The 144179-nt window shown below is 42.5% G+C and overlaps 7 protein-coding genes and 1 pseudogene across 13 annotated transcripts; 2 read left to right on the top strand and 6 right to left on the bottom strand.

The window, feature by feature from the left end:
• Positions 1 to 55249: 55249 nt before the first annotated feature.
• Positions 55250 to 77644, bottom strand: LOC112255761 (FLVCR heme transporter 2). Its single transcript, XM_024428608.2, has 9 exons — positions 76895 to 77644; positions 68238 to 68379; positions 63227 to 63367; positions 62038 to 62105; positions 61580 to 61683; positions 58491 to 58601; positions 57877 to 57982; positions 56654 to 56765; positions 55250 to 56225 (listed from the first exon to the last, which is right to left on the bottom strand). Exons 1-9 carry the CDS (start codon positions 77489 to 77491, stop codon positions 56122 to 56124), a joined length of 1485 nt encoding a protein of 494 aa, XP_024284376.1. The 5' UTR covers positions 77492 to 77644; the 3' UTR covers positions 55250 to 56121.
• A 9623-nt stretch (positions 77645 to 87267) lies between these two features.
• LOC112256699 (jun dimerization protein 2) lies at positions 87268 to 107042 on the bottom strand. Its single transcript, XM_024430127.1, has 4 exons — positions 106737 to 107042; positions 94530 to 94747; positions 88214 to 88318; positions 87268 to 88127 (listed from the first exon to the last, which is right to left on the bottom strand). Exons 1-4 carry the CDS (start codon positions 106822 to 106824, stop codon positions 87945 to 87947), a joined length of 594 nt encoding a protein of 197 aa, XP_024285895.1. The 5' UTR covers positions 106825 to 107042; the 3' UTR covers positions 87268 to 87944.
• Positions 107043 to 107332: 290 nt separating this feature from the next.
• Positions 107333 to 111163, bottom strand: LOC112256701 (proto-oncogene c-Fos). 2 transcript variants are annotated; one of them, XM_024430132.2, is made up of 4 exons: positions 110066 to 111163; positions 109120 to 109347; positions 108694 to 108801; positions 107333 to 108579 (listed from the first exon to the last, which is right to left on the bottom strand). In XM_024430132.2, exons 1-4 carry the CDS (start codon positions 110204 to 110206, stop codon positions 107911 to 107913), a joined length of 1146 nt encoding a protein of 381 aa, XP_024285900.1. In that variant the 5' UTR covers positions 110207 to 111163; the 3' UTR covers positions 107333 to 107910. The 2 variants fall into 2 exon arrangements, with proteins under 2 accessions (XP_024285900.1, XP_024285901.1); XM_024430133.1 differs by having other exon boundaries at positions 109120 to 109298; positions 110066 to 110152.
• Positions 111164 to 111219: 56 nt separating this feature from the next.
• LOC112256703 (transmembrane emp24 domain-containing protein 10) lies at positions 111220 to 124996 on the top strand. Its single transcript, XM_024430134.2, has 5 exons — positions 111220 to 111476; positions 112675 to 112795; positions 121617 to 121690; positions 124167 to 124293; positions 124486 to 124996. The coding sequence occupies exons 1-5, from the start codon at positions 111300 to 111302 to the stop codon at positions 124605 to 124607; spliced, it is 621 nt and encodes a 206-aa protein (XP_024285902.1). The 5' UTR covers positions 111220 to 111299; the 3' UTR covers positions 124608 to 124996.
• On the bottom strand, positions 124961 to 130850 carry mlh3 (mutL homolog 3 (E. coli)). 4 transcript variants are annotated; one of them, XR_006083881.1, is made up of 12 exons: positions 127825 to 130849; positions 127536 to 127637; positions 127337 to 127413; positions 127118 to 127222; positions 126920 to 127004; positions 126763 to 126831; positions 126476 to 126584; positions 126112 to 126271; positions 125979 to 126002; positions 125766 to 125810; positions 125508 to 125656; positions 124961 to 125109 (listed from the first exon to the last, which is right to left on the bottom strand). XR_006083881.1 is itself a non-coding variant. In XM_024430129.2 (12 exons), the coding sequence occupies exons 1-12, from the start codon at positions 130520 to 130522 to the stop codon at positions 125038 to 125040; spliced, it is 3729 nt and encodes a 1242-aa protein (XP_024285897.1). In that variant the 5' UTR covers positions 130523 to 130849; the 3' UTR covers positions 124961 to 125037. The 4 variants fall into 4 exon arrangements, 3 of the variants coding, with proteins under 3 accessions (XP_024285897.1, XP_024285896.1, XP_024285898.1); XM_024430129.2 differs by having other exon boundaries at positions 125732 to 125810; XM_024430128.2 differs by having other exon boundaries at positions 125508 to 125810.
• A 125-nt stretch (positions 130851 to 130975) lies between these two features.
• On the bottom strand, positions 130976 to 132360 carry acyp1 (acylphosphatase 1, erythrocyte (common) type). Of its 3 annotated transcripts, none has more exons than XM_024430139.2 (3): positions 132266 to 132360; positions 131740 to 131829; positions 130976 to 131401 (listed from the first exon to the last, which is right to left on the bottom strand). In XM_024430139.2, the coding sequence occupies exons 1-3, from the start codon at positions 132266 to 132268 to the stop codon at positions 131183 to 131185; spliced, it is 312 nt and encodes a 103-aa protein (XP_024285907.1). In that variant the 5' UTR covers positions 132269 to 132360; the 3' UTR covers positions 130976 to 131182. The 3 variants fall into 3 exon arrangements, with proteins under 3 accessions (XP_024285907.1, XP_024285906.1, XP_024285908.1); XM_024430138.2 differs by having other exon boundaries at positions 131740 to 131825; positions 132266 to 132359; XM_024430140.1 differs by lacking the exon at positions 132266 to 132360 and adding an exon at positions 132048 to 132242 and having other exon boundaries at positions 131740 to 131825.
• Positions 132361 to 132406: 46 nt separating this feature from the next.
• On the top strand, positions 132407 to 136163 carry LOC112256704 (zinc finger CCCH domain-containing protein 13-like). The gene is made up of 3 exons (XM_024430137.2): positions 132407 to 132601; positions 132778 to 134390; positions 134500 to 136163. Exons 1-3 carry the CDS (start codon positions 132547 to 132549, stop codon positions 134728 to 134730), a joined length of 1899 nt encoding a protein of 632 aa, XP_024285905.1. The 5' UTR covers positions 132407 to 132546; the 3' UTR covers positions 134731 to 136163.
• A 2644-nt stretch (positions 136164 to 138807) lies between these two features.
• On the bottom strand, positions 138808 to 141630 carry LOC112255762 (annotated as a pseudogene).
• Positions 141631 to 144179: the final 2549 nt, after the last annotated feature.

Raw genomic sequence — 144179 nt, 5'->3', positions numbered from 1 at the left:
GTGCTAGCTAGCTACCAACCGGGAACATTAAGCTAGCCAAGACAACAGGTAGTGATGTTACAAACGGACTATACTTAACAAGTTAAATGTCTTACCTGTGATGAAATGTTTTAACATACACAGCTACATGTAGCCTACTTTGACACCGGGTCCCCACATTTCCCATTCCGAATAACCTGAAGCCACAGTGCTCTTCTCGCTGGCTCTAACGTAACATCCCTACTTGGGAGCATTGCGAACCGTAGGTCGGGAATTTTGACCTGGTTACATGTACATTGAACAACACTGCAGCTTTTTAGGCATTTTTTATTATTTTTGTATAACAAAAAAATATACGACGAAGTTGGCTCTTTTACAATGGCGGTCAATGGTAAAGAATGTTTATTTTCATCAATTTGTGGGCATGGTCGAGGGGAATTCATTATTATGTGAATATCGACTCGAACTATAGATGCGGTAAAGGAGTCGTGAATATCGACTCGAACTATAGATGCGGTAAAGGAGTCAATGAAAGGCTGACGTTCTACAAATCAGATCTAACAAAGTGGATATTTGTCAAATTCATGATTTATGTACTGTATTGTAACAGGTCCACAATGTGGTTACTTAAGTCCGATTTGGATATATTTAGCTATTTTCACTGCAAAAAAAAAGAAACATCCTCACTGTCAACTGTGTTTATTTTCGGTAAACTTAACATGTGTAAATATTTGTATGAACATAAGATACAACAACTGAGACATAAACTGAAAAAGTTCCACAGACATGTGACTAACAGAAATGGAATAACGTGTCCCTGAACAAAGGGGGGGTCAAAAGTAACAGTCAGTATCTGGCCACCAGCTGCATTAAGTACTGCAGTGCATCTCCTCCTCATGGACTGCACCAAATTTGCCAGTTCTTGCTGTGAGATGTTACCCCACTCTTCCACCAAGGCACCTGCAAGTTCCTGGACATTTCTGGGGGGAATGGCCCTAGCCCTCACCCTCCAATCCAACAGGTCCCAGACGTGCTTAATGGGATTGAGATCTGGGCTCTTCGCTGGCCATGGCAGAACAATGACATTCTTGTCTTGCAGGAAATCACACACCGAATGAGCATTATGGCTGGTGGCATTGTCATGCTGGAGGGTCATGTCAGGATGAGCCTGCAGGAAGGGTACCAGATGAGGGAGGAGGATGTCTTCCCTGTAATGTACAGCATTGAGATTGCCTGCAATGACAACAAGCTCAGTCCGATGATGCTGTGACACCGCCCCAGACCATGACGGACCTCCACCTCCAAATCGATCCCACTGCAGAGTACAGACCTCGATGTAATGCTCATTCGATGATAAACGCAAATCAGACCATCACCCCTGGTGAGACAAAACCGCGACTTGTCAGTGAATAGCACTTTTTGCCAGTCCTGTCGGGTCCAGCGATGGTGGGTTTGTGCCAATAGGCGACGGTGTTGCCGGTAATGTCTGGTAAGGACCTGCCTTACAACAGACCTACAAGCCCTCAGTCCAGCCTCTCTCAGCCTATTGCGGACAGCCTGAGCACTGATGGCGGGATTGTGCATTCCTGGTGTAACTCGGGCAGTTGTTGTTGCCTTGCTGTACCTGTCCCGCAGGTGTGATGTTCGGATGTACCGATCCTGTGCAGGGGTTGTTACACGTGGTCTGCCACTGCGAGGACGATCAGCTGTCCGTCCTGTCTCCCTGTAGCGCTGTCTTAGGCGTCTCACAATACGGATATTGCAATTTATTGCGCTGGCCACAACTGCAGTCCTCATGCCTCCTTGCAGCATGTTTAAGGCACGTTCACGCAGACGAGCAGGGACCCTGGGCATCTTTCTTTTGGTATTTTTCAGAGTAAGTATAACGGCCTCTTTAGTGTCCTTCATTTTCATAACTGACTTTAATTGCCTACCATCTGTAAGCTGTTAGTGTCTTAAAGACCGTCCCACAGGTGCATGTTCATTAATTGTTTATGGTTCATTGAACAAGCATGGGAAACAGTGTTTAAATCCTTTACAATGAAGATCTGTGAAGTTATTTGGATTTTATGAATTATCTTTGAAAGACAGGTTTTTGCTGAGTTTATGTAGGACTTGTCCCTTTGCAGGTTTAGAAGAAGACACTGCTAAATCTAATTCCCGTCATATAAGCTGGTTAGCAAAGCTAGCATACAAAAATCATTTATGGTAGTCAGTTGTTTTTTAACTCTAATGGAGTTGATTGGTAACGATGACATGAACATGTATTGGGGTTGACATCCATCCAAGCATTATACTCTAATTTTTACCTCAACATACTGTGAAATTCACATATAAACAATAGCCTAAATCTAGGCACATTTTTCTGGGGGGAAATCAATGACAATTCCATTGTTTTGGTTGAGTTCGGTAGATTTTTTTTACCGCATCTGTGGACATAAGTGATGGTCTAAGGCAGGAATTCCCCAGGGATAAGTGAAATGCGGTCGGGGGTACGCCAAATAATTTTTTGTCACATTTTCAAACAATCCATTTAGATTTTCCAACGGGGCTATACATTTGGGTAAGGTTTTTTTCCTATTGTTTCACTGCCAAAAAGAATCATTTCACTGCCAAAAATAAAATTAAACCATCTAGAGTTCAGCGAAATAACAACACAATGGCAAATACAGGTAGCCTTGTCAAATAATTAACATCCAATCACATTAACCGTTACTCTCGCAGGAATTCCACTGGTATGTAGCCAAAAATAGCTACTGCTCATTCTGTTAGCTCAAAAATGTATTGATGGTTTTAAAAAAACAAGGTCTGCGTCCATAGAGACACATACCAGCTCTACTGGTAGTACTGCTTCTACCAGCAGTACTACACCTGCACCTGTCGACGACACAAGCTGTTCTGTTTCCATGAACACATCCAATGCTAGCATCAGTAATTCTACATTTGTTGTTAGCCCAACTAGCATGGACACTGACAGTTGTGAATCTGAAGCAGCCAAAGAGCTACTGCCCCCTTACCCGGGAAAGCACCAAACAGACAAGGACGTTGGACCACAGAAGAGGCGGAAATATGATGAGAACTACATTGATTTGGGGTTTACTTATATTGGGAATAGTGCCTTTCCTCAGCCACATTGTGTTATACAGTTGAAGTTGGAAGTTTACATACACCTTAGCCAAAAACATTTAAACTCAGTTTTTCACAAGTCCTGACATTTAATCCTAATAAAAATTCCCTGTTTTAGGTCAGTTTGGATCACCACTTTATTTATGAATGTGAAATTATTTATTTATGCTTTTATTTATTTCATCACATTCCCAGTGGGTCAGAAGTTTACACTCAATTAGTATTTGGTAGCATTGCCTTTGAATTTTTTAACTTGGGTCAAACATTTCAGGTAGCCTTCCACAAGCTTCCCCCAATAAGTTGGGTGAAAATTGGCCCATTCCTCCTTACAGAGCTGGTGTAACTGAGTCAGGTTTGTAGGCCTCCTTGCTCGCACAAGCTTTTTCAGTTCTGCCCACAAATGTTCTATAAGATTGAGAATTCTATAGGATTGAGGTCAAGGCTTTGTAATGGCCACTCCAATACCTTGACCTTGAGTAGTAAGACATGTATAAAAGCAACAGATACCATTAATTAGAAGGGGCTAGAAGCGTCTTATATGGTGAGCTACCGAGTGGCTAGGATAGGCAAGACCCATACTATTGTGGAGGAATTCATTCTTCCTGCTGCCGCGGAAAAGGCCAAAAAAACTAAACAGAAAATGCCTTCATCAAACAACACTGTTTCACAATGCATCAGAGACATGGCAGGAGATGTTTTGAAACAATTACTGCTTCACATACAAGCCAGTGAATTCTATGCGTTACAGCTGGATGAGTCAACAGACGTGGCAGGCCTGGCACAGCTCCTGGTATATGTCGGTTATGTTTATGTGTGTGGGGGGGGGTCAATTAAGGAAGACATCACATTCAGCAAACCACTGGAAACCAGGACAACAGGAGAGGATATTTTTTAAGTACTGGACAGCTTTGTGACATCAAATGGACTTTGGTGGTCAATATGTGTTGGTATCTGTACTGATGGCGCAAAAGCCATGACAGCGAGACATAGTGGAGTGGTAATATGTGTGCAAGCAGTTGCTCCCGACGGTACTTGGGTACACTGCAGCATCCACCGAGAGGCTGCTGCTGCCAAGGGAATGCCTGACAGCTTGAAAGACATTTTGGACACTACAGTGAAAATTGTTCACTTTGTTAAGGCAAGGCCCCTGAACTCTCGTGTATTTTCTGCATTATACAATGATATGGGCAGTGACCATGTAACGCTTTTACAACATACAGAAATGCGATGGTTATCAAGGGGCAAAGTATTGACAGGTTTTTTTTTTGTTTACTTTACTGAACATAATTTTCACTTGTCTGACTGCTTGCATGATGACGAGTTTCTCACACGACTGGTCTATCTGGGTGATGTTTTTTCTCGCCCGAATGATCTGGATCTTGGATTACAGGGACCCTCCGCAACTATATTCAATGTGTGGGACAAAATTGAGGCTATGATTAAGAAGTTAGAGCTCTTCTTTGTCTGCATTAACAAGGACAACACAGGTCTATCCATCATTGTATGATTTTTTGTGTGCAAATGAACTCAAGCTTACGGACAATGTCAATGTGATATAGCGAAGCACCTGAGTGACTTGGCAATTATGTAGGTACTTTCCCAAAACAGATGACACAAACAACTGGATTTGTTATCACTTTCATGCCCTGCCTCCAGTCCACTTGCCAATATCTGAACAAAAGAGCCTTATCAAAATTGCAACAAGCGGTCCTGTGAAAATGTAATTTAATCAGAAGCTACTGCCAGATTTCTGGATTGGGCTGTGCTCAGAGTATCTTGCCTTGGAAAATCACACTGTTAAGACACTGATGCCTTTTGCAACCATGTATCTACAGTGGGGAGAACAAGTATTTGATACACTGCCGATTTTGCAGGTATTCCTACTTAGAAAGCATGTAGAGGTCTGTAATTCTTATCATAGGTACACTTCAACTGTGAGAGGCGGAATCTAAAACAAAAATCCAGAAATTCACATTGTATGATTTTTAAGTAATTATTTTGCATTTTATTGCAAGACATACAGTGGGGCAAAAAATTATTTAGTCAGCCACCAATTGTGCAAGTTCTCCCACTTAAAAAGATGAGAGAGGCCTGTAATTTTCATCATAGGTACACTTCAACTATGACAGACAAAATGAGAAAAAAAATCCAGAAAATCCCATTGTAGGATTTTTAATGAATTTATTTGCAAATTATAGTGGAAAATAAGTATTTGGTCACCTGCAAACAAGCAAGATTTCTGGCTCCCACAGACCTGTAACTTCTTCTTTAAGAGGCTCCTCTGTCCTCCACTCGTTACCTGTATTAATGGCACCTGTTTGAACTTGTTATTAGTATAAAAGACACCTGTACACAACCTCAAACAGTCACACTCCAAACTCCACTATGGCCAAGACCAAAGAGCTGTTAAAGGACACCAGAAACAAAATTGTAACTGCACCTGTTTGAACTCGTTACCTGTATAAAAGACACCTGTCCACACACTCAATCAAACAGACTCCAACCTCTCCCCAAAGGCCAAGACTAGAAGGCTTTGTAAGGACATCAAGGATAATTGTAGACCTGCACAAGGCTGGGATGGGCTACAGGACAATAGGCAAGCAGCTTAGTGAGAAGGCAACAACTGTTGGCGCAATTATTAGAAAATGGAAGAAGTTCAAGATGACGGTCAATCACCTTCTGTCTGGGGCTCCATGCAAGATCTCACCTCGTGGGGCATCAATGATCATGAGGAAGGTGAGGGACCAGCCCAGAACTACACGGCAGTACCTGGTCAATGACCTGAAGAGAGCTGGGACCACAGTCTCAAAGAACCATTAGTAACACACTACGCCGTCATGGATTAAAATCCTGCAGCGCACGCAAGGTCGCACACGCATGCTCAAGCCGGCGCATGTCCAGGCCCATTTGAAGTTTGCCAATGACCATCTGGATGATCCAGAGGAGGAATGGGAGAAAGTCAAGTGGTCTGATGAGACAAAAATAGAGCCTTTTGGTCTAAACTCCACTTGTCGTGTTTGGAGGAAGAAGAAGGATGAGTACAACCCCAAGAACACCATACCAACTGTGAAGCACGGAGGTGGAAACATCATTCTTTGGGGATGCTTTTCTGCAAAGGGGACAGGTCAACTGCACCGTATTGAGGGGACGATGGATGGGTCCATATATAGCGAGATCTTGGCCAACAATCTCCTTCCCTCAGTAAGAGCATTGAAGATGGGTCGTGGCTGGGTCTTCCAGCATGACAACGACCCGAAACACACAGCCAGAGAAACTAAGGAGTGGCTCCGTAAGAAGCATCTCAAGGTCCTGGAGTGACCTAGCCAGTCTCCAGACCTGAACCCAATAGAACATCTTTGGAGGGAGCTGAAAGTCCATATTGCCCAGCGACAGCCCCGAAACCTGAAGGATCTGGAGAAGGTCTGTATGGAGGAGTGGGCCAAAATCCCTGCTGCAGTGTGTGCAAACCTGGTCAAGAACTACAGGAAACGTATGATCTCTGTAATTGCAAACAAAGGTTTCTGTACCAAATATTAAGTTCTGCTTTTCTGATGTATCAAATACTTATGTCATGCAATAAAATGCAAATTAATTACTTAAAAATCATACAATGTGATTTTCTGGATTTTTGTTTTAGATTCGGTCTCTCACAGTTGAAGTGTACCTATGATAACAATTCGACCTCTACAAGCTTTGTAAGTAGGAAAACCTGCAAAATTGGCAGTGTTTTAAATACTTGTTCTCCCCACTGTATGTGAGAGTGTATTCCGGCCCTCACTAGCATGAAAACTAAATACAGGCACAGACTGTGTGTAAAATTATTTAAGACTGAGACTCTCTACAATTACAACCCAACATTGCAGAGTTATGTGCATCCTTTGCATCCTTTGTGTATTCTTCCAAGCACACCCTTCTCATTGAGTTCCAAGATGGCATAGCAGTGCGGATGTGTTTGTTGTTGTCCCGTGTAAATGTTGTCTTTTTGTTGTCTTTTTTTGAATACATTTCAATATACTTCAATCTCTTTTTCCATTTTTAAATTAAATATACCTTCCGGCAACCCGCCTCATCCAATGTGATATGGATCTGCTATTTTTAGACCTTATAGCTAGAACCTCCATCTGAAGCTAGCCATCAGAGCTAACCAGCTAATTCGCTACTAGCTATTTAGTTATTGTTAGCCACAGCTAGCGGCCTTTAACTCAATCACCAGCCGCTTTTAGCCTAGATAATACCTGCCAGTCTGCACAGCGCGATATCAATCCTGAGCATATCGGACTGCTTCCCCACTACATCACCGGATTCCTGCCATAAGCTCTGGACCATTACACCGGATCATCGCAGCTAGCTAGCTGCTACTGAGTGGCCCAAACCCGAGGCCTGCTCAGTGGACCCTATGATCACTCGGCTACACAGCTGATGCCTCCCGGACTCTTCACTAACACGACTAGAAGCCACTACATCACCGGATTCCTGCCGTAAGTCCTGGACCTTTGCACCGGATGCACCGGAGTGGCTAACGCCCTTGTCCTGAAGCTAGCACCAGTTAGCCTCGAGCCAGGTGCATCTCCCGGCTAGCAAACAAAATGACTCCAGCTACAATACCTCTTTTGCCAATTGGCCTGGACCCTTTGTCGACACGGAGCCCCGCCAATCCATCACGACTGGTCTGCCGACGTAATTCCGTCCGATGTGCCCTCAACCGGCCTTTGCCGGACGTCGGTGATGCCCTTGTCCCGAAGCTAGCACCAGTTAACCTCGAGAACAGGCGCATCTCCCGGCTAGCGTAGTATCGACTACCTAACAGCTTCCCTGTTTCATCTATTGCTGTTCACTGGACCCAATGATCACTTGGCTACATAGCTGATGCCTGCTGGACTGTTCATTAATCACGGTACGCCATTTTGTTTATCTGTCAGCCCCAGCATCGAACTCAGGCCCTGTGTGTAGTTAACAGACCCTCTCTGCCCATTCATCGCCATTTTACCTGTTGTTGTTGTCTTAGCTGATTAACTGTTGTTGTCTTACCCGTTGTTGTCTTAGCTAGCTCTCCAGATCAACACCTGTGATTGCTTCACGCCTCGCTTTATGTCTCTCTCTAATATCAATATGCCTAGTATACTGTTGTTATCAGTGTTTTATTTTACTGCGGAGCCCCTAGTCCAACTTAACATGCCTCATGAAGCTCTTTTGTGCCACCCCCCACACATGCAGTGACCTCACCTAGCATAACTAGTGCCTCCAGAGATGCAACCTCTTATCATCACTCAATGCCTAGATTTACCTCCACTGTACCCGCACCCTACCATACCCCTGTCTGTACATTATGCCCTGAATCTATCCTACCACGCCCAGAAATCTGCTCCTTTTATTCTCTATTTCCAACACACTAGACAACCAGTTCTGATAGCCTTTAGCCGTACCCTCATCCTACCCCTCCTCTGTTCCTCGGGTGATGTAGAGGGTAACCCAGGCCCTGTGTGTCCCCAGGTGCTCTCATTTGTTGACTTCTGTACCCATGAGTGCATGTTAACATCAGAAGCCTCCTCCCTAAGTTAATTTTACTCACTGCTTAAGCACACTCCGCCAACCCTGATGTCCTTGCTGTGTCTGAATCCTGGCTTCGGAAGGCCTCCAGAAATTCTGACATTTCCATCCCCATCTACCGTCAAGATAGAACTGCCAAAGGAGGAGGAGCAATCTACTGCAGAGATAGCCTGCAAAGTTCTGTCATACTTTCCAGGTCTTTGCCCAAACAGTTTGAGCTTCTAATTAAAAAAAAAAATCTCTCCAGAAATAAGACTCTCACTGTTGCCGCCTGTTATAGACCTCCCTCAGCTCCCAGCTGTGCCCTGGACACTATATGTGAATTGATTGCCCCCCATCTATCTTCAGTGTTCGTTCTGTTAGGTGACCTAAACTGGGATATGCTTAACACCCCGGCCATCCTACAATCTAAGCTAGATGCCTTCAATCTCACACAAATTATCAAGTTACTCACCAGGTACAACCCTAAATCCATAAACCTGTGCACCCTCATAGATATTATCCTGACCAACTTTCCCTCCAAATACACCTCTGCTGTTTTCAATCAGGATCTCAGCGATCACTGTCTCATTGCCTGCATCTGTTATGGGTCCGCGGTCAAACGACCACCCCTCATCACTGTCAAACGCTCCCTAAAACACTTCTGCGAGCAGGCTGTTCTAGTCGACCTGGCTCGGGTATCCTGGAAGGATTTTGACCTCATCTCGTCAGTAGAGGATGCATGGTTGTTCTTTAAAAGTAGGGGAAGGGAAGTCAGGAACCAATACACACAGTCAGTTATGAAAGAAAAGGCTAGCTTTTTCAAACAGCAATTTGCATCCTGTAGCTCTAACTCCAAAAGGTTTTGGGACACTTTAAAGTCCATGGAGAATAAAAGCCCCTCCTCCCAACTGCCTACTGCACTAAGGCTAGGAAACACTGTCACCCCCGATAAATCCACGATAATCGAGAATTTCAAGAAGCATTTCTCTACGGCTGGCCATGCTTTCCTCCTGGCTACCCCAACCCCGGCCATCAGCTCCGCACCCCCCGCAGCTACTTGCCCAAGCCTCCCCAGCTTCTCCTTAACCCAAATCCAGATAGCTGATGTTCTGAAAGAGCTGCAAACCCTGGACCCGTACAAATCAGCCGGGCTAAACAATCTGGACCTTCTCTTTCTAAAATTATCCACCACCATTGTTGCAACCCCTATTTCTAGCCTGTTCAACCTCTCTTTCATATCGTCCGAGATTCCTAAAGATTGGAAAGCTGCCGCGGTCATCCGCCTCTTCAAAGGGGGTGACACTCTAGACCCAAACTGTTACAGATCCATCCTGCCCTGCCTTTCTAAAGTCTTCAAAAGCCAAGTTAACAAACAGATTACTGACCATTTTGAATCCCACCGTACCTTCTCCGCTGTGCAATCTGGTTTCCGAGCTGGTCACGGGTGCACCTCAGCCACGCTCAAGGTACTAAACAATATCATAACCGCCATCGATAAAAGACAGTACTGTGCAGCCGTCTTCATCGACCTGGCCAAGGCTTTTGACTCTGTCAATCACTGTATTCTTATTTGCAGACCCAACAGCCTTGGTTTCTCAAATGACTGCCTCGCCTGGTTCACCAACTACTTCTCAGATAGAGTTCAGTGTGTCAAATCGGAGGGTCTGTTGTCCAGACCGCTGGCGGTCTCTATGGGGGTGCCACATGGTTTAATTCTCAGGCCGACTCTTTTCGCTGTATATATCAACGATGCCGCTCTTGCTGTAGGTGATTCCTTGATCCACCTCTACGCAGACGACACCATTCTGTATACATCTGGCCCTTCTTTGGACACTGCGTTAACAAACCTCCAAACGAGCTTCAATGCCATACAACACTCCTTCCATGGCCTCCAACTGCTCTTAAAATGCTAGTAAAACTAAATGCATGCTCTTCAACCAATTGCTGCCTGCACCCGTCCGCCCAACTAGCATCACTACTCTGGACGATTCTGACTTAGAATATGTGGACAACCACAAATACCTAGGTGTCTGGCTAGACTGTAAACTCTCCTTCCAGACTCACATTAAGCATCTCCAATCACAAATTAAATCTAGAATTGTATTCCTATTTCGCAACAAAGCCTCCTTCACTCACGCTACCAAACATACCCTCGTAAAACTGACTATCCTACTGATCCTCGACTTCGGTGATGTCATTTACAAAATAGCCTCCAACACTCAGCAAACTGGATGCCGTCTATCACAGTGCCATCCGTTTTGTCACCAAAGCCCCATATACTAACCACCACCGCGACCTGTATGCTCTCGTCGGCTTGCCATCGAGAGTCGCCAAACCCACTGGCTGCAGGTCATCTATAAGTCTTTGCTAGGGTAAAGCTCCGCCTTATCTCAGCTCACTGGTCACCATAGCAACACCCACCCACAGCACGCACTCCAGCAGGTATATCTCACTGGTCACCCCCAAAGCCATCACCTACCTTTGGCCGCCTTTTCCTTCCAGTTCTTTGCTGCCAATGACTGGAACGAATTGCAAAAATCGCTGAAGTTGGAGACTTATTTCTCCCTCACCAACTTTAAGCATCAGCTACCTGAGCAACCTACCGATCGCTGCAGCTGTACACAGCCCAACTGTAAATAGCCCATCCAACTACCTACCTCATATTGTTTTTATTTACTTTTTTTCTCTTTTGCACACCCTCATCTGCACATGTTAATTTGCTAAATTGTAATGACTTCGCTACTATGGCCTATTTACTGCCTTAACTCCTTACTCCATTTGCACACACTGTATATAGATTTTTTTCTCCTGTGTTATTGACCTTACTTTTGTTGATCCCACGTGTAACTCTGTGTTGTTGTTTTTTGTCGCATTGCTTTGCTTTATCTTGGCTAGGTCGCAGTTGTAAATGAGAACTTGTTCTCAACTGGCCTACCTGGTTAAATTAAGTTTAAAAAAACAACAACACAATTTTCGATTAACAAATAAGGTTTTATATGTAAGATGGCTAAATAAAGAGAACAATTATGGATTATTATTATATTATTATTTGTGCCCTGGTCCTATAAGCGATCTTTGTCACTTCCCACAAGTCGGGTTGTGACAAAAACTCACACTCATTCTTTTGCTTAATAAATGTATCATATATTGTGTGTGTGGCAGGCTTACAATGATGGCAAAAAAAAACAATATTTGAGAGTGCGCTGACCCTGGTGCTTAGAGGGGGTATACAGCTGGAGGTTGAATGTTTGAGAATTTCCTTCAAGTGGTTCAGTATAAATGTATTGTGTGTTGCACCTGAGCATCTTGTGATTCTTTAGGAAGGTGTCTGTTAAATAGGTTGGATGTGTTTGACTAACCCAGTAGTGCTGCTGATGGGGCCTGTGCCAGAGTGGACCACCCTGACAGGCCGCTGGGTCACAGCGCCATGTTGCACTGCGCGGGTCAGGGTGATAACCCCTCTGCTCAGCACCCTTTTAATCAGGTTCAGATTGGTCAGCTGCAAGGACAAGAGAACACACAGTGACAATGCATCAGATACTGTATTCATCATTGGCACAATAACTCCTACATTGTGAACATTTGTGGTTAAAAATGTCTGCCAGTGATCTCTCCAGAGAAAAATGGTTAAACCTGAACTGTCAATACATGGTTTTATTCAGTACGCAAGCAGATACCGGTAATATAATCTGCTTCAGTTACCGGTTTTCCCATTATGGTACTGCAGACACTAGGACTCTCTATTTTTTCTTACTTGACTCATACCCTCTAGCGTCTGCTCTCTGGGGTGCAGCAGCGATCTCATTTCTCCCACCCCAGCTGTGTAAAATGTACACAGTGCATCAGGGAGCTAGTCTCCGGTCTCCACTCCACATCCCTTACCTCCCACCCCCTGAGAGGGACACTGATCATTACTCACCAGCCGAATCTGTTTACAACAATAACAGCACAATTTGCAGTGACGTGCTACAGTATCCCTCCCCATTACATTATAGCTTGCTCCAGCATCATCTGACTAAATGGGGCTGCTGCACTCTCCCTACATACTGTACTGTCTATACTGCCCTGGAAGCCATTATCAGACAGGCCTGGAATTTGGTGGAAATTAATACTTATACAGATTTCTATGGCTCTCCTCTGTCTCCTGCCCTCCAGCCTAGAGTGCAGAACCAGAGGGGCTCATGAAAAGCACTGGACTAGGGGGAAAAAGAGACTGGAGAAAAAAAGGACAAGTTATGAATCTGTTTCCTGATGAGTTCAGTTTAGGGTGACCGTTTATATTTTATTTGGAGGAAAACATTTTTTTGCTCATGCGTGATTGTGATTCTGCAAAGTGGAGAAAAAAAGTACTTTTGTCCACCTTTTTTAGAAATGACAGGGCTGTTTATTTTCTCTGGGTTTTAATCCGAGTTCTGGGTAGGTGAACTAATTGTTTGGCTAGTCGACTTGCCAGGGAAAGGGAAATCTCAAACATTCCTAAATGACAGGTGTTTAAATGAATGCAAGGGCTGACAGAACACAGCCAGTCGGGGTCCCTTTCAGGGCCCGATACAGTTTATTTTCAAGGATTCGGAGGGAATCTATAATATACTGTCAACAGATCTCAACGGTGTGCTAGGATGCCAATTCCGTGTTTATTTTCAGTAAATCCATAATACATTTTAATATAAGTTTGGATCCATGACATCTGAAATTCCAACATTTCCTAATCAACCGTGAATAACTTTCAGTTGCTCAAAAGGCACACCAATGTTGTTCATCAGGACTAAGGTGTTTCTCATCTCAGTGGAAAACTCCAGGCTACCTTAATATGTACATTCCTAGCATTGCACTTGACACGTGCCTGCTGCTGCTGTCCTGGGTGGTACTGAGGGAGGGAGGAAATTACTTTTATTTACAATTCACAGTTTTGGGTGCAAATAATGCCCTGTTTGATATACACAAAACATAAGAGATATAGTGACGTTAATGTTATCGCGTTTCAACACAATGGGTCAAAAGAACACCCTTCTCCAAACCAAAAGGTAATTACTTAAATACTATATCATGTTGAATCATGTTGGGCCGGTCTAAAAAAGAAGCTTATTAAAGTGTAATCATGCTGCACGACCTCAAGATGCAAGTTACATAGAGGGAGGACTCACAATCAAGCACATTTTACTGCCAAAGATTAGATTACAAATGATAAGAATACTTAAATTCACCCCATAGGAAACAATTACATTGTAAGAGGTAGTTACGGTTACTCCCAAAAGATGAGGCCTGGCATGTGAAAAAGAACAATTGCTGAATCTTCAGAGGTCAACCAGTGCAATGGGGTGTTGCTTCTCCATACAAAACACTCTATTGAGTTAAATAAGTGATTTAATGACTTATAATCCAAGTCAAAAGAAGGGCACAGTATATTCAAACCCTTTAAGTGCAAACCATTCAACTATTTTGCTCTGCAAAATAACCCTCTGTCATGACCAGGATGAACTTTCCATGGGAGTTACAGCAAACACCTTTCAGAAGAATAGAATACTGTACAGAGAAGAGGAAGACATAAAACTGCAGTCTGTGTGGTCTGGTGCCATCACATGAACTCCCAGGGAGGGAGAAAGATGGAGGGAGGGAGGCTGGTGGGCTTACCCACTGTGAATGACAAACCTTCAGGCAAGACGTTAAAAAGAGAGGTGGGGGAGGAAGCAGAGCCATCTCACCCCCACTCAGTGCTAATTTCCACATTATTTTATTCATAAGCATCCAAAAGTGACTACCTGTTAAATATCAACAGAAAGCACTCCCATTTGGCACAAATGATAATGAGACCTCACACGGAGCCTCAGATCAGCTCACCACCACTCTGCTCTGCTCAGACCAGCCAGCTCCAGCCAACAGGCTGTAGGCTCCAGGAACCCTCTCTGCCTGCTGGATGTGTGAGCAACACTGAGCTCTGAAGTGTCACTCACCATGGGGTCACAGAGAGGTTCACAGGGGAATATTAATACCCTCAGTAAGTCCGCTGTGCAGGATGTGTGGATTCCCTTTACTCATCTAGAGAAAAGCACAAATCCCTTTACAGTGTATGATAGATTTATAGTAGTTTTGTATCCTGATATGAACACCCTATAGGTGACACTAACTAGCTATTGAGCAGGTAAGAGGGTAGAGGGGTTGGGTAGGGTGACAGGAGACTCATATTGTGTTAGTAGACTGATGGAGCTGGTAGGCAGCCTGCCTCTCAGCCAGTTTCTGCAGGGCTAAGACAATGGCCTACTGGTTGGACTGGGTCTGAGCAGACAGGGAGTCCAGGTCCTTAAAAACCCCAGCTGGATCTGATCTGGGCTGGCAGGAGGCGGTTCTTCTGATTGCTGAAGCAGAGAGCGAAACATGTTATTAATTCATGTCTTAGGGCATAGAAAGACTGGGAGCTGAGAACACATCAGACATCGATCAAGGGTGTTTTCTTTACCTTGATCTGCAGAAGTGGGCCTGGAGAGCTTCTTGCTGTAGACATGGATTGAGCCGGGTATGGAGGATAAGGCTGCAGCCGTGGAGATGGAGGTAAAGAACTGGACCTGCCTCAGGACCTGGGAGACCAGTGGGGCTGAGACTGTGGTGGGACCAGGATAGGAGCTGCCCATATGACCCGAGGGGACTGGAGGACCAGGGTGGAGGCTGAGGAGAACACAAAGGCCTGAGGATGTGGAGGGGCCTGGGGCTGGTGAGGGGAGTGGAGATGAGACTGGGGGCAGCAGTGGGGGCAGTGCAGGGGCAGAGGTGGGTTCTGGGGGTGAGGGTAGTGCTGCAGGTGGATGTGGCCACAGTCTAAGGCAGCTGGGAAGCTGCAGGAGTACTTGTAGGCCTGGGCCTCAGGTTGCTTAATACTTCTAAGGTCTACAGACGCTCTACAGTGGGTTGGTCTGCAGTGGGCTGGTCCGTGCTGATTCTGACATCAGACAGTTAGGACTCAGAGGCTAAAACGCTGGAGTCTTCTTTGGCCAAAGGTAGAGCTGTTCAGAGCACAAGATAAGCCAGATCCCTGTTATCATCCAGCCTCCGACCCACATTTATTTTTGACCAATGAGTGATTATTATTAGAAGCTGACCTGTACTTGACTTTGTAAGTCTTTTTTCCACAATGTGGTTTTTCAAAATCAAAATGTCCAAATTCCCAAATACATGATAAACGATTTCTCAACAAATAATTAAATGAAATGTCAAAATAATTGTAGAAATGTGTGAAATTTGTGGCGCACTGGAATACAAAGATCCCGATTGTACAGACGGTGATTTTTTTTGTTCATATGACAATTTCTATTCACATTTTATGATTCTCTGTGGAAGCTTGCTCTCCCGAACCCTGGCTGTTGCTATTGTCAGGTTTAGTGCTTCTACATTTGGTTGTGTAGAATGTCAGGACCTCCTCAAGATCACTTTCGCTGGAAGAGAGGAGAGCAGTGTGAACATTCTCCATGATCCCCAGAATAAGACTGCTGTTAAGTAGCAGAAGTAATTGAAACAGTCAGGAGCATAGAGTATGTACCGTTCAGTAGTAGAGAGAGTAGGAGCCAGCTCACTAACCTTGCCTCAGTGATAAACTCCTGAAACACACTGTGGTTGATACAATTTTCATCGTCTTCTTCAGTTTCTTGACCATATGCTCTGTCTCCTGTGAGGACAGAAACCCGTCAGAGACCAAGCACACTGGCCGTTCTGAATGCTACAGTACAAGAGAAAGTCAGTTGTAACAGTAATTTGTGGCTTCTTCAAAACATTTACGCCTTCAACTGAAGAAAACCATTCTAATTAGATAAGCACACAGAGGGAAAAATCAAGTAATATTACAAATAAATGGAGACTCCCTGACTAGTATAATTATTATAAACCTGTCCTAGAACAGCAGTGTACACTAGAGGCTGAAAAGTATTTTTCTGTGTGGCTGGTAGTGAGGCACCTTGTTGTAGCAGTGGATAAACTCTGCTAGCTGGTGGGACAGGATGCGTCGGCAGTCCTGGAGGGGGAGCTGGTGGCTGGGCAGGACCATCCTCATGTACTGTTGAAGGTTACAGGCTGCCCTCTTCAGGAAGCGGATCACCAGCTCCTGGAGATGAGAAGACCTGGGCCCAGATTATTGGGTATGACGCTACAAGCTTGGCACACCTGTATTTGGGGAGTTGCTCTCATTTTTCTCTACAGATCCTCTCAAGCTCTGTCAGGTTGGATGGGGAGCGTTGCTGCACAGCTATTTTCAGGTCTCTCCAGAGATATTCGATCGGGTTCAAATACGGACTCTGGATTTGAACCCGGGTCCTTCAAGGACATTCAGAGACTTGTCCCGAAGCTACTCCTGTGTTGTCTTGGCTGTGTGCTTAGGGTTGTTTTCCTGTTGGAAGGTGAACCTTCGTCCCAGTCTGAGGTCCTGAGCACTCTGGAGCAGTTTTTCATCAAGGATCACTCTGTACTTTGCTCTGTTCATCTTTCTTTCGATCCTGACTAGTCTCCCTGTCCCTGCCGCTGAAAAACATTGCCACAGTATGATGCTGCCACCACAATGCTTCACTGTAGGGATGGTGCCAGATTTCCTCCAGATGTGACGCTTGCCATTCATGCCAAATAGTTCAATCTTGGTTTCATCAGATCAGAGAATCTTGTTTCTCATGGTCTGAGAGTCTTTAAGTGCTTTTTGGCAAACACCAAGTGGGCTGTATGTGCCTTTACTGAGGAGTGGCTTCCGTCTGGCCACTCTACCATAAAGACCTGATTGGTGAAGTGCTGCAGAGATGGTTGTCCTTCTGGAAGGGTATCCCATCTCCATAGAGGAACTCTGGAGCTCTGTCAGAGTGACCATCGCATTCTTGGTCACCTCCCTGACCAAGGCCCTTCTCCCCCGATTGCTCAATTTGGCTGTGCGGCCAGCTCTTGGAAGAGTTTTGGTGGTTCCAAACTTCTTCCATTTAAGAATAATGGAGGCCACTGTGTTCTTGCGGACCATCAATGCCGCAGATATTTTCTGGTACCCTTCCCCAGATCTGTTCCTCGACACAATCCTGTCTCGGAGCTCTACAGACAACTCTTCCGACATCATGGCTTGGTTTTTTCTCTGACATGAACTTTTAACTGTGGGACCTTATATAGACAGGCGTGTGCCTTTCCAAATCATGTCCAATCAATTTAATTTACCACAGGGGGATTCCAATCAAGTTGTAGAAACATCAAGGATGATCAATGGAAACAGGATGTATCGGAGCTCAATTTCAAGTGTCATTGCAAAGAGTCTGAATACTTATGTAAATAATGTATTTGTTTTTATTTTTTATAAATTAGCAAAAATGTCTAAAAACCTGTTTTCACTTTGTCATTATGGGTTATTGTATGTAGATTGACGAGGAAAACAATTCATTTCATCTCTTTTAAAATAAGGCTGTAAAGTAACAAAATGTGGAGCTAAACCCTTGTCTTAAACTCAGGGCAGTGAGAGAAAAATCTCATAAAAGCAATTGAACATGTTTAATTCACTCACAAACTTAACCTGAAAGTTTCAGTATTGATTATTTTAAACCCAATAACATGTTTTAGAACAGTAATCTCAGTATGAAATATGCTAACGTGATTGCCATTGATAGCTAGATAGCTAGCTAAAACGGATATTTGAGAAGTTCGAAAGAAAATCATTCAATCTTAAGATATTGTTGAGGAATTGCACTTACGAACTATCTTATGAACTTCTTGTTTTTTTTCCAAAAGAAGATTATTAAGTTTTTGCGTAAGAAGTGTTCTGTGAATCTGGGCCCTGCTGTCACTGCACTACATCATCAATACAACGCTCACCTTTCAGTTTTGGTATTTCATTTGTCTAAAAGAACTCAAGAAAAAAAAAGTATGGATTCATCACGATGGAAATGTGTTCAAGTTAATTTTTTTCCAGACACTTGGGAGATTATGATGTTTGTCATTCCAATGCACCGACGAGACTTTCCGATAAAACCAACTTTGACGCAGCCACGTAGTAGTACTCACACCATTTTCCTCTCTACGTGGCCACAAACGCCTCATGCACATTTACACAGTTACGACGTGGCTACGATGAGTAACAACAGATCAAACGGAAAATCAAATGCAGATAAACATAAAACAATGATCCAGGTCTTATTTTCCATAAAATCTTTCCCCGGGGCACTGGGAAATACCACAGACGGTTGTCTTACCGTTTGGCCATTGTCCTTCTCTGGCCAGGCTGAGTTAGCGTTAGTCCTGCTCTCTGCAAGTAGCCTCATCTGCACCCGGTTGAGGTAGGAGGAGAAGGCCATCTGAGTCTGGATTTTACTGCAGATAAGAGTGCGGGAGTGAGAAAGATGTGACTAAGGAGGACATGAGAGACTGAGGAGAAGATACAAATGGGATGGAGAAATCGACCGTAGTTAGAGGAATTGCAAACACACACACACACACACACACACACACACACACACACACACACACACACACACACACACACACACACACACACACACACACACAGAGAGAGAGATCTCCAATCTGTGTCATTCCCTGACAGTAAATTATTAATAATCTCCACAGGTCTTCAGGTTTTTATATGAGAGCAAAGGTTTTCTGCCTTTTAGGCATCTCAGATACATGTGTTACAACACTAAGCTCACGCACTGATGCATATTCAGATTTGTTATCTTAGGCATCATGCAAGAGACAAAACGAATAAAGGTAGGTATCAATTTCAGCCAGAGTGTTAGGGTATAGTGTGACTTGCCCTTGGCCAGTACCAAGAGTGATGCATTGTTTTCATGGCCCGAGTGAACCTGAAAAGTGTACTGCCAGTACAATGTAGTGGGAAAATGTTTTAGAAAAAGCTGTCAAACACAAACAATGATATGCTGTACTATAATTGCCAAGGTCCCTTTACAGTCCTGGCAAGCATAGAGGAATTTCTACAAACGCAGACTTGTTATTGTAATTCCCCCTCAAATTACAATTTCAGACACACTTTAAAAATCAATAGGAGACTGGAGCCTTTGTTGCCATTTAAACAGAAGTATGTAATATTCATAAATGTTATTGTAAAAGCAAAAAGGATCCAAATATTTTTGCAAGCGTGTTGCATAATGATGGATGGTTGGGAGCCTTTCAAGTCCATCCAGGTCATTCAAATTAAAACAAAGAAGAGACAGTCTGACTCCTAGAATTAACAGTCCAATCACATGCAGTGTCTCTACATGGAATTCAAGGTTGACACACAGGATTCGCTGGCGCAGAACCCATCTGCTTCCTCAGTGTTCTCTCCATGTGGTAAGTTAGGTAGACATGAAGGAGTCACGCTCAAAGAGAGTGATCAAAACATGCAGGGGTATGAGAAGAGGCCCAGATTTTCTCTGGAGCTTTTTTGGCCCTGTGCTCTGGGAAGCCTCATATTTCTCCTGCTGAGAGAAAGAGAGAGGGGTGGTGGGATGGACAAGAGGGGGGAGGAGAACGAGGAGAGGGCTGCCAACAGGAGCAGAAAGCCTGGGGTGTGCTCTGACCTGAGGTCTCTGCTGGAGGATGTGGAGCAGGTTGACTTTGGGCTTGGCGACAGCGGCGGTGCGTCGGGATTGTTTTGGTGAGGACCTCATTGTGGAACCGCTCCAGTGGGGTGGGTACACTGTTTGTCTGCACCACTAACGGACTCAGAGCTTTCTTCTCCTCCTCCTTTTTCCTCCTTCTGAACCCTCTCCTCCCCCTCCTCAACATCCTCCTCGTCACTGGTCCTAGTGGGGGAGGCCTTGCCACCCCTCACTTAAATATAAAGCACTACAGAAAAAAGGACGAGAGAAACCGCTCTAAAATGACTCCTTAAAGGGATACTTCGGGATGTTGGCAATGAAGCCCTTTATCTACTTCCCCAGAGTCAGTTGAACTCATGGATATCATTGTTTTATCTCTGCAGCCAGTATGAAGTTCTGCGAGCCAATGCTAACTAACAGTAGCGCAATGACTGGAAGTCTATGGTATCTACTAGCATGCTAACAGTTACCATAGACTAATTACCATTGGCTTCCAGTCATTGCACTCACGCTAGTTAGCAATTGCGCCAATGCTAGTTAGCAATATCCTTCAAAATGCACGCAGAGACATAAAAATGGTGTCCATGAGTTCATCGGACTGCAAAAGTAGATAAAGGGCTTCATTGCCAAAATCCTGAAGTATCCCTTTAACCAACTATAGATCCCTTTAATTTAACCTGCATTACATTATTTACACTCTAATATCTGAACATTGCTTTAGCTCCCCATGTCACATAATTGATTTTAGGCACTTTAACATAAATGTAGACACTCGTCATTGCTAAACCAGGTTTGACTGAATCAGTCCCTGAGAAGAGAAATGTATCAGATTCTTCTTTTCAAAGATATTGTGGTAAGAGAAGGAAAGTTGAGATATGAAAGACAGAGTGAGGGGGCGAAAGGGCGGCAATAACACCCACTGTGATCTTGAGGTCACCACCGCTTTCCCAATCTGAGGACCAAAGCAAGCAACATGGAACAATCATAAAGGACCAAAGGAGACTCCATCTCCCCAGATAGTATTGTGCAATAGTGAAACTGAGTAAAGGAAATACTGTACATAAACCTAAAGCTCACAAACACAAGATTTCTCTAAAGTTTGAACCCATGCAACAGAATAAAAGTTGAGTTGTGCAACACAATTCCCAATAGTTCTGTTTATTCTATAACATTTTCCCTGCTCTTCCTTGCTCCATAAACTCTCCCCCGCCCCAACTGCCATTTGAGGACTAGACTACCAAAGCCACACTGCCACATAGACACTGTGCTCGCTCTGGAAAACTTTCATGTCTACTATTACCATACATATCTTATTAGCTGTTCTCCTCACCTATTCATCTGAACACAAAACAAACACAAAGTCAGGGGCCAATGGTTTCCACAAATTTAAACTGCTCCCATTCCAAACCACAATGGAAATGCTTACCTTCCATGGAAACGTCTGTTAGACAACATGGAGTTCATTGATGTCTTATACTCCAGATAACCACTGAGAAACAGACACACAGATAATGACAAAATGACAACTATTTCCACCACCACCACCACAGGCTGCACTGGGCTTCTGCATTTTCTGTCTAATTTGTGGGGAGTTGAATGTGTTACAACAGGGCAACTGTGATACTCAATGTCATAGGCCCCAAGCCACAAACTCCCCAGTACTAACAGGCCCATAAAGCTAATCAAGCAGCAAATCCCCCATAGAAGAATATGGACTGTAAGCACAGAACTGGATTTCCCTATAAATAGGGGGTTTAATGCTGTTTCAACTAGAAGTCATCATGGGATTCAAGCCATGTTTGGGGAAAAAAATACAGGTCTCACAAGAGTGCGAGCTGTAAAGCCTATAAATACTCTCGGAGATGTAATGTACAGTAACCGGCCAATTCTCTAATGGGTATCAGCTTCTCACCTTAACTCCTAGCTGAAGTAGTAATAGTTGTATTATGTAGTAATAGAAGTTGTTAAATGTAGGTAGGCAGCCGTATGGTCAAACATTAGACATTGCTGTTCTCTTATTCAAAAATGTATCTAGACATGTACAGTGCCGTGAAAAATATTTGCCCCCTTTCTGATTTTCTCTATTTTTTCATATTTTTTTGATACTGAATGTTATCAGATCTTCAACCAAAACTTAATAAAAAATGTTTTTAAATGCATACTTCGCCAGGCATAATGAGACCCATGTTGTGTTATTTGTAAACTCAGGTTCCCTTTATCTAATATTAGGTTATGGTTGAAGATCTGATAACATTCCGTATAAAAAAATATCAAAGCATTTAGAAAATCAGAAAGGGGGCAAATAGTTTTTCACGGCACTGTACGTTAGTGTGTAACATTACCCAAAGTGTCCGAACCCCTCTCACCTGTACAGTTCCCATGTCTCTGGGGTGGGGAAGCTTTGAATGAACCTCCCTCGTCTCTCGTGCTCCTCTCTTATTCTCCTCAGGACTTTCAGCTACCATGGAGAGGAAAGAGAACCCTTAGCTTCAATATCACCTAACAGATCTATCAGATCTAACAGATCTATCATACTAACTTCAGCTATGTCTATTGACCTCCTCAGCAGTCAGGCCCAGGGTGCTGTCCCTGTTAACCTCCTGGCTTCTCATTAGGCCTGTCTGTGTCAGTGTTGTTGGCTGACAGTGGTCTCTACAGCTGCAAGAGAGTAAAGGGGAGCTGACATATCATTATACTGATACCATCTATCTAATTACCACATAAATCCACCCTGATACTGGTTTAATAAATTAGGTCTAATGAATAGGGTGCTAATGCAAGTTGGCTGGCTCTGTTCAATTCTAAGAAATCATCCCACACACTGATAAAACTAATGTTTCAAAAAATGTAACAATCTTTACATACAGAAAAGCACCAAATCTATGGAAAATGTAAAAAATCATCCCCTTTCCTCCCTCCCTGGGTTACATAAATGGCACATTTTCTATCTTCGCTAGCTGGCATTCCTGGCTGCCTCCTCCTTGGCATGCATTACCAGGGCTGATTGACGACTTTGGCACGCAGGTTTGAGCCAGGGTCAGACAGCAGGTCATAACCCCACAGGATCACATAGAGAATTTGTCATCTAAATAGCAGGGGGATTACATTGAATTTGCCAGACTGGTTGGGGAGATATGATGGGATCCAGAGACTGACAAGGCCTGATCCCCTGAAATAATTTAAACTGTTGCTCCTAATCACAGTATAGAGGAAGAGGACAGATTATTCATAGGAGCATAGGATTCACTGTCTCTCTGACAGGACTGCTTTAGTGGCAAGATTGTTTTGCTGTGTCTGTAACCGGCAACCGGCAGAGGGGCTGAGACATCAAGGGATTGATTCTCAGAGCTACATTGCCTTGCTTCTAAATCATAGACTTGCCAAGACCAATCTAATAAGGACTATTCGATTAAAAGCACCACTTCAAGACCATGATTCACAATCGATAGAGGGGGCTTTTTGGCAGCCACAAGTAGGGAAAATATCATAATCGTTTAGACTCAAAAACAACATAGGCTAAGAAGGATAAGTGGTTGAAAAATGAAGTGGCTTCCTTACCGATTAATGTAAAGACGTCACAGTGGTGAGGCATAGCGAAAAGGTGCAGCAGGGTTAATGTGGTTGGGTTAGAGGATATGAGAAGGCAGGACTTACCATTCTAGAGTTTGCACTGGCTGACTGAGCAGAGAAAGGATGCTAAGAGAGGCAATGGTGTGTGACAGACAGTGAGATGAACATCAGCCGCTAACTACACCAGTCTTAACATACACACATGCAGAGAAGCACTTAGACATGCACATCGAAAAACACACTGTAAGCATACAAACCGAGCCATTCATACAGATCACATTGTCATGGTTCCACCTGTCACCAGAGGGCAGCAGAGACCATCCTAGAGATATTAACGACACTCAGGTGTGTCCTATTTACTAATTTCCCTGTTAAAAGAGGTGTGTTTTCTGTTGTCCTTTGCAGAAGCTTGAATTGTTTACCACGTGCGTTCGTTTCCTGAGGGAGTTTGAGACTTAGCGTTTGTTGTTTTTTCAGGTGTACTGTGATCCTGCAGCTACAGTTTCTCAGTAAAGTATTATGTTTATCCTTAACCACTGATTCCTCATCTGGTCTCTTCTCTGCACCTGGGTCCAACCTCACCACGTCACACACATATGAACAAACGTAAAGCCTTGTTACAGTAAGGCTATCTGGGCACTTTACACAATTTAAGGTGGAGTAGAAAAATGTCTGACTTGATCATGTCCCACCAGCAGATCCTAGCCCAGACCGGGTGCAGTAGTTCACTGCAGTGAGCCAAGTGTATTAGCTGCTGTGGCATCATTAAGCAACAGAGCCTAGTGAGAGCATTAGTCACCTGATTAAACATGATCAAATAATAATCTTCAGAGCGTGCACTCACAGTGCTGATGATGTCACCCTAACCCTGTAATTGCATTAGCAGTTGTTTTTCATGAGAATGACTTTCCATGAGGGCAAAAAGGGCTCAGCTATAACAGCAGAACAAATACAGTAAGAGACATGATGACAGGCCATGTGGAGAAAGACGTTATATGGCATGGAAAGGCAGTTCCTTCTGATGTCTAAACTAAAGCACTTTTTAGTGAAACAATAAAGGTGGTGGTGTCCCATACCTGTGCTTTGTGGGCTTGGTACGTCAGGCCTGGGTCCAGAGTCACAGAGCAGGAGTGTTGTAGCAGGAGGAGATCCTGACAAACAAAGCCTGTAGGGACATGACTCACTACAATGAGTAAATGACAGTGGCCTAAGATTCTAGAGAGCATGTGTTATCTAGAGCAGTAAGGCACATGTAATCCTGTAATAAATATCAATCTGATACTATCATGTGTGACATGAATACGGTGCTGTAGGCCTTTCTTCACAGTTGTTCTCAAACTCACAATCATTTACACTCTCTCTTTCTCTCTTTTAAAAAAATCACTTAGAGCTAACTGATCCCAGATGAAGAGAGGAAAACTACTTTAAAGTTAACGTCATACTTTCCCATACAGAGTGATGGGACAACTTATTTAGGATCAAATCAATCGACAGCTCAGGCCCTGAGGTTATTTGTACTGCCTCATCCAAGCCGTCAGGTAAGAACTGGGCTCTTGCCACGTTCTTGTCTAAATGCGGCAATTATTACAAACACGGCTGACGCATTACTGACAGCTACACACAAGGGGAAAATGAATGCTAATGGCATGCTGTCATTATTTACAGAGCTGGGATGCAGCCCAAGTGTTATCAGCCAAAAGCATCAGGGTTTGTATAGTGAATAATAGACGGGGTATGTTTTACATGCCACTGCTCATTTTACCCAGTAATGCATCAGTCCAAAGATAACTGTAATTTATGATTCCGCACGCTGGCCACAGTACAGACAGATACCCCAACAGCCCCTCACAGTGTCATTAGATATGGCCTACAGGCTCTGGGGCTCAGTGTCATTTTAGATATCGTTAGCGGTCTCAGACGACGCTCTGGATCATGACAGGAAGGTACAAACAAGATGAAGACAGAAGATCTCAACTCATTACCAGTACTGATATGAGGAAGATGAAATTAGTTTTACTTGTAGTACACGTGTCATTGTCAAAGCTCAACTTGCTTTGGAAGGAATTGGTTAAGTCTGAAAGTGTTAGGGTGAAGTACTGTAAAAAATGTAAAAAATAAAGTGTAAAAATGTGTAATAACAATATTTCTTTCAGGTGTGGACTTGAATTTCTCTAAAATATTCTCCACAGCTCGAAACAACCTGGCTACCTGAGAATGCATTAATTGTGAAGCAAGGCGACATAACAAAGACATGTCATTCTCTGCATAAAGAAAGTCTGTTGTTTAAACAGTGTTGATCTGCTCCTAGGGCTAACCATTTCTTGTCTGCATGCTAAGGATTGCTTTGGCTTAATAACGTGAGATCACATTTCTCAAGAGAGCTTAATTACTCCAAAACAAGTCCTCTGTTGACAATTTCACCCGCCAGTCATTGAATGTTAATGAATAATGCCTGTGGTTTCTGCACAATTCTGAGGTCCCATTATGGAGCAATCCAACTATTCTCTAATATAAAACGGTAACTAACTGTGAGGCAAAAGTTAGTTTTAAACAATGCCTAACTGTCTCCACAGGCTGAAACCAAGCGTCATGCAGCAGAATGGCCAATTACTGGCATTCTTTCTTCGCAGTGAGGATTTTCTGAAGAGAGCCCTAATAGACAAGAGACACTGGGCTGAAAAAACAGGCGCAGTGGAGCCTGCTGCAGGCTGAATCCTGCGGATGGCAGAGTCAGGGCCAACAAAGTTTCCATCTACGCTAACACTCCCCAGCTAGGCCCCGCCCAGTTCACAGGTAGAGAGAGGCCCTGGAGGAGACATGGGGATGGGAGGGAAGGCAACTGAACCCACAGATCAAACAAAAGGCAGCTCATTTAGAAGACTGCCCATGTCATAAATGATGAGAGTCTGTCCAGTTCTTTACTGACTTACTATGCAAAGAGGTTGGGATGGTTAAAATATTTACCGGCATCAGACTGATGTTAGCCTGAGAAAAGGCCCTTACAATTCATCATATTGCTAAAGTCAGTCTTACAGTAGCAAGAGTGGATATAATGGGAGAAATAGCCTGCATGTCAATGGGCTCCTAAAACCTGCACCTTTCTGACAATCTATGTTTCAAAACAAAAAGTATAGAGGTAATGGTCTACTCACATCATAACGAGCATGTGGTTTACAATAAACAGGTCGGTATGTAATAAACAGAATCATTTTAGAGCATTCAGGCGTAGCCGCCAGACCAAACCCTTGGCGTTCCTCCCTCCCCAGAATAAGTGCATTAACGCGTCATTAGTGTTCAGAGGATCCAGAGGAGCATCGCTGGAAATAAAGATTGAAATCATATAAAACTAAGCAAAATATTTCATTGATATTCATTGGAAAGTCATCAAAGTCCATATGGTAAAATAACACATAATGCCCTTTCTCACATACAAGTGCAATCCTAAAGTTATTGAGGACAGAAAGGTCTGGAATGAGCATGTGTTTGTTCCTGTGAACCGTGAGATGATGATATGTAGTCAGTCACAGCCCCTCACCAGGCCAGAGAATGAGAGAGGTTGACCTCCAGGAGCCATGGTTTGAGGTTGGAGTGGATAAGCACATTAAAGCCACACAGTTCTGTAGATTAACACACACACGAATAATAGCATTACTAGAGGACATGGGAGGTCAGCAGAGTCTGGGTCTATTCTGGGTCCACTGCCCCCAATTTTGATTAACAGGACCAGAAGTTTTTCCCAGACCATGTCACCTAGGCTAAACAGGAAAAAACGTTAGGCCCTAGCCTAAAACTTGGGCCCTGTGGGGAAGAAAAACTCCTGGACCTAGTGATGAAAGATCCAGTTTCTTATAAAACTATAATAAGTCACAATAGAAAATAGAAGACGTCAACGGTCTTATCTTGGTTACCACAAACTGGCAGTTGACAACATTACTGGTTTTCTGCTACTGATTATATGGATATTAAATATCCAATCACTATACATCAAACGGCTGCTGCTACTGAGGATTGGCTGGCTGCATTACATTAGCTAAGTATATTCACATTTCAGCTCCATTGAGCTGCTTACATCAGAGCTTAAATGAGAAACATATTTATGAACTCTATACTCGTGCATTGAATAGGCCTATATTCTTTATTTAAAAGCTCTGAACATCAAGTCTGATTTTCATGCCATTATATACTATAAAAGCCTTCTGCCACATTGGGAAGGTGTTGCTCAGTCAATATTGTAGCACAGAATTAGCCGACACCTCAGTGTAAACCACACCTCAGTCCCAAACTGTCACCATCTAGGCCAGTGGTATTCAAAGTCGGGGTCGCGACCTGCAGTGTGGTGCCAAAATCTTACACAAATAAGAAATACAACGTTTTGACATGGTACAATATGCAAATGTTTTTGAGAAAGAACATTTGAAAAATTGAGTACATTTATTTGTTGTTTTCATTTTGAAATGAAAATGCAATGAATTGATGGTCATTTGTTGATGTAAATATCTGAATTTAACGATTATAAGGTTCTGTCATAAGATTTGGGGTGGGGTAGTTGCTAGAAAATGCTAACATCTGATTTTCAGGTACACAGTATTTTCAACCTAACTTCTGTTTCCCCTGAAAAACGGAAGTGGGAACTCTGTTCAGGCCTCTTTCTATGCCTGGAACGTTAGGTTAGGGGTGGGGTCGTGAGAAAGTCTGAAAAATTATTGGGGAAAAAATTGGGTCCCCAGAAATTCTGTCAGAAAAAGTTTAAATACCACAGATCTAGACCAAGTTGAAGAGAAGCACATGATTAAGATAGAGACAATTGTTGATAGACCCTGAACTCCAACTGAGCTAAGTTTGGAAAATGATGTAAGTATTTTCCAAGTGCGAGGGACCTGGCGACTCAGACACTCCATCGCCAGCTTGGCAGAGAACGACACAATAAAGGCCTTTTACTGAGTGGTCAGGGAGTTCCCTGTGTACAAAATCCTCCATTCTCTCTCTCTCTCTCTGCTTCCTTCACGGTTATAAAACAGCCATGCCACCACGGCATGGCGGTGCTAGGAGCTCTGTGGAAGCCCTCCTCACCACCACTCCCTCAGTCTCACACTCACTGCTCTGCCTGGGGAGTGTCCCTTAGCTTAGGCCACAGCTCCCAGGGGAAAACAACCACCTTTTAGAGGGACTAGGCAAAGCTCTGGCCGTAAAGCCAAAGAAAAATCAGCTTAAAGGCATTTCAAAAGAAAATAGTTTGTTTTGAGAAGAGGCCAGAGGTTGGTGTTTTCAAGGCTGTCGTAGCATACACTACCGTTCAAAAGTTTGGGGTCACTTAGAAATATCCTTGTTTTTGAAAGAAAAGCCCATTTTTGGTCCATTACAATAACATCAAATTGATCAGAAATACAATGTAGACATTGTTAATGTTGTAAATGACTTTTGTAGCTGGAAATGGCTGATTTTGAATGGAATATCTACATAGGCATACAGAGACCCATTATCAGCAACCATCACTCCTGTATTCCAATGGCACGTTGTGTTAGCTAATCCAAGTTTATCATTTTAAAAGGCTATTTGATCATTAGAAAACCCTTTTGCAATTATGCTAGCACAGCTGAAAACTGTTGTTCTGATTAAAGAACTAATAAAACTGTCCTTTTTAGACTAGTTGAGTATCTGGAGCATCAGCATTTGTGGGTTCGATTACAGGCTCAAAATGGCCAGAAACAAACAACTTTCTTCTGAAACTCGTCTGTCTATTCTTATTCTGAGAAATGAAGGCTATTCCATGTGAGAAATTACCAAGAAACTGAAGATCTCATAAAACGCTGTGTACAACTCCCTTCACAGAATAGCGCAAACTGGCCCTAACCAGAATAGAAAGAGGAGCGGGAGGCCCCGGTGCACAACTGAGCAAGAGGACAAGTATATTAGAGTGTCTAGTTTGAGAAACGGATGCATCACAAGTCCTCAACTGGTAACTTCATTAAATAGTACCTGCAAAACACCAGTCTCAACGTCAACAGTGAAGAGGCTACTCCGGGATGCTGGCCTTCTAGGCAGAGTTGAAAAGAAAAAGCCATATCTCAGACTGGCCAATAAAAATAAAAGATTAAGGTGGGCAAAATAACACAGATACTGAACAGAGGAAGATTGTTATGGACAGACAAATCTAAGTTTGAGGTGTTCGGATCCCAAGAAGAACATTTGTGAGACGCAGAAATAATGAAAAGATGCCGGAGGAGTGCTTAATGCCATCTGTCAAGCATGGTGGAGGCAATGTGATGGTCTGGGGGTGCTTTGGTGATGGTAAAGTGGGAGATTTGTACAGGGTAAAAGGAATCTTGAAGAAGGGAGGTTATCACTCCATTTTGGAATGTCATGCCATACCATGTGGACGGCGCTTAATTGGAGCCAATTTCCCCCTACAACAGGACAATGACCCAAAAGCACAGCTCCAAAGTATGCAAGAACTATTTAGGGAAGAATCAGTCAGCTGGTATTCTGTCTATAAAGGAGTGGCCAGCACAGTCACCGGATCTCAACCCTATTGAGCTGTTGTGGGAGCAGCTTGACCGTAAGAAGTGCCCATCAAGCCAATCCAACTTGTTGGAGGTGCTATAGGAAGCATGGGGCCAAATCTCTTCAGATTACCTCAATAAATTGACAACTAGAATGCCAAAGGTCTGCAAGGCTGTAATCCTGCAAATGGAGGATTCTTTGACGAAAGCAAAGTTTGAAGAGCACAATTATTATTTCAATTAAACATCATTATTTATAACCTTGTCAACGCCTTGACTATATTTCCTATTCATTTTGCAACTCATTTCATGTGTGTTTTCATGGAAAACAAGGATATTTTTAAGTGACCCCAAACTTTTGAACGGTAGTGCAAGTTCTTTATTCTAGTGTAAGAGGTCAACATCAGTGTTTACACAGAGAACCCATGCTATGATATATCTTCACACAGTGGTTGGTGAAGGAATGATATTACAGTGTAAGTAAAGTTTTATATAAAAAACTCAGTCATTCATGGTTCATTTAGTGATTTTCTACAAGTGCCTCCTTCCTATCCTTTGGTTCATGGTTTTCTGACAATAGTAAATGGCAAAATGTGAACAATTGCAGGAAACTAGCTTTAAAACAGATTTTTTTTTTGTCTAAACTGCCAAGATGGGGACCTCTAAAATTTTCTCTGAAATGTATCCGGGCCAAAGGGCCGACCTCGCTCATTGCCACGCCCTCTGCCACGCCCACCACCTAAGTCCCTTTTTGATCCAGAAAAAAAAGAACAAAAATTCAAACTTCTTCAAGAGTTTCATCTTCTCTTGTAAATATGGTGATGATTATGGAAGATCTGAATTCCAACTCATCCACTGAGCAAAGTCATTCATTATGCCATTGCTTGGGTCAACGGGCTTGATAACTAAAACCATGTTAAAGTGAATTGAGCCAAACGTCCTTAGCCTGTAACATTAGTAACACTACCAATCTGTCTTCGGGATTGAAAGCCGAACAGTAGTTGCTAAGCAGAATGCAGGGATTTTCTTTTCCGTTCACTGGTTTATCCCCCTTTCACTCTTTTTAAATAAAACACACACACGCACACACACACACACACGCATGCACGCACACACACACACACACACACACACACACACACACACACACACACACACACACACACACACACACACACACACACACACAGAGAGAGAGAGAGCCATAAAACATAATGTATAAGTCTCAGGGAACAGAGCACTGGAATAAACTGCTTTGAGCCTGGAGTTCCTCATCAGTCGTACGGGATAAAGAGGAGAAAAAAAGCCTCTCCACCTCTCCAGCCCCCGACAAGCAGACTCTGTGTGCTGCGCATTTCCCCCCCAATTATGAGCAGACGCCTCTGCTGCCCCATGAGCCCGCGGAGCCGGGAGCTCTGAGACGTGTCTGTTCTGTGGCTCGACCGCTGCCCGGGGAGCACTGTTAACGCACCCACAAAGAAGCCACAACAGCAATCACACAGCGAGAGAGAAGAATGAGAGAACATCCCCAACACCCATTAAACGTTGGAGGAAAATAAATAAAGAAGTGATACGAAGAGGGGATGATCAAGAGGAGTGTTTTTTTTTTAACTATTGGGTGGGCTCAGTTGGATATTCCATCACAAGAGACAGCGCCAAAACAATGTTCTCCCCACCCCGGCCATGTAGTTCATGGGCCCCACAATAACAACAACAACATAAAGCATCTTCTTGAAGTGGGTTTTGTTGTTAGTTATCACAAATTGGATTATTGCATCATTTTCAAATGAATCACTAATGTGGAGCTTGTTTCTCTGGATTTACAGAGAAGAGCAACAAGTTTGATGCCAAATGTGCAAAGTCACCCTAAAGGCAGCTAATAAAAAACATGGAAAATATTGACTGCTGTATCTCCATGGATAACACAAAGAGGAGAAACAGGATGATAAAAATGAGTAGGCTCCAAACATAGGCTTCATCCAGTGATTGCCTGCAAGTAATTTCATAGCAACCATATCATCTCATCGTAATAACCCCTATTTTTGGGACAGGAAAGTGTTTAACTAACAGACAAATGTAGGACTGATAAAAGCTGTTTAAAAGCGATTGCTGATTCCACAATATGCAGTAGGCTATAAGAGAGATGTTCAGTGGAATACATGAACAGTTAGTGGAAGGTTTGGTGTGTAATGAAAAAAGGCCTTTTGCTTGACTAATTAGATCTCAGTCAAAACATGTCCTAATCAGCATCTCTCAGTAAAAAGCCTGTTCATTAATCTTAAGGCATAGTGGTAAAGAGAGCAGCATGGGTGGCATTCTACCCTCTCTCACGCACACACACAACTTACCAAAGAAAATGTATTAAAAAAATAAAGTTTCCCACATCAGAGAGAGAGCAATAAAGGATTTTGTTACACTAGACTCGTTTAGATAGGCAGAGCAATTTGTGCAAAAAGAGCAAATCCCATTTGAAAACAACTAACATTGTATTTAAGACACTAAAATGTCTTGGAATAATTTGCTGCAAATTAAGATTACAACTCTCTTTAGTGCCTTGTGGCCTTATTGCCTGTAGTCCAGAAGTGGCAGCGATTGCATTTTAATTCTGAACAATAAACCTCCCTCCTTGCCCACAATTATTTATCGGGATATATCACAGCTTCTTATGTTTTCCCTTTAATTGATGCATGGCAACACTGCTCGGGACCATTTCAGAGCATGAACTAACATTTTGTTCAAGTTTGGGAGGTTGGGGGAGGAGGAGAAGAAGACAGAGAGAGGAAGAGGAGGCCGACAGGAGCTGTGAGAACACGGCCCCTCTGTGGTTTGGGTTGAAGAGAGAAGATAAAGTACATAGTAATACTGGACTCCCTGAAGTAGAGGCAGGCCTGGCCTATCAGCGCTCATGTTTTACAATGGCTTCTACATGTCTCCACAGACACCCAGTCACATATTTAAAAAGCAGCAGGCCCACCTTGAGAGGAGGATAAGAACAGTGGCAGCAGGATGAGGGTGGTCCTCTGGAACTGTCAGGAAAGAGCTGTCACTGTCTTCCTTTGGAAACTGTCTCCAGCAGACACACTGTGAATGCTATAATTAACTAGCTCGGGGCGATCTGAAGACAACAAAATTACACCACAATAGACGGTAAACTAATATCATAAAGGGTAATGGGCATGTTCATTATAGTCAACAGGATTTGTGTATAGAATAAGATAGATGGGCCTAATTGCAGTGCATGTGTACATGTGGGTGTGTGAGTTCATCTGTGTGTCAACATCAATTACTGCCCCATTCTCTCACTCTCACTCCTAAGAATGGAGGATCTCTGCTGTCATCTTTCCCTGAGTTGATTCATTTCCATCAGACATGCATGAGGGCTGGATTAGGGCACGCCGCCCACAGACCCACCTGATCCCACAAACACCTTCATCTGTACATTTCCCACCCTGGGTCCGTCTGGCTGTTAAGCCCTGAGGTGATGCCTGCCGCTCGGGGCAGAGATAATATCTCTATGTGGGCGACTCTCAGATTACATGATTTTGCCCTGGTACACTGCCCCTACAGCCCAAACAATCACAGGTCAGGGGCCCATTATGCCTACAGTGAAAAGTGCAGCCAGGGATCTCTACTTTTCTAACAAGTGAGAGCACAGAGCAGAGAGAGAGAGAGAAGAGAAAGTTACAGACAAGAACAGGAAAAGAGAATAGAAGAGGTGGAGACAAAAAGAGAGTGAAAGAAAGAAAGAAAGAAAGAAAGAAAGAAAGAAAGAAAGAAAGAAAGAAAGAAAGAAAGAAAGAAAGAAAGAAAGAAAGAAAGAAAGAAAGAAAGAAAGAAAGAAAGAAAAGAAGACAGAGAGGGCAGAGAAACTCGAGGAGGCTCAGCAGACATGCAGTCAAACCCCAACTCTCTGAGAGAACGCCAGAGACAGGGAAGACACTTAGTTCCAACACTAACACCAGTAATGGCTCCAAAATGGAGTTCACACGAGCCTGGTGCTACACAGGAGCAGCCAAGAAAACAGTCAGCCTAAATCAGAGACCTGAATGGCAACAGAAAAAAACTGAAGCAAATTCCTGCTTCAGTCAAAAGGAACTCCAAAACCGTCTGACACAGGAACTGGACGTGTTCGGGAATGACTGTCTCTAGTCTGTACTGAAGAAACGAAGGAGGAAATAAAAAATGTACCGTATGGAATTCAACGACGTAGAGAGGACAAGAAAGGTGCAACCAGGGAAACAGACTGATAGACTGTAGCAGACAGTCTTAACGAAGCAGTTGTTCCTATGGGGCACAAACATCTTGCAGGCAGTGGCTATCTGCAGCTCAGTACTCAGAACAGCCTTAATCACAAGGTCCTTCACCTGACTTATCAACACTGGAACATACAGGAACATAGACAGCAAGGTGACATTCCGTCTGAGACATGGCATGGGATACTCTGTCCACTTTACACACAGGGCCCTAAAGAACTTTACACTAGACACAAAGTGACTAGAATATCACAACATCTGGGATACAATCTGCGGTTACAGGTTGCCATGTATATTCAGCTCTGCTGAGTATTTAGACAGAGAAGAGAAGGGTGAGGATCTGGATGTAAGATTGAATCTGGATGAACTACAGCAACATCTTGACAATACTAACTCATTTATTTGATTGTGCATGGAGAATAGCATGGCCGTTCTGAGCCAGGAGAGGGTGGGGGAAGGTTCAAGAGAGAGTGAAGAGTTTAGGCTACTCACATGTGGTGTCCTTTCCCTCCTGCTATAAATACCAGAGCATTGCACTCCTGCTCCATTTGTTCCTATAATCCTCCACTTCAGGGTCATTATAACTGTAAAAAAAACAAGACAAACAATGTCTGGCTTTTTCCAAAACAGCCTTGTGAATGAATTCCACGCAAGCGTGTTGAAAATATGGTCATTGGGAAACTGGAGTGGTTGACTATTATCTTGTTGTGTAAAATATTACACAGGGACACTCAAAGTCAATCTTAAATTATTCATTGTTTATTGTCAGCGCGCTGGAGAGGTTCCAACCAATTCAATTCACCATAGTATACATGTCAATCAGGGCAGTCCCAGCAGTCTTATATACGGCTATACACAGAGAAGATATATTTGCATGATTTAGCATAATTAATTAATCATTATGTTTCATTCATGTAACAGACCAATACTGGTTCATAACAAGTGACAGACCAATATCGCACGAAGCGTCTCCTCTCTAAGCTGAGACCTTGAAACTGAGATATATTTAGTTCGTTCTCAAAACAAGGTCTGGGCGTACTGCCAAATTGCAGCTACTGAGAGTGAGGATTTGTACAGTCAGCCACAGTCAAATGCCCAAGACACAAAGTTGTATGATTTGCTCTGTTTTCTCAATTCCATGCTCCCTCAATCAGCTACATATTAATTTAGAGATTCCTTAGGAGAATGGAGAAGTGGCTGTTGACTGCAGATCCCAGGTTACGCTGTAGTTAGTGAGATGCATGAACTGGTTCTTGATGTTCTTTGTGCCACGGTCGTACTTCACTGTGGCAAACCTGTAGGCAGTGTTTTGCTGTAACATACAATTTCCAAAACTAACAACAGATCTCTACACAGTGATGATTACTTACAATAAATACAGTAATTCATATGATTGATCTTTGACAGCCTTAGAGGGTCAATTAGTAGAACAGAGATATGTTTCCCCCTATTGTACTGTATTAAAGAGGACTGGACACCACATGTGGAATAATGAGGATTCCTTGGCATACAGTGAGTACCTGAATACCATCAAACATAATAGAATGTCAAAGAAAAAAGTGGTATTTGCAACTCAGCCTGGATTTATTACCCTCAGTTAATAATCAAGCACGTTGTGTGATGAACAGCAGTGTGTGTGTGTGTGTGTGTGTCACTCTGTGCAGCACGTATATCTGTCAAGCCAAGCAGAGATGAGCCATTTAATCCATCATCCACCCATCTCTGCACTAAACCCCATTGGAATCCTGACTATCTTAATGAGTCATATAGTAATACAGCTGGCTCCAGGCAAAGATACAGCTAAATTCTATATTGTGCAATGCCTTCATTGATCTAATATGAGAAGAAAATAACTAAACATTGCTCATCTTGCAAATAGCATTGTCGCTGAGACACCCCATCATTTGTAGTCTGTCACTGCAGATTTATAAATCTGAGACTCATAAGATTATTACAGCAAAATATCATTACAATTTGTAATAAACCTGTCATCTCCTGGTGACCGTTTGACCATTGAGACAATGGAGAGTTTTGTTTGAAAGTGCCAACAAGGCCTCCCGGGTGGCGCAGTGGTTAAGGGTGCTGTACTGCAGTGCCAGCTGTGCCATCAGAGAATCTGGATTTGCGCCCAGACTCTGTCGTAACCGGCCGTGACCGGGAGGTCCGTGGGGCGACACACAATTGGCCTAGCGTCATTAGGGAGGGCTTGGCCGGTAGGGATGTCCTTGTCCCATCGCGCACCAGCGACTCCTGTGGCGGCCTGGGCGCAGTGTGCGCTAACCAAGGTTGCCAGGTGCACGGTGTTTCCTCCGACACATTGGTGCGGCTGGCTTCCGGGTTGGATGCGCACTGTGTTAAGAAGCAGTGAGGCTTGGTTGGGTTGTGGATCGGAGGACACATGACTTTCAACCTTTGTCTCTCCCGAGCCCATACGGGAGTTGTAGCGATGAGACAAGATAGTAGCTACTAAAACAATTGGATACCACGAAAAAGGGGTAAAATTTTAAATATATATATATATATATATTTTTTTTTAAGTGCCACCAAGTCTTACCACTCATCAGTGGCAGACAGAAATGTTGAGACTGCCCTCTACTGGTCATTGCCTTGTAAGTTCCTGACTACAATTGCTACAGTACCTTTCTTCACAACTTTCATGAGGACAGAAAGTAATTGCAAAGCCATTATCCGAGATGGACCTCTTGACCCACTATGACCTGGCAAATATAGATTGGATAGCCCATATAGAACCATTGGCCATTAAAAGGAAAGATCCAGTACACAGCTCACCTGGCCAGGCTCTCCTCATGGAGATAGATAGTGAGTAGATCATACGATGTCACCAGCACATACAACCGCACATCAAACTTGAAGTCTGGAAACAATTTATTAAACATAGATCAACATTTCTGCTTTTCTGACTACTGTCTTCATCTACATGAGTAACTGATTTGACAACACTTGATGGGCAAAAACCCACCATTAATCAGAAACAAATTATTGATGTAGCGAGACACTAAAATGTTGTAATCCATTGGAATCTGGTTAGGGTTTGAAGGGGTGAGGATCAAATGTATGTACCTGGTGCATTATATGTGTTATAAAACACATAATGCACCAGGCACAGTATGATCAAGTCAGACACATGACATTGGCCAATCAAAGAGAAACCCCTTCCTGTAGAGCAGTCTATCAGAGTCCTATCAGTGAGTAGGAGTGGGGTCATTTATGAGGCTAAAATGTGTTGCAGGTGTTGAAGCTGGGGAGGGATGGGGGTGGGGGTGGGGGAGGTGGAGAGCTGCGAACCTCAGGGCTGGCTACAGTTCAGAGGGAAAAAAACAAATGAACATTCTTCTTTCCAAATATCACCCTGACATTCTTTCCACTGTTTCATAAAAATACCTCAAAAGAAAAAGTGTTTATTGCTTGTCCAAGTCAGAGAACCTTGTGGAGCTCTTCCAAAGCCAATGCCTTGAAGTGTGTGATTTACTCAACAACGCTTAATGTCTATGACACACAGTTTTACCCCCCCACACACACACACACACACACGTAACTGGCCATATTGTTTCATTTACAACACAAGTTCGCTCAGGTCATTATCTGAGACTTAAGTTGAGTGTATCTATAACACAGTAACACTTTAACAGAACATAATTCTTCCTTTGGCATATCCCTTACATTGCTGACCAGGTGGATACCTCGTCCTCAAGAAGATGCTACTGGCTTAATGATCCAAGGGCCCTTGTCCTTGATGAAAGAACCTGAGGGTGAGGCAGAGAGAGGACGGGGATGTGTGGTGTGCTGTGAGAGAGACTAGAGGAGAATCATGGTGGCTTATTGTGTTTACATTTACAGTAAGTAATTTAGCAGACAAGCAAGACATACTGAAGAACTCCTGGTACTCTGAGGGAAGCACAAAAGGACTAAGGGACGATGTGGAAGTTTTTAAAGCCGTGAGCCTGCTGCATCCGCTGGATGTTTTTATACAGCCGGTCTTTAAGCGTCAGTTCATATGACCTGGAAATGAACAGGGCCATTGACCTTTCAGCTCGAAATGCTTGAGTTCTCCACATCTTGGACGCTGAGAGAAATAAGACCTTGTACAAACACAATTGCAACGAGACTCCTGCATGACAGTTTGATTCATTTCATGTTTTAGAAAGGCACTGGTCCAAACAAAATGTACTTTACTGTGGAAGCCAATAAACACAAGCCCGATTTGAAGGGGTATAAAATGCTAAGCAGTGTGAACCTTTACATCAGGAAGTGTAGCAAGCCAATTGGACATAGTTCTATGTACAGTTGGACACACAGAGGTACCTAGGGAAGTGGTTGACCTTCTGGAAGTCTTGGAGGCTACGTAGGAGGTAAGGCTTGAGGTGATACCACGTCCACATGAGGTTGAAGTCATTACTGTTTAAATGGATCTGAAAATAGGACCTTCCAGTCAAGCTCAGATCTAAACGTTATGTACGTCAGACTACTTAAAGGAACTACTCACAGTAAGACCACACTATATGCAATGGCAGGGGAAATCGGGAAAAAAATGGACACCAGTTAAAGGACATCATAACAGGAAAAATATAGCCTTGGTGCAAACATGAGATTTACACAGTTGATTCCCACCACATCACATCTGACAGCTTGATAAGGATGGATCTGAGGCTCAGATCCGATACTCAGCCGCTAATCTGCTGAAATATAGGCCTCTAACTTCAAATCATCTCAAAGGGAGGCCAGCTCACCAGCTATATTCATCACCATCATATTACTTTATATCTGTTTTGTTTTATTCCTACCCTTCTGTGCTCCTTTGTGAAGAGTCAGGTTTGGCATGGGCCTGCACTTCTATGAGAAAGCCAGATGTTTGCAATAGAGGGTTATTAAACTTTGGCTCTAGGGATGATGTGGCAGACACTAGCCTGCCTTTGATGATGGGTTTAGTGGGAGTCAAGAGGCATTGAAGTGAAATAAAAATGGACTTAATAGTAAGTGCTTGGATGGAGCGATAATGGCGAGTGGGCTCCCTTGTGAAACAGGATTAATGTTACGGTGGGCCAACTTTTTGTCCGTGGGTGCATTCCCATGCTTTGAGATAGGCAGTGTCAGTCAAACATCAGCCCTCTTATCCCCTTACAGCACAATATGTGCAAGTGAATCAGAATGAGACATTCTTTGAACATTTCATATAGTACCTCATGGAATCTATGATTGGTAAGCATGCCACGCACCAGCCGGCTCTCCGTGTGCACAATCTTGAAGGCCAGGTTGTACCGTTGTAAAGACAAAGTAGGAACATAACATTATCATTCAACAGGAATTAAGGAATAGGACAGAATAACAACAGAATTCTATACTCTCATATATTTTAGAATGTTTCTTATGGACCCCAGTACCTCCAACAGAACAGATGTTTTCATCCTTAGAGATGATGGCTTGAGCAAAGAACACCAGGACTGGGACCTTCCTGCTGAGGCCACTCCAGGCAATCCAAGGATGGCCTCTGATAAAACAGAAACATATCAATAAAGTATTCTTCTTCTTCTTTCATTGAGAGGCTCATGCAGGGTCAAGCAACACATTAGTAGTTTATTCTATTTTCACTCAATCTCATAGAGCCAAATCCCCAAAATAAGATAAATGGGTGACAAAACAGTCATAAAACTCCCATGAAAATAAGAGAAAAGCCTCTCAGACAGGGCATACAGATGTAGGATCTTAATTTGATCACTCTTTTGTATAACCTGTCTCGAAATGTTGAGTTTAATATCCAAAATGATGCTACCCTTAGCTTACCTCAGGGTGTTGGAATGCAATCTGACAGGGTGTTTACTCTACCAGACCAGAGAAAGGTTGGGGCCTCACACAGTCTCATAGGTACTGCAAAATAACATACCTGTCAACTAACAAACACCCTGGTAACATTGCACTGAAAATATATGATAGTACCAGACACAGCCAGCATGTCTGTGGCCATGGTGGAGATAAGATGGCATGCTGATGGAGAAGAACTCTATCAGACGTGACCAAGGATGGGTGTGGTATGTAAATAATACCTGCTCTTGGCTCAGCTATCCAAAAATGTCAGCCAAAACAAAGCTTCCTTCTAATATGATATCTAAAGTTCCAGAGTATTAGTCACTCAACACAAGGTCTAGTCCAGTAATACTGGGCTCTTGGAATACGCTTGTTAAAGATCTTGCAAGCTATGGTAATGTTTCTGTAATAAACATATGGATTACAGAGCTTGATATTCCTGTAAATTTGCCAGTGGCACACTGGGCCAATGCCAAGTCAAAAGCTCCATGACGTAATTTCAATAGAGGTGATTTTCTCTTTCATTTGCGGGCTGAGCAAGTAGCCGAACTTTAACTTGGCAATATCATATTTAAAATCAAATGTTATTTGTCACATTCACTGAATAGAACAGGTGTAGACCTTACCGTGAAATGCTTAGTTACAAGCGCTTAAACAACAATACAGTTCAAGAAATAGAGTTAAGAAAATATTTACTAAAGTAAAAAAATAAATAATAATAAATAACAATAACGAGGCTATATACAGGGGGTACCGGTCCCGAGTCAATGTAAGGGGGTACAGGTTAGCCATGGTAATTTTACATGTAGGCAGGGGTAAAGTGACTATGCATAGATAATAAACAGCGAGTAGCAGCCGCGTAAATAGTCCGGGTGGCCATTTGATTTTCATGCTCAATTGTTCAGCAGTTTTGTGGCTTGGGGGGTAGAAGCTGTTAAGGCACCGTTTGGTCCTAAACTTGGCGCTCCGGTATCACTTGCCATAAGGTAGTGGAGAGAACAGTCTATGACTTGGGTGACTGGAGGGTTTGACCATTTTTGGGGCCTTCCTCTGACACCGCCTAGTATATAGGTATTGGACGGCAGGAAGCTTGGCCTCAGTGATGTACTGGGCCGTATGCAGTACCCTCAGTAGCGTCTTACGGTGAAATGCCGGATCTGGGGACCCATGCCAAATCTTTTCAGTCTCCTGAGGGGGAAAAGGTGTTCTCGTCCCCTCTTCACGACTGTCTCGGTGTGTTTGGACCATGATAGTTCATTGGTGATGTGGACACCAAGGAACTTGAAGCTCTCGACCCACTCCACTTCAGCCCTGTCAATGTTAATGGGGCCTGTTAGGCCCGCCTTTTCCTGTAGTCCACGATCAGCTCCTTTGTCTTGCTCACATTGAGGGAGAGGTTGTTGTCCTGGCACCACACTGCCAGGTCTCTGACCTCCTCCCTATAGGCTGTCTTACCGTTGTCAGTGATCAGGACTATCACTGTTGTGTCGTCAGCAAACTTAATGATGGTGTTGGAATCATGTTTGGCCACACAGTCGTGGGTGAACAGGGAGTACAGGAGGGGACTAAGCACGCACACCTGAGGGGCCCCAGTTTTGAGGATCAGCGTGGCAGATGTGTTGTTGCCTACCCTTACCACGTTGGGGTGGCCCATCAGGAAGTTGGGGCGGCCCATCAGGGACCTTACCTAAGTGATGAGCTTTGTGGGCACTATGGTGTTGAACGCTGAGCTGTAGTCAATGAACAGCATTCTCACATAGGTGTTCCTTTTATCCAGGTGGGAAAGGGCAGTGTGGAGTGCGATTGCGTTTGCATCATCTGTGGATCTGTTGGGGTGGTATGCGAATTGGAGTGGGTCTAGGGTTTCCGGGATGATGGTGCTAACATGAGCCATGACCAGCCTTTAAAAATCACTTCATGGCTACCGACGTGAACACTATGGGGCCGTAATCATTTGGGCAGGTTACCTTCGCTTTCTTGGGCACAGGAACTATGGTGTTCTGCTTGAAACAAGTAGGTATTACAGACACGGTCAGGGAAAGGTTGAAAATGTCAGTGTAGACACTTGCCAGATGGCTCACGCATGCTTTGAGCACACGTCCTGATAATCAGTCTGGCCCCGCGGCTTTGTGACTGTTGATTTGTTTAAAGGTCTTGCTCACAATGGCTATGGAGAGCGTGATCACACAGTAGTCCAGAACGGCTAGTGCTCTCATGCATGCTTCACTGTTGCTTGCCTCGAAGCGAGCATAAAAGGCATATTTACACTGATTCTTTGTGTGTTAGAGACTAACAGGAGTGTGCAATCTCAAAAAAGGGTGTTATTATTAGTGATTCTGAACAGTCAGAAGGCTACAGTTGTAGGGCCCTAACAAAACCATTTTGTTTTTTGCTAAATTCTGTTTTCCACATAACGAACTAACAGCTTTGGAAATCTGTAGTTTTTCTCATCAATGATATAGCCTCCATTGAAAATAGCTTTATTACAATATTTTTCTTCACTGGCCCAAGCAGGCCACGGCCACTGGCCCAAGCAGGCCTCCCAGGCCAGCCCTGTACTTTAGCTTGATTCTAAAATGGATTAAATAGATTTTCCCCTCATCAATCTATACACAATACCCCATAATGACAAAGTAAAAAATAAAAACTGAAATGGGATGGTGCCAGGTTTCCTCTAGATGTGATGCTTGGCATTCCGTCCAAAGAGTTCAATATTGGTTACATCAGAACAGAGAATCTTGTTTCTCATGGTCTAAGAGTCCTTTAGGTGCCTTTTGGAAAATTCCAATCAGGCTGTCATTTGCTTTTACTGAGGAGTGTGTCATGACTGTCCTGACCAAGTCAGGTTACAGGAGACCACAACCCTACAGATTATCTCTCAACCCCAGCAGAGGAGGAGAGATCTAGGGGTCTGAAGATGCGGGGGGTTTTATGGCCCCTCACAGCCCTGGTAAATCTCAGGCCACAGACAAATTCCTTTGTCCCGTTACTATGGAGAACCAGCCTCAGAACATTAAACATGAAATAAAGGGACTTTGGAACAATGGTTTCCATGTTAAATTAGTTGTCTAAAATGGGATTTGAGAAAAACCTAACCCTTGCCTCATTAACTTGGTACGCCCAGAGAATTGCCCTAAAGCCAGCTACGTCCACTTCTGACCCAAGGGTATAAAACTTGTGAGTATAGAATTTACAACAGGACTACTTGACCCCAGCTGCAGCAGGGTCTTAAAAAGTCAACAAACCCAGAACGCAATGCAAGTTTGAGGACAAAGAAATCCTTTTCTACCCAAGCTACAGATGAGTAGCTGTGTCTAAGCGGGTGAATTCAAGTCAAACCACCTAGCCTCCATCTCCCATCGAATCGTGGTATCTAAAGGGTTTCATTCCTATGCTGTGAGCTCTGAGCTACAGAGCTGTCTGGCCTCAGAAGACCCCTTCCAGAGAAAGGGGTGAGGGAACAGACTCCTAAGCACTGACACTGACACCGGGAAGACGGTCAGGGAGGTGCGCAGGAGTAGCGAGTCATCGAACAGCTGAAGGCCTACACAGAAAATCCCCGGAAATCATTCCCACGTAATTACATCATTATATTCTGACCCATAAGAGCGGCAGTTTGAGACAAGGCTAGGGTTAGAATAGCATAGCTGACAAATTCACCCAAATGTATATTTCTCTTGTGTACTTCTTTCTGTTCTCTCTCTTTTGAAATTCCCACTGTGGGTAACACGCGCCATAGTGTGTTGGTGTCACGGTCTTCCTCCTCTTCATCTGAAGAGGAGAGGCGAGAAGGATCGGAGGACCAAAATGTGGCGTGATATGTGTTCATCATGAATTTTAATAAAGAAAACACTGAACACTGAAATACTATACAAAAACAGTAAACAAAATAACAACCGTGAAGCTAATGCGAGCTGCGCTGAAACAAGCCATCAACATAGACAATCACCCACAAACAAACAGTGCAACCCAGGCTACCTAAGTATGATTCTCAATCAGAGACAACTAATGACACCTGCCTCTGATTGAGAACCATACTAGGCCGAAAAACATAGAAATACCCAAATCATAGAAAAACAAACAGACTGCCCACCCCAACTCACGCCCTGACCATACTAAATAATGACAAAACAAAGGAAATAAAGGTCAGAACGTGACAGTACCCCCCCCCAAAGGTGCGGACTCCGGCCGCAAAACCTTAACCTATAGGGGAGGGTCTGGGTGGGAGTCTGTCCGCGGTGGCGGCTCTGGCGCGGGACGTGGACCCCATTTCACCATAGTCTTAGTCCGCCTTATTGTCCGCCTCCGTGGCTTTCTAACCATGGCCACCCTTCTCAATGACCCCACTGGACAGAGGGGCGGAAGCTCTGGACAGAGGAGCGGAGGCTCTGGACAGAGGGGCAGGGGCTCTGGCGCCTCTGGGCTGAGGGGCTCTGGCGCCTCCGGGCTGAGGGGCTCCGGCAGCTGCGCCGGACAGGCGGGAGACTCCGGCAGCGGCGCCGGACAGGCGGGAGACTCCGGCAGCGGCGCCGGACAGGCGGGAGACTCCGGCAGCGGCGACGGACAGGCGGGACCACCTGCAGGGAGGAGACAAAGAGACAGCCTGGTGCGTGGGGCTGCCACAGGAACCGCCAGGCTGGGGAGACCTTCAGGAGGCTTGGTGTTAGGAGGCACCTGAAGGACCGGGCTGTGGGGGAGCACTGGAGCTCTGGTGCGCAACCTTGGCACCACTTCCCCAGGCTGGACAACTACTCTAGCCCGGACCCTCCAGAGTGCAGGCACAGGTTGAACCGGGCTGTGGGTAAGCACGGGAGATCTAGTGCTTACTACACGCACCTCTCCCTTAGGCTCCACTCCCACATTTGCCCGGCACGAGCGGAGCGCAGGCAGAGGACGCACTGCACCCTCCCAGCGCCCCGGAGACACAGTACGCAGAGCTGGCGCAGGATACCCTGGACCAAAACTGCGCACCGGCGACCAGACACGCTGAGCAGGCACCATACGCCCTGGCTCGATGCCCACACTCGCATGGCACTTTCGGGGGGCTGCCCTATAGCGCACCGGGCTATGGGCACGTAGTACTGGCGACACCGTGCGCTTAACCGCATAACACGGTGCCTGACCAGTAATGCGCTGCTTATAATAAGCACGAGGAGTGAGCTCAGGTCTGCTACCTGGCTTAGCCCCACACCTCGTCTGCCCCCCCCAAAAAAAACATTTGGGCTGCCTCTCGTACCTGTCGCGCTGCCGTGCTGGCTTCGCCAACCTCATTCTCCTGTAGCCTTCCTCGCACTGATCCATCGAATCCCAGGCGGGCTCTGGCACTCTCCCTGGGTCGACCGCCCACTTGTCTATCTCCTCCCAAGTTGTGTGGTCCTGTGATGCTGGCCGCTGTTGTCGCTGCTGCTGTCGTCGCTGTCTTTTACCACGCCGCTTGGTCCTTGGTTGGTGGGTGATTCTGTCACGGTCTTCCTCCTCTTCATCTGAAGAGGAGAGGCGAGAAGGATCGGAGGACCAAAATGCGGCGTGGTATGTGTTCATCATGAATTTTAATAAAGAAAACACTGAACACTGAACCACTGTACAAAAACAGTAAACAAAATAACAACCGTGAAGCTAATGCGAGCTGCGCTGAAACAAGCCATCAACATAGACAATCACTCACAAACAAACAGTGCAACCCAGGCTACCTAAGTATGATTCTCAATCAGAGACAACTAATGACACCTGCCTCTGATTGAGAACCATACTAGGCCGAAACATAGAAATCCCAAATCATAGAAAAACAAACAGACTGCCCACCCCAACTCACGCCCTGACCATACTAAATAATGACAAAACAAAGGAAATAAAGGTCAGAACGTGACAGTTGGCCCTTTGTACTAAGTTCTAATCAATAGCCTATAATGTGTTTTGTCTATGTGTATCTTTTATCATCATTTTAGCTTTTTAGTAAATAAATATTCAATTAAGATTGGTGTGGTACGAATTCATTGGTGGGACCCGGGTCCGTGCAGATTCACGCTCTATACGACATTCAGAACGAGATTGTTCGAGGCAACTGGTTAATTAGCGGCTGTTGTAAAATCGATATTCTGATATTCTTTGAGTTAATTTGGGAAATAGAAACTCAATAAAAACTAGTTTTCTCATGGTGCCCCAGGTTAATAATTGCTTGATTCAGTTAATCACATAATTAGAAACTTGTAATCATTCAATGAGCAACAGTCGTCACATTAACTAATACAACGTCACGACAAGTGGCTTCTGTCTGGCCACTCTTCCATAAAGGCCTGATTGATAGAGTGCTGCAGAGATGGTTGTCCTTCTTGAAGGTTCTCCCATCTCCACAGAGTAACTCTGGAGCTCTGTTAGAGTGACCATCGGGTTCTTGGTCACCTTCCTGACCAAGGCCCTTCTCCTGCAATTGCTCAGTTTGGCCGGGCGGCCAGCTCTAGGAAGAGTCTCAGTGGTTTCAAACTTCTTCCATTTAAGAATAATGGAGGCCACTGTGTTCTTGCGGACCTTCAATACTGCAGACATTTTTTGGTACCCTTCCCCAGATTGTACCTCAACACAATCTCAGCGCTCTACGGACAATTCCTTCGACCTCGTGGTTTGGTTTCTGACATGCACTGTCAACTGTGGGACCTTATATAGACAGGTGTGTGCCTTTCCAAATCATGTCCAAATCAAATTAATTTACCACAGGTGGACTCCAATCAAGTTGTAGAAACAGCTCAAGGATCATCAATGGAAACAGGATGCACCTGAGCTTAATTTCAAGTCTCATAGCAAAGGGTCTGTATACTTATGCAAATAAGGTACTTCTGTTTTTATTTTTATAAAATTTGCAAAAATGTCTAAAAACCTATTTTTGCTTTGTCATTAAAGGGTATTGTGTGTAGATTGATAAGGAAACATTTTTATTTAATCCATTTAAGAATAAGGCTACAAAACGTGGACAAAACATGCACTGTATGTTGAGCCCTGGACTGCTATGATACATTTACAGTAGCTGTGCTGCTAGACATCATGTGTCACTACAGAGGAGTGAGCTTTAATACATCTAATTTATTTATAAAGCCTTTTTACATCAGCCAATGAAACCCAGCCTAAAACCCCAAACAGCAAGCAATGCAGAAGCACATGTCATAGTTGTAATAGTTAGGCTAGTGCCGTGGCAGCATCCTCACCAGTAATAACCCAGTATCTACCTAACATAGGCTCAAGACTCACACGGAGGTCAAACTCATTTCAATATTAAGCATGCAGTGCTTTTCTTCACAGATTCCATTACAGCTACATGCAAGTGATCTAAGGTGCACTGAAAGTGCATTCTAATTTGTTTCCAAAGAGTTTAGTCCTCTAATGACATTTGAATTCAGGAATAGATTAAGACTAGACCGTGAACTTCTTGGCCTAATCTACTGTGGAAGTACATGGTCTATTTAAAGACTACTGGAGGTGCCAGGCTATTTAAGTGCCAAATTCATCACATTTAAATACACCAAATAAACCAGGATTAATTTAGATTGCACTGTAAGCTCCAGTGAACTAACTTTACCCACATATTGATGCTTTACACAGTATATTTAGCTATAACTGTTCTTCATTAAGCATAATAAGGCAGTGTTACAGTGTTTATGACGGTTGCATAGAATTACAAATTAAAACTCTTAGAATTTAATAGGATCTCTGCGGTTTCCATTATGATCGAGTTTAAACATTGACATATATGTATTACTTATCCCAGTAATGTTGCTTTCTACAACTAGAAGGACATGTAACCAACCCAATCAGAACCGCCACTTACTCTTGCTCGTCCTCTGAGGAGGACTCGGAATCCTCTTTATCCCAGATCACTGCTGGCATTTCCACCACAGTGAAGAGGGAAGTACCTCCTGATTAAATCTGCTTTGAGTCAGGTATCGATCTGGGGTTATGACTGTGGTCATCTCCAGTCCTCACCGTCTACTGTTGAAATATCAGTCTAGTTAAAACATAGCATATTATTAATACTGAATAATAAGTTGTCTGCAATTGAGAGGAGCCATATTATATAAATAATGTTCATGCATACATTATGAGTCTGTCCATATCAGCACTGCCCAGCAACAAACGTAATCATAGGAGGTCACACCATTCATTGAAAATGAAACATATTTTGCGTGTTGCTATGTTTTGTTATATACACTACCGGTCAACATTTTTAGAACTACTCACTCATTCAAGGGTTTTTCTTTATTTGTCCTATTATCTGACCGCAAGGCACTACAGAGGTTAGTGCCTACGGCTCAGTACATCACTGGGGCTAAGCTGCCTGCCATCCAGGACCTCTACACCAGGCGGTGTCAGAGGAAGGCCCTAAAAATTGTCAAAGATCCCAGCCACCCCAGTCATAGACTGTTCTCTCTACTACCGCATGGCAAACGGTAACGGAGTGCCAAGTCTAGGACAAAAAGGCTTCTCAACAGTTTTCACCCCCAAGCCATAAGACTCCTGAACAGGTAATCCAATGGCTACCCAGGCCATTTGCATTGTGTGTCCCCCCCAACCCCTCTTTTACGCTGCTGCTACTCTCTGTTTATCATATATACATAGTCACTTTAACTATACATTCATGTACATACTACCTCAATTGGGCTGAACAACCAGTGCTCCCGCACATTGGCTAACTGGGCTATCTGCATTGAGAAATGACAGTCCATCATTACTTTAAGACATGAAGGTCAGTTAATACGGAACATTTCAGTGCAGTCACAAAAACCATCAAGCGCTATGATGAAACTGCCTCTCATGAGGACCGCCACAGGAAAGGAAGACCCAGAGTTACCTCTGCTGCAGAGGATAAGTTCCTTAGAGTTACCAGCCTCAGAAATTGCAGCCCAAATAAATGCTTCACAGAGTTCAAGTAACAGACACATCTCAACATCAACTGTTCAGAGGAGACTGAGTGAATCAGGCCTTCATGGTCGAATTGCTATAAAGAAACCACTACAAAAAATGTTTTTTTTTTATTCAAGGCACACTTAATCAGTACTGCTACCACAGCATTCTGCATCGATACGCCATCCCATCTGGTTTGGGATTAGTGGGACTATCACTTGTTTTTCAACAGGACAATGACCCAACACACCTCCAGGCTGTGTAAGGGCTGTTTGACCAAGAAGGAGAGTGATGGAGTGCTGCATCAGATGACCTGGCCTCCACAACCACGCGTGATTGATGAGACCATAGGGCCTCATTTACACCCTACCTGACTAACTAATGCTGTAGAGAAAGAGAGAGATGGGTGAAGTTAAACTAGCCAGGTTAATTGGAAATGGTAGATTTCTAATATTTTGTGGTAGCCAGGCTCAGCAAGGGAAGATTCTGGAAATGGAAAAGTGTAATGGGAAGAAGATTAAGTCATGCACCTGGTGTTTTTGCTAGGTTGGGGTGGTCATCACTGTGTCACGCTGGATAATGATAGGAGACAAGCGCATACGTAATAGGGTTTTTTATTTCTCCACCCAAACAAAAGAGCGAGGTGTAAACCCCTAAACAATACATGGGACAGGACCCGTAAAACATGTGCATAATAACACGTAGCATAGAAGCCGATACAACAGTACAGGTACTCACAAGACCAACGGACATGGTAACAATAACCGACAAGGACAACAGGGAACAGAGGGCACACATGTGTGTGTGTGTGTGTCTGTGTGTGTGTGTGTGTGTGTGAGTGTGTGTGTGTGTGTGTGTGTGAGTGAGTGAGTGAGTGAGTGAGTGAGTGAGTGAGTGAGTGAGTGAGTGAGTGAGTGAGTGAGAGATATAGGGTGTGTTTGTTTTGAAAATAATTTCTAGCGGATGTGAAAGATAGGTTCCTTATGTTTCCAAAACCGATGCATTTTCAACGTTCAGAGCGTCAGACCCTCCCATAACACACACAACTCCCCCGACCCGAAGATGCTATCATCAATAGGCGCAAAAGCAGTTAGTGTCTATGAATGGGGTACTGTAGAGTCTATCCATCCTTCATCCACAAAACGGCACCTCTGACCATTGGCATTATGGCACCTCTCATTGTCGTGAGAAAGTACTGCAGCTCTATAATCCCATCTGATCAAATAGTGAGCTTGTTTTGTTATAACCAGTAACAACACAGTGTTAGTAAATCATCAAACTACCAGGTACAGAATGTGCATCGCTCAACAACATTTTTCATCTGATATAATTTGCTCAGAGCTTGTGCTGCTGGTGTCTGTTATGCAGAGGAAACCCCATTCCATCCTCTCACCTCTCCAGGTTTCTCTATCATGGGAATGCTGATTGGGTTCCAGTGTGTTCCAGAGCCTCAGGAGGAGGTGGCCGCACGGCATAAGAAGCAGAACTGATTCCAAGCTACAGAAAACTTTTGTTATATATTGTGCCATTTAGCCCAGCAATAGAGAGAGCTGTGGGATAATATGCTTCTTCGCTTGAATAATGAGTGGCCTATTTACTATACTGTATGTACACAAAGACAAGTCCAATAGCTTTAAGCTTTTAAGAGGGGGTATACAATAACTGGAATTTATTTTGCAGGTCATTTGTACCTGTCGTACATGATTTGTACCTGCGCTAGGATATACTAGAGTTTGGCTACAGCTGTTTCACTCTTGCATGGACAATTGAACAGGGATTGTCGATCAATGTTTCAGCATGTACAGTAATGGTACATAAATGTACAGTGATGATTTTATGTATATTAATAATGGTTTGATTAATGTGTGGTAGGGTTGACTGGATTTGGAATTGTTTTATGTAAATGAACAATTTGGTGTGAGTGCCATGTACAGTACTTGAATGGATTCTCTCAACATTGGGCCTTTGTCTTGATTTCTAAACTGCTCAGTGATGGTTTCTGTATGTTACTGGATTTTATGTGTGGTATAACACATCCATTGATAAAATAACAGAGCATTTTTTTTAAATGTTTTTTTTTACATTTAGTTCACCAGATTACCATGTACAATTGTTCACACTGACAATTTGTCCAAACAACGTCTACAAACATTTTTACAAAACTATAATTATGTTGTTCATTACTGAGTATGAGAAATAGTAAAAAATGACATCACCATTTGATGTATATAAAATGATCCTTGCTGATGAAACACTGCACTATGGAATTTCATCTTAAATCTCACGATTAACATGAAGTATGGCATGAAAGAGTTCTCAGTATCAAATATACAGACCAAAAGAATCATACATACAACACTAGCCTACCTTGTGCAAAATGACAAATCCATTGGATTGTCTGTCTCGTCACGCTAAGGATTTTGTGCTCACATTGTTATCATTGCGTTTTAGGCTCTAAAACAAGTCAATGCAGAGCATTAAATACAATAGTTATTCTAAGAATGTGGTTAAAGCAGGTTGATTCCTTCTGAGACATACTCAGGCACAGTATCAGCCCTATTCCCCATTATCAGTAGTACTCACAAGTATCTCTGTAATCCTATTTGGCAGATAGCAATCTCAAAATCATGTTAAACCACTAGGTGAGTTGGCTTGACTGAACCTCTGAACAGACTGTCATTAAACTGAAACCACTGAGTCTGTAGTCTACCTTTAACTAGCATTCCAAAAATAAAACAGTTACATTAATACATTTAGCAATGTTAAGTTTGGTTACGGTATAGTATTGGTCAAATGTCAGGAAACAAAAAGCACAATACTGCTCATATCAGGATGCACAGACATCAACATTTACATGATTTAGATTGGAGACAAAGGTAAAGAAAATGAAAAGATGAACCGTTCGTAGCGTACTCTCAAAAAGTGACACTTAAATATGAATTAACAGGTCATTAAACTTGAAATACTTCCGGTTGTACTTGACAATCAAACTCGTTATCTGTCGAGTAATTTGCTAGAGAGGGAGAACATGTGAGGTTCCACGTGAGTTCCTCTGCATGGCTTGAGTAGATCTGGGGAGCCAGTTGTGCTAGGCAGTAGAAATAGCAGTCACTGGAACTAAAGCCAGAGCAGGGTGTCCATGCCCCAGCCTACAGTACATTCCTGGGCTCTGACTTCCTCAGAGGCGTCCTCCATGTCATAGTTTCAATTAAGTAGTAATTACATGTTCATCCAAATTCATCACTTGTGCATTTGCTCACCTCCACATTTGTAGAGGGAAAGCAGCATGCTTTTTACTGTACGTACTGTATCTGTTTGTGTGTACATCCTTTGGTAGTTTTCAAACATGTCAGCGTGTGCTGGGCTGTCTTCTCACACCTGTCCAACTGGAATTAATCCTTATACCTTGACCTCCTTCAGTGTAGCTGGCGGTGAGATGCCGTCCTGTTTCTGTCGAATCAAAACATTACTATTAGAAATCCGATTTTCCTCATGATGTTCCAATGTTATATATTACTACATGTACTATGTTAAAACTTTAAATTGTGTTATTTCTATTGAGGTGGAGCTTACTAACAATGGAACATCTTATTGGGTCTCACTATTTATAAACTAAGCACATTTTATTTAACCCTTATTTTACCAGGTAAGTTGACTGAGAACACATTCTCATTTACAGCAACGACCAGGGGAACAGTTACAGGGGAGGAATGAGCCAATTGGAAGCTGGGGATGGTATGAGGGCCAGATTGGGAATTTATCCAGGACACCGGGATTAACATCCCTACTATTACGATAAGTGCCACAGTGACCACAGAGTCAGGACACATGGTTAACGTCCCATCCAAAAGCGTCACCGTACACAGGGCAATGTCCCCAATCACTGCACTGGGGGATTGGGATATATTTGTTTTAGACCAGAGGAAAAAGTGCCTCCTACTGCCCTTCCAACACCACTTCCAGTAGCATCTGGCCTACCATCCAGAGACCAACCAGGACCAACCCTGCTTAGCTTCATAGACAAGCCAGCAGTGGGATGCAGGGTGGTATGCTGATGGTGTAAATTAGACAAACAGGCACTTAAGTAACTTGGTTTCACTAGAATGTATTTAGGTTATCAAAACAATATATGTGTTTTACAGGTAATGTATACACTTATGATTATCTTTCTCTGGAAAACAGGAAAAGCTGATTGATTCCCCTGACCCTTGTTGTAAGGTACCAAAACATTTTCTCAGGGGTTTATTAGCTAACACTTAAACAGGACGTTAAAAGCTCTCTGCCACACATAAAATCACCACCATTTTGTTTTCCAACCAGCTCATATAGTAGGGCTTTGCTTTGAGAAGGATGATCAACCGAAGGACAAATAGTTCAAAGCTCTAATATTACACTCAAGCTGTACAGTACCCTATCCAGACATTAACTCCCAACCCTGCTTGGAGACTCCTTATGCTTGACCAATCCCTGTCATCTGCTTTGGCAAGTCCCACATGGCATTCTCAATCCAAGTTACTGCTCTTTTCACATAAAAGAGCAGGTGCCATGTCTTTCTTTAAGACCTTTCACCCTGCTGAAGTGGGTTACAGGCTACAGCATTTAGAAAATGTTTAATGTGTAAAGATTGAGTGAATTTAGTGTTTTATGTCTTTATATTTCTATTGGAATTCTCAACACATCCCCAATAGGAGTGCTCTTTATGATTGCATTTTGTACTGTACAGCACTTAGCATGTGTGAAATAAGATTCAAAGACTTGATACCTGTACCTTGGCAGGTGTGTGTTTGGTTTTTAGTGAAGTTAATGTCAGGATTGCTGCTCCTGTGATCTGCTGGGTGTTGTGGCCCCGTAGTCCTGTATCCGAGACGGGGAGTCTGCAGCCTGGAACAACGACTAGGGAATCACGCACAAGAGGGGCAAGAGGGCTCCTCCACCATCCCTATCACCATAATCCCTCTGCCCTTTCCAGACCCTCCCATAACACCTTCTTTTAACTCCAGCAGTCCACCTGCCTCTAGAGAGAGCCTTCTCTTAATGAGGACTCTTCTGAGGATGGAAAGGATATGACATAAAGCTGGACTGGAATTGTAAAGGATTATGGATTAAACAGTCAAATTGTGCAATATGGTCTTTTGACTCTTCAGACGCTATAAAAAATGTTCTAAGCTATATTTTCAACTAATACAATGCTACCTACTGTGACTAACAACCATTCCATTTTCAACATCGAATTTAAAAAAAATGGAGAGTTCTCTTGGCACTGTTACTGGAGACAAGGGACATTGCACTGGTTTTAAATATTAAGAGAAGTATTGATGGGATTATTGTAGTATTCCATAAATGAAGTGAGTAAAGCTCCCAACCTGCATTGAGATAAAATAAGTGATAATAATAGAAAGAATAGTCGCTGGGCAGAGTGGATTTGTTAGGCATGATAGTCTTGTTAATGATTTAAAGTTGACCTTCAACAGCTGAACATCACTGGCTAATGGTGGGTTGAACCTGAAGTTAATTATGAATCTATTATATGATTAAAGAAAAAAAATACAGAATTACATTCTCTTGCGTGAGCAAGCCATTGGTATATGATTTATTTTTGCTGCCAAGTGAGAGTAATTGAAAAAGTAAATGTGATGTATTTTTTACTATAGCCTATTGTACACTCTTATAAGGAATATACTCCCCAGTGGCGCAGCGGTCTAAGGCACTGCATCTCAGTGCTAGAGGTGTCACTACAGACCCTGGTTTGATCCCGGGATGTATCACAACCGGCCGTGATCGGCAGTCCCATAGGGCGATGCACAATTGGCCCAGCGTCGTCCGGGTTAGAGGAGGGTTTGGCCGGGGTAGGCAGTCATGGTAAAATATGAATTTGTTCTTAACTGACTTGCCTAGTTAAATAAAAGGTGGCTGGATCATTGTAGTTCTATACTCCAGATAAACCACAATGATATTTCACCCTGATATTGTGTGATACCTGTAGATTCCTACAACTCTGCAGCCATAATAATCTGTGACAAAAGGTACAGTATCTTTGTCATGCATGTTGCATGTTGAACGAAACAGAAACTTCTCAAGCATATTTTTGTATCAAACACCAGCAAGGCATGTAATCAAATACAGCTAATCGGAGAGCTGACAGCGGGTGCAAAGTAATGTTTCAGAGAGCTGACAGCGGGTGCAAAGTAATGTTTCAGAGAGCTGACAGCGGGTGCAAAGTAATGTTTCAGAGAGCTGACAGCGGGTGCAAAGTCATGTTTCAGAGAGCTGACAGCGGGTGCAAAGTCATGTTTCAGAGAGCTGACAGTGGGTGCAAAGTCATGTTTCAGAGAGCTGACAGCGGGTGCAAAGTCATGTTTTCAGAGAGCTGACAGCGGGTGCAAAGTCATGTTTTCAGAGAGCTGACAGCGGGTGCAAAGTCATGTTTCAGAGAGCTGACAGCGGGTGCAGAGTCATGTTTTCAGAGAGCTGACAGCGGGTGCAAAGTCATGTTTTCAGAAACAGCTGGGTTGTTTTCAGAGAGCTGACAGCGGGTGCAAAGTCATGTTTTCAGAAACAGCTGGGTTGTTTTCAGAGAGCTGACAGCGGGTGCAAAGTCATGTTTTCAGAAACAGCTGGGTTGTTTTCAGAGAGCTGACAGCGGGTGCAAAGTCATGTTTTCAGAAACAGCTGGGGTTTTTTCAGAGAGCTGACAGCGGGTGCAAAGTTATGTTTTCAGAAACAGCTGGGTTGTTTTCAGAGAGCTGAGGAAAAGCACGGTGGTGTCTGACGCTTGTGACCCCTGTGTCCACTCCACAGCAAACAAGAGGAACCCACACCAGAGAAGCAGCCAGACAGCCAGCATAGTCCATTGAATGGAGCATCAGCCAGGGGCAGTATCCAACACATCACATCCCTTTTAACTGGAACGCAGAGATCCTACCGCTGACACCAAATAGCAGAAACGGATATACTTACACTTGCCGCCTGTGTCTCAGCCAGATGGTTGGCCTTTTGCCGTCGGAGGTCAGACTTGATGAATGCTGTGACATATAGATGAGAGTGGTAAAGGCACTACTAAGAAATATATTCAGAAATGCATGGGTCATATATAGTATTGATGTTCAGGAATGTATAGCCTCGGAAACTATGTGCGAAATGTACTACTGTATGTAGAAAATGTGTTAACGTTTTCCTGTGAAGAGAAATCCTGGTCACTATGACCCACTAGAGGGCATCATTACTCCAGGATGAATCCTAGATAAGGCTGTTACGCAAAATCTGTGCAACCGACTGCGATTATCTGAGGAGTCATGCGTTCCTACAGCCCCATTTAATGTGGATCACATAACAGGACACTGTGCTTCACTATAACAACTGCAGGCAGATGAGTCCAAAGTTCAATCTACCGTAAAGCTGTTCTGTTATTGCAAAATAGGGCTATAATGTGTGTAGGGGTTAAGCAAACTACCTGTCATAATTGTGCCTATGAGGAGGAAGACACAGAGAAAGATGTTCCCAGCGAACGTTCCAAAGTGCTCTATGATCTTCCCTTGACCGATGGTGAATATGATCCCAAATATCTGGAAGAATGAGGGGAGTGAACATGAGAGTTGATCATCTCTAAACACAATCAAGTTTCAAGTTTTAATGTCACATGCACAAGTACAGTGAAAAGCCTTTCTTGCAAGCTCTAACCCCAACAATGTAATACTAAAAATAACAAGGTTGAACCAAAAAAATAACACGAGTCAGTTCCAGTACCATATTTACAATGTGCAGGGATACTGGATGGATAGAGGTAGATATGAATAGGGGTAAGGTGAGGTGACTAGGCATCAGGATATATGATAAACAGAGTAGCAGCAGCATATCTGATGAGTGTATGTGAGTGGGTGTGTAGAGTTGGTATGAAATGTAAAGGTATGTGCATATTATGGAGAGAGCGTATGTATGTGTGTTGAAGTATCAGTGTGCATAGTGTGTAGGACCCTGTGAGTGTGCATAGATAGTGCAAAAATAAGAATAAAATACGAAGGTCAACTCAGATGTTATGTGTAACCATTTTGTTACCTATTTAGTTAGCTATTTAGCAGTCTTATAGCTTGGGGATAGAAGCTGTTCAGGAGCCTATTGGTGTCAGACTTGATGCACCGGTACCGCTTGCTGTGTGTATGCAGAGAGAACCTTCTATGGCTTGGGTGGTTGGAGTCTAACTTTTTTCCGGGCCTTCCTTTCACACAGCCTGATATAGAGGTCCTGGATGGCAGGGAGCTCGGCCCCAGTAATGTACTGGGTTGTCCATGTGGTCGAGGGCGGTGCTATTGCCATACCAAGCTGTGATACAGCCAGTAAAGATGCTCTCAATGGTACAGCTGTAGAACTTTAAAGATTTGAGGGCCCATGCCGCGCCTTCTTTACAACTGTGTGTGGACCATTTAACCACACTTTAAGCTCTTGATCTGCTCCACTGCAGCCCCATTGAGGTGGATTACAGACTGGACTCACGTCGGCCTTGGAGAGCGAGACCACCCAATCTTCTGGGTCGGTGGCAGCCCTCACACCCGGGACTATGTTGTTATTGTCAAAGCGTGCATAAAATGCATTAAGTTCATACATAGACTTCATGCATACAACAAACCTAGATGTACTATTTCAATGGTGAATATTATCCCAAAGTATGGTCCCTGTTACCTGAGCTGAACAGTTGAGCAGGCCTGAGGAGGTGCCCTCACACTCTGGGAAGGTCAGCTCCACAGCAAACTCAAAGCCAAGCGGCAGGTACCCGGTCATGAAGAACCTGAAGACATGAGGTTTTCCAGTGTTGTTTTTACTCAAACTAAAGCGCAGCACTTAACATTTCATGCCTGCTGAGAGAAACAAAAAAATCTACTCCACAGCCAGATCTCCTCTGAGGGCATTTCTCTAGCAGACCCTTTAAAACCTTCAGCTCTTGTTCATCTCCTTTATACATCAGTTAACAAATAATAAAATACTTTTTCAACTCCAGAGGAAAATAATTAATGTTGCACATAATCATGGGTTTGTCTCCCACTACACTTGACCTTAAACAGCCTTAACTACTGAGCATTTTAAGATATTGTCTGCCTCTTCCCACAGAGTGGCTGTTTAAAGAGCAAGGAGGCAGTTTGCAATGTAAATAGCATGCAGTGCTCCTGCGGTGTGACCAGGGCAGGAAACCTAGTCCCCCCCACATTACAACTGACATGCTAAAGGTGGAAGAGCTAGCAAATGCAAATCATTCACAAACATCATTGTGTATGGTCACAGTGTTTGTTCACTCTTACCCTAGAGCCCCCGATGTTACAAACACCACCCATAGGTGGCCTAAGTTGAGGGTGAAGGCATAGACCACCATTCCCACGAGGGACAGAAGATATACAGCCAGGGTAGTCTGTCTGGGGAGAGAGGAAAATAATCATATATGTTTGTTTTTCCTGGATTTTGCCTGTATGAAATGTACTGTAAATGCTTGTGTAAAAAGAAATGTACTATATTTGAATAAGCAGTTTGATTTGCTGCATTGCTCACGGACATGTCGACATTGCCAACATTGCTGCATATCCCATATGGGATTTAAATGAGTCTGCAATGTATTCATCTTATCTGGATATCGCTTTTACATAAGTTTCACAAAGCACTTCAGAAAAGTCCCAGTCCTCAACAATCTGTGGTAGGCCTACATACAGCACCAGTAACCCGTCCAGGTTCTGAACTAGCATGCAGAACTGTTCAGTAAGGCTGGCTGTGGCTCCACTGTCAACCCCTCCAATCCCATCCTCTATGAGAGGAAAAACAAGATTCCTGACCATCTAAGACCCCCTTATTAAAACTGGCACATTCTGGCCTACACCAACAGGCTTACTATGGTGAGGCTCTTCCTGTACAACCACGCATGAAACATTGCTCCACTCAGCTATTGTTGTTAATACAACTTCGTCCTTTGTCTCTCACACACATGGAGGTATGAGGAAGGGAGCATCAATAACAGAAATCTGGGTTGACTGCTTTGGCTCGATTTATTCAGATGTCATGTGAAGAATTTGGGGAAACAATTTTCACCCTCATAACATGGGTTATATATCCCTTTCATACTAAGATGAAAGTTGCCAACTTTACCATGCTGTCAACTTCTATCACATTTTCTTTATATTTGAAAGGTATTGAGGTAACAAAGCCTGTACTTTTATTTCCACCAACCAAGGTAGTTCATGATCAGGTCAGGTGTTTGATGAATGGCTGCTCTGTGGTGAGAAACAACAACCTGTGTTATTTGAGCAAAACAAATAGAAAGGAGATTAAACAGAATTGGACATTGTCTGCGCAGATGTTTGAATGACTACATTAATAACCTCTACAGATTTAGTATCTTAATTTGATCACTATTTTGTTACTGAGAATTTTCCTACACAGCAGGAATTGTGAACTTGTAGTGTATTCAAGGTTTAAAAAGGCTTCTAAAGATTGTAATTTCCACTTTAAAATGTCAGCCACTGTTCCCCGGGATCCGATGACGTGGATGTCGATTAAGACAGCCCCGGCACCTTTCTGATTCAGTAAAATGGGGTTAAATGCGGAAGACACATTTCAGTTGAATGCTTTCAGTTGTACAACTGACTAGGTATCCCCCTTTCCCTTAAGATCTACATCTGTATATAGATGCATTTAAAAGGATAGAGACTTCCTCTCAGGCACCATTAACTATGGAGCCTCAATTCCAACAGGCCAGTACTTCAGCTGAGAGGATTCATAGATAAAACTTGTCAGCTTGGATATGCAGGGAGAGGCATCAGATACAACGCTTAGTTCCTCCAGAACCTCAATGGTTTCCACTTCCAACAAAAATAACTAATCTGCCTAGACGCCTGCCTTTGAATGAGAGCTTTAAAAGACATTCATGTAGAAAGTGACTCCTTTAGAGTGGCTAATGAGAGAAGCAAGAGCCCAGCCCATCCAAGGTCATATTTGGTTTACTGTTTTCATAGCCCGGAGCTCAAGAGTGTAACACAACTTTACTGATTGTTACCTTGTCAAACTATGCTATGGATAGTTTTTTAAATGAAGGACATGATTGAGATGTTAGATGTAGAGTAAGATTAAGTAGATACAGTGAATCTGGCTACTGTATGCACTAGTCTTTATCTGTACACAATAGTTATCTGTACGCAAGGCAAATCACATTTGAATCACTAATTAAAAAGGGCAAAGGTTCTCAAAGAGATGAGAAGTGGGACCTTAACAGCTCTTATCTTATTAACTGACTCATCAGCAGTTACTGGACCTCTTCCAACACGGAGCTTGACTGACTTGATCAGAGAGCGTGACGAAAAAGCTTGAGAGGATTATAAAGCCAATTACTGGGAATTTTCTGGTGTCATCAGACAAAAGATTAGCCAGTAGCCTTGTCAGCAGCCAGCTACAGCCGCACTATTACAATGCGTATGTGTCTAAGTTGGGGAATGTGTATGTAACCTTTTTTAGTTAATTAGTACTAAGGAAGGGCCACTGAGCCCTCGGCATAAGTGGTCGCTTAGGGCCACGCGGCCACTAGAGGGTCCCTAACCAAATCGTTTTAGTTTTTTTAGGAACTCAGTCAGGGTCTCTACTTACTGTTACTAGAATACACAAAGTGCAATTTCGAAATATGGTTGTGCATCAGCAGTTTTTATCTTGTTATTTCAGTCACACACGCAATAGCCATTGCAGGGAAAATCATTTGATTGGCAAGTTTGTCTTGCCAGCTATCTAATAATCATGGCCTTATACCAGGGCACATGCCCAGGAGCCCTGTCCTCCAGGGGGCCCACATTGATTTTGTTCGTCACTCTCAATCAGATATAATTGTATCATGGCATAGGTCATGGCAAAATGGGTATAACTGCAGGAATTTAGCTGTTAAACAGACTATTTCTTGCTCCGCTCCATGGCAAAATGGGTATAACTGCAGGAATTTAGCTGTTAAACAGACTATTTCTTGCTCCGCTCCATGGCAAAATGGGTATAACTGCAGGAATTTAGCTGTTAAACAGACTATTTCTTGCTCCGCTCCATGGCAAAATTTGTAGAATTGCATGATTAAAAAAAAGGCATAATTTTCTTTCCGTCCATGTCAAAATGTATAGAATTTCATAAAACTTGTGTTAAAACTGTAACATTGGGGGGGGCACAAAAATGTTTTCCCAGTGAGGTGGCGTCCCCCCCCAACCAAATCTCGCTTAGGGCCCAAAAGGGTAGGGTCGGACTTGCCATTCAGTGATCAAAGTCACACAAAAAAGCTATTGTATCTAAGAGCATAATGCTACATGCAATAACGTGTATTTTTAGTAAAGTATTGTGTACTCTCAAGTGTTCCTAAGTGTTCCTAAGAGTATCTTACTTGTAGGTTTTGGTCTTGTCCAACCAGATCCCACATATGAGGGACCCCACCATCCCCGCAATGACAATGGTGAGGCCAATTCTTCCAGCATTCACCTCTTCACCCTGTGGAGGTTAAAATGACTGAATTGGTCTTTCTGCAGTCAAATTGGACATCCTGACCCTCTCATGCCTTTCAGGTATCTTATCTGGGGTGAGCCTACTTGCTACCAGAACTTGATACTAGTTCTCTTATACCTCAGTCATCTTTTTCGGGGCTATAGAATTGTGTCTTTAGTCTAGAAAATACCCTTAATTATAGACTACACAGTTAAATGTTTTACTTATTGGGGAGGTAACATCTCAAGATCTTCTTTGAATACAGTAAGAGAGGATATAACTGAAGGGCATGACCACAGAGGGACTTATGCAGACTACAGTAGGTTGGTTTTGTTGTGATAAGATTCAGGTGAGACTTACTGGATAATGCTCAATAATCATCCGGTTCAGCAGTGTGGAAACAGCATAGAAACAACCGACATTCAGCCCTGCAGAAAACATAAGGAAACATGTTAGTTTTGTTTCTGCACTCTGAGACAGAGCTGTATTTTACAGGAGTTGTAGTCTGCAGAGGAGCAGGTCTTTATTTAGTCTGAGGCCTGCAGGGAAAGCAGGGGGATCCAGATGGGACGCTGTATTTGGGTTTCACTGGCCCTGTCCTAATGGAACCCATACCTGGCCCTAAGCCAGTCTACTACTACAAAGGAGAGAATATTTGACTTTCACATAAATGGTGGTGTGTCACTCAATATGTAATTGGTTTGGACAGCTTTGCCCTTAAGGTTTGTTGTCTTGTTCCTGAAAATCCTTATTTGCCACATCAAAGGGTAAACAATGTTAATATCAAATAACATTTAAAAAAGTAAAACGTCATATTTCCAAACAGCTAAAGGGCATGACATATGTAATAGTTCAACTCTAGCATTTATTTAATTGTTTTCTTGAGATGGCACAGCCAAGGCAGACAATAATTCAGTGAAAATTTAATCAGGCTAAGCTGACCCGAGGCAATACTTTTATGGACTAGTAACCCTACCATTGCAAATATTCAATAAGTTAACAATTAACTACAAGGACTGTGACCTTTCAACCCTAAGAATCTGACAATAAACCTAAAATCCTCAAAAATACCGTTTGATGTACAAATATGTACAGTGTGCTGGATACAAAAACATAATGAGAGATATATTGACATCTCTAAGCACAAACTGATAATGACCTATTGATCTGGCTTTAAGACCCTAACAGATGTTTTCTTCAGATGGTTATACTCTGATGTTGTGTACATGTTTTCAATCACCTGTCACTGTGATGATGCAACAGCATCCACGTTGTTCATATTTACGTTTGTGAGTTCACCTTACTTGAACTCATTCAGGGGACACACAGTAGAGACTGCAGGATAATGCACAGTGTACTTCGAATAGGGGCGATTCTGCTGTGAGGCCATGTGTGTGTGTTTATGAGATGAGGTCTGGGGCATCACCAATACAACAAGCTTTGATCTGACCAGCCGTATGTAACTTCTGTTTTCTCAAATAATAGGAATACAAACATGCTGGTAGACATGGGTATGGTTTGAGAGTGATTGAGGGTGAATACGACCCACCATAGCTGATGACGAGGAGCATGAAGGGTAGGTTACGCAGCAGTCTCAGGATAGAAGCCAAGTAGGAGTACTCTTCTGGAGGGATGCTCCTGGCCTGGACCTGAGCCAGGGTGGGAGGGATTTCCGGCTTCTCTTGGAACACTGTTGAACACAGAAACAGAACCGGTAATAATAATAATGTGATAATGCTGATATACTGTAGAGTAGAAGTTTGTATGCAATTCCCGTAACACTGGACCATTCATTTCTATACAGATATTTGACAAACACCAATAGACACACCTAAATGTGTGTTCTCAACATACATTATCTAGACACACCCAAAATATATTAGAAAAGGGTTGGATGTAGATTCTGAAGTTGCACATCTGTCAGAGCCCTTTAAAAGACCATGTTAAAATTGGATCCAACCACAAGCCAATCCTCCCCCTCGTTTCTCCTCCCAAGAAAATCTAGCAGCAGTCACTCAAATAAGCTGGTGATAGCAACAAATTAGTGAAAGGCCAATGGCCATCCCATGACTTCTAACATCCCTCCATCTGTGCTTCTATCAATCAACACAGACACCTGAGCTCAGTAGGAGTTAGGGCAGTCACATAGCTTTGGGGGACTATAGGACAGGAGGGGCCAAAGTTACATCCAGCTAGTTCAGTACAACGCAGCCAAGGCAACACACCAGGCCTATCGCTAAAAGAGCAAGAGAGAAAGAGAGAGAAAGAAAGATGCGTGTCTGAGAATTTGCCTGAAGACTGGAGAGATGAAATGCACCAGTAACTGTTTGCCCTATCAGGGCCCCCTCTCTTCCTCCATGCTCCTGGTGCGCAGTGAGTGAGTCAGTCAGTCAGTGATTCAACAATAGTCACGCTGGAGAGTCCAGCTCCAATGTTCAGTCTGAGAAGTGGAGGAGAGATCAGCTCACTGGGGTAGGAGTTCATAGAGTAGACCCACACACCAACTAGCTTCTACTCCACCTATCTGTACAGCTAAAAGAGGGCTTCAATAGGCTTCAAATATCTTACAGCACCGGGTTAACAGAGGGCTTCAATAGGCTTCAAATAACTTACAGTACCAGGCTAACAGAGGGCTTCAATAGGCTTCAAATAACTTACAGTACCAGGCTAACAGAGGGCTTCAATAGGCTTCAAATATCTTACAGCACCGGGTTAACAGAGGGCTTCAATAGGCTTCAAATAACTTACAGTACCAGGCTAACAGAGGGCTTCAATAGGCTTCAAATATCTTACAGTACCAGGCTAACAGAGGGCTTCAATAGGCTTCAAATATCTTACAGTACCAGGCTAACAGAGGGCTTCAATAGGCTTCAAATAACTTACAGTACCAGGCTAACAGAGGGCTTCAATAGGCTTCAAATATCTTACAGTACCAGGCTAACAGAGGGCTTCAATAGGCTTCAAATAACTTACAGTACCAGGCTAACAGAGGGCTTCAATAGGCTTCAAATAACTTACAGTACCAGGCTAACAGAGGGCTTCAATAGGCGTCAGATATCTTACAGCACCCAGCTAACAGAGGGCTTCAATAGGCGTCAGATATCTTACAGCACCGGGCTAACAGAGGGCTTCAATAGGCTTCAGATATCTTACAGCACCCAGCTAACAGAGGGCTTCAATAGGCGTCAGATATCTTACAGCACCCAGCTAACAGAGGGCTTCAATAGGCGTCAGATATCTTACAGCACCCAGCTAACAGAGGGCTTCAATAGGCGTCAGATATCTTACAGCACCCAGCTAACAGAGGGCTTCAATAGGCTTCAGATATCTTACAGCACTCAGCTAACAGAGGGCTTCAATAGGCGTCAGATATCTTACAGCACCCAGCTAACAGAGGGCTTCAATAGGCGTCAGATATCTTACAGCACTCAGCTAACAGAGGGCTTCAATAGGCGTCAGATATCTTACAGCACCCAGCTAACAGAGGGCTTCAATAGGCGTCAGATATCTTACAGCACCCAGCTAACAGAGGGCTTCAATAGGCGTCAGATATCTTACAGCACCCAGCTAACAGAGGGCTTCAATAGGCTTCAAATATCTTACAGCATCGCTAACAGAGGGCTTCAATAGGCGTCAGATATCTTACAGCACCCAGCTAACAGAAGGCTTCAATAGGCGTCAGATATCTTACAGCACCCAGCTAACAGAGGGCTTCAATAGGCGTCAGACATCTTACAGCACCCAACTAACAGAGGGCTTCAATAGGCGTCAGATATCTTACAGCACCCAGGTAACAGAGGGCTTCAATAGGCGTCAGATATCTTACAGCACCCAGCTAACAGAGGGCTTCAATAGGCTTCAAATAACTTACAGCACCCAGCTAACAGAGGGCTTCAATAGGCTTCAAATAACTTACAGCACCCAGCTAACAGAAGGCTTCAATAGGCATCAGCACCCAGCTAACAGAGGGCTTCATCTTCTTACAGCACCCAACTAACAGAGGGCTTCAATAGGCGTCAGATATCTTACAGCACCCAGCTAACAGAGGGCTTCAATAGGTATCAGATATCTTACAGCACCCAGCTAACAGAGGGCTTCAATAGGTATCAGATATCTTACAGCACTCAGCTAACAGAGGGCTTCAATAGGCGTCAGATATCTTACAGCACCCAGCTAACAGAGGGCTTCAATAGGCGTCAGATATCTTACAGCACCCAGCTAACAGAGGGCTTCAATAGGCGTGAGATATCTTACAGCACCCAGCTAACAGAGGGCTTCAATAGGCTTCAAATAACTTACAGCACCCAGCTAACAGAGGGCTTCAATAGGCTTCAAATAACTTACAGCACCCAGCTAACAGAAGGCTTCAATAGGCGTCAGATATCTTACAGCACCCAGCTAACAGAGGGCTTCAATAGGCGTCAGACATCTTACAGCACCCAGCTAACAGAGGGCTTCAATAGGCTTCAAATAACTTACAGCACCCAGCTAACAGAGGGCTTCAATAGGCTTCAAATAACTTACAGCACCCAGCTAACAGAAGGCTTCAATAGGCGTCAGATATCTTACAGCACCCAGCTAACAGAGGGCTTCAATAGGCGTCAGACATCTTACAGCACCCAACTAACAGAGGGCTTCAATAGGCGTCAGATATCTTACAGCACCCAGCTAACAGAGGGCTTCAACAGATATCTTACAGCACCCAGCTAACAGAGGGCTTCAATAGGCTTCAAATAACTTACAGCACCCAGCTAACAGAGGGCTTCAGAGATATCTTACAGCACCCAGCTAACAGAGGGCTTCAATAGGTATCAGATATCTTACAGCACCCAGCTAACAGAGGGCTTCAATAGGTATCAGATATCTTACAGCACTCAGCTAACAGAGGGCAACAGATATCTTACAGCACCCAGCTAACAGAGGGCTTCAATAGGCGTCAGATATCTTACAGCACTCAGCTAACAGAGGGCTTCAATAGGCGTCAGATATCTTACAGCACCCAGCTAACAGAGGGCTTCAATAGGCGTCAGATATCTTACAGCACCCAGCTAACAGAGGGCTTCAATAGGTATCAGATATCTTACAGCACCCAGCTAACAGAGGGCTTCAATAGGTATCAGATATCTTACAGCACTCAGCTAACAGAGGGCTTCAATAGGCAACAGATATCTTACAGCACCCAGCTAACAGAGGGCTTCAATAGGCGTCAGATATCTTACAGCACCCAACTAACAGAAGGCTTCAATAGGCGTCAGATATCTTACAGCACCCAGCTAACAGAGGGCTTCAATAGGTATCAGATACTGCATCTTACAGCATCCAGCTAACAGAGGGGTTCAATAGGTATCAGATACTGCAGATACCGTACCAAGAGAGGCATAGGTTGTCTCTGAATTTTCTTGGAAGATTATCTGGTTTACTGATCCAGAACTAGAGGGCTACAGGCTGTAAACATGCTTATGTTTTCCCACAGAGCAGTCTGGGGAGATAGAAAGGGCCTTGTCTTATCCTGTGTTCAGTTTGATCAATTCGTTAAGTCGCTACTCAATACTGTCTGCTGACACCGGAGGAGAGTTTCATTTCCCAATAGTCAAGAAAAGATAAATAATGTCAGGTCAGGCAGTGAATCCCCGTTCTTCATCTAAGGCTAGGTTCCATGTCTAAGCTTGCCCAATGTGCCTCTTTCAACAGAACATGGGAAGCCCCAAAACAGAAGTGGGATGACCTGGTTTGTGTGATGAAATAAAAAATACCTTAAAAAGGCAGTTCAGCGGTTTTAACTGAGGGTAATTGCAGAAGTCCTGAACACTGGACAAACATAGGTTACTGAAGTCCATGTGACTCATGTGAATACCTCTCTATCTATCCTACCATGTCATCACTCTGAGAAAGTGTCAGTCATTAAACAGAGTCTAGGGGGGCAAAGGAATTACTCTATATTAGACCTCTCAACGTCCCTACTCCGTTTTAATATCACAACTAAAGAGATCTCGGTCAATTACAGCGATCGCAGCCCTGCCACAGCGAGTGAGTGAAGAGACGTTAGGTGGTCTGTTCAGAGCACATCTCAACACACACTAATCCCTGAGACTGCTGACCTATCCACCAACCCTGCCAGGAGAATATGACAGCCAGGGACAAATAGATATCCAGGACAGGAGACTACAGAACCAATGGAAAGCCCCAGAGATGCAATGCTGCAATGTAATTGTATTCCAACTGCCAAAGCAGAGCTATGTGTCCCCGTTGAAATAATCTTACAATGAAGCAAGTCGGAAACCAAATCTCTTCGGCACAAGGTTATGAACTGAGGCTCTATTTGTCCTCTACCAAGAGTTAACTATGAGTTGTTGTGACATCGACAATGTTAGGGGATAGGTCATTCTGGCCCCTCATATTGGCATTATAATGAATTCAACACCTCAAGGCTCATAATGACTGAAAGAGTTATACGTTATAATTGGTATGAGTTTAGGAAGGAGTGACTCTACTGGCCAACTCTATGTGTTAGCCACAGGATGTACTGTGCATAAGACTGGCCATTTTCCCTCGGGACTTACTGAAGACCACGAGGATGAAGATCACGGTGGCCACTCCAGCAGTGATGTAGAACATGATGCTGATGTGGTATGCCAGCTCATCTATATTGTCAACATTTGGCACGAGGATGGGTGGCACCAGGAAGCCAATGGCAATGCCCAACTGTGAGTGAGGGAGACAAAAATAGATGATCATTCAATGACTCCTCCCCTCACACCTACAGACATATGAAACAAAGCTTGGAAAAAGGGATCATAACCAAGGCACAATTTGATTCATTTGAGGCATGAAAGAAAACACATATGACATATTTCAAATAACTTCCAGTGCTTCCCTGCTTTGCATATCAAAAAAATAAATACACACTAAAATGTTAAGGTGTTTAAACAGTTCTACAGTTTATGGAAGAAATTATGCGTAGTTGGCCTTGACCTATTTCCATATTATTCTATCATTGTGAAATCTACCTACAATGCATATATATACACTTGAAGTCGGAAGTTTACATACACCTTAGCCAAATACATTTAAACTCAGTTTTTCACAATTCCTGACATTTAATCCTAGTAAAAATTCCGTCTTAGGTCAGTTAGGATCACCCCTTTTATTTTAATGTGAAATGTCAATAATAGTATGATTTATTTCATCTTTTGTTTCTTTCATCATATTCCTAGTGGGTCAGAAGTTAACATACACTCAATTAGTACTTAGTAGCATTGCCTTTAAATTGTTTAACTTGGGTCAAATGTTTCGGGTAGCCTTCCACAAGCTTCCCACAATAAGTTGGGTGAAAATTGGCCTATTCCTCCTGACAAAGCTGGTGTAAGTGAGTCAGGTTTGTAGGCCTCCTTGCTCGCACACACTTTTTCAGTTCTGCCCACAAATTTTCTATAGGATTGAGGTCAGGGCTTTGTGATGGCCACTCCAATACCTTGACTTTGTTGTCCTTAAGTCATTTTGCCACAACTTTGGAAGTATTCCTGGGGCGGCAGGGTAGCCTAGTGGTTAGAGTGTTGGACAAGTAACCACAAGGTTGAAAGTTCAAATCCCCAAGGAACAAATCTGTTGTTCTGCCCCTGAACAGGCAGTTAACCCACTTTTTCAGTTCTGCACGCAAATTTTCTATAGGATTGAAGTCAGGGCTTTGTGATGGCCATCATCGAAAATAAGAATTTGTTCTTAATTTGCCTAGTTAAATAAAGGTAAAATAAGTAAATGCTTGGGGTCATTGCCCATTTGGAAGACCCATTTGTGACCAAGCTTTAACTTCGTGACTGATGTTGCTTCAATATATAGAATTTTACTCCCTCATGATGCCATCTATTTTGTGAAGTGCACTAGTCCCTCCTGCAGCAAAGCACCCCCACAACATGATGCTGCCACCCCTGTGCTTCACGGTTGGGATGGTGTTCTTCAGCTTGCAAGCCTCCCCCTTTTTCCTCCAAACATAACAATGGTCATTATAGCCAAACAGTTCTATTTTTGTTTCATCAGACCAGAGGACATTTCTCCAAAAAGTACGATCTTTGTCCCCATGTGCAGTTGCAAACCGTAGTCTATTTTTTTAAATGGCGGTTTTGGAGCAGTGGCTTCTTCCTTGCTGAGCGGCCTTTCAGGTTATGTTGATATAGGACTCGTTTTACTGTGGATATAGATACTTCTGTACCTGTTTCCTCCAGCATCTTCACAATGTCCTTTGCTGTTGTTCTGGGATTGATTTGCACTTTTCGCACCAAAGTACGTTCATCTCTAGAAGACAGAACACGTCTCCTTCCTGAGCGGTATGACGGCTGCCTGGGCCCACAGTGTTTATACTTGCGTACTATTGTTGGTACAGATTAACTGAACAGTCAACTTAGTGTATGTACACTTGTTATGCAATTTCAATAAGCATTTTTCTACGGCTGGCCATGCTTTCCACCTGGCTACTCCTACCCCGGACAACAGCACTGCACCCCCAACAGCAACTCGCCCAAGCCTTCCCCATTTCTCCTTCTCCCAAATCCATTCAGCTGATGTTCTGAAAGAGCTGCAAAATCTGGACCCCTACAAATCAGCCGGGCTAGACAATCTGGACCCTTTCTTTCTAAAATTATCTGCCGAAATTGTTGCCACCCCTATTACTAGCCTGTTCAACCTCTCTTTCGTGTCGTCTGAGATTCCCAAAGATTGGAAAGCAGCTGCGGTCATCCCCCTCTTCAAAGGGGGGGACACTCTTGACCCAAACTGCTACAGACCTATATCTATCCTACCGTGCCTTTCTAAGGTCTTCGAAAGCCAAGTCAACAAACAGATTACCGACCATTTCGAATCTCACCATACCTTCTCTGCTATGCAATCTGGTTTCAGAGCTGGTCATGGGTGCACCTCAGCCACGCTCAAGGTCCTAAACGATATCTTAACCGCCATCGATAAGAAACATTACTGTGCAGCCGTATTCATTGATCTGGCCAAGGCTTTAGACTCTGTCAATCACCACATCCTCATCGGCAGACTCGACAGCCTTGGTTTCTCAAATAATTGCCTCGCCTGGTTCACCAACTACTTCTCTGATAGAGTTCAGTGTGTCAAATCGGAGGGTCTGCTGTCCGGACCTCTGGCAGTCTCTATGGGGGTGCCACAGGGTTCAATTCTTGGACCGACTCTCTTCTCTGTATACATCAATGAGGTCGCTCTTGCTGCTGGTGAGTCCCTGATCCACCTCTACGCAGACGACACCATTCTGTATACTTCCGGCCCTTCTTTGGACACTGTGTTAACAACCCTCCAGGCAAGCTTCAATGCCATACAACTCTCCTTCCTTAAATACAAGTAAAACTAAATGCATGCTCTTCAACCGATCGCTACCTGCACCTACCAGCCTGTCCAACATCACTACTCTGGACGGCTCTGACTTAGAATACGTGGACAACTACAAATACTTAGGTGTCTGGTTAGACTGTAAACTCTCCTTCCAGACCCATATCAAACATCTCCAATCCAAAGTTAAATCTAGAATTGGCTTCCTATTTCATGCTGCCAAACATACCCTTGTAAAACTGACCATCCTACCAGTCCTCGACTTTGGCGATGTCATTTACAAAATAGCCTCCAATACCCTACTCAACAAATTGGATGCAGTCTATCACAGTGCAATCCGTTTTATCACCAAAGCCCCATATACTACCCACCATTGCGACCTGTACGCTCTCGTTGGCTGGCCCTCGCTTCATACTCGTCGCCAAACCCACTGGCTCCATGTCATCTACAAGACCCTGCTAGGTAAAGTCCCCCTTATCTCAGCTCGCTGGTCACCATAGCATCTCCCACTCGTAGCACATGCTCCAGCAGGTATATCTCTCTAGTCACCCCAAAACCAATTCTTTCTTTGGCCGCCTCTCCTTCCAGTTCTCTGCTGCCAATGACTGGAACGAACTACAAAAATCTCTGAAACTGGAAACACTTATCTCCCTCACTAGCTTTAAGCACCAACTGTCAGAGCAGCTCACAGATTACTGCACCTGTACATAGCCCACCTATAATTTAGCCCAAACAACTACCTCTTTCCCAACTGTATTTAATTTTAATTAATTAATTTATTTTGCACCCCATTATTTTTATTTCTACTTTGCACATTCTTCCATTGCAAAACTACCATTCCAGTGTTTTACTTGCTATATTGTATTTACTTTGCCACCATGGCCTTTTTTGCCTTTACCTCCCTTCTCACCTCATTTGCTCACATTGTATATAGACTTGTTTATACTGTATTATTGACTGTATGTTTGTTTTACTCCATGTGTAACTCTGTGTCGTTGTATCTGTCGAACTGCTTTGCTTTATCTTGGCCAGGTCGCAATTGTAAATGAGAACTTGTTCTCAACTTGCCTACCTGGTTAAATAAAGGTAAAATAAAAATAAATAAATAAAATGCATGTTATTGAAATCAAAATACTACTCATATTACAGGGCGAGCGGTAAAGCTTCATATGACTTCAACTTTTGCTTTGTAACACCTACAGATGAAACATTATGAAGTCTTAAAGGAGGCTTCGGTAAAGCTATAATGTCACAAATATTCCAACTTCAATCAATTCTTTCTCAATAACTATAAGGTACAAATGTCAAATACAAATCACTAATACCCCCCCTGCCACATGCTAAAGTCACACTCAAGCTCTTATGTCAGGGACTTGGACTTAAACAACAGTGGAGATGATGCAAACTTATATTTACGTTCTTGACCATGTGAGACTCATAGTACGCTACGCATAGACTAGACCTTCTATGTTTTTACTGTTCTACATCAGGCGCTGCCAAACTTTTTCACTGCCCCCCCCACGCACACGTCTATTTCTATAGGCACAAGCACTGTTCATGACACAAACTGTTCACGCCGCTCTTGTTGGTGGAGAGAATTTTCCAGGCTTAAAGCTTATTTACTGCAATTCTACACCTTTTGTCACAGGGTGCAAAGAGGATTTTGCAATTTTAAAGCACATTTTCTTTTCTTGCAATTCTATACATTTTGCCATGTGATATTTGAATGGAAAAAATACAACAATATCCATTGGCAAAAAAAAAACTAAATAATAACACATTGGCTGACATGGACTAGTTGATCTGGATATTTCTGACCAATTATAAATAGCTCTCTATGGTATACAATGACTAACATGACAAGAGGAACTGTTGATGCACTGCCCAATTTTGAAATTGCACATTGTGCATTATACTATTACAACTTTCAAAAGTAAGTTTAAAGTTCCTTGAAAAAAAAATATATTTTTTGGGGGGGGCCCACTCCCCCCCTGCAAACCCCTCATGCTCCCACTAGGGGGCATGCCTCACAGTTTGGGAACCACTGTACTGCATGATCTGCCCAGCCAGCTCACCAGTGTTGAATGAACATACACAATCCAAATATTCTACAATAGACCTTAAGAAAAGATGTGCCTGCTCCTCATGACCTTCTTGTGATATCCAGCAGTTAGGGCAGAGTACCCTGCACATTGACTCGGTACCGGTACTCCTTGTATATAGCCTTGTTATTTTATAGAGTTACTATTTGTTTTTACGTTTTTTTAACTCTGCATTGATGGGAAAGGGCTTGTAAGTAAGCATTTCACGTTAAAGTTGTCAGTAGCTTCTGGAGGGTGCAAACACTTTGTTGCTTTTATGGATTTTCTTTTGTTGCGATTGCTGCGTGCTACTTGTTGCATGTCCTATGTTGCTCTGCATGTGCTTACTGATCATAGTAACATTTATTAATGAATTAATTTTTTTACCCCTTTTTCTCGCCATTTTCGTGATATCCAGTTGGTAGTTACAGTCTTATCTAATCGCTGCAACTTCCGTACTGATTCAGGAAAGGCAAAGGTCTAGAGCCATGCGTCCTCTGAAACACAACCCTGCCAAGACGCACTGCTTCTTGACACACTGCTTGATTAACCAGGAAGCCAGCCACACCAATGTGCCGGAGGAAACACCGTCCAACTAGCGACCGTGTCAGTGCACGGCCCGCCGCAGGAGTCGCTAGGGCGCGATGGGACAAGGACATCCCGGCCGGCCTAACCCTCCCCTAACCCGGACGACGCTGGGCCAATTGTGCGCCGCCTCATGGGTCTCCCGGTCTCGGCCTGCTGCGACACAACCCAGGATAAAACCCGGACCTGTAGTGATGCCTCTAGCACTGCAATGCAGTGACTTAGACCGCTGCGCCACTCGGGAGGAACTCACTGCTCATTGTTTATCTGTATTGTTATTGTAATTGTTTTTAATAACCTGCCCAGGCACTGCGATTGAAGGTTAGCCAGCTGGCTAAAACCAGCACTTTTACTGAAAAGTTGATTAATGTGCACTGTCCCTGTAAAATAAAATAAACTCAAAGTCTGTGTAATTGTAATTCAGTGTGATTAGTTAGGTATGTAGTAAATAAATAATTAAACCCAATTTTGTATTGCTGATTCAACTTGTTAGCCAGGGTTCGTGAAGATAACGAAGAATTTACAACTTTCAGATGAGAAAGATAAGGTGACGATTAATATTGACTGCTATTGATGTAAAATATTACTTGGTCTTTAAGAGATTATTCGGAAGATAACAGCTCTATAAATATTATTTCGTGGTGCCCCGATTTTCTAGTTAATTACATTTACATGATTAGCTCAATCAGGTAATATTAATTACGGAGAAAGTATTTTATAGAATAGAATGTCTTTTCACTTAATCCGACATAGCCAAAGATACAACAAGAGTCTGGTAGCAGCAGTTGTGATGTGTGTTTAGCATGAAGGTGTGAGTGTGTGTGTGTGTGCGTGCATGTGTGCGTGCGTGCGTGTATGTGTGTATGGATGAGTGCATATCTGTGTGGGTGTGCACTTGAGTGAGTGCATGTGTGCTAAATTGCGGAGAGGCTGTGCATGTGGTCAATCCAGTTCAGGTTTTCAGCAGTCTGATGGCTTGTAGATAGAAACTGTCTCCGAGCCTGTTGGTATCAGAACTCATGGTCCGATGTCGTCTGCCCGACAGTAAGGGAGAGAACAGCTCATGGCTGGAGTGAGTGGGGTCCTTGATGACGCTGCTGGCCTTCCTCGGGCACCGTTTCGAATAGATAGATGGGAGGGAGCACGGTGCCAGTGATGTCCTGGAATGTCTTCACCACCCACTGGAGTGTATGAAGTGTCTAATTTTTGGTTTTATCAATAATAGGCTAGCCTATTAGTTTCATAAAATATTTTAGCGGATTTCCTCATAAATACATAAAGGATATTTAAAAGAGCAACAATTTAACATACCTGTAGAAAAGTAGCTGCATTAATGCATTAAGTGTGTGATTAAGTGTAGCCTACTGTACAGCTGCATGGCCTACTGTACAGCTGCATACACTGTACTGGCAGAAGATGGTGGAATTGTACCATGTCATTTCCCCTTACTTACCTCTATATTTTCATATTTTTAAGAGTTTTTCTTTGAATTCCATAAATTGCTGTAGTGACAGAATTCTCAAGAAACCTAGCCAATCGTGGAAGATCCATTGAGTTGTATTAGAAAACATAACAGAAATACTTCTGAAAATTGTTGTCCATCATTCAGCTATAGGGATGCTCAATGTTGTGTATTTGACAGTTATGGTGATGACATATTGAAATGTGCTGCAATTTTAGAAAAAGGTACACACAAAAATGTTGAAATGGTTTGACGTGATGTCTTCTCATGGAGTTTCAAGATTTGTATGTTGCAATTTTCAGGTTAGCATTAGGGTATAACCTTTTATGTCAGTGTCTGTCTGAAACATTTTAAGCCTGAGAGCTGAATTGTTTTTAAAAAGTATACATATTCAAAGAGATCATCCATACAGAAAGGGCTACATCCCAAGGAGATGATTGGATAGGTAGGAAGATATGGGGTTGGAAAGATGTAGAGTTGAACTTGCAGGAGGAAAACTCCCCACCCTACTCAGCACATTACACACACATACACACACACACACACACACACACACACACACACACACACACACACACCTCAAAAAATAAATATTTAATAGCACAAAGCTATACTGGTAACTAAGCTCAAACAGCACGTTTAGTATATCATTGTTATCAACTCAAACACTTAACCACAGGGCTACTTTAGTCATAAAAGTAGGCTAAATCAGATATATTTTAAATCCATACAAAAGTGAGCTCTGAAAAGAGACAATCCAGCAAAGAGGCTCACAAAGAACAAAATGCCTGCGGTTGGTTGGAAAGCTACTTTATTGGAGCAGTGGATGTGAAGCTGCCTATGAAAATCATCTCAGATCAGTTTTTAGGACATGCTTGTCACTATGCATGTAACTCCCTATACGCCTGGATTAGTGAGTCCACAGGACCAGCAATATTAACCTCTAACAGATAATAATATGCAGCTCAAAAGGTATTATGAAACATTCTTTCATAATCGCCAATAAATTGATTTGACTTTCATCATTTGCCTCAGCATTGTAAGTCCCAAATGGCCTCCAGTTTAAGGTTTGACTTCAACGTAGTTGGATACTGAATACAGGCAAATTACAGTAGTGTAATTATACATATTACATATTGCATTTAGAAGTCAACTACCCAATCTATAATTTGATTCATTGGGTGTTTTGAGGGAGGAAATAAACAAATCTCGCCCTAAGAGAGGTTGTAGGTACTTTCAGTTCCAGATTGTGTTCACAGTGTCAGAACTTTATTAAAAGAGAATGCATGCTCAAGATGCTCTCAATGCTCAACAAAGCAAAATGACAGTAGCCTAGATCCATGTGTGAATGCATATGGATTGCTCTGGGCTAAATCATAACATGTTAACCACTTTCAATGTATGATCATTTGTCTAAACAACTTTTACATCTAAAATACCACAAAAAGTAAGGACACTCTCTTGATGGCCATTGGTCATACATGCCATACTGTAGGCCTATATGTCGTCTGAGCCAATGAACTATCCAGTTTAAGACATTGAGATGTTCTTATTCATTATTCATTCATCATCTAAGATGTCAAATAATAAGTTACTTCTCCTCTAAGACCGACCTTTTTCAAAACACCACATTTATGTGCACTCTTTATTTTGATCAGTCAATCGATATGTTAGGCGAATTAGAAACTAAATCAATCGCAACTCTTTTTAACTTAATAGGGTACCTTTGCTTGAGGTGGGATAAACTCACCTGATTCCCAAAAACGCCGATGGAACAGGCGGTGGACACCTCTTCGGAACCAAACCAAACCGATGCCAGGCGGGAGGGCATCCCAAGGATGAAGACCTGGGATAGGGAACTTGCAAACTGTCCGAGCATCGTCACCCAAAATAAGTTTGACCTGACGCTGGCCACCTTGATCCATGTCCCAAGGCAATTAATTGCGGTGGCCATCAGTGCTATGAACCGCAGTCCCTTTTTGTCCAAAAGCCAGGAGACAGGCCATATAAAAGGAATATAGGTCAACATATAGACCATTGACATCCAGTCAATGGTAAAAGAGTCCACATTGTAGAATTTCATAAAAATATTGTTGATTATTCCGTATTGGATCCATTGAAATGCGTTGCACAGGGAGTAACAGCTGAAAAGGAACACCATCACCCATCTCCTTTTGTATAAACGCGTGGTAGTTGAAGGCCTATTGTCCTGGTTCTCATTCGAGATGCTCGTACATTCAATTTGTTCCTCCATGTCCACGGATTTGGAAGGGTTCGTTTTCCTCAGATCCAGACCATTTTTCTCCTCTTTAATTGCTTTGTTATCAAAGTCAGGATTGTCGCCCATAATGACAACGTTTTTGGGTACCCTTGGGTACCTGCGCGCACTGTTAGTTTAGTCTACAGAAACTGCAACTTAAACACCTAGGTCTGTGTATTATTCAAAATGAGCACGCAGTGTAGGCTAACGCGCAACACATCTAAACTTTTTAAATGTGCAACTAACGTCAAAATGCTCCGTGAGCAATATCTTCTAACTAGCTATTAAAAAGCAGACAACTGCAAGCCAAATAGTAAACCAGGGTATAATGTAGGCTAATGTTAAATATCATCTCTTATTATATAATGATACAAAGTTCCAAAACTTGAAATGGGGAATCACACATACAGCCTATGTTTCTCTTAACATAAGAATGTCCCGAATAGGTCGGTGATAGTGCTTTTGCCCCGAGAAAAATTCCCATCGGCTTATTATAACACCACGTGATGTCCAAACTCTATCTCCACCCTGATGGAAGTTGAACCAATGACAAGGAAAACTTCCGCACACGACGTGACTGACAGAACAAATTATAATTAGCATTTAATGACCCATATTGCTTCTTACAAACATATTTCTTGCTAAATGTGACAATGAATTAATAATACAGTGGCGTCATTAGGCCTGGGCTTGAAGGGCTTCAGCCCAGATGTTTTTGATCAAGCCCTGAACCTTTTGGTGGTAAAAAAAAAAAAAAACACACACACACATCACCTGTCCTATGCAGTATAAATAGACTAATTTTACCAGTGGACCGCTCATGTCCCTTGACCCTTCCCCCACCCCTACAGCACCGGTTAGATGTCAATGTCATCACTCAGCAAAATGTCTGTCACTCAGTCAGTCTGCAGCATAGCACAGAGCAATTATGGATATTCAAAATGTATTCCAAAGGAGTGGCAAAAAGACGAGCAGGTTGAGTGCAGAGGCAGCAGAGTTAGCCACAGGTTTGTGCAGGGTTGGTGGTAGCTCACGAGCTAGTCTCCCTCAGCATAAGGGTTGGCTAATGAAAATAAGCTAGCATTAGTAGTCAGCATCCTTAAGCTATTGGCTGTCAGTCAGAGTTAATGAACAGTATATTTAGTGAATGGGCAAGCTAAGGATATTGATATAAGCAGTGGTGACTTGTCATTCAGGGTAGGTTGGGCAGAGCCCCACATTTTTTGCAAAAACAGGCTTGCCTGTTTGGCATGTTATTTTGTCATTAATACATGTCACATACCAGTTTGCAAACAATGTAAAAAATAATATATATCATTGAGTTAATAAAGCCACATACAAACATGGTCTCTTTTTTTCTTGAGTAATGCATGTCTTTCAGCCTAGCTCAGTGCTTTCTGTTGTGGCCGGGCAAGCCAGCAGAAAATATGAAGCGTTGCGTTGTGATTGGCTCAGTGTTCTGTCACTCAATAACCTGTTTTAGAGAAATGTAATCATCAAATATTGTAAGAGCTTTCATTGTCTGCTTATATGCCCACTTTGTTTAGCCTACAGTTCTAACTTGGTGTACAGGGAGAGCACTGTAACAACGGCCCATGTTCTGAAATATGTTGCTGTACATTTCAAAAGTGCTAAACAAATAGTTATATTGACGAACATTACGTCCGTCCTAGCTCATTCATTGTCTTAATCAAAATTACGGATTGCCTCTTAGCCAATTGTCATCCCCTTATGACATAGTTTGTACATCTCAATTGTCAGTAGAAACCACATTTGTTTAAGCAAGTCAGCTATATCAGCTATATTTTTTTTAAACGCAGTAAATGAGGCTGAATGAGCTGTTTTGCTGCCAGACAAGGCTCTACTGATAGCCAGGTGTAGCAGTGGTAAGATGTTGGGACTTCTGTTGGGACTCTGCTGTTGGGACAGGCCCTAACAGTTTTTGGGCACCATTTGTCACCGTTGTAGTGCAATTCATGTATTGTTTAGTGTTGTGTTGTGTAGTGGCTTTGCTGGCATGCATTCCATTTATTTATTTATTTTGCTAAAATTGCCACCGGATATAAGTCATGATATTAATAAATAGGTTTATTTCCAGCAAGTGTATTTGATGGGTTTAGTTTCTGTAGCTAGTTTGGATGGCTATCCACATCGGTAGCTACTGGCTGGCTAGCTAGTTAAGACCAAAGAGATGAGAGAATATTTTTCTGACTTGAAGCACATATCTTCTGACAGTGACACAGTGCCGACCTGTGGACTGAAGCTGAACTTTACTACAACATTATATTTAACCCTGTTTAAAATTAGCAATGTTGAGGTAGAACTGACAAAATGAAATGAATCATAGAGGTCTTATAATCTATTCCATTCGACAGGTAAACATGCTTAGCTTATGTCTGTTATTTCCATACAGGCTATCTTTTTTATTTTATTTAACCTTTATTTAACTAGGCAAGTCAGTTAAGAACAAATTCTTATTTACAATGACGGCCTAGGAACAGTGGGTTAACTGCCTTGTTCAGGGGCAGAACGACTGATTTATAGCTATCTCACAACTATTTGGTTAAAAAAAACTGCCCATTAATCAATTGGTGAAATTATTTTATTGAGCTTTATTTTTATTACTCTTTTTATTCACTTAGCTACTTACTTTTTCTATTGTTGTTGCATTGTCAACAGGTACATGCTAGTAAGCATTTCGTTGCATTGTGTACTCCATATACAGTGCATTCAGAAAACAGACCCCTTCCCTTTTTCCACATTTTGATACCTGACAGTCTTATTCTAAAATTGATTAAATAAATGTTTTCCTCATCAATCTACACACAATGCCCCATAACGACAAAGCGAAAACAGTTTTTCAGAAATGTTTGCAAAAGTATTTAGACCCTTTCTACTCCTGTTTCCATTGATCATCCTTGAGATGTATCTACAACTTGATTGGAGTAAATTCATTTGATTGGACATGATTTGGAAAGTCACACACCTGTCTATATAAGGTTCCACAGTTCACAGTGCATGTCAGAGAAAAAACCAAGCCATGTGGTCGAAGGAATTGTCCATAGAGCTCCGAGACATTGTGTCGAGGCACACATCTGGGGAAGGGTAAAATAAAATGTCTGCAGTATTGAAGGTCCCCAAGAACATAGTGGGCTTCATCATTCTTAAATGGTTTGGAACCACCAAGACTCTTCCTAGGGCGGGCCGCCTGGCCAAACTGAAAAATCGGGGGATGAGGGCCTTGGTCAGGGAGGTGACCAAGAACGCGATGTTAACTCTGACAGAGCTCCAGAGTTCCTCTGTGGAGATGGGAGAACCTTCCAGAAGGACAACCATCTCTGCAGCACTCCACCAACCAGGCCTTTATGGTAGAGTGGCCAGACGGAAGCCACTCTTAGTAAAAGGCACATGACAGCCCGCTAAGGAGTTTGCCAAAAGGCACCTAAAGACTCTCAGACCATGAGAAACAAGATTCTCTGGTCTGATGAAACCAAGATTGTACTCTTTGGCCTGAATGCCAGCGTCAAGTCTGGAGGAAACCTGACACCATCCCTATGGTGAAGCATGGTGGTGGCAGCATCATGCTGTGGGGATGTTTTTCAGCGGCAGGGACTGGGAGACTAGTCAGGATTGCCAAAAGGCAAGGATTAGTAGTAATGGCGTCAGAGGGGATGGCTGCCATTTTAAGGGCTCCTAACCAACTGTGCTATTTTGTTAGTTTTTTTTTTTGCATTGTTTGTGACTTATTTTGTACATAATGTTACTGCTACCGTCTTGCATGACCGAAAAGAGCTTCTAGACATCAGAACAGCGATTACTCACCTCAAACTAGACAAAGATTTGAGAGTCCTAAGCAAAGGATATACTGCTTTCTCGAGACCAGGCCCAAATCCCTGTCATTCACATGAAGAAAAGATGGAGAAAAAGGGGAAGGAGATCGGGTTGTGTTGCGTCGTGAGAATTCAGAGAAGAGTGAGTAAACCTTCACTACCATCTGTACTATTGGTCATAGTGCAATCATTGGATAATACACTGGCGAATCTACGATTAAGACTATCCTATCATCGGGACATTAAAAACTGTAATATCTTATGTTTCACAGAGTCGTGGCTGAACGACGACACGGATAATACTGAGCTGGCTGGGTTTTCCGTGCATCGGCAGGACAGAGCATCTGGTAAGACGAGGAGCAGGAGTGTGTGTCTATTTGTCAATAATCGCTGGTGCTCGATGTCTAATATTAAAGAAATCTTGAGGTATTGCTCATCTGAGGTAGAGTACCTTATGATAAGCTGTAGACCACACTATCTACTAAGAGACTTCTCATCTATATTATTCATAGCTGTCTATTTACCACCACAAACAGATGCTGGCACTAAGACCACACTCAATGAGCAGTATAAGGCCATTAGCAAACAAGAAAATGCTCATCCAGAAGCAGAGCTTCTATTGGCCATGGATTTTAATACAGGCAAACAAATCCGTTTTACCTGATTTCTACCAGCATGCCACGTGTAACCAGAGGAAAATAAACTCTAGACCACCTTTACTCCACACATAGAGACAAATACAAAGCTCTCCCTCTCCCTCCATTTGGCAAATCTGACCATAATTCTATCCTCCTGGTTCTTGCTTACAAGCAAAAATTGGTCAGATGATGCAGATGCAACGCTACATGACTGTTTTGCAAGCACAGACTGGAATATGTTCTGGGATTCATCCAATGCCATTGAGGAGTATACCACCTCACTCACCGGCTTCATCAATAAGTGCATCGACGAAGCCGTCACCACGGTGATCGTACATACATATCCCAACCAGAAGCCATGGATTACAGGCCACATCCTCTCCGAACTAAAGGCTAGAGATGCCACTTTCAAGGAGCAGGACACTAATACGGACCCTTATTAGAAATCAGACAAACCATCAAACATGGAAAACATCAAAACAGGAGTAAGACTGAATCCTACTACACCGGCTCTGACGCTCGTCGGAGCAGGGCTTGAAAGGTAACCTGCACAAATGATTACCGCCCCGTAGCACTCTTGTCAGTAGCCATGAAGCTCTTTTAAAGGCTGGTCATGGCTCACATCAACACCATCATCCCGGAAACCCTAGACCCACTCCAATTCGCATACTGCCCCAACAGCTCCACAGATGATGCAATTTCAATCGCACTCCGCACTGCCCTTTCCCACCTGGACAAAAGGAATACCTTTGTGAGAATGCTGTTCAGTGACTACAGCTCAGCGTTCAACACCATAGTGCCCACAAAGCTCATTACTAAGCTAAGGACCCTGGGACTAAACACCTCCTTCTGCAACTGGATCCTGTACTTCCTGACGGGCCGCCACAGGTGGTAAGGGTAGGCAAGAAAACATATGCCACGCTGATCCTCAACAGCGGGGCCACTCAGGGGTGCGTGCTACGCCCCTCCTGTACTCCCTGTTCACCAAGGACTGCGTGGCCAAACATGACTCCAACACCATCATTAAGCTTGCTGACGACACAATAGTGGTAGGCCTGATCAACGACAACGATGAGAGAGCCTATAGAGAGGTCAGAGACCTGGCAGTGTGGTGTCAGGACAACAACCTCTCCCTCACTGTGAGCAAGACAAAGGAGATGACCGTGGACTACAGAAAAAGGAGGGCCGAACAGGCCCCCATTAGCATTGACGGGGCTGTAGTGGAGCGGGTCGAGAGTTTCAAGTTGTTTCAAGGTGTCCACATCACCAAAGAACTATCATGGTCCAATCACACCAAGACAGTCGGGCACAACAACACTTTTCCCCCCTCAGGAGACTAAAAAGATTTGGCATGGGTCCCTAAATCCTCAAAAAGTTCTACAGCTACACCATTGAGAGCATCCTGACCGGTTCCATCTCCACCTGGTATGGCAACTGTTCTGCATCTGACCAGAAGGCGCTGCAGAGGGTCAAGCATCACTGGGGCCAATATATGTCCTGCCATCCAGGACATATATACTAGGTGTCAGAGGAAGGCCCAAAAATGGTCAAATACTCCAGTCACCCAATTCATAGACTGTTCTCTCTGCTAGCGCAGAGACTACACCTGTACTGACCTCGCCTTCTGGATGATAGAGGGGTGAACAGGCAATGGTTCGGGTGGTTGTTGTCCTTGATGATCTTTTTGGCCTTCCTGTGACATTGGGTGGTGTAGGTGTCCTGGAGGGCAGGTAGTTTTCACTACCCTGAGGTAGACCTCACTACCCTCTGGAGAGCCTTAGAGTTATGGGAGGAGCAGTTGCCGTTCCAGGCGGTGACACAGCCCGACAGGATGCTCTCGATTGTGCATCTGTAAAGTTTGTGAGTGTTTTTGGTGACGAGCCAAATTTCTTTAACCTCCTGAAGAGGTTGAAGGTTGAAGAGGCGCTGCTGTGCCTTCTTCACCACGCTGTCTGTGTGGTTGGACCATTTCAGTTTGTTTGTGATGTGTACACTGAGGAACTTAAAACTTTCTACACTCTCCACTACTGTCCCATCGATGTGGATAGGGTGGTGCTCCCTCTGCTGTTTCCTGAAGTCCACGATCATCTCCTTTGTTTTGTTGACATTGAGTGTGAGGTTATTTTCCTGACACCACACTCCGAGGGCCCTCATCTCCTCCCTGTAGGCTGTCTCGTCGTTGTTGGTAATCAAGTCTACCACTGTAGTGTCGTCTGCAAACTTGATGATTGAGTTGGAGGCGTGCATGGCCATGCAGTCGTGGGTGAACAGGGAGTACAGGAGAGGGCTGATAACGCACCCTTGTGGTGCCCCAGTGTTGAGGATCAGCAGGGTGGAGATGTTGTTTCCTACCCTCACCACCTGGGGGCGGCCCGTCAGGAAGTCCAGGACCCAGTTGCACAATGCGGGTCGAGATCCAGTGTCTCGAGCTTGATGATGAGTTTGGAGGGTACTATGGTGTTAAATGCTGAGCTGTATTCGATGAACAGCATTCTCACATAGGTATTCCTCTTGTCCAGATGGGTTAGGGCAGTGGGCAGTGTGCAGTGTGATTGCGTCGTCTATGGACGTATTGGGGCGGTAAGCAAATTGGAGTGGGTCTAGGGTGTCAGGTAGCGTGGAGGTGATATGATCCTTGACTAGCCTCTCAAAGCACTTCATGTTGACAGAAGTGAGTGCTACGGGGCGGTAGTCATTTAGCTCAGTTACCTTAGCTTTCTTGGGAACAGGAACAATGGTGGCCCTCTTGAAGCATGGGGACAGCAGACTGGGATAAGGATTGACTGAATATGTCAGTAAACACACCAGCCAGCTGGTCTGCGCATGCTCTGAGGACGCGGCTGGGGATGCCGTCTGGGCCTGCAGCCTTGCGAGGGTTGACACGTTTAAATATTTTTCTCACGTCGGCTGCAGTGAAGGAGAGCCCGCAGGTTTTGGTAGCGGGACGTGTCAGTATTGTCCTCAAAGCGATTAAAGATGTTGGTTAGTCTGTCTGGGAGCAAGACATCCTGGTCTGCGACGGGGCTGGTTTTCCTTTTGTAGTCCATGATTGACTGTAGACCCTGCCACATGCCTCTCGTGTCTGAGCCATTGAATTGCGACTCTACTTTGTCTCTATACTGACGCTTAGCTTGTTTGATTGCCTTGCGGAGGGAATAGCTACACTGTGTGTATTCGGTCATGTTTCCGGTCACCTTGCCCTGATTAAAAGCAGTGGTTCGTGCTTTCAGTTTTGTGTGAATGCTGCCATCAATCCACGGTTTCTGGTTTGAGAATGCTTTAATAGACGCTGTGGGTACGACATGGCCGATGCACTTGCAAATAAACCCTCTCACCAACTCAGCGTATTCGTCAATGTTGTTGTTCGCCGCAATGCGGAAGATATCCCCCTCTTCAAAGGGGGGGACACTCTAGACCCAAACTTCTACAGTCCTACATCTATCCTACCCTGCCTTTCTAAGGTCTTCGAAAGCCAAGTCAACAAACAGCTTACCGACCATTTCGAATCCCACCGCACCTTCTCCGCTATGCAATCTGGTTTCAGAGCCGGTCATGGGTGCACCTCAGCCACGCTCAAGGTCCTAAACGATATCTTAACCGCCATCGATAAGAAACAATACTGTGCAGCCTTATTCATTGACCTGGCCAAGGATTTCGACTCTGTCAATCACCACATCCTCATCGGCAGACTCGATAGCCTTGGTTTCTCAAATGATTGCCTCGCCTGGTTCACCAACTACTTCTCTGATAGAGTTCAGTGTGCCACATTGGAGGGCCTGTTGTCTGGGCCTCTGGCAGTCTCTATGGGGGTGCCACAGGGTTCAATTCTTGGGCCAACTATCTTCTATGTATACATCAATGATGTCGCTCTTGCTGCTGGTGAGTCTCTGATCCACCTCTACGCAGACGACACAATTCTGTATACATCTGGCCCTTCTTTGGACACTGTGTTAACAATCCTCCAGACGAGCTTCAATGCCATACAACTCTCCTTCCGTGGCCTCCAACTGCTCTGAAATTCAAGTAAAGCTAAATGCATTCTCTTTAACCGATCGCTGCCCGCACCTGCTCGCCCGTCCAGCATCACTACTCTGGACGGTTCTGACTTAGAATATGTGGACAACTACAAATACCTAGGTGTCAGGTTAGACTGTAAACTCTCCTTCCAGACTCACATTAAGCATCTCCAATCCTAAATTAAATCTAGAATTTGCTTCCTATTTCACAACAAAGCATCCTTCACTCATGCTGCCAAACATACCCTTGTTAAACTGACTCTCCTACTGATCCTTGACTTCGGCGACGTCATTTACAAAATAGCCTCCAACACTCTATCACAGTACCATCCGTTTTGTCACCAAATCCCCATATACTACCCACAACTGCGATCTGTATGCTCTCGTTGGCTGGCCCTCGCTTCATATTCGTCGCCAAACCCACTGGCTCCAAGTCTTCTTTTAGTCTTTGCTAGGTAAAGCCCTGCCTTATCTCAGCTCACCTTGTCACCACAGCAGCACCCACCTGTAGCACACACTCCAGCAGGTATATTTCACTGGTCACCCCAAGGCCTATTCCTCCTTTGGCCGCCTTTCCTTCCAGTTCCCTGCTGCCAATGACTGGAACGAATTGCAAAAATCACTGAATCTCCCTCACTAACTTTAAGCACCAGCTCACAGATCACTGCACCTGTACATAGCCCATCCAACTACCTCATCCCCATACTGTTTTTTTCTCTCCTTTGCAGCCCAGTATCTCTACTTGCACATTCACCTTCTGCACATCTGTCACACCAATGTTTAATTGCTAAATTGTAATTATTTTGCCACTATGGCCTATTTATTGCCTTACCTCCCTTATCTTACCTCATTTGCACACACAGTATATAGACTTTTTTTCTATTGTGTTATTGACTGTATGTTTCGTTTATTCCATGTGTAACTCTGTGTTGTTGTCGCACTGCTTTGCTTTATCTTGGCCAGGTCACAGTTGTAAATGAGAAGTTGTTATCAATTAGCCTATCTTGTAAAAAAATAAAAAGTGATATATTTAAATAATAGGTCATCAATTTGGGCACCAGGCGTGTCCATATCTGGTTTGAACATCTACTCTATGGTCCATAGAGCCTCCCAAGCCAAAACCTATATGAATATCTGCCATCAGATGGCAGTGTTAAACTACATTTACCCTGTAAACAAATTGAGAAGAGATCAAATCAGGCAGCTGATTTAAATAACCCTATAGACAAATCATCAGCTGTATTTACATGGACTTACAGTAATTTTGTAGTGGTGCCAGGGTATGATATCGTTTACAATTAGGATTTGTGTAATGCCATTATTCATATCACGGAATAAATGACCATTTGAATAGACGTTCACTGTTCTAAACCATAACAAAAGGAGAAAGGAACTATTTATTTAACAGAAATACAAAATGTATCACCTTTTGCGATAGCTTATATGTGTCTATATGATATAATATACAGTAAATTTAAAAATAAGAACCATATTTGGAAGTAATAGCAGACCAACTACAATGTAAACAGTCCATACATAGGCTATGTGCATATGACGCCTGCGCCAACAAAAATAAAACGTCTCAACCAGTCTGCCATCAGCACATACTGTAATACAGGGAAAAAAATATATTCAAAAACCCTACTAGTTCATAACCAGTACACAAGTAAAAACAAACATACGACAAGTTCTGACTGTGCCTATGGGGCCTGAGAGATCTGTCACGTTGCCCAGGAGTGGGAGTATTTCTCACCAAGCTGCATCTAGCCATGTATGTATTTATTTATTTACAGTGATAGTGGCTGAAGCTGTGGGGACCTGAATGGAAACAATAACAACACATCAAAATAAATGTGTTTAACTGCCAGCACAAAGTCCAATCACATTGGGTCACATTTGTGTTTAAAGGCTCTCTGGCTCCAGGCAGGTGTGCTTAGCTGGTTTGCCTCTAAGCCAGGAACCCAGAGATACCGAAGTGCTGCTAGTTGGCCGGAGTGGGGCTTCACTGTAAACTGTAACAACACCCTGCTCTTCAGCTCAGAGTCCTGAGACATCACTAGCCCTCCAGTTGCTCCAGCAGGGGGTTGGCTTCACTCTCAGGGGTCTTGACGCTGTCCGTCCTGACTATGCACGTTGGGCGGTGGTGATTCAACATGATGATCAGCTGCTGCCGCTCATGCTTCAGCTCCTCAATCTGAGTTTTGAGTTCAGAGTTCATCACCTCTAGTCTCTCCGATTCCTGAGACAGTGGGGGCAGTAAGATCATTACTTATTCCTAGAAAACTGGATAATTATTTCACATTTCATTAAAGAAAAACCTCTCACCCTTTGTAGATAGTCTGTCCTCTCCTTTTTTTTGTTTCTACAGCGTGCTGCTGCTACTTTGTTTTTCTCTCTCCTTCGTTTCCTCCTGTCTTCTTCCTCATCTCTCTACATTAAAGGAAAATACAAACATATTTTAAAACCGAACAAGGTGGAAAATGGACCCCGCAATTATATTTCAACTGCAGGAAACAATCTAAATGCGGGTTACTTGTTTTAATGATAATTCTGTCCAATAGGTGATGCTATTGGTCAACATTAAAGGCCCAGTACAATCAAAAACATGATATTCTGTGACACACACCCAAACATCGTTGAATAATAGTAAAGACATCAAAAACTATGAAATAACACATATGGAATCATGTAGTAACCAAACCAGTTTAAAAATATATTTGAGATTCTTCAAAGTAGCCATCCTTTGCCTTGACAACAGCTTTGGACACCCTTAGCATTCTCTCAGCCAGCTTCATGAGGAATGCTTTTTCAACATTCTTGAAGGAGTTCCCACATATGCTGAGCACTTGTTGTGTCTACTTTTCCTTCACTCTGCAGTCCAACTCATCCCAAACCATCTCAATTGGGTTGAGGTCAGGTGATTGTGAAGGCCAGGTCATCTGATGCAGCACTTCATCACTCTCCTTCTTGGTCAAATAGCCCTTACACAGCTGTTGAAAAACAAATGATAGTGGGACTAAGTGCAAACCAGATGGACTGGTGTATCGCTGCTGAATGCTGTGGTAGCCATGCTGGTTAAGTGTGCCTTGAACTCTAAATAAATCACTGACAGCGTCACCAATAAAGCACCCCCACACCTCCTCCACGCTTCACGGTGGAAACCACACATACTCTGAGTCTCACAAAGACACGGTAGATGTAACCAAAAATCTCAAATTTGGACTGATCAGGCCAAAAGGTCCAATTTCCACCGGTCTAATGTCCATTGCTCCTGTTTCTTGGCCCAGGTAAGCCTCTTATTATTGGTGTCCTTTTGTGGTTTCTGTGCTGCAATTCGAGCATGAACGTCTGATTCGCACAGTCTCCTCTGAACAGTTCATGTTGAGAAGTGTGTTACTTGAACTCTGAAGCATTTTTTGAGCTGTAATCTGAGGTGCAGTTAACTGCCGATTTCTGAGTCTGGTAACCAATGAACTTATCCTCTGCAGCAGAGGTAACTCTGGATCTTCCTTTCATGGTGGTCCTCATGAGAGCCAGTTTCATGACAGCGCTTGATGGTTTTTGCGACTGCACTAGAAGAAATTTTGAAAGTTCTTGAAATTTTACGGATTGACTGACCTTCATGTCTTAAATTAATGATGGACTGTCATTTTTTCTTTACTTATTTGAGCTGTTCTTGCCATAATATGGACTTGGTATTTTACCAAATAGGGCTACACCTCTACCTTGTCACAACGCAACTGATTGGCTGAAACGCATTAAGGTAAGATATTCCACAAATTCACTTGAATTTGAAATGTATTCCAAGTGTCAACCTCATGAATCTGGTTGAGAGAATGCCAAGAGTGTGCAAAGCTGTCATCAAGGCAAAGGGTGGTTACATTGAAGAATCTCAAATATATTTTGATTTGTTGAAAACCTTTTTGGTTACTACATGATTCCATGTGTGTAATTTCATAGTTTTGATGTCTTCACTATTATTCGACAACGTAGAAAATCATAAAAATAAAGAAAAACCCTGGAATGAGTAGGTGTGTCCAAACATTTGACTGGTACTGTATGCATGCATGTCAGCGGAAGCTCCTCAGAGGAGGAAGGGGAGGACCATCCTTCTCAGTGAACTTCATAAAAATAAATGTAAAACATTTAGACAAAACTATACTAAATAGATTCACATTTCACCAAATAATTTATTAAAACACACTGTTTTGCAATGAAGGTCTACAGTAGCCTCAACAGCACTCCATGGTGTAGCCGGAGGACAGCTAGCTTCCCTCCTCCTCTTGTTATATTGACTTCAAATACAAAACCTAGGAGGCTCTTCGTTCTCACCCCCTTCCATAGATTTAAACAGTAATTATGACAACTTCCAGAGGACGTCCAACCTATCAGAGCTCTTGCAGCATGAACTCACATGTTGTCCACCCAATCAAAGGATCAGATAACTAATCTAGTACTGAAAGCATAAGATACAGCTAGCTAGCACTGCAGTGCATAAAATGTGGTGAGTAATTGACTCAGAGAGAGAAAGACAATAGTTGAACAGTTTAACAAATTAATATTTTCAAAAATGAAAGAGAGGAGTGTCATTTTTCACATTCAGGTTCACTTACCTAGCTAGCAAATGCAGCTGGCTAGTTTAGCCTACTCAAACACCCGGCTCAAACAGAGGGATGCTATGTTAGCTAACGTTAGCTGGCTATGACTATCCAACAACATACCCTTCAAGTCAAGGTAAGCTTTTGGTTTTATTAATTTATTGCCACCAGGGCCCGTCGGTGTAACTGCTGACTGAACATTAATGTTACTGCATGATTGTAGGAGTTTTTTTTTGCATGCTCACATACAGCTGATGTGTTGTGCATTGAAGTCCACAAAGGAAGGGAAAAAGGTGAGAGGAGAAGAGTGCATAGAGGCGAGAAGGAATACAACGTGGTGTTTACGCATGATCAGAGGTGTATTCACTCTGCCAATTCTGTTGAAAAACATTTCTTAAAACGGAAGCAAACACAAACGGGGATAAAAATAACTGAATTTGTCCTATAGAAACTCTTGTTTGGAACTGTTGGACTAATGATTACACCCTAGATAAGCTAGATGCAGGCAAGAGTGTGCAAGGCAGTATTGAATGTGTCACTGTCCTTGTGTCACTGTGACCTCAAATTTATCTCAACCTGTGTGCACCTACATTGTAAACTTCCATTCATATGCTAAGTTTTAGCAAACTCATGATGGCTATAGGGAACATTTGACTATCATGTAGTAGCCTGAACGGAATATGAATGACAGTCATCCAATATTCTGTAATAGAAATTATGCCAAGCTCATTAAAAAAAGAAATGTTGTCCTCCCTCATCATAAACAGCACTAACCACCAATGGTATGTATTTCCACACTACGAGGTTGGAATAATATTGTGAAATCTGGAAAATGCTATTTAAGTATAAGAACGGTTGGAAAATACATCTCAGCCTGCTTTGGTGGGTTTGAGTTTTTGCCTGCCTGGTAGTGATGGGATGGTTGATAGCACTACTGATTCGACTCAACATATCGATGCTCGTATCAAAAGTAAAAATACCACGTGATGATGACATTGGAAGCGTTGGTGGTCACACTAGCATCTGACAGGTGTCGTAACAGAGCCGATCACTGCTAGCAGATTTGTATTTTTATCTAGACATTTCACCTTCTTAGCAGGTGGAAAGCTACTGTAGCTCAGGACGTAGCGCCATAAGGTAGAATAATCTATTCTGAAATTGTAGCACACCATTGAATCTTGAGTGCCTATTTAGAATTGTCTTTCCCAGTGATTGTAAATTAAACAGCCAAAGCAGTGTTGACAAGCAGTTACCACGTAATAAATTACGTACAAAGGTTAGTTTTATCCCTCCCTCAGTGGATCCCGCTGTGGCTTCCAAGACATTGAGCCCTGCTGGGCACTATTTACAGGGTTAATATAAACATTCTTCTCCAGTTCTCGCATGACAGGCGGTTCTGCCTGTACAGCAGCAGCAATTGAGTCTGTGGTCTTAATGCACAGGAACGAATTCCTGTTTGGATGTTCTTTTTTTTCTTTGAAACACTGGTTACATTGTATTTCTAACTTTTAAATCAAGTGTTTTGATAAGCATAGGCTGTTCCGATTTTTATTTAACATCCTAAAATCATACAAGAGAGTGTGGCTCCATTGTAAAAAACACATATACATACATATAATATATATATATATATATATAAATATATACATATACATATATAAATATATACATATATAAATATACATATAAATATACATAAATATATACATAAATATACATATAAATATATACATAAATATATACATAAATATATACATAAATATATACATAAATATATACATAAATATATACATATATATAAATATACATAAATATATACATAAATATACATATAAATATATACATAAATATATACATAAATATACATATAAATATATACATAAATATATACATATATAAATATACATATAAATATACATAAATATATACATAAATATATACATAAATATACATAAATATATACATAAATATACATATAAATATATACATAAATATATACATAAATATATACATATATAAATATATACACACACATATATATACATATACACACATATACACACACATACACACATATACACACACATACACACACATACACACACACACACACACACACACACACACACACATACATACATACATATAAATAAATATATATAAATACATCAATAAATATACACATACAGACACATATACACATATATATACACATCATTATATATATATATTACATACCCGTTCAATAGTTTAGGGATACTTAGAAATGTCTTTGTTCTTGAAAGAAAAGCACATTTTTCATCCATTAAAATAACATCAAATTTATCAGAAATACAGTGTAGACAATGTCAATTACAGTGTCGATTACAGGCTCAAAATGGCCCACCCCTTCACAGAACAGCACAAACTGTCTCTAACCAGAATTGAAAGAGGAGTGGGAGGCCCGGTGCACAACTGAGAAAGAGGACAAGTACATTAGAGTGTCTAGTTTGAGAAACAGACACCTCACAAGTCCTCAACTGGCAGCTTCATTAAATGGTACCCGCAAAACACCAGTCTCAACATCAACAGTGAAGAGGCGACTTCAGGATGCTGGTGTTTCGATAAAATAAAAAATAAAAAAATTACTGTTTTCAGTTTCAATTATTTTGGTTGAATGCTGTAACATAGAATAAAACGATTAATAAAAGTTCCATGATTGCCCAATACTGCTTATCACATACAAACTATAATTTATTCACTTTAATAAAATATTTCAGTTGTGCATTTTATTTGATTACTATTTCATTCCAAGCAAGTCATCATCTCATCTCTGTGGAGCTGCTGCCTGTGCTGTCTGACAAAAATCACTATTTTGTAGTTCTTCTAAGTAAATAAGGCATACTTTTATGACGGCTGAATACCAACTATCAATCACTTTGATCATGCATTTTCAGGTAAAGAGACCTCGAGAAGCATCAGCTGCTCTCTATGTCCTCACGATTGCGAATTCTTGTCTCTTCCATAGCAGTCGTAAATGATACACAGATCAAGTACATGCGCTATGGATTATGGTCATTGTTGTTAGGGATTTGATTTTTTGATTTGATTTGATTTGATTTAATTACCACAGTTTAATACACTAAACTATGTAGAATATTGGCCTGTTGGAAACTACAACTCCTTACAGTTCAAACTTATTTCTAGAGCAATGTGCACATGGAGTTCAAAGAAGAAGAAATAACTCAATTAAATTCAAATAACTGAACTGAAGTCAGTCAATAAGTTGTTTAAAACACGGAAAATAACCGACATTTTGGTGAAATCATCAACCATGGGATGCACAGTAAAAAATTAAATAAATAAACAGGGCAAAAAGTTTGTTTACCAACGCTCACGCCTATCCATTGCCCCACGACATTTTGATAGAGGCAATGGGAAAACAGGTTTATATAAACAGCACCCATGCTGATATGTATTCCTGACCAGTAGATGTCTCTAAGGTGCACTGTGGTTAAAAGTTCAGTTATTAACAGTTTTTCGGCACAATTGAGTGAAAGCCCCAAAGGCATTGGCTACCCATCACTACTGCCTGGTGTATTCACCAGGCGGTAAATTAGTTAATAGACCAATAAAAATAGTTCCAAATCTCGACGCAAATATCAGATAGTTTTCAGTTTTCTCCACCCCAATCAGACCACTCACAGACAGTCCTTGCAAAATTCTTGCTTGATAAGTTGCTCTTCACTAAAAGAGGCTATTTGTTTCTTTTTGACCATTTTAATTGAAAACAATCACAGTAAGGTATTTAATTGTTATCTAGAAATGATTTGATATTGAGATAAAAACAGCTGCATTGGACCTTTAGGTAGATACTTAAGTCCCTCTGAGGTCTGGGAACAAAACATTATGTTTTCAAACTCAAACTTCTGTGATGGTTAGAAAAGTTAGAAAAAACAAAACAAAAAAATGAATGGTCTTAAACAGTAAAATTACCTGAAAGATATCTGAATTTCAACTTCTGACAACATCTTCAAGAACCAAAGCAAAACTTTCATTCTCACCTCTGTTTTGATGGTTAGGGGCCTCTTCCCTAGCTTGCCCAGGAAGTGCAGTGGAGAGAGCATGGCCCCCAGTTCCTGGAGGTTGGCGTACTTGAGCTGGTCAGTCAGTGTGGTGTAGGGGATCCCTGCCAGGGGACCCAGGCTGGGCAATGAGCCGGCTGTCATCCGAGGATCTGGGATTGGTCCCGGCATCATATAAGACCCAGCCGTGACCACAGCTGATAGGAACAGGGACAAAAGGGAAGGAAAATACATTAAGAAAATCAAAGATGTGTATTGAGATGTACAATTCACCACCTTGTCCCCATGTTCTGAATATTTCACAACATTTTGCAGCTGTACCAGAGTAAAAGATCTGAATACATTTTACCCAAAATATTCACATTTCAAACCTGCTTCTAGTTTTGGTATAGTAGACAGATAATTGGTTTACTTTCATTTCAGTCTGCTAAAGGGCTTAAATGTGTCATTTCCACGAGTGCACCTGGTTTCCCTGGCAGCCTTCTCTAATGAAATGTTGGCATGTTGCAGAGCAGGAGGCCGAGGCTGTCTCCCATTAGGCCATTTTATTATTTCATCTCTTTTTTCTGGAATGTATGTATACTCCCATTTACAGAGGTCTTGGCAAGGATCTATGTGGGGGTTTTTTTATTCCCAAGAAGGCCAAGAGAGGCACACAACCCTGCACAAAAGTAGACTCAGACACGTTCCACTTTATCCCACGGAGAGCTGCAGACTGCCATTGCCAACAAACATCCATTTCCCATGTTTTCCTCCATATGATCCTTTTCTCCATGTCAGGGAGGTGGAATGTGGCTGGAGGATCTCAGGACAATGTGGCCAACCCTGGTCCTCTGATAAAGGCCCTTCCTCTATCCCTTCTCCTCCTATTTTGTCTGACTAAACTGACACTATCCATGAGCTATGGTGTCATACTTGTTCACCAAAATCTTGCCTGTAAATCTGTTTTGTTTATAACTGTAGTGATATACAGTGCATTCGGAAAGTATACAGACCTTCACCTTTTCCACATTTTGTTAAGTTACAGCCTTAATCTACAATGGATTAAATAAATATTTAAAAATAATTTATCTACACACAATACCCGATAATGCCAAAGCAAAAACAGATTTTTTGAAATTTCTGCAAATGTATTACAAATAAAAAACAGAAATACCTTATTTACATAAGTATTGACACCCTTTGCTATGAGATTTGAAATTGAGCTCAGGTGCATCCTGTTCCCATTGATCATCCTTGAGATGTTTACAACTTGGAGTCCACCTGTGGTAAATTCAATTGACTGGACATGATTTGGAAAGGCACATGCCTGTCTATATAAGGTCCCACAGTTGACAGTGCATGACAGAGCAAAAACCAAGCCATGAGGTCGAAGGAATTGTCCGTAGAGCTCCGAGACATGATTGTGTCGAGGCACAGATCTGGGGAAGGCTACCAAAACATTTCTGCAGCATTGAAGGTCCCCAAGAACACAATGGCCTCCATCATTCTTAAATGGAAGAAGTTTGTAACCACCCAGACTCTTCCTAGACTTGGCTGCCCGGCCAAACTGAGCAATCGGGGGAGAAGGCCCTTGGTCAGGGAGGTGACCAAGAACCCGATGATCACTCTGACAGAGCTCCAGAGTTATTCTGTGGAGATGGGAGAACCTTCCAGAAGGACAACCATCTCTGCAGCACTCTACCAACCAGGCCTTTATGGCAGAGTGTTCAGACGGAAGCCACTCCTCAGCAAAGGGCACATGACAGTCCGCTTGGAGTTTGCCAAAAGGCACCTAAGAGACTCTCAGACCATTAGAAACAAGATTCTCTTGTCTGATGAAACCATGATTGAACTATTTGACCTAACTGCCAAGTGTCACATCTGGAGGAAACCTGGCAACATCCCTAAGATGAAGCATGGTGGTGGCAGCATCATGCTGTGGGGATGTTTTTCAGCAGCATGGACTGGGAGACTAGTCAGGATCAAGGGAAAGATGAACGGAGCAAAGTACAGAGAGATCCTTGATGAAAACTTGCTCCAGAGTGCTCAGGACCTCAAACTGGGGGCAAAGGTTTACCTTCCAACAGAACAATGCCCCTAAGCACACAGCCAAGACAACGCAGGAGTGGCTTTGGGACAAGTCTCTGAATGTTCTTGAGTGACCCAGACAGAGCCAGGACTGCAGACCTGAATCTCCCCATCCAATCTGACATAGCCTGAGGATCTGCAGCAAAGAATGGGAGAAACTCCCCAAATACAGGTGTGCCAAGCTTTTAGCGTCATACCCAAGAAGAATTGAGGCTGTAATCGCTGCCGAATGTGCTTCAACAAAGTACTGAGTAAATGGTCTGAATACTTATCACATCTCTTTTTTTCAATACATTTGCAAATGTCTAAAACCCTGTTTTTGCTTTGTTATTATGGGGTAATTGTGTGTAGATTGATGAGGGGAAAAAAACTACTTAATCAGTTGAAGAATAAGGCTGAACCGTAACAACATTTGGAAAGAGTCTAGGAGTCTGAATACTTAGGTTTGCAAGGACATCTGCCTCTATTCCCAGGTGAGTAGCAAGTCATTAATTTGGTAGGATGACAGATAGGGTATAGTATATAAACTCAGCAAAAGAAGAAACGTCCTCTCACTGTCAACTGCGTTTATTTTCAGCAAACTTAACATGTGTAAATATTTGTATGAACATAAGATTCAACAACTGAGACAAACTGAACAGGTTCCACAGACATGTGATTAACAGAAATGGAATAATGTGTCCCTGAACAAAGGGGAGGGTCAAAATCAAAAGTAACAGTCAATATCTGGTGTGGCCACCAGCTGCATTAAGTACTGCAATGAATCTCCTCCTCATGGACTGCACAAGATTTGCCAGTTAAAGCTGTGAGATGTTACCCCAGTCTTCCACCTGCAAGTTCCCAGACATTTCTGGGGAGACTGGTCCTAGCCCTCACCCTCCGATCCAACAGGTCCCAGACGTGCTCAATGGGATTGCGATCCGGGCTCGTTGCTGGCCATGGCAGAACACTGACATTCCTGTCTTGCAGGAAATCACGCACAGAACGAGCAGTATGGCTGGTGGCATTGTCATGCTGGAGGGTCATGTCAGGATGAGCCTGCAGGAAGGGTGCCACATGAGGGAGGAGGACGTCTTCCCTGTAATGCACAGTGTTGAGATTGCCTTCAATGACAACAAGCTCAGTCCGATGATGCTGTGACACACCGCCCCAGACCACGACGGACCCTCCACATCCAAATCAATCCCACCTCAGATTACAGGTCTCGGTGTAACGCTCATTCCTTCTACGATAAACGCAAATCCGACCATCACCCCTGGTGAGACAAAACCGCGACTCGTCAGTGAAGAGCACTTTTTGCCAGTCCTGTCTGGTCCAGCGACGGTGGGTTTGTGCCCATAGGTGACGTTGTTGCCGGTGATGTCTGGTGAGGACCTGCCTTACAACAGGTCTACAGGCCCTCAGTCCAGCGTCTCTCAGCCTATTGCGGACAATCTGAGCACTGATGGAGGAATTGTGCATTCCTGGTGTAACTCGGGCAGTTGTTGCCATCCTGTACCTGTCCCGCAGGTGTGATGTTCAGATGTACCGATCCTGTGCAGGTTTTGTTACATGTGGTCTACCACTGCGAGAACGATCAGCTGATGGTCCTGTCTCCATATACAGTGGGGAGAACAAGTATTTGATACACTTCTGATTTTGCAGGTTTTCCTACTTACAAAGCATGTAGAGGTCTGTAATTTTTTCATAGGTACACTTCAACTGTGAGAGATGGAATCTAAAACAAAAATCCAGAAAATCACATTGAATGATTTTAAGGTAATGAATTAGCATTTTATTGCATGACATAAGTATTTGATACATCAGAAAAGCAGAACTTAATATTTGGTACAGAAACCTTTGTTTGCAATTACAGAGATCATACGTTTCCTGTAGTTCTTGACCAGGTTTGCACACACTGCAGCAGGGATTTCGGCCCACTCCTCCATACAGACCTTCTCCAGATCCTTCACGTTTCGGGGCTGTCGCTGGGCAATACGGACTTTCAGCTCCCTCCAAAGATTTTCTATTGGGTTCAGGTCTGGAGACTGGCTAGGCCACTCCAGGACCTTGAGATGCTTCTTACGGAGTTACTCCTTAGTTTCCCTGGCTGTGTGTTTCGGGTCGTTGTCATGCTGGAAGACCCAGCCACAACCCATCTTCAATGCTCTTACTGAGGGAAGGAGGTTGTTGGCCAAGATCTCACGATACATGGCCCCATCCATCCTCCCCTCAATACGGTGCAGTCGTCCTGTCCCCTTTGCAGAAAAGCATCCCCAAAGAATGATGTTTCCACCTCCATGCTTCATGGTTGGGATGGTGTTTTTTATTTGAATTTTACCTTTATTTAACTAGGCAAGTCAGTTAAGAACAAATTCTTATTTTCAATGACGCCTAGGAACAGTGGGTTAACTGCCTGTTCAGGGGCAGAACGACAGATTTGTACCCGGTCAGCTCGGGGATATGAACTTGCAACCTTTCGGTTACTGTTCCTAGTCCAACACTAACCACTAGGCTACCCTGCCGCCCCATGTTCTTGGGGTTGTACTCACACTTCTTCCTCCAAACCCGGCGAGTAGAGTTTAGCCCAAAAAGCTCTATTTTTGTCTCAGACCACATGACCTTCTCCCATTCCTCCTCTGGATCATCCAGATGGTCATTGGCAAACTTCAGACGGGCCTGGACATGCGCTGGCTTGAGCAGGGGGACCTTGCGTGTGCTGCAGGATTTTAATCCATAACGGCGTAGTGTGTTACTAATGGTTTTCTTTGAGATTGTGGTCTCAGCTCTCTTCAGGTCATTGACCAGATCCTGCCGTGTAGTTCTGGGCTGATCCCTCACCTTCCTCATGATCATTGATGCCCCACGAGGTGAGATCTTGCATGGAGCCCCAGACCGAGGGTGATTGACCGTAATCTTGAACTTCTTCCATTTTCTAATAATAATTTCTAGTTGTTGCCTTCTCACCAAGCTGCTTACCTGTTGTCCTGTAGCCCATCCCAGCCTTGTGCAGGTCTACAATTTTATCCCTGATGTCCTTACACAGCTCTCTGGTCTTGGCCATTGTGGAGAGGTTGGAGTCTGTTTGATTGAGTGTGTGGATAGGTGTCTTTTATACAGGTAATGAGTTCAAACAGGTGCAGTTAATACAGGTAATAAGTGGAGAACAGGAGGGATTCTTAAAGAAAAACGAACAGGTCTGTGAGAGCCGGAATTCTTACTGGTTGGTAGGTGATCAAACACTTATGTCATGCAATAAAATGCAAATTAATTACTTCAAAATCATACAATGTGATTTTCTGGATTTTTGTTTTAGATTCCGTCTCTCACAGTGTACCCATGATAAGAATGACAGACCTCTACATGCTTTGTAAGTAGGAAAACCTGCAAAATCGGCAGTGTATCAAATACTTGTTCTCCCCACTGTAGCGCTATCTTAGGCGTCTCACAGTACGGACATTGCATTTTTTTTTGCCCTGGCCACATCTGCAGTCCTCATGCCTCTTTGCAGCATGCCTAAGACATGTTCATGCAGATGAACAGGGACCCTAGGCATCTTTCTTTTGGTGTTTTTCCAGAGTCAGTAGAAAGGCCTCTTTAGTGTCCTAAGTTTTCATAACTGTGACCTTAATTGCCTACCGTCTGTACGCTGTTAGTGTCTTAAAGATGTGGTGGTGTGGGGGCTGTGCTTTGGCAAAGTGGGTGGGATTATATCCTGCCTGTTTGGCCCTGTCCGGGGGTATCATCGGATGGGGCCACAGTGTCTCCTGACCCCTCCTGTCTCAGCCTCCAGTATTTATTCTGCAGTAGTTTGTGTCGGGGGGCTAGGGTCAGTCTGTCATATCTGGAGTATTTCTCCTGTCTTATCCGGTGTCCTGTGTAAATTCAAGTATGGTCTCTAATTCTCTCTCTTTATTTCTCTCTCTCGCAGGACCTGAGCCCTAGGACCATGCCTCAGGACTACCTGGCACGATGACTCCTTGTAGTCCCCAGTCCACCTGGCTGTGCAGCTGCTCCAGTTTCAACTGTTCTGCCTGTGGCTATGAAACCTGACCTGTTCACTGTGATTACTATTATTTGACCATGCTGGTCATTTATGAACATTTGAACTTCTTGGCCATGTTCTGTTATTAATCTCCACCCAGCACAGCCAGAAGAGGACTGGCACTCCTCATAGCCTGGTTCCTCTCTAGGTTTTTCCCTAGGTTTTAGCCTTTCTAGGGAGTTTTTCCCTAGCCACTGTGCTTGTACACCTGCATTGCTTGCTGTTTGGGGTTTTAGACTGGGTTTCTGTACAGCACTTTGATATATCAGCTGATGTAAGAAGGGCTATATAAATAAATTTGATTTGATTTAACGACCGTTCCACAGGTGCATGTTTATTAATTGTTTATGGTTCATTGAACAAGCATGAGAAACCGTGTTTAAACCCTTTACAATGAAGATCTGTTTAGTTACTTGGATTTTTACGAATTATCTTTGAAGACAGGGTCCTGAAAAAGGAACACTCTTTTTTTGCTTAGTTTAGGTTACACTGTAGCTCACTTAACAGTGTCTCAATATAGTTTGTTTAAACAAAAGCATTTTAAATTAACTGCTTGACTCTACAAAATTTTGCCTCACTCATTTGTAAGCTTGCATCAGCCATTCATTATTTTGCTACTATTCAATGCAAAGGTTGCCATGAAAATCAACCTGCTCTAAAATCAAAGAGAAGGTGCGTAGAGAGAGGTAGCCAAGAACAGCTAGATACCACAACTCTCCCAAGGATATCAGAGCCTGTTGCATGCTGCAGACAAGACCACCGTCTGATTTCACATTTCCCACCACATTATGGACTGAAATGGACTTACAGATATACTCACAACACCAACTAAATAACATCCCTGGGGTACAACCTGGGTAAAGAATCATATTAGCGTATACCTTTGTTCTGAATGTACAGTATCCTTCCAAAATATCTAAAAATAGAAATAGCTTGAGCTCAGCAGGATATGCAAGCATTCAAGTAATGGCTGAGTGAATGATGAGGGAAAAACAAACAGAACAGAAACTGTTTTCTTTGTTTGGAAGTTAGCATGCCATAGGATGCCATTTCCATCGCTATTCACACAGCCGTAACACATCTGGACAACAGGAACACTTATGTGAGAATACTGTTCATTGACTACAGTACAGCATTCAACACTATTGTTCCCTCCAAGCTCAACACAAAGCTCTGTGTCTGGACACCACCCTCTGCAACTGGACCCTGGACTTCCTGACGAGCAGAGCACAGGCTGTGAGGATTGGCAACACCTCCTCCACACTGACTCTTAAAGTTTCCTCGGCCCTCTGCTGTACTTCCTATACACCTATGACTGCATGGCTTTGCATGACACTAATTCCATCAAGTTTGCTGATGACACCACAGTTATAGGCCTGATAACTAACAACAAGTCAGCCTACAGGGAGGAAGTAAGTGAACTTGCAACCTCTCCCTCAACATCAGCAAAACAAAGGAGTTGATTGTTGACTTCAGGAAGCAGAGGAGGGAACATGACCTGACTCAAATGAACGGGACTGCAGTAGAGAGTCAGCAGTTTTAAGTTCCTCCGTGTCCACATCACTGAGGACATGACATTGACCAACAACACCACCACTCTTGTCAAGAGGGTGCAACAGCATCTCTACTTCCTAAGGCAGCTGAAGAAATTCACATGCCACCCGGGTCCTCTCCATATACTACTGCTGCACCATTGGAACGCGGCCTGGAACGAAAATTGCTCCATACATGAACGCAAGGCCCTCCAGCTTGTGATGAAGATGGCCCAGTACATCACTGGTACCGTGCTTCCACCCATCTAGGAAATCTACTCAGAACGGTGCCTGAGGAAGGCCCGCAGCATCATTAAGGACCCCACACACCTCAGCCACAAGCCGTTCACTCCCTTACCATCAGGCAGTCGGTATCAGAGCTTGGGGTCTGATAGAAACTGTCTCTGAGCCTGTTGGTATCTACAAGCCATCAGACTGCTGAACACTAACTGGACTGACCACCTGCACAGACTCTCCAGAACTTAGCACACACACACACACACACACACACACACACACACACTACCAGACTCCTATTATGATTGCTAAATGCTGCACAACTTAAACACTTGCCTCCCAAACCCCCCTTCTCCAAAACGTGTAAATATTGGACTAAACATTATGCCTTCCTGTATTATACTTATGCTAAAAAAATGTATTCTGTTGTACTGAGCCATTTACTTTATGTCTGTATTTTTATATTTTATTATTGATTATTCTTGTTGTGAAGGAACCTGCAAGTAAGCATTTTGTTGGACGGTGAATACCATGTGTATCCCGTACATACGGCTAATAAAACTTCAAACTAGTAAGAGTACAGTAATCCAGACACCAACTAAAACCCAGGATACATTGATACAGGATGTCCTACCTCTGACCAAAATAATAGAAAGTACTGAAGGTTTCCTTCAAATGTCTATACAGCTTGGGCCTATGCCGTTTAGTCGTACAACGTTGAGTTGCAATTAATGGGACCCAAGCAAAGTAAGCCAATAACCTCACTCTGGGCAAGGTACCAAGACAAGTAATTCGAGGTTTTTGTGTATTTGCATGCAAGTGTAGCCTGTTTCACTCAAGAATATGCTAGCCCTTTCTATCTGCCCCCTCCCTCCACCACCTCCCTCCACCACCTAACTGCCCTAATGTGCAACATTAAATCTACCAACAGCTTCCATTTGCCCTCCTTTTACAGCAAATTCTGTTCAACTAAGTAAATAATTTACTAAAATATTACCATTGCACAGATACAACCCAATTTGGCTTTACGGATGAAAATCTTGTAATTGTCAGTGTGTGTGTATATATATATCACACACAGTACCAGTCAAATGTTTCGACATACCTACTCATTCAGGGTTTTTATTTTTTACTATTTTATACATTGTAGAATAATAGTGAAGACATCAAAACTATGAAATAACACATATGGAATCATGTAGTAACCAAAAGTGTGAAATCAAAATATATGTTATATTTTAGATTCTTCAAAGTACCCACCCTTTGCCTTGACAAATTTGCACACTCTTGGCATTCTCTCAACTATCTTCATGAGGTAGTTACCTGGAATGCATTTCAATTAACAGCTGTGCCATTTTAAAAGTGAATTTGTGGAATTTCTTTCCTTAATGCGTTTGAGCCAATCAGTTGTGTTGTGACAAGGTAGGGGTGGTATACAGAAGGTAGCTCTATCTGGTAAAAGACCAAGTCCATATTATGGCAAGAACAGCTCAAATAATCAAGGAGAAATGATAGTCCATCATTACTTTAAGACATGGTCAGTCAATTTGGAAAATGTCAAGAACTTTCTTCTAGTGCAGTCGCAAAAAACATCAAGTGCTATGATGAAACTGGATCTCATGAGGACCGCCACAAAAAAGGAAGACCCAGAGTTACCTCTGCTGCAGAGAAGCCATGAAGTCCTGGCTGCTTTACCATTCCAGGTAACTACCTCATGAAGATAGTTGAGAGAATGCCAAGAGTGTGCAAATTTGTCAAGGCAAAGGGTTCATTAGAGTTACCAGCCTCAGATTGCAGCCCAAATAAATGCTACAGAGTTCAAGTAACAGACATCTCAACATCAACTGTTCAGAGGAGACTGTGTGAATCAGGACTTCATGGTCAAATTGCTGCAAGAAACCACTACTAAAGGACACCATTAAGAAGAAGAGACTTTCTTGGGCCAAGAAACACGAGCGATGGACATTAGACTGGTGGAAATCTGTCCTTTGTTCTGATTTTTGGCTCTAACCGTCGTGTCTTTGACAGAGTAGGTGAATGGATGATCTCCACATGTGGGGTTTCCACCATGAAGCATGGAGGAGGTGGAGTGATGGTGCTTTGCTGGTGACACTGTCAGTGATTTATTTGGAATTCAAGGCACACTTAACCAGCATGGTTACCACAGCATTCTGCAGTGATGCACCATCCCATCTGTTTTGTGCTTAGTGGGACTAACATTTGTTTTTCAACCGGACAATGATCCAAAACCCACCTCCAGCGTGTGTAAGGGCTATTTTACCAAGAAGGAGAGTGATGGGGTGCTGCATAAGATGACCTGGCCTCCACAATCACCCAACCTCAACCCAAGTAAGATGGTTTGGGATGAGTTGGACCGCAGAGTGAAGGTAAAGCAGCCAACAAGTGCTCAGCATATGTGGGAACTCCTTCAAGACTGTTGAAAAAGCATTCCTCATGAAGCTGGTTGAGAGAATGCCCCGAGTGTGCAAAGTGGTCATCAAGGCAAAGGGTGGCTACTTTGAAGAACCTAAAATATATTTTGATTTGTTTAAAACTTTTTGGGTTACTACATGATTCCATGTGTTATTTCATAGTTATTTCTTCACTAATATTCTACAACGGAGAAAATAGTAAAAAGAAAAGAAAAACCCAGGAATGAGTAAGTGTGTCCAAACTTTTGCCTGGATAGATAGAGAGAGCTAACTAACAGAATAGATATTGGTATGTCTTAGCAAAACCTGTCTTAGCCTGGTTCACCTTATGTGCAGAACGTGATTCAATGTTTGCTATGTATTGCACATTTTGATTGTACCAGACTGAAACTCATTTTTAAATCAAGAAAATACAAGCAAATGTCCATCGTTTTGTCTCAGCATATAATTAGTTTCAGTTCTAAAGTTCCTCAAAAGGAAAGTACCAAGCCCAAAAACCTGGAAGTAATATGTGGAACTCCTCTGGTATTGTTGAAACTAGTACTGTTATGATGTTAGTTGCAATGCTACATGATAATGACCTTTGTGGCAGCTTTAGTAGCCTATGCAGTAGTCACATACTTCAACAACCAGGTCTCTGTAATGTTTTTTTTATGCAACAACTGTAATGTGCGTCTATATACAAAGCCATAAGAATGTGCAGACCATTTTAATTAACAATAATACAAATATCTCCATAGCACAGTTTATGTGCAGTCATTGCAGATATCTAAGAAAATGATCTAATAGATGTATTGTTGTCCTTGTATTAGAGACAAATACATCTTGGTCATTTATTTTAATGCCCTGACTAAGTTGCTCTGGATAAGTGCATCTGCCAAATGAACAAAATGTATATCTTAATGTAATGACCTGTGGTCCTGTAAAGCGCAGTTATATTGCATTCACAAAGAAACATGTTTTCTCCCTCCCAGTGAAAGTAAGGAATGAATGGTGAACAATAAGGCAGGGTTTATGAGCAATCCAATGTTTCATGTCAAGACGCCTTTGGAGGTTTTCAATTGAGGACTGTGTACCTGCAACCTCACCATTCATACCAATAATCTATGTCCCAATAAAGGCAGATTAGAAAATGTAATTAAATTGAAATATGTATTATATGAATAAGAACGATACAAATGTGTTCATTACTCAATGATTTGGGTATGCAACAGGAAAAGTTTCAATACTAAAACAGAAAGTGAAAAAATAAAGAAACCTTTAACAGAGAGCTGAAAATAGTTGAGAAATGAGCATTATTACCAGAAGCCTATTTTATTTGACAGAAAAAATGGATCCAGCGTCCACTGTAAATAGTAGGCTACCTACTAAATTGATACATTGTCAGAATTCCATCACGTTTTTGTAAAACTCCTGAAAGCCCGTGTTTACACAGCAACAAGAAAAGTAAACCTGGTTAATAATGATACACTTGCGTCATGACTCATTTCAAAGCATTAGTTATATATTCAGTATGGCATGCATGCATGTTATGTAACGGACTTTTGCAGTGATGAAACGTTAAACCAATTATACATGTTCGTTCAGGAAAAATTAAGTTGCAGAGAACCACTTTATTGGGATGAATAAACGTGTAGGTCTGCAAGCGTGCATACTAAACAGATGAAAACCATTGAGTGTAAAGCTAGGTCTTGTGAATAACGTTTATAAACTCCATAAATGCTTAAATTAGGCTATTGCTGCCCAATCCAAAGAGAACGAAAGAACGGGATTACACAATTGCACGACTGTGCACAATTGTCCACTGAAAAACTCATGAATTGCACACATTCGCAACTCAAGTGTGGCGCCCCAGTATAATAAATGTTTCTCGACTACGAAAATATATTACCTGACTTTGATCCCGAGTGCAACAGTTGTCCTTTCTTCTTGTCAGCTGAAGGTCGAGAGTATATTTTAAAAATTGGAAACCGTTGCATCAGCCCGTTTAAATAGTGATCCCTATCTGGGAGGATTTGGGAATGCGGAAATGAGTTATGCCAACTAGACGTAAACTGGGATGTAAAAAGCACAGCTCAAAGTGGGAGCAAGAAGTGGGGAAGTCCTGTGCGTCCCTCCCCTAGAAACCAGAAAACAAACCCCTCCACTGACCCAGTGCAGAACAGGACAGACCCTGTCGTCTGCCCACGCACCTCAATTGGCATTCCGTGTGTAATTTACACCTGCCGTTAATGCCTTATAAACGCCATTTTTGTTTGAATAATTCACTATATCAATACTCTCACCTTTTCCAGAGACAGAAACAGAGAGAGAGATCTTTTCTACAACAATTAAGAGAAACTACCAACAAGGGGAGCATCCAGATCAAATTCAATGCGGGTTGTTTTTAGATATTATGAAATGCATTAATTGTGAAACTCGATGGAGCAACACTAGCTGGTATGTGTGATGTTTAACAATCAAAAAAAACACCCAACATCACTTTGAATGAATATTTAATGTGAATATTTATCAATAAGCAATCAATGCTCATTAACTTTTTTTATTTGACAAACAAGTCCAAATCTGAGGTAAAAAAATAAATCATCATAAATTACATCTTGATAGATATAGCACTGGATGTTTTCATGGAAAACTCTAAACATTGTAACAATGAGGTCAAATCACAGTGGATGACATTGAGGTATCTATGTGAGTACTGAACATGGATGTTTACTTTAACACAACATTCATTGCTATTGATATACTATTCCCATTGAAGCACAAAACCATACAGTCAATTCCACAATACAGTTTACCAGATCAAACATATATGAACATTATTTGGAATTCCTCGGCATGCGTTAAAACCAGAACATACTTTATCCCCATCTGTAAAATGAATAGCCGTGCTTTTAGCTACATCAATTGTATCTGGAAGAAGTTTATACTTGCTTAGTCAAGTAACACATTTCATTGATGTAATCCTCAAACTGATGTGCTGACACCACAGCAAGTCTCTGATATCTTATTACAACTGGGGATACCAACTGCAGTGATCCACCAATCAACTCCCTCTGCTTACATTATAAGGCCAACAGGGTTGGAGACTTGAGGATATCAACAGATTCAGCCTTGCCCACTCCACTTTTGCGACCGTCAAACCCCTCTCCAAAGGAGTCGAGCTCGGGACAGGAGAATGTGAAAATGGTCAAGTAGCTGCTACAGGTGGGGGTCGAGGTCACAACAGGAGTGCTCAGAGGCTCTAGGTCGTTAGACACAGATTTGTACAGGGTTTCCCAGTCCGTAACCCCAAGGGAACCGCTCAGGTCAATGTCTGGTACAGAGCGGGCAGTCTCTGTAGGGACTTTCTCCTCCATGCTGGGCAGCAGATTGTCCAGGAGCCCCTCCTTCATGTCCAAAGAGGGCTCAAGGTCGCAGATGTTTACTTCAGCACTGGCACAGAGTAGGATGTTGGAGTTCCCAGAGATGGCTGTGGATGGGTCACTGGGAATGTCCATGTCCTGGAGCGAGGGGGCTTCCTGGGCACTGTCCTCATGGAGCTTACTCCCCTCTGGGCTGGGGGGCAGCTCGGGAGACCCACTGGGCTCCAAGAAGATGGAGTCCAGGTCTTCTGCAATTTGGCACACAGGGTTATGAGTAGCGAGGACAATTTCGAGCCTCTCTTTCTCTTTGAGGAGATTGGCTATCTCAATCTGCAGAGCTGTTTTGTCTTCCTCCAGCTGATCAGTCTCCTTTGGAAAACAAAAACAAAATGAGGAACACAGGAAATGTAAACAATCATAACTATAGATTACTATTTAAAATGATGGTACTGTGATTAACATGATGTCCAAGGGTTAACTTACAGCTTGCAGTGTATCAGTGAGTTCCCTCCGTCTGTTGCGACACTTGGCTGCAGCCATTTTATTCCTCTCTCTCCTCACCCTCTTCTTCTCTTCTTCCTCTGGAGAGAGCTGTGAGATTCAGAGAAAAACACTTGCACCTTGAATAATCTAGCCATTTAATCTCCTTATCTCAGACTTCCATTGCCAGTTCCCCCTTTCTACAGTAGCAAAAGCATCTTTCTCTGCAATGCGTCTAAAAATAGACCGTTGTTGCAGACTCACTGTGACCTGAATATGAATGAACTGCCTGAGCTCGGCACACAGCCAAATACACTGCTCTTGGGGAGCATGCAATGCTGCTGCACTGTTGGAAATGAAGATTGATTTAGATGTTCACACAAGTGAATGTGTTTCATTTTATTTGCAATCTGAAAAGCGCTAACCAACCTGTTCGATTTTCCCCTTTCTGCCAGTGTTTTTTCCCCTGCTCCCGCCCACTTTGGGTGTTGCCTGGTGAGAGCTCTGCACTTCATTGGCTTGCTTGCTACCCAGAGATGGGGAGACAGATGTTATAATAGTCGGCTGGACCATCCACTGCAAATCTGGGGTAGTGGAAATTGCAGTCACTGTTGGAACAAATGAAGTGGCTGGTATATCCATGTCTGGGCAGAGCTCCTGCAAAGTTATATATTATCACAGTTATTAATAATTTACCACTAATGATTTTTATCACAATTTCCTTAATTATTTTACTGCACAACAAGTCAGTCATTCTAAACACATGTTATTCTAATGACAGAGACATAAGGTAATTACCCCATTTGTATTGGGGATGTCTGTGACTTTATGTTGTATTGTCATAGCATGTATGAACTATGTATGGGTTTTCTTAAAATATATCTAGCCATCTAAAAATAGTCTCCCCGAACCAATATTTGACTTTATCATTGCTACTGACGTCAACACTGACGCAGAGATGCTGTGAAGTCTCCGGAATGGATTTATTTTCTCAATGAACCGCTGCATGGACACGCTACATATTTGGCCTGAGGACTTGACAATAATAATACACCCAATTTTCATCCACAGGCGTGTTATTGCATTTTCAATATTTCACTCTTGGATTTTGTTATAGGAAACAGGTATTCATAACAAAAATATGAATAATATGGTAAAATCAAGTACCTCACTTACCCACCCATATGCTGACAATCTCGATAAATAAATCAATGATTTCCGATTATTGATTTCACACACATTTATGTTAATAGACTATTGATTAACAATGATAAATGATGAAAGTCACCCACATTTAATTAATAGTCGTTGACATCGTTGTGTGTGAATATTATTATCATTGCATCACAGACATCACCACTTGATTCATTCATACCTGTGCACTGCTCTCTGACGGCGAAGCTGAGGACGTGGAGAAAGAGTCATCTTGCGTCTTCTGATAGTACATCAGGGTGTCCCCGACAGGGGATTCTGTGCTGCAGCGAGACATTGAATCGAATTCAGAGTTAAGAAACATGTCTTAAAATATCCTCAGCTAATAGAATAATCGGCCTGCTCGTCAAATATATTTTTTCTTCAGTTGCATCTATTCCAGGTTTATACCTGGTAACTGATAGACTCGTGTGCAAGCCCCTCCTTTTATAGTCTGCCAGACTTTTATGAATGAACGGAGGCTATACCATCTCTATGGAGGGGAGCCACAGGGCAAAGAAACACACATTTAGCATATTTTTTTAATCATCGGCCAAATGCTCAATGTCATATGACTGAGTTGCTAAAATGTGTAATTTCCCCCAAGTTAAATATAATGTATTTTTTCCAAATGCATTTATCCAACAAATACCAGAGAGAAGTGGGTAGCGTGTAGCATGCCCATTCATAAATTCAGGCACACGGACTCTACTGATTTTGTGAAAATAACAGCACATTTTAATGGCCATATAATGCAGTTGTCTCTATCTGAATGAATTGGTTTACAGCGCACTATATGACATTGGAAATATACACAATAGTTACTGCTTAGAATTATTGTAAATGTTATATACGTTTTATCAGGCAGCAGGATAATTATAGGCCACTACAACTAAAGTTATTTACACACAATAACTGATAAATCTGGTTGTGTTAGTTCTAAAGCTATTTTTTTTTTTATTACATAATAGAATGACAGTATAATATTAGACTACGCCATTAATATAACGACAGTTATTATACGCCAATCTCGCAAAGGATGCACTCCATATAAGAACACCGATGTCCTAGAAATCAAATATTTTCTTCAAATTATTTTTTAAAACAAAAACCTTATTACGGCTCGATCGACCAGTAACCATTGAAGAACATGATTTGTATTTTCATTTACGTACTTAGTACTTATTATTACTAAAAGAAAACGATGCAAGACATGTCGCTGAAAATAAAATGGAAACTAAGTAGAAACTGTATGGTGATTTTTTTAAAAATCATTATGACCCCGCGTGCGTTGCACTTGCAAAAAGTACTGCGAAGCGAAGAGATCACGTGACTTAACCCGGAACTGAGCAGCATCTATATTTATATAATCGAGATAGCTTGGTGGCGACTAACTGTAGCGTACAGCCAGCTACAGTATGTCTAGACTTTTTCTATTACTTACCTTTACTGTTCTTTTTGATTTGACCTTTTCGATTACGTTCTATCTACCGGTAAATCTTAGAAAATGTTTGCGGGAAGAGATCCACAAAGACGTGCTGGTCACAGGCGAATACGAAGTTAGCGAACAACCAAATGCGAAAACCAATCTCAAGGTAACATAGCTAGCTAGGTCTGAACTAGCTAGCTAGACTGTATCAAATCAAGTTGGTGTTAGCGTTACTATTTGACATGGAAGCCTCGAATATGTGCATCACTTAGCTACTATCAATACCAATATAAAAAAATGTCTCTGTGCAGGTTTGTTTGCATTAGCTGGCCACCTGACTAGATAGCTAAAGTTATCTAGCTAACCTACACGATGTATGGACTATCGAACCTGTACATTACAGCTGGCTAAATAAAATGCTGTCATTTTGGTTCAACAGAGTACGGCAAAAGACTTGAATAAAATAGCAATATAGTATTAATTATGTAGCTACGAGAGGACAGGTGTATAACATCGAGCACAAAGCCATGCTATCTCCATTGACAAACATTGGCAGTATAATGGCCTTACTGAAGAGCTCAGTGACTAACCTGGAGTGGTGTAAAGCTTGCCACCATTGGACTACGGAGCAGTGGAAACATGTTGTCTGGAGCTTCAACATCTGGCAGTCCAACAGACAAATCTGGGTTCGGTAGATGCCAGGAGAACCCTACCTGCCCGACTGCATCGTGCCAACTGTTAAGTTTAGTGGAGGAGGAGGAATAATGGTCTGGGGTTGTTTTTCATGGTTCGTGCTAGGCCCCTTAGTTCCAGTGAAGGGAAATATTAACGCTACAGCATACAATTACATTCTAGATGATTCTGTTCAACCAACAGTTTGGGGAAGGCACTTTCCTGTTGCGGCATGACAATGCCCCCGTGTACAAAGCAAGGTCCATACAGAAATGGTTTGGTTCGGGATCTGTGTGGAAGAACTGACTGGCCTGCACAGAGCCCTGATCTCAACTCCATCGAACACCTTTGGGATGAATTGGAACGCAGACTGCGAGCCAGTCCTAATCGCCCAACATCTGTGCCCGACCTCAGTAATGGTCTTATGACTGAATGGAAGCAAGTCCCCGCAGCATTGTTCCAACATCTAGTGGAAAACCTTCCCAGAAGAGGGGAGGCTATAATAGCAGCATATTAATGCCCGTAATTTTGGAATGAGATGTTCGTCGACCAGGTGTCTACATACTTTTGGTCATGTAGTGTATGTTATAAAAATTAACAAGTAGCTAGCTAGTTTATTTTGATTCATGCATGTCTAGTGTATCTGGGTCAAAAAACTACCAACAATGTGTTTTAAGTATTTTCCATTTCAGATTACAGATTCATCAGGTCACATCTTGTACTCCAAGGAGGATGCTTCAAAGGGGAAGTTTGCCTTTACAACAGAGGACTATGATATGTTTGAGGTTTGCTTCGAAAGCAAATCCCCCCTAGGTGAGTATGTTTAACCATGTCACAGATATATTCTAAACATAGCCATGGGCATGGGTTGTTTAAGTGTAAAGCCAGCAGGATTCGACCTTGGCTTGTCCGCTTTGTACGGGGCAAGTAAAAAAAATGTCAAACAACCTAGGATATACAGTGGGGCAAAAAAGTATTTAGTCAGCCACCAATTGTGCAAGTTCTCCCACTTAAAAATATGAGAGAGGCCTGTAATTTTCATCATAGGTACACTTCAACTATGGCAGACAAAATGATGAAAAAAAAATCCAGAAAATCACATTGTAGGATTTTTTATGAATTTATATGCAAATTATGGTGGAAAATAAGTATTTGGTCACCTACAAACAAGCAAGATTTCTGGCTCTCACAGACCTGTAACTTCTTCTTTAAGAGGCTCCTCTGTCCTCCACTCATTACCTGTATTAATGGCACCTGTTTGAAGTTGTTATCAGTATAAAAGACACCTGTCCACAACCTCAAACAGTCACACTCCAAACTCCACTATGGCCAAGACCATAAAGCTGTCAAAGAACACCAGAAACAAAATTGTAGACCTGCACCAGGCTAGGAAGACTGAATCTGCAATAGGTAAGCAGCTTGGTTTGAAGAAATCAACTGTGGGAGCAATTATTAGGAAATGGAAGACGTACAAGACCACTGATAATCTCCCTCGATCTGGGGCTCCACGCAAGATCTCACCCCGTGGGGTCAAAATGATCACAAGAACGGTGAGCAAAAATCCCAGAACCACACGGGGGGACCTAGTGAATGACCTGCAGAGTTGGGACCAAAGTAACAAAGCCTACCATCAGTAACACACTACACCGCCAGGGACTCAAATCCTGCAGTGCCAGACGTGTCACCCTGCTTAAGCCAGTACATGTCCAGGCCCGTCTGAAGTTTGCTAGAGAGCATTTGGATGATCCAGAAGAACATTGGGAGAATGTCATAACTTTTTGGTAAAAACTCAACTCGTCATGTTTGGAGGACAAAGAATGCTGAGTTGGATCCAAAGAATACCATACCTACTGTGAAGCATGGGGGTGGAAACATCATGCTTTGGGGCTGTTTTTCTGCAAAGGGACCAGGACGACTGATCCGTTTAAAGGAAAGAATGAATGGGGCCATGTATTGTGAGATTTTGAGTGAAAACCTCCTTCCATCAGCAAGGGCATTGAAGATGAAACGTGGCTGGGTCTTTCAGCATGACAATGATCCCAAACACACCGCCCGGGCAACGAAGGAGTGGCTTCGTAAGAAGCATTTCAAGGTCCTGGCGTGGCCTAGCCAGTCTCCAGATCTCAACCCCATAGAAAATCTTTGGAGGGAGTTGAAAGTCCGTGTTGCCCAGCAACAGCCCCAAAACATCACTGCTCTAGAGGAGATCTGCATGGAGGAATGGGCCAAAATACCAGCAACAGTGTGTGAAATCCTTGTGAAGACTTACAGAAAACGTTTGACCTCTGTCATTGCCAACAAAGGGTATATAACAAAGTATTGAGAAACTTTTGTTATTGAACAAATACTTATTTTCCACCATAATTTGCAAATAAATGAATTAAATCCTACAATGTGATTTTCTGGATTTGTTTTCTTCTCATTTTGTCTGCCATAGTTGAAGTGTACCTATGATAAATTACAGGCCTCTCATCTTAAGTGGGAGAACTTGCACAATTGGTGACTGACTAAATACTTTTTTGCCCCACTGTGTGTGTGTGTGTATATAGTGGCCAAAAGTTTTGAGAATGACACAAATATTAATTTCCACAAAGTTTGCTGCTTCAGTGTCTAGATATTTTTGTCAGATGTTACTATGGAATATAATTACAAGCATTTAATAAGTGTCAAAGGCTTTTATTAACAATTACAGGAAGTTGATGCAAAAAGTAATTATTTGCAGTGTTGTCCCTTTTTCAAGACCTCTGCAATCCGCCATGCCATGCTGTCAATTAACTTAACCTCTGGGCCACATCCTGATGGCAGCCCATTCTTGCATAATCAATGCAAAGTTTGTCAGAATTTGTGGGTTTTTGTTTATCCAGCCGCCTCTTGAGGATTGACCACAATCCCTTTGAGAACTTAAGGTCTGGGGAGTTTCCTGGCCATGGACTAGAGGTCGACCGATTAATCGGAATGACCGATTTAATTGGGGCCGATTTCAGGCTATCATGGCAATCGGTATTTTTGGACACCGATTTTGATTTTTCTTTACACCTTTATTTAACTAGGCAAGTCCGTTAAGAACCAATTCTTATTTTCAATGACGGCCTAAGAACGAACGTGGGTTAAATGCCTCGTTCAGGGGCAGAAAGACAGATTTTCACCTTGTCAGCTCGGGGGATCCAATCTTGCAACCTTACAGTTAACTAGTCCAACGCTATAACCACCTGCCTCTCGTTGCACTCCACGAGGAGACTGCCTGTTACACGAATGCAGTAAGCCAAGGTAAGTTGCTAGCTAGCATTAAACTTATCTTATAAAAAAAACAATCAATCAATCATAATCACTAGTTAACTACACATGGTTGATGATATTACTAGTTTATCTAGCGTGTCCTGCGTTGCATATAATCTGACTGAGCAAACAAGCATACAAGTATCTGACTGGGCGGTGGTAGGCAGCAACAGGCTCATAAGCATTCATTCAAACAGCACTTTCGTGCGTTTTGCCAGCAGCTCTTTGTTGTGCGTCAAGCATTGCCCTGTTCATGACTTCAAACCTATTAAATCCCGAGATGAGGCTGGTGTAACCGAAGTGAAATGGCTAGCTAGTTAGCGGGGTGTGTGCTAATAGCGTTTCAAACGTCACTCACTCTGAGACTTGGAGTGGTTGTTCCCCGAGGGTGGCTGTTGTCATTGTGTTCCTGGTTCGAGCCCAGGGAGGAGCGAGGAGAGGGACGGAAGCTATACTGTTACACTGGCAATACTAAAGTGCCTATAAGAACATCCAAAGGTTAATGAAATACACGGTATAGAGGGAAATAGTCCTATAATTCCTATAATAACTACAACCTAAAACTTCTTACCTGGGAATATTGAAGACTCATGTTAAAAGGAACCACCAGCTTTCATATGTTCTCATGTTCTGAGCAAGGAACTTAAACGTTAGCTTTCTTACATGGCACATATTGCATTTTTACTTTCTCCAACACCTTTGTTTTTGCATTATTTATTGATGTATTATATTACGTTAAAATAAGTGTTCATTCAGTATTGTTGTAATTGTCATTAGTACAATTTTTAATTTTTTAAAACCGCCCGATTTAATCGGTATCGGCTTTTTGGGCCCTCCAATAATCGGTATCGGCGTTGAAAAATCATAATCGGTCGACCTCTACCATGGACCCCAAATATCGATGTTTTGTTCCCCGAGCCACTTTATCACCTTTGCTTTATGGCAATGTGCTCCATCATGCTGGAAAAGGCATTGTTCGTCAAACTGTTCCCGGATGGTTGGGAGAAATTGCTCTCGGAAGATGTTGGTACCAATTCTTTATTCATGGCTGTGTTCTTAGGCAAAATTGTGAGTGAGCCCACTCCCTTGGCTGAGAAGCAACCCCACACATGAATGGTCTCAGGATGCTTTACTGTTGGCATGACACAGGACTGATGGTAGCACTCACCTTGTCTTGTCCGGACAAGCTTTATTCCGGATGCCCCAAACAATCGGAAAGGGATTCAGAGAAAATGACTTTACCCCAGTCCTCAGCAGTCCAATCCCTGTACCTTTTGCAGAATATCAGTCTGTCCCTGATGTTTTTCCTGGAGAGAAGTGGCTTCTTTGCTGCCCTTCTTGACACCAGGCCATCCTCGAAGTCTTCGCCTCACTGTGCGTGCAGATGCACTCACACCTGCCTGCTGCCATTCCTGAGCAAGCTCTGTACTGGTGGTGCCCCGATCCCACAGCTGAATCAACTTCAGGAGATGGTCCTGGCTCTTGCTGGACTTTCTTGGGCGCCCTGAAGCCTTCTTCACAACAATTGAACTGCTCTCCTTGAAGTTCTTGATGATCCGATAAATGGTTGATTTCGGCGGAATCTTACTGGCAGCAATATCGTTGCCTGTGAAGCACTTTTTTTGCAAAGCAATGATGACAGCACCTGTTTCCTTGCAGGTAACCATGGTCAACAGAGGAAGAACAATGGCCACGACTGTACTTTGTAATGACTATTGTAGCTGGAAACGGCTGATTTTGAATGGAATATCTACATAGGCATACAGAAGCCCATGATCAGCAACCATCACTCGTGTTCCAATGGCACATTGTATTAGCTAATCCCAAGTTTCTCATTTTAAAAGGGTAATTGATCATTAGAAAACCCTTTTGCAATTGTTAGCACAGCTGAAAACTGTTCTGATTAAAGAAGCAATAAAACTGTCCTTCTTTAGACTAGTTGAGTATCTGGAGCAACAGGATTTGTGGGTTCAATTACAGGCTCAAAATGGCCAGAAACAAACAACTTTCTTCTGAAATTCGTCAGTCTATTCCTGTTTTGAGAAATGAATGCTATTTATTCCATGTGAGAAATTGCCAAGAAACTGAAGATCTCGTACAATGCAATGACCTACTCCCTTCACAGAACAGCACAAACTGGCCCTAACCAGAATAGAAAGAGTGGGAGGCCCCGGTGCACAACTGAGCAAGAGGACAAGTACATTAGTGTCTAGTTTGAGAAACGGATGCATCACAAGTCCTCAACTGGTAACTTCATTAAATAATACCTGCAAAACACCAGTCTCAACGTCAACAGTGAAGAGGCTACTCCGGGATGCTGGCCTTCTAGGCAGATTTGCAAAGAAAAAGCCATATCTCAGACTGGCCAAAAAAAGTCTGAAATATGGCTTTTTCTTTGCAAAACAACAGCAAGATATACATATCTAATGAGAAATTTCAACAAACCTTAGTTGAGCAAAGCATTGTAAGACAGGAATGATGCATGTGAGACCGGGAATAAAAATCCCTTCTTGAAGTTGCGAACCAAAACATCCGAGAGCTTAATCCTACTAACTGAAATATAAGTATTAAGACAAATTAAAGTTATGAAGTGTATTTTTCAAACTATTCCAATAGGGTTTAATGTCCTAAAGTTGCCGCTTTTAAATTGGAATAATTATGAAAGTCGTAATCTATGCTATTCTCATTCAGATGTATTTTTAATGAAATATTTTAGGCCACAAGAAGTGAAATTGAGCAAACAATACAACGATGTAAAAATAGAATGAGCTGAGGAAAGTTTATGAAAGAAATTATGCCTAGTTGGCCTTGACCTATTTACATATTATTCTATCATTGTGCAATCTACCTACAATGCATACACCTTAGCCAAATACATTTAAACTCAGTTTTTCACAATTCCTGACATTTAATCCTAGTAAAAATTCTGTCTTAGGTCAGTTATGATCACCCCTTTTATTTTAATGTGAAATGTCAATAATAGTATGATTTATTTCATCTGTTTCTTTCATCATATTCCCAGTGGGTCAGAAGTTAACATACACTCAATTAGTACTTGGTAGCATTGCCTTTAAATTGTTTAACTTGGGTCAAATGTTTCGGGTAGCCTTCCACAAGCTTCCCACAATAAGTTGGGGCAATTTTGGCCCATTCCTCCTGACCAAACTGGTGTAACCGAGTCAGGTTTGTAGGCCCCCTACTCACACAGGCTTTTTCAGTTCTGCCCAAAAATGTTCTATGGGATTGAGGTCAGGGCTTTGTGATGGCCACTCCAATACCTTGACTTTGTTGTCCTTAAGCCATTTTGCTACGACTTTGGAAGTATGCTTGGGGTCAGTGTCCATTTGGAAGACCCATTTGCGACCAAGCTTTAACTTCCTGACTGATGTCTTGATGTTGCTTCAATATATCCACATAATATTCCTTCCTCATGTTGCCATCTATTTTGTGAAGTATACCAGTCCCTCCTGCAGCAAAGCTCCACCACATGTTGCCACCACCATGCTTCACGGTTGGGATGGTGTTCTTCGGCTTGCAAGCATCCCCCTTTTCCCTCATCATAACGATGGTCATTATGACCAAACAGTTCTATTTTTGTTTCATCAGACCAGAGGACGGTTCTCCAAAAAGTACGATCGTTGTCCCCATGTGCAGTTGCAAACCTTAGTCTGGCTTTTTCATAGCGGTTTTGAAACAGTGGCTTCTTCCTTGCTAAGCGGCCTTTCAGGTTATGTTGACATAGGACTCGTTTTACTGTGGATATAGATACTTTTGTACCTGTTTCCTCCAGCATCTTCACAGGGTCCTTTGCTGTTCTGGGATTGATTTGCAATTTTCCCACCAAGTATGTTCATCTCTAGGAGACAGAATACATCTCCTTCCTGAGCGGTATGACGGCTGCGTGGTCCCATGGTGTTTATACTTGCGTACTATTGTTTGTACAGATGAACGTGGCTCCCATGAACCAGACTTGTGGAGGTCTACAACTTTTTTTTCTGAGTTCTTGGCTGATTTCTTTTGATTTTCCCATAATGTCAAGCAAAGAGGCACTGATTTTGAAGGTAGGCCTTGAAATACATCCACAGGAACACCTCCAATTGACTCAAATTATGTCAATTAGCCTATTAGAAGCTTCTAAAGCCATGACACAATTTTCTGGAATTTTTCAAGCTGTTTAAAGGCACAGTCAACTTAGTGTATGTAAACTTCTGACCCACTGGAATTGTGATACAATGAATTATAAGTTAAATAATCTGTCTGTAAACAATTGTTGGAAAAATTGACTTGTCATGCACAAAGTAGATGTCCTAACCGACTTGCCAAAACTATAGTTTGTTAACAAGAAATTTGTGGAGTGGTTGAAAAAGGTTTGACTCCAACCTAAGTGTATGTTAATTTCCGACTTCAACTGTAGTAGCCTAGGCTTAATAAGAGGGAAGGATGATGCAAAAAATGCAAATCAGTGTATAATGGACCAGTGGTGTAGGCAAATCTGTTGATGGCAGGGCCAGCCCAAAAAATTCTGGTACACAATTTTGGCACTCATCATGAAAGCTTACCTAATACCTTTCTGGAATTGATCGCAAATAAACCATCTCATGTTAGCCTTATTTTAAAATGGATTACATTTTATTTTTCCCTCAATCTACACACAATACCCAATAATGACAATGTGAAAACAGGTTTACATTTACAAATGTATTGAAAATAAGATACCTTATTTACATGAATGCACTAATGTTGTAGGCCTATGTAAATTCATTTAACATGCGACACACAGACCTACAAACTGTAGGCTTATAATTGGGAGACTAGAACAAAATGCCCTGTTATAACAGTAATAATCACAATAGGCATCGATAGCCTGTATAGACTAGAATAGAGGTCACCAATCTTTTCTTAGTCGATGCAATTATCTGCTGGGCGCGGGAGATAAAGTGCACCTACAATGTATTGTATGATCAATAGTCTAGGTTCCCAAACTGCGGGGATCCCTTTATATTTAAAAACGACAGTCTCAAGCTAGGCTATATAACACTGTTCAGAGGTCAGTTGTTGTAGCCTATTACTTGCGAGGCACATCGGAACAGAAATTTAAATAACACGTTTATTTCACTGGACTGATGGTGATGTGTCAGCGGAGGGAGGTAGAGTGCGAGTCAGTGTTGAATAACAGCTTTGTAGTGCTGATCACTGTACTGACAAAGTCCCTCTATTAGATCAATGCAATCAGTAGGGACTGGAGGCCCTTCATGGGGAAATCACTGATGGCAAATGCTCCAACATCCTCTTCTATACATGGCCTCTTCCATTTTTTTTTTACTGTGAGCTTAGTTTGGCCATTTTACTTGTCTTAGCTAGCTAACCGTAGGTAGCCTACACACGGTATCAGTGCGAAGTGATGAGCCAGAACCTGCCCATTGTTTAGAAATTGATGAACTGAATTGAATATAATTAACATTTCATTAGGTTTTTCCCCCAGTAAATAATCCAAGCATTACATTGGCCTAAATACAATTGATTTTATGTATAACGTCCTTGAGTGTTCTGAAAGGCATCTGCCAAATAATGTATTATTAATATCAATATCCCTTTAGTTTTCCCAACCCCTCCCTACTGCTTGCTATGAATTCCATCTGATGGTGTATGCATGTTCAGGCCAGTGCTTGACTGAAATAGGTACCCGTACTCATTTTGGATCCCGGTATCATTTTATATTTAGGTGCAAGAACTCCTATATATATTTTTTTGAGCTAATATTGTATAGGGGGTGCAGGAACTCCAGCAGTCAACCATTTGAGGTGACTGTACTCAATTCCGGTGCGCTCTTTCAAGTAGGCTACTGTGCTTAGGTAAAAAGACAATGTTCAGTTTGGAACAGGTGCTCAATCTGATTGCGCCCACCTAGGCCTACGCCCCTGCTGAGGACAGCAGAGTTGCTCTGCAGCCCATGATTTACAACCAATCACAAGACGCACAGCCAGCTCTGCTCATTGACTGTCACTCGCTCCAGCTGCACGCTTAGGCACACACAGATAGGCCTAGGCCACTACACATCTTTCGTGTCACAGCGTGAAATAGTGGAGACAAATATTTTTGAATATCCTAAGTATCTTTTGTCAATGTCACAATTCCTCTCATCCATCCCGTAGCATGCGAGCCAAATGTGTAGTCTTTTATTTTAATTTTATTTGGATGGAGACAAGTGGCTAAAAAAGTTAATGTCAAGCCTTGCTTCAAGGGTTAAGAGAATATATGATTAAGCCAAAGTAGACTGGGCAGGATTTAGAAGCAGGGAATAGTCATTTCCTGGAATGTTTGGCCCCTGTACAATAAGTCTTTTCATTTTGGGGTCTAGGTACTGGGAGGGTCACAGACCAGCTGGTCAATTTAGACATGAAGCATGGTGTGGAGGCAAAGAATTATGAAGAGGTAAGTACCAACTGCCCATCAGCCTTTCTCCAGGTCCATCTGGATCAGATTTGGTGTGACCATGAGTCAACATGAAAAAATATATATGTATAATGTCAATGATGGTTAAGGTTCCTTTCACACTCCTCTAAAGTGAACACGTTTAAAAAAATAAAATAAAAAGCCAAAGAACTCGGTTCTTTGTATTCACACTGCCCTTGCCTTTGAATGAGGACTCAACTATTTTGCTAGTTTACTTCACCTATTCTATTTTGTGGTCAGCATTCTCTTTGCTATGTTAAGGAACCAAGACCTTTGAACATTAACTCAAATGCACTCTGTAAAAACCCAAACTGCAGTATAAGCCATTCCATCAGAACGATGTACAGTACCAGTCTCAAGTTTGGACACACCTACTCATTCCAGGATTTGTATTTTTACTATTTTCTACATTCTAGAATAATAGTGAAGCCATCAAAACTATGAAATAACAAAAGGAATCGTACAGTAACCAGTGTTAAACAAATCCAAATATATTTAGTCACTCTCAACCAGCTTCATGAGGTAGTCACCTGGAATGCATTTCAATTAACAGCTGTCCTTTTTCATAAGTGAATTTGTGTAATTTCTTACCTTAATGTGTTTGAAATACCAAGTCCATATTAGGGCAAGAGCAGCTCAACCAACAAAGAGAAATGACAGTCCATCATTACTTTAAGATATGGTCAGTCAATTCTGAAAAAGTGCAGTTGCAAAACCACGAAGTGCTATGATGAAACTGTCTCATGAGGGCTGCCACAGGAAAGGAAGACCCAGAGTTACCTCTGCTGCAGAAGATAAGTTCATTAGAGTTACCAGCCTCCAGAAATTGCAACCCAAATAAAAACATCAGAGTTCATGTAACAGACACAACTGTTCAGAGGTGACTGCGTGCATTAGGCCTTCATGGTCAAATTGCTGCAAAGAAATCGCTACTAAAAGACACCAATAAGAAGAGACTTGCTTGGGCCAAGAAACTTGAGCAATGGACATTACACCGGTGGAAATCTGTCCAAATTGTGTCTTTGTGAGACTCAGAGTAAGTGAACGGATTACCTCCACATGTGGTTCCCAACATGAAGCATGGAGGTGGGGTGATGGTGCTTTGCCGGTGACACTGTCAGTGATTTATTTATAATTCAAGGCACACTTAACCAGCATGGCTACCACAGCATTCTGCAACGATAGGCCATCCCCATTGGTTTGCGCTTAGTGGGAATATAATTTGTTTGTCAACCGGACAATGCCCCAAAACACCTCCAGGCTGTGTAATTGCTATTTGACCAAGAAGGAGAGTGATGGAGTGCTGCATCAGATGACCTGGCCTCCAATCACCTGACGCCAACCCAATTGAGATGGTTTGGGAAGAGTTGGGACTGTAGAGTGAAGGAAAATCAGCCAACAAGTGCTCAGCGTGTATGGGAACTCATTCAAGACTGTTGGAAAAGCATTCCTTATGAAGCTGGTTGAGAGTGTGCAAAGGGTGACTACTTGGAAGAATCTCAAAATATATTTTGATTACTCAATTCCATATTTTATCATAACATAACATTTTGATGGCTTCACTATTCTAGAATGTAGAATAGTACAAATTGAAACCCTGGAATGAGTAGGTGTCAACTTCTGATTGGTACTGTATCTACTCACATTTGACGCTAATAGATTGTATTTAGTCAATATTAACTTCTGATTATAATTGTAATTTAACATGTAAGTATTATTGGTAACAGAATAAATAGAACTGCAAATTGTACACCAAGAGCTAGCATTGATTCACTGAATATGTTGTCTTACATTATTCAAGCTCCACTTTCAAATAAACAATTCATGAATCTCTTAGCCTATAGATCTTGTATTGCAAACAAATAATCTGAATATTGTGTCCGTACAAAACTCCACACACATTTTGTATTGTCTGTGCATCCTTGACAATTGCTAATCAATATCCAAAAACAGCATGTTTTTTTCCCTCCACGAATCTGGACATCTCTCTTTTGTGGCACCAATGTGAGGGGTTATGGCAGGGGAAACAGTGTTGCAGTAGTCTAGTGTATGGTCTGGAAATAATGACAAGCGACCCTGGGGAGCCTTCTGTTCACATTGCCTTAAAGCGAACCAAACCAGACCACCTCTTGATGGTCTCAGTTCAGGGGCTCTTGAGGGTTCTGAATTCATTTGGAGTGTTCACACTGCACAAAAATTAAGAACTGCACTACCTTAACAAAAAATTGTCTGAAAGGGGACCGAGTGTGAAGACACCCTAAGACTAACTTTCTCTCAACTACATTTCTGAAAGCATGCTCCCACAGCTCTTTATCCACACCACAATACAAGTGTCATACACTATTAAATGTGACTAAGGACATCCAGTGGTCAATCGGGGCTTTATTCTGTATGGTGCAATGTTTCGGTGGAAGAGAATACTCATGTTCAACTTGAATTCTTCTGCTCTTTTCAGATGGCAAAAGTTGAGAAGCTAAAGCCCCTAGAAGTTGAACTAAGACGCCTCGAAGACTTGTCGGAGTCCATTGTGAATGACTTTGCCTACATGAAGAAGCGTGAAGAGGAAATGAGGGACACAAATGGTAAGTGCTACATGGAAAAAAACAAACGGGTACAAAGCAACATTTGCAGTCCATGCTTTCACTCAACCAGAAAATGTTCAGTGTCTTCCATGTTTCTCAATCTTTTTTCCCTGGTCTTGTGAAAATAGTACAACCTTAGTTTATTTAAACCGACACGTTACTTGGTTAAATAGATTTTTCCTCACATTGCAGAATCCACCAACATACGTGTCTTGTACTTCAGTATCTTCTCCATGTGCTGTCTAATTGGGCTGGCAACGTGGCAGGTCTTCTACCTACGGCGTTTCTTCAAGGCGAAGAAACTGATTGAGTAAAGCCATCTACGAAGCGGGGACCATGTTGAGGACGTTTGGGGAAATGGTGTGCAATTTGTGAGAAAAAGTTGGGTAGTAGCCCCCCTATACAATTTTAATTTATTTCAGTCTTCTGTCAACTTCAGTTTTTTACTAGCCTCATCTCAGGAACTGTTTTGATTAGAAATACATGGATACATTGGTTTGAGATTTATTCATGCAATATTGCATGAAAATAAACACATTTTTAGTGAGTGCACAAAGCCTCCCATCACACATTCAGCTATTGTTATGCAAAAATAGTGTCCCCAGTATGTCAGGTACATGGTTGTTTTTGATTAAGAAGGCTTTCATATAGCTATAAAGACCAGTAATTACAATAAAAGTCTCATTTAATGAGGGAAATCGTGTTTTTAAATTAATCTTTTTTCATTTGACAATGTTGGCACACTTATCTATTTCCATAAAGTTCCCAGGCTTTGTACATTCTTCTCAGTTTTCTGAGGTTTGGTCTAGGTGGTTCCTGTGAAAAACAAGAATATTGTTTAGCAAATTCTGATTGTGGAGCAAGACTCGTTTTTATTTTGTTAATATCAGTAGTATTGATTTGTAATGTGTTGGACCCCAGGAAGGTTAGCTAATGGGGACCCTAATTACAAATTAAACAGTTCAAGTAAAATTCCACCCCAAAACTATTTTGGTATGTTTCATTACTCCATTGATTATAGTCCTGAAATGTTTTGCATGTCAGCAACCAAGTTGAAGATTAACTTTCAAAATATAGCATACCACCTATTTTAAAAGTTGTCTTAAACTTGATTACTGACATGCAAAACATTTTGGAAATATATCAACAAATACCCAACATTTTTGGGGTGGAGCTTTCCTTTTAAGCTGATCCGTGCATGTCTATAGTGGTACCTCTTGGTCATTCAAGTGAAGGACGTCTACCAGCGGGGCGATGGATGGGCGGCCATGGGCACACTGGAAGGGCAGCTGGCATGAAGATAGAGCGTCTACCAGGCTGCAACACTCCTCCTTACTGAGGCGGTCATTGAATTTGATTGCACCTGTTTGGGCCATGACACTAATGAGAAACGTATACAAAGTACAGTATGACCACTGAATTAGAAAATAACACTCACCATGACATGCAAGGGAGGCGAGGACTTTAAGTACCGTAAGAGGCAATGTCCCTCGCACTCTGCCAGTTGAACGCAGTAACTGAGATGAAAGGAATAACACACAAAACAGATCAATAGAAATGAACTCACACAAATTATTTGACAATATTCATCCTATTGATTGTTCTTTCAAACAAGACAGCATGGAAAACTATTCTCCTTTTAACTAAAGATTTTGGAAGAGTACACAGACAGCACTCATCCTCACCTCAATCTGCTCTTGAAGGTACTCCTGGAGGGCAGTTGCATGAGGTGGAAATGAATAGGAATGAGGTGATAATTAAATCAATAAGGAAATATTACAGGGTATAATCATTTTGCTGAGGTGGTATAATTCTCACCTCCACTATGGGCTTGATGATAGAACGTCTCCCCCGGCGGAGTTCATTGCTCTCCTTCTCTGTGAAACACATTGGCACCTTCCCCACCAGGACCTTGGGATCTCCTATCTGCGAGAACTGCATCTCCAGACCCAGGCCCCTCAAGGATGGCCGGCAGGACCTGTCGAAAGGAACACCCCCTAATCCATATCATCAGAGCAGAAGCTGTGCCACCACCACTATAAACCCTCACTCCTAACTAAGTGGTTGAGAGAATTGTCTCCACTTAACAGCTGGGAAAACCAACCGCACATTCACTACATCTCGTTTGGATGGTCAACACAGTTCCCCTGAAGGCTTGTCTTAGAAGCAGCTAAGCACTGACCTGAGCAGCCTCAGCTCCTCCTCTGTCACGCTGACCTCCAGTGGTGGGGCTACAGTGGATGAGCATAGCCGTCTCTCCCCCGGGGTCTCTGGATCATCCTCGTACGAATCTGCATCATTGCATACATAACAGAATGGGCGGTTACACTTTACACCAATTGCTTGTATTCCTACTTGGTAATGCTGTAACTACTACAGTAACAACACTGTATTAACATGTTGTTACAGAGTATTTCAGCATTGTCTTTGTAACTGCATAGCATCCACTTCAGGGTGGGGTGGTCTTACCTGCAACTAGATTCTCAAGACGAACTCTCTCATGCGCAGCGTGTTGATCCACTAACACTAAAAGGTTCCCTGAAATTCAAAAGGTGTGATCACTTAGAAAGAAAAATGGATGACTTAAAACTGGAAAACTGTTGAAACTAACACACTCTCTCTGTACCATCAGTTTTGCTGCAGGCCGCAGGCTCTTGGTCTTGTGTGTTGATAAGACATGCAAGAAACTTCTTATCCACTTGATGAATAACCTAGAAGGTAAGAGAGAAATATTTAGCTAGTGTTAGAAATCACTTCATGGTGGGAAATAAAGCCACTGTATCAACACACTATCATATGAATCAAAGGGTAATGAGATATTTGCCTTCATTGAGTGAATCATGTCCTTGGAGAAGCGGTATGGAAAGAGGATGTTATGGATCTTCACAGCCAGTCCTTCAGCTTGCATACTTGATATGTCCACACCAACCTGGCAAGTCATGGATTGTTGAAATAAGCAATAATGTTCTTTAAAGGGAAGTCAAGACAACCCACAGGTTGTTTATTTGTACATTCTGGAGTGAAACGAGAGAATTTGGCTTACCATAGGAGGTCGTGCAAACACAGGGTTAGTCCACTCAGAGTACAGGGAGGACAGCGAATTAGAGTCCTGAATGTCATCTTCAATAAAAAATAAAAAGAATAAGATTACACAAGAATATAAAAAAATAGGTTAATAATACACACACATTAGTCTACTGCAGCATTCTGATCTACATTTTTGCCAGAAACCTCCATTGTACCTCTATTGTCAGGCCCTGAACTAAGAACTCTCCCTGATTTGGATTTGGGAAGGAAGGGCAAGACTAGATCCATTTGAAATGGGTAACACCGGTACTCAATCCCTGCAGGGGAAGGAAGGAAAGCCAGGTAGTAAACACTAACACAAGCACTCATACTCAAACATACATCCTTAAATATACTTTTCATACATAGCTTGCTACTGTCAAACTTGATCCAAACAATATAATGGTCTAAACTTTAAAAGTAGGCGTTAGACAGATATGATAAACACATGATAAAAGTTCTTACCTTTTTTGGAGATGACACTGATTGCCATGTTGGTGACATCTGACGTGCAAGACACTTGTGTCTCTTCAGCAGAGGGTGCTTCATATTTACTGAGTCCTGTCACTTTGTTGATGTAGACCAGCTTCCCCACAGCGTCGTCATAGTGATGCAGCCAATCACATGATGCTGTGACATTGTTCGCTTCCTTTTCATCTGGCAGAGGATTTGTACTGCAGCCCGGGATGAAGTCACGATTCCGGCCAGTGTTATTGTGTTGTTCTCCATTATTGATGTCTAGAATAGCATTGTTTTCTACAGTGTCCTGGGGACATATATCCTCATTTGAAGTTGTCTCTGGAGGATGTACAAATGCACTGGTTGCAACCTCTGTCCTTTGGTGTTTTAAATGACAGAGTTTGGTAGCCAAAGATATTTCACTGCTCCGAGCTGAGAGAGATTTGAGTTTGGTGAACATGGAGAGTGTTAATGGGCTTTTGTGGTCTTTCATCAGATCCAGACGTGACTCTGTGACATCCCTTTCTTGATCCGCTTCAAGATAGGGCAAAACAGCCTTGGCATTCATAACCAAGTGTTTGGTCTGGGAAGCTGTGGCATCAATTGCTAAATAATTGCTATTAACGTCGACAGGAACTGGATTGGATTCGGTAAGCTTCCCGTATATTCTTCTGAACCTGTCCAGAGATCCAACCTCTTTATATAAAGCCAGCTTTTGACATGACATGAACGTAGAAATCTTTGAAGGGATGCCAGTGGGAAGGTCCTTACTTTCTCTGTTGTAAACGTGAAGATGGCCTGGGCCCTCCACCATAGGCCATTTTCGTTTTGTTGCAAGTTTCTCTCTAGAGTCTAACGCTAGCCCTTTTCTACTCTGGTGGGAGAGACATTTCTGAGAGGGTAAACTGCTATGAATGTATGGATGTGATAGAAAGATTTTTCTGTGTCCACCTGGATTCAGTTCTGTGTCCTGTGGTTGAGGTAGTGTCTGTTTGATAGAGCCCATCTCTGACTGGATTCCCTGAGTGAGAGTACATGGTGCTCTCACAGTACATCTTGAGAGGGATACATGCTCTCTTGCATTATCCTTCATCTCTGTTCCTTCTTCTATACTCATTTTCAGATTTTCTTCCTTTGTCTTAAAGATAAGACTATGCTGAGATGATTCAGGACAAGAAATAGCAGATTTCAGATGTGCATTGCTTTCATTCTCTTTCGTAACTTCCTTGTAAGACTCTGAGTCCGTAACTGATGAATCTGTAATTGAATCATACTGTAGACCTTGGTCTGTATCTACTGAGCTTGGTCGACATTTTGGGTTTGTGGTATTATACTCTTGTTCCTGTTCAAAACCCGTAAGGACCTCCTTGTCCCTTAGTTTTCCTACTCTGTCACCCTGCTCTGATTCAACTCCATCACATGTCTGATAAACACTTTTCATCTTGTCAGAGTCTTCTATCTGCCGTCGATGAACAAGTTCAGATGCAAGGGTCTTTCCAACATTACATTCCAGGGTAACACCCTCCATGTGTGTTTGGACACCTTTGCCAATGGAGTCCTTAACTCCGTCTGTGCTAGCTGTTTGGCCACTAAACACATTCTTACAAATGTAGTCCTGGATATCCTCTGGGGAGATTTCACTCACCAAGTTCTCTCTTGTCAGGAATGCTTTCACAGCCTCTTCTATGCAGAACAGAATACTTTCCCAGTCTTTGAATTCAATCAGGGTCTTGGCGGGCTCAAGGCATATGTCATACTCAGAGTAGTGGCACATGATATTGATGACATACATTGCATGTAGCTCGGCTCCTCTTCTCTGCTTTGGGCTCCTAGTGGCAGGAGGTGTACCAGGGCTGTCATTCTGCCGACTTGAACTGCCTACTTTGCGTAGGAGAAGGTTCAGCAGCTTGTGGATGCGGGTTTTGAGAAGTAGCCTGTCATTCACATAGAGGAACTGTAAGGTGTTGTTGTAGTGGCCTTCCCGTCCTACATAACCGCTTAGTTCAAACTGTGCATGGGAGTGGTTGATTTCCCCAAGCTTTTGGGCCCTACCTAAACCATGGATCTGAACAAACCTGTAGTAAGTGTTTCGGGCTTTGGAGAGCTGCACCACCATGGTCCCTGTGCAGTCATTCTTCAGTGTGAAAGAGACAGAGGGGTGAATGAGTGAAATGGCCTCCACTCTCTGCCTGATCCGTTCAAACTCCAGCACGCTATCCATCCTGTTTCTCCTCACTGGCATGTTGTGGAAGAAGTTACAAATAACAACAGTCGTCCCTGCAGATGGGCGGGTAGTCTCAGCCTCAAACACGTCCAAGCCTTTACCATCCTTGAAGACTTTCACATGAGTCTTCACAGACATTTTGGTCCTGGATGATATCTCCACCAGCATGGCGAGATTAGCAATACTGGCAACAGCTTCTCCTCTGAATCCATAGAATTTGAGATTATCTAAATCCTCTAAAGAACTGCATTTGCTTGTGAAGTATCTGTTTCCGACAGACTCCATATCCTCTATGTCCATCCCTGAGCCATTGTCTATAACCTGCACTTTGAAGGCTTCGATGTCCACCCTCACACCCACGCATGTTGCACTAGCATCAATACTGTTCAGAATAAGCTCTTCAACACACTGCTGTAATGAAAATATTGCTATTCCAGACCGAAGCTTACCCTGAACTTCTTTTGATAAACACTTAATCATATTTATAACGTTAGACCTTGGTTAATTTCTAAGGACAACAAGGAGCCACTGATGTGTAACATTAGCTAGCTATCCTGTTAACGTTAGCTAGCCAAGAGTCAAACTAGTGCTTTCCAACCGACAATTTAGCTAACGTTACAGGTACGGCGGCGGGTGGGTGTTTTAAATTGATACATACGACCAACGTCTGCAGTCTCTGTCTGGATTTTAAGTCGTTTGGAAGCCTCGAAATCCTCGACTTTTACTAAACATGTTCATTCCAGCAGCGACTGTTTACATTGTGAAGTCTATGGTAGCTTGCGCCACACCGGTTTCTTACCCTGTTTAAGGAGAAAACACTGCCCCCTGAAGGCATGAAAGACCATGTTCCTAGAGGACTGAATATTTTAGTGTGTGAAGCAAGATCAAACACGCCTTAAATCATCAAGCAAGAAATATACAATTAAATTGTGTTAAATATTTTATTTTAGTTGTATTTTAAATATTACACATTAACACACAATTCAGAGTTAAGGCCTAACATACATTGAAATAAGTTTAAATTATTTACAGTACATTTCTAAAGCTTTCCATTTCAGGAACTCTCAGGAACAATCCTCATTTTAAATAACAAGTATATCTCACACGTTAGTTTGGAATGTAATACTGTATGAAATAAATTCAAGGGCGAACTATTTTGAACGTTGAGTGATCCAAACTCTTGACGTTCTTCTCATTCTTGAACTCTGCTTTGATGATTTGTGACTTGGGGCTCCCAGTGGACTTCAGCCAATCCTGCATCTGTCTCACCTTGTTGCTTGGACCTTGAAGCTGCCCCTGCACAGTTCCTGCCTCTGTGTTCTGCACCCAGCCGACCAAACCTAGCTTTTTCCCCTCTGCCTGAAAAACACCACCAAATATGGCAGAAGGAGAGGTCATCATTACTCAGGAGTACTTCCTTGAAGAGCCACAAGGTATACATATTTTTTATTCCAGTTCAGCACTACAACCCCTGATGTGTCTCGGCCAGGACCTCCAGGCCAGGGCTGCTTACTCCTGCTAACATGACTGAGTGACAAAGAAATGAAATGAAGCACATCATACAGCTGAAAACATAAATGAGTAGCTATGAAAGTATGCTAATTGACCATGTGTTACTAAGCATAGGTATGAAACATGACTTTCAAATGGCAAATAATAATAATGGCTTATGTCCTACTGTTGTATTGTATTCTTACCTGAGTGCATTTTCGAAAAAATACACCTTGAACTCTCCCAAATATTTCATAATCTACTGAAATCATCTCTTCAGTAGACATCCCAGCTGTCTTAATGAAAAGCAAAACAATATATCAATATTTTTGAAGGGTTCAATTCAACACAAATGCGAGTAGCTACCTAGATAGTTTGGCCAATCTAGCTGTTTTACTTTTGTTATACCTATTTATTAGTCTCAGACATCCCAGACCTAGGGAACATTGCGGTCTGCCTAGAGACTACCTATTTATTGTAGTTAGCTAGTTGCAGATGTAACTAGGTTACTTACAGCTTCACCAAACAGCATGCTTAGCCATAGCTTTGGGACACACCGTCTGTGTACAGACTCCCTGTGTTGTGTCCCAAAGCTAGTTTAGCCTCCACTTTCATTACTGTAGCTAGCTAACTAGCTTGCTAACCTGTGATCTTCATTTGCCCCTTATCAGTGCAATTAGAACAAGCGCATAATATTGTCATTGTTTATATAGCTAGTTTACTAAATCATACCATAGCTCAGCTTTCTCCAAAATGGTTTGGCAGTTTGGAGATTCATTCAGACAGCTATTTTTCGTAACATCCGGTCAATGCTTCCGGATGACAGCACTGCACCAATCAGAAAACGTTAACAAAATACTTTGTTTCTAGGCAACTGATACCAACAAAACAGGTGCCAAGTGTGTGCATGTTGCTACTTCTGTCAACATTTTCCACATTTTGGAGATATTCACAACCTAATTTTAAAGAAGATAAGTCATGTCTTGGAGTAGCCATTGCTAAGCTGTAGTGAAATGCTGAAAGAGAATCACAAAGAGAAATCTGCCAATTCAAGAAGGAGAGCAGCTGGTGAGTCAATTCATGTAACGTTTAGCTAGCTAAGTCATATAGTTAGCTAGCTAGGCCTCATCTTCTCAACAAGTAAAATCAACTCATAATCATCTATTTCTTTGGGGGTATAATTATGCATCGGTTGCAAATGGCTCAGCATCCTCACCCTGACCCTTTTCTTTTATTGGATAAAGAAGTGATATTGGAAAAACTCCCACCTGTGAAGGACCGCTCAAGAGCTTTGCATCACCCTTTGAAACATCAGACCAGCCTTCGAGAGCAACCTTTTGAGGATCATAGACCAAGGGAAAGGACTGCCATGAATGAATGGCAGCAACCGTATTCCCAAGAGACATTTCCTCAATCCAAATATTCCTCCCAAAGCAGAACACATAACTCAGCAAGGACAAAGTATGTTTACCCTGAAGAACCAGGTGATATTGTGTCTGGGGGCAAAGCAGATGGAGTGGACAAGGCATTTTCACTGAAGCCTGTTTACCATAAAAGAACTCTAATCATAGATAGGTTGAGTAATGACGAGGTAGCTTGTAAACCTAATGAGTTCCAAAGACTCCCTCCGTATTTTCCCTCGCCACCACATGATCATTCAGAGTATGATAGAAGAAGTGGCATAATAAGCCATAGAAGGCCGGCTGAGGATCCTTCACCATCATTGGAAGAGAACACAAACAGCAGAAGGGTTGCTGGGTACAAACGATCAAAGGGAGAGCAGCAGAGGCTGGATTATGAGCGGAGGATGGCAAGGAAAATTGAAATGGATAAACTAATACTTCAGGAGAAGCTGTTGAAAACTCAGGAAAAAGTGAGAGAAATGCAGCAGAGGGAGAGAACTGTCTCAGGTGATAACACTAAGAGGGCAGAGAGGCATATTAGGAGACCAGTGGAAAGAGAAAAGGAGTGTATCGAGAGCAAGGTGTCCTCAGCTGAGCAGAGAAGGGAAAGGGAGAGAGTTCACGAGATGGAAAGGAGGGAGAGGTTGATGATGAGGGATAAAAGCCGGGAGGATATTGAGTGGCAGAGAGAGAAAAGAGAAGAGTTAAATAGGGAGAGAAGAGAGAAGAAGAGGGCACTTGCAGAAGAGTGGGAGAGGTTGGAAAGAATGGAAAGGGAAATTGTGAACAAGCCAGAGTGGAGTAGAGACAGGAGGGCTGAGAAGGACCTAGAGCAACAGAGGGAGAAAAATGGAGAGTGGAGCAGGAGGGCTAGAGAAAGGGAGAATGAAAAGGATACAAATTGGGAGAGGGAGAAAATATTTGAGAGGAATAGGTGGGAGAGGGAGAAAGTGAAAGAGAGAGAACGAAATGGGGAGAAGGTTGAGAAGAAAAGAGACTGGGAGAGGGAGTATAAGTGGGAAAGGTCTTCTAGAGAGAGGTATGTTTCAGCTGATGATAAGAGGAAGGAGCGTGACATATTTCATAGAGGGCTGGATCAGGAGGGACAGCTTAAAACTGCACATAGATCAGTGCCAGGGAGCCGCAGTAGCATCAATTGTAGAAAAATATCTCGAGAAGCTTCCCACACATCACCCTCGGTTCACCGCCAGTCAAGTCGGCTACTGCAAGTGGAACTCAGCCCAGTGGAGAGTGCTGACAATGCTTGCCTCCAGCTCATCCCTTGCAGGATTTGCCACAGAAAATTTGCTGCAGAGAGACTAGAGAAGCACCTTCAGGTCTGTGAGAGGATGCAGCGCTCCAGCCGCAAAGTCTTTGACTCCTCCAAGTACAGGGCCAAGGGAACTGACCTGGAAGAGTTCATGAAAACCAACTCAAGAACCAAGTCTCCTGAGGTAAGAGTTTTTCCCCCAATTTCTTTAATTTGAGGAAATAAATGGTATTTTTCTCATTTCTCATGCCATTTCTGAACCCTGGTTAATATGATTTTGGCTTGATTTACAGCTAAAGAAGAGCAACTGGAGGCAGAAACACGAGGCATTCATTCGTAATCTGCGCCAAGCCCATGTTCCAGCAACAGGTGCTTTGCATCCCCAACCACCTATCCAAGACAATGATGATTATGTGACCTGCCCTCACTGTGCCCGCCGATTTGCCCCTGGGCCAGCAGAGCGACATATCCCTAAGTGCCAGAACATCAAGAGTCGCCCTCCACCTCCCCGCCACCGCCGCTGACAAAACCAACTAATTTGCAATGTTTATAAAAAAGCATTCAAAACTACATTTTACATTTGAGTCATTTAGCAGAAGCTCGACCTACAATTAGTGCATTCATCTTAAAACAGCTAGGTGTGACAACCACATATCTCAGTTATAATAAGTACATTTTTCCTCAATAAAGTAGCTATCAGCAAAGTCCGTGCTAGTAGGGGGGAAAAAGTCAAGAGCAAATGTTAGTTCACAAAAGGCAATTATTTTGTTTATAAAATTGTAAAAAATTTGGGGGGGGGAGGGGTGCTGTGGGATTATTTAAGAAACTTTTGAAGAGGTAGGGTTTCAGATGTTAAAACTAAAACCCTGATGCAATTTGTTGCCTAAAAGCCTCTGCATTAACTTACATTCTTATAGAGCAAAATGTACAAGTATGGCGTTGTGGTTTAGTATGAGAGTATTTAGTTTAAAATAACATGTTTGTTCAAAAGAACATTTTGAATTGTATAGTTTTTACACATTTTTCACACTGCCTTTGAAGTGGGGGGGAACTAAACTATTTAGATGTCATGTCTAAATTGTAAATACTGTAGCAATACAGTATCAGATACTGCCGAACAAGATTGACAGTCTGCAAAAGGGTTCAAAGAAAATGAAAACCAACAAGAACAATTGGTGGATTTTGAAGCACAATAAAAAATATAAAAAATTGCTTTGTCTATAGTGTTTAGTTCATTTCAAAATTCATCTGACCAAAATGGGTTTAAATTTATTTTACATGAAGCATAACACAAAAGTGTCTCTATGAATGGTGGAACGTAAGACCACTAACGGTACAGCAACGCCATTTTATAATGTTGCATAAACTAAGCTAAACTAAGCTAAGCCATTGGAAGAAAATAATATTGCAAAAATACAGTATAGATGTAATATTTCAACATTAAACAAACTGTATAAAAAGCATAGCCTATTCTTTCTATTTGTGCACAATTCTTGGTTTAAGAGTATGCAAAAGCACTAAGGCATAAGGACGTTTTTCTCTTGCACTGATTAAGGAAATTCCACCAGTGTTGTGTACTGTATCAATTAACTGCACACCAACCAAGAGTTGCAAGCCGTTGGTAAAGGACACTTAAAACACACACACCACCCAGAGTAAACAAATATACAATGTGAATATTACACTTTTCACAAATAGTGTCAAAAGGATGAATCAATACTCAAAAACAGGATGAACACAAAGACAATATAAACCTGAAAAAGAAACAGTTGAGAAAACATTTAATAGAAGAAACAAAATATTACCATTAACTTTACGAAAACAAGCTTTTCTACATTCTAGGAAGAGAACTGTACTAATGACATCACCTTTTACAGAAGGAAGATTAACCATAAAATGACAATTTCCTCCACTTAAATACTGGTTAAAACAAATTCAAGGTTATCATCTTAAGGCAATAAAAATAAAAGATTGTCTATATTGAATCAGTAGTTTGAGTTATGTAAGTGAAAATGTTAACACTAAATACTTCTTTGGTAAATTAGATGTAAGAGAGACAATATTTGGTATACCTTTGGCTATTTGAAATAGTATTTAGGCTTTTAGTTTTACAGCATCACATATGAAGAACAGGGCTCACAGGGCTTTCGAAATTAAATTAACAAAAAATAAGTACTTGAAATTCACATTGGAACATACTTTTGTGAGTATATATAGTGTATGTGTACACCCCTTCAAATGAGTGGATTTGGCTATTTCAGCTACACCCAGTGCTGACAGGTGTATAAAGTGTGCAAAGTTGTCATTAAGGCAAAGGGTGGCTACTTTGGAGAATCTCAAATATAATACTATTTTTGCACAGGGTCACCGCAACTCATTGCATATAGGATAGGACAGTTTTTGCTCACGGATTTGCCCCAGCAGATCTGTCCCCATCATGGTTGGAGGCTCCTCTCTGTCCTGCCACAGGCCTGTGATCGGATTGGTGGTTGCTGTTCTTTTCAGTTCCTGCTTTGCACAGGGTCAGATGGTTGATTGCTGACCAGAGTCTCTCGTTCTCTTTGAGCTGGTCACTGAACTGTTATGAAAGAGAACTCTTGATAAAACTTGTCTGCATAGCAAATGGAGTTAATCAGTCTAGCATAGGGACTCGAGTCAGTGTTACTACACAACTTTGCCTACAGGGATCACTACAGGTGCTGGGTTGAATAAAGAGAACATACAGAAACAAAATCAATGAATGTTACAGTTATATCTAAGCCAGTGGAGGCTGCTGAGGGGAGGACGGCTCATAATAATGGCTGGAACGGAGTCAATGGAATGGCATACAACAATACCATTGGCATCAAACACATGGAGACCATGTGTTTGATACCATTCCAGCAATTCCACTCTAGCCATTACCAAGAGCCCATTCCCCAATTAAGGTGCCACCAGCCTCCTGTGACCTAGGCCTATTGGCTACATTGAGGTTCTATCAGGCATTAGTGCGTAAGCCTAAGCTTTATGTGCGCCAAATAGCCTGCACACTGATCGCCAAAAGCTTTTGGGAATGGGCAGAAAAAGTTCATGTCTATCCACTGAGAGAAAAAGGCCAATGTCAGAGTTTAATTCAATAAGAGATACGCTATGAAATGGTGTTGAAAATAAATAGAAGGGAGGGGCCAGAAAAGTTGTTTGGGAAAGATTTGGTGAAGTGGTAAAATACTTATTGTTTTCAATTGTGTTATTGACTTGTTTATTCCATGTGTAACTATGTTGTTTGTGTCGCACTGCTTTGTTTTATCTTGGCCAGGTCGCAGTTGTAAATGAGAACTTGTTCTCAACTCGCTTACTTGGTTAAATAAAGGTGAAATATATATATTTTTAAAAGACAATGATAGCATGTTATATGTGATGATTGTGAGGCGCTACACAAATTCGACAGTCACAAGACGAGACTTCAAATAAGCCTATGGCACGTCAAGGGAACTGTAGCCTACTGTTCAGATGGGTCAGATGGAAACTGACTGTAGGTCTGTAACCACAGTTTTAATATTTCTTGCAGCAAATTGACACACCAAATGTACATTGACTCGACAACTGGAGTGGAGAAATACGATGTATTTCATCATCTTGAAGGTGTCATCTTGAATGTGAATGTGCAGTTAGCACCTCTACAGATGGTATCTATCTTTATCAGAATCATACAAGCTGATTGTGTTTCCACCACATAAAAGATGCATCCAAGCCAAACTGAAATCTGATCAGAAACATGTTTGGTTTGCTCTGCAAAAGAAGCAGAGATGACAGAGACAACTTTACCAATGTCAACTAGATTGAAGCCTTCCTTCTACCATTTATGACATTATTCTAGTGAGCAAGTGTTTATTTAGTATTCTAGGGCAACATATAATGACAGAAGAGAAGCTGCACGCATCTAATTATAGACAAGTTGACTAACAAATAGCCTACTAAAATGTCAGCAATTATAAGAAACATAAATTACGCAAAAAAACAATCCTCCACCCCCTGTCAAAAAACGTTCTACCTTCTGACTGTAGCCTACGGTGCATTTTTTATATTTGTGGGTTAGGGTCAAGTGTGGGGCCTCAGATTTTCACTTAATCATATATAAAAAATGATTTGCAATTGTGAGCAGGGGCAGGTGAACAAACAACTGACCCAGGTACCACTAGTCTATAGTGAGTAATGCTTACCTGCTTCTGTAACAACTGACCTGGGTACCACTAGTCTATAGTGAGTAATGCTTACCTGCTTCTGTAACAACTGACCTGGGTACCACTAGTCTATAGTGAGTAATGCTTACCTGCTTCTGTAACAACTGGATCGGTGCCTCTTCGTGATTGACTGTCTCTCGAAACTGTAAAATAAAATGGCAACAACTACAGAGAAACACAGAACAAACAAGCAACTGCACCAGAATACTGTCTCAACTAGCCTTGTGCTGTAACAATGTGTGTAAGGGGTTATCTTGCACATACCTCTGCTACCTCATTACTTGGAGCAAGTTGGTGCCTCCCCTTCTACAGGCTCCTGCCTCCTCCAACCCGTTGACCCCTTCACAGCCCATACGAGCGGTCTAAAGAAATAACACTTGGTTAGGTTGAGATATTAGCGCTGGGGATGTAGTCAGGTGCGTTTGTCATAACCGAGAGGCTTTTCTCAGTGGCAGCAGCAGCCTTCACCTCCTGCAGGTCATCATAGAGCAGTGTGGCGCTCTGAGAAAGAAGGAGCCAGTGGGCCAGGTATTCAGCCTCTGGAATCGGGATGAACTCTGCATCCTGTAGTTCCTGTTAGGGAGGGACACCAACATTCAGTGGCCATAACCCTCTTTGTTCAGGCTTTTATTATGCTTGTTGTTTTGAGTACAAACATGGCGCAGCCAGACGGGGGAAAGAGCTGTCGCAAGTCTGGTTCATCAGAGACGTTATGGAGGTCTTGATGTGTCGCTCGTCTGTGTCATCCTCCTTAGTGCCCCCCCAATCACCCTTCATGTAGCCCTGGCTCACTCTCCAGATCCACAGTCGAGGTAGAGGCCTGGCCCAGGCCTTAGTGTGAACCGACAAACACCAGGACACACCATGTGGTCAGTACAGTACCACACTGGTATAAAAACTATTGACCTGTTCAGATTGTGAATGTAATGACGAAGTAACCAGAGAGACCATGGCCATCTTACTTACCACTGCCAATTAAAAGTCCACTGCTGTTTGAGCAGATAGTTTTAGAGTTGAGAACCTTTTCTGTAAACAGGGAACATAATCAATCTCAACTGTATTTTTCAATAAATTATTAGCTGGTGTTAGAACAGAAGTTTAGTGGCTAACCCATGATGAGAATGGTGTGCCAGCCGTGACAGGAGTGGTATGGCACATGGTGGAGGGAGCCTAAAATGGGTTGTGGTAAAGCATTCCCAGGCATCCGTTTCCTGCTTTTCCCCAGGCAAAGATCTGACTGTCTGAAAGGATAAGATATTAGCCAATATCCTTCTAGAACCTAAACAGGGAATCTACCGGTACTCCATTAGATTGAGTCCTACTTTTGTAGCTCAGAGCAGAGGACTCCCTGCTAACAGAATAAAGCAAAGAAAAAAAACAAGCACCACAACTCTAAGCTGCATACACACATTAAACAGCATATTCAACAACATGCTGCAACAGAGAATGTTGAAGTTTAGTTGTTTTTCTGACCCTCTGTGGCTGCGATGGTGTCCGCAGGACACTTTGCTGACCACCTCCCCTCCCCCAAAAGACCCCAACAAGAGCTGGATGCCCTGGTGCTTCTTGAAGTCCTTCACACCAAGCTGACCATAATTTTTTGCAGCCAAAGGTCATCAGCCTGCAAGGTCAGAGTTCAGTCAGAACCATGTCTTGATATAAAATTCAACATACTTTCAATTGGGGATCAGAAAAAAAGAGCAGAGTCTGGTAGCTGTACAGTTGATGGCAGCAGTGTGGATCTTCCCAGCAGAAATTACTTGCATCTTATACCTGGCCAGCTGCTTGACCAAAGTGAGTGTAATGGTGTATGGTATCCTCTGGTAGGCCTGATATATATATATATATTTTTTTTTAACCATTATTTTACTAGGCAAGTCAGTTAAGAACAAATTCTTATTTTCAATGACGGCCTAGGAACAGTGGGTTAACGGCCTGTTCATATTGAAGGAAGAAAACTTAAATCTCCACCATTAATTGCATTATTCCTTATTTTAAAGCAATGAGAAGAGTCTGTGTGGATCCTAGTATGTTGAATGTGATGCTGTACCTCTCCAGGAAGGTTTAAGGTTGATTGTTGTTCCCACAGGCCAGGACTTTGCCAGAAGGTTCCATCAAGGCCACAGATGAGATACTGGCTCATTTGGGAATCTCCACCTGTGAACGCCAGACGATACACAACATTATGTTTCCTATCGATTTAAATGGTGCATTCAAACACATTTTCATTAATTTGTCTGGATGATGAAATGGAGACGTCATTGCCCCTTTCCCCATGAGCAGAATTAAATGATATGTTCAAGCTCTCTGCTGGAAACTAGAGGGCAGGATCTTACTTGCATGAGGGAGTTATAGTCATCCTCACAGTCCTGGCCAAGACTGAGGAAAAGGCCAACTTCATAAAGGAATTATGTCCTTCATCATAGCTCCATCTACTGGCAAGATAAGGTGGGACAACGGATATGGAGCTTGAGGGAGGCATGGTGGTAGACATACAGTACTGCTGTGTAGCCCAGTATACGCTGTTCTGGTACATACCGGGCTCTCCACAGCCCCAGGAGTAGATGTCTCCCCTGTGGGTCAGCACCACCACATGGTTGTCTGCACAGGACACCTGCCTGACAGGCCACACCTCTAAGAATTCCAACAGCACAGGCTCTAGCACCTACATCCCCTGCTCGTTCTCCACTCCAATACAGCCATAGCAGTCAGAACCAAACATGTACATCAGGTCCTCATCTGAAACGAAACAGCATGTTGTCAAACTAGACCAAATCTGTCTGAATTGTATTGGTGTTGTAAAAAGACAGAAACCGAGCCCTCCCACTGTAAACATCCTATTCTACTGGAGTAGTGCTCCACACAGACAGACCAGTGACACAGGCAGTGAAATCAGCTCCACAAGCGACCTGACGGATGGCCTTTCCCTGCAGCCTCTCAACCTTGTGTGGCTGCTGGTACGAGGCCTGGGCCCCATTGGCCCACCATCTTGGACACAAATGAAACCACGACATCAAGATCACATGTTTAATCAACAAAAAACAACTTTAAAGTGCTCAAAATGTTTTTTCTGCCTTGGACTTATAGGAACATGGTACTCACAGCCCAAGTGTGCAGCTATTTCTCCACGGTAACCACAGCAAAGTGGGTCTCCCCTGCACACACATGCTGACCTCTGCTTTCACCTTTAAACACATCTGCCATGCTGATCCTCAACACTGGAGCTCCCCAGGGGTGCGTGCTCAGTCCCCTCTTGTACTCCCTGTTCACCCATGACTGCATGGCCAGGCACGACTCCAGCACCATCATTACATTTGCAGACAGTGATAACCGACAACGACGAGACCTAGCCGGGTGGTGCCAGAATAACAACCTATCCCGCAACATGTCCACATCACCAACAAACTAGAATTGTCCAAACACACCAAGACAGTCGTGAAGAGGCCACAACAAAGCCTATTCCCCCTTAGGAAACTAAACAGATTTGGCATGTGTCCTGAGATCCTCAAAATGTTATACAGTTGCAACTGGTGGTTGCATCACTGCCTGGTACGGCAATTGCTCGGGCTCTGACCGCAAGGCACTACAGAGGATAGTGTGTACAGCCCAGTACATCACTGGGGCTAAGCTGCCTGCCATCCAGGACCTCTACACCAGGCGGTGTCAGAGGAAGGCCCTAACAACTGTCAAAGATCCCAGCCAACCCAGTCATAAATTGTTCTCTGCTACTGCATGGCAAGCGGTACCGGAGTGCCAAGTCTAGGACAAAAAGGCTTCTCAACAGTTTTTACCCCCAAGCCATAAGACTCCTGAACAGGTAATCAAATGGCTACCCGGACTATTTGCATTGTGTGCCCCCCCAACCCCTCTTTTTACGCTACTGCTACTCTGTTTATAATATATGCATTATATGCATTATGTCATACAGTATACTCCAGCTATCCATACGGGCCGTCAGACACATGGCACTGCTCATGGTTACAATTAGCTATACACTCGCTGCTACCATTTTTCACACCTGCCTCCAAACAGAAGTCATGTCCCTGTGGCAGAGTGAAGAGCCATGGATGGAGCAGACTACAAATACAGCAGGCTTATGCCCACAAAGGGACAGAACAACCACACTGCTCTCTGGACTTGATTTGGTTTGAGTATCAAGTCTGCCCACCAAATCTGTTCACTGAATGTAATCAGCTCTGCAGTAACTATAATGACTGTGTGTTAACTTCATTCAGCACTACGTAATTGAGATCTACATGGTCAACATAACACCAGAAAAGCACAGCTTTCCAGGCTAATACTTACAATGTTATCACACAACTTTACAAGGTTTGTTTTAGTTAGGAAGATATTCAGCGTCTTGAAATCCCTTCAAGAGAAGAATAAAATAGGTCAGAAAAAAGAAAACTGTGACCAGACCTAATAATAAGGACTTTTGTATTCATAACCAACACAGCTTTACATACAACACAAATAATCAAAGCAGCTCATAGCACAATCATTGAGGAAAGTTTGGACCCAACCCTGGAATTGACCTCTACAGGATACCAGCCTTATGAATGTGAGCCACTGCAGAGGTAACTTGGTACAGGTACCATATGACAACCTAGGGGAATTTAAGATGTTTTAGATATTAAAAACTGGCAGGGAAAAGATGAAGTTGAATGCTCACAATTGTTCTTATCTAGAACAAAGTCAGAGCCATTGTGTGTAGGTACAATACACCCTTACATCATGTTGTGTTTCACTTTCATATCTCCTCAGTGAAGCGTTTCCCCTTGTGTTGGTTGATTTTATAAAAAGTATTTCCTCCTGAAATTGAATAGATAGTGGTCCCTTTCAATTGTTACTGTAACTGCCAGACCATTACAATTGGGGCAATCATATTTCAGTTGAGCCAATATCATTATCCCGTCATACAAAGTATCACATTTAATAAGGACACATAATAACACAGCTTTAATATCCCATGTGTATTTCATACAAATACACCACATTCAAGTGATAAGATGATGCCATATCTCACCATTACAATATTCAAGCTCAATGAGCAGAGTATCCTTGTCCATGAAATGTTTGAAGTAGGCTGTTGATGTTGTGCTGTAGGATGGAGAGGATGCTGATCTCATTTGTGATATCTTTATGCTCTTTATCTGAGAGGCAGTTCAAGTCCGCCTCCTTCCACACCACCAGAGAGTTGTCCTGTAGAGTGATTGACAGGGGACAGACAGAGAGAGGTCAGGATGAGATCAGAAACACTTTAACTTTGAAGGCTACAACAAATAACACCCCAAGAGACCTCAGGCAACAAGACTTCACTGCAATTACTTACTCAAAGTTAAAATATTAATGTAATTCATTTTATTTTTTCCATTGTGCTTCTGCTATTATAAAATGTAATAGAGTAATAATAAGATAATAATAACAAGATAAAATAGTGTATATCCCTAATAATGTACTATACATGATAGGCTTTAATCAACCAAACTGTTCTTTCAGCAAGTAAACAAAGGTTTGACATTTACAAAAGGTTGTTGTTTTCCTGCTGGGATCAAATAAATACAAACCATGCCCTTACACTATTACTCTTGAGCAACGTGACTAATAGCAGTTTTGTCAAACGGCTTGGGAATGTAATGGATCTTCAGCTCTCTCGCAAGCCTTTCTCACTGGGGTATGAAAACTAAAGTAGACTGGCCATCTCAGAGGCTAATAGCCAGGTTTGGTGGGAGACTCACTCAGCATGCAGGAAA

The sequence above is a fragment of the Oncorhynchus tshawytscha genome, linkage group LG08 (assembly GCF_018296145.1).
Source record: "Oncorhynchus tshawytscha isolate Ot180627B linkage group LG08, Otsh_v2.0, whole genome shotgun sequence".
NCBI lineage: Eukaryota > Metazoa > Chordata > Actinopteri > Salmoniformes > Salmonidae > Oncorhynchus > Oncorhynchus tshawytscha.
Note: the sequence above shows the minus strand (reverse complement) of the source record. Positions and strands in the feature narration are given on the sequence as shown.

What these genes read in the sequence shown, in the direction of transcription:
- LOC112255761 (XM_024428608.2), bottom strand. Translation starts at nt 77,491, where the DNA reads ATGGGCGACAATCCTGACTTTGATAACAAAGCAATTAAAGAGGAGAAA. An exon ending in TCGGCGTTTTTGGGAATCAG is followed by an intron (nt 68,380 to 76,894) that starts GTGAGTTTATCC and finishes CCTCACTCACAG; the next exon opens with TTGGGCATTGCCATTGGCTT. An exon ending in GTAACATCGGGGGCTCTAGG is followed by an intron (nt 57,983 to 58,490) that starts GTAAGAGTGAAC and finishes TCATGTCTTCAG; the next exon opens with GTTCTTCATGACCGGGTACC.
- LOC112256699 (XM_024430127.1), bottom strand. Translation starts at nt 106,824, where the DNA reads ATGCAACGGTTTCCAATTTTTAAAATATACTCTCGACCTTCAGCTGAC. An exon ending in GCACTCGGGATCAAAGTCAG is followed by an intron (nt 94,748 to 106,736) that starts GTAATATATTTT and finishes TGTTCCTATCAG; the next exon opens with CTGTGGTCACGGCTGGGTCT. An exon ending in CCCTAACCATCAAAACAGAG is followed by an intron (nt 88,319 to 94,529) that starts GTGAGAATGAAA and finishes CCTTTAATGTAG; the next exon opens with AGAGATGAGGAAGAAGACAG.
- LOC112256701 (XM_024430132.2), bottom strand. Translation starts at nt 110,206, where the DNA reads ATGTTTCTTAACTCTGAATTCGATTCAATGTCTCGCTGCAGCACAGAA. An exon ending in CGTCAGAGAGCAGTGCACAG is followed by an intron (nt 109,348 to 110,065) that starts GTATGAATGAAT and finishes ATAACTTTGCAG; the next exon opens with GAGCTCTGCCCAGACATGGA. An exon ending in TCACTGATACACTGCAAGCT is followed by an intron (nt 108,580 to 108,693) that starts GTAAGTTAACCC and finishes TGTTTTCCAAAG; the next exon opens with GAGACTGATCAGCTGGAGGA.
- LOC112256703 (XM_024430134.2), top strand. Translation starts at nt 111,300, where the DNA reads ATGTCTAGACTTTTTCTATTACTTACCTTTACTGTTCTTTTTGATTTG. An exon ending in CGAAAGCAAATCCCCCCTAG is followed by an intron (nt 112,796 to 121,616) that starts GTGAGTATGTTT and finishes TTTGGGGTCTAG; the next exon opens with GTACTGGGAGGGTCACAGAC. An exon ending in GGAAATGAGGGACACAAATG is followed by an intron (nt 124,294 to 124,485) that starts GTAAGTGCTACA and finishes CTCACATTGCAG; the next exon opens with AATCCACCAACATACGTGTC.
- mlh3 (XM_024430128.2), bottom strand. Translation starts at nt 130,522, where the DNA reads ATGATTAAGTGTTTATCAAAAGAAGTTCAGGGTAAGCTTCGGTCTGGA. An exon ending in ACATGATTCACTCAATGAAG is followed by an intron (nt 127,005 to 127,117) that starts GCAAATATCTCA and finishes CTTACCTTCTAG; the next exon opens with GTTATTCATCAAGTGGATAA. An exon ending in GAGGAGCTGAGGCTGCTCAG is followed by an intron (nt 126,272 to 126,475) that starts GTCAGTGCTTAG and finishes TCCTTTCGACAG; the next exon opens with GTCCTGCCGGCCATCCTTGA.
- acyp1 (XM_024430138.2), bottom strand. Translation starts at nt 132,311, where the DNA reads ATGAATCTCCAAACTGCCAAACCATTTTGGAGAAAGCTGAGCTATG. An exon ending in TTGGAGAAAGCTGAGCTATG is followed by an intron (nt 131,826 to 132,265) that starts GTATGATTTAGT and finishes TCATTAAGACAG; the next exon opens with CTGGGATGTCTACTGAAGAG. An exon ending in TTTTTCGAAAATGCACTCAG is followed by an intron (nt 131,402 to 131,739) that starts GTAAGAATACAA and finishes GGTGTTTTTCAG; the next exon opens with GCAGAGGGGAAAAAGCTAGG.
- LOC112256704 (XM_024430137.2), top strand. Translation starts at nt 132,547, where the DNA reads ATGCTGAAAGAGAATCACAAAGAGAAATCTGCCAATTCAAGAAGGAGA. An exon ending in TTCAAGAAGGAGAGCAGCTG is followed by an intron (nt 132,602 to 132,777) that starts GTGAGTCAATTC and finishes TATTGGATAAAG; the next exon opens with AAGTGATATTGGAAAAACTC. An exon ending in CAAGAACCAAGTCTCCTGAG is followed by an intron (nt 134,391 to 134,499) that starts GTAAGAGTTTTT and finishes CTTGATTTACAG; the next exon opens with CTAAAGAAGAGCAACTGGAG.